The sequence below is a fragment of the Hyperoodon ampullatus genome (genome assembly GCF_949752795.1).
Source record: "Hyperoodon ampullatus genome assembly, chromosome: 2".
In the NCBI taxonomy this organism is placed as follows: Eukaryota; Metazoa; Chordata; class Mammalia; order Artiodactyla; family Ziphiidae; genus Hyperoodon; species Hyperoodon ampullatus.
In genome coordinates this window covers 17843126-17982623 of record NC_136915.1, presented here as the reverse complement: position 1 = coordinate 17982623, position 139498 = coordinate 17843126, and the positions used below count along the sequence as shown (strand labels likewise).

Below are 139498 nucleotides of genomic sequence, written 5' to 3'. Positions count from 1 at the left end.
TGCTAAGAAGACAGCAGGGCTTAGAGCTTAGCCATGGTTCCTCCCAGGATTGGGGACGGAGGGACGAGATGAGCTGGGGTCGCTCAGCAGAAGCTGGGCCCTATCCAGGCCAGTTCCATGGGAGCCATGGAGGAGGTGCAGGGGAGAGATAACCTGGTTTCTCTCTTCCTCCTTCACTCCCATCTCCACCAGTGCGTCCCATTGGCTGAACCCAGCTGGAAACCAGCTGTCATGGGTGCCTGGGTAACCCAGCCTACAGGAGTCAGTCCCCCCATTCCTGGGCCCAATGGGGATGCAGTGAGGAATTATCCTAAGGCTGGAGCTTCCCTGGGAGGGGAAGAGAGGGCAGAGATGAGACCTATGATCTCTGCGGAGCAGGTGCCCCAGAGCGACAGGGGCCTTTGAAGGGTTTGTAACAAGAGAACAACACGGGAATTCCCTGGCCATCCAGTGGTTAGGACTTGGTGCTTTCACTGCCAGGGTCCAGGTTTGATCCCTGGTCATGGACCTAAGATCCCACAAGCCTCGTGGTGCAGTCAAAAACCCCCCAAGAGAACAACATGATCCAAAATGTTTTCAGACTCTATCTCTGACTGCTGAGTGGAAAATAGTTTAAAGAGGAGCAAGAATACCATCGGGGAGACTAGCTGGGATTCTACAGAGGTTGTCCAGGTAACCAGCGTGAGGGCTGTGGAGAAGAAAGTGGGTTGAGGACAAGGTTGGTGCTCAAGAAAGACGAAGCCTGGGGCTTCCCTGGTGGCGCAGTGGTTGAGAGTCCGCCTGCCGATGCAGGGGACATGGGTTCGTGCCCCGGTCTGGGAAGATTCCACATGCCGCAGAGTGGCTGGGCCCGTGAGCCTTGGCCGCTGAGCCTGTGCGTCTGGAGCCTGTGCTCTGCAATGGGAGAGGCCACAACAGTGAGAGGCCCGCGTACTGCAAAAAAAAAAAAAAAAGAGAGAAAGATGAAGCCTGGAGCTGACAGGGGAACCACGGGGACGGGCACAGACATGCCAGGCCGACCCAATTCTGTGTCCCAGATACACAGTCACTACAGGGGGCCTGCACACAGCAGGCACTCCCTCAGTGCCCCTTGTGTGCATATACACACATACACTCAGCTGTGCTATACCCACTATGGCTTGTCCTCAAGTGGCTGCCAGACCTGCCCTTCATATGGAAGAGTGCATACAAGAAACAGACAACTCCATTAAAAGAGACTTAAATGATTAGGGTTTTCTCAGCTAACCAGAAGGCAGGGGTGGGGGTGGGGAGGTGGGACAGTTGCCGATTGGTTAGCTCAGAGGCGCAGTGATGCCACCGGGGACCCAGGCTCTTGCCATCTTCCTGCTCTGCCAGCCTCAGCGAGTTGGCCTCTCTTCTTGGGCTGCCTCCTTCGTTGTCCAAGGAGCAGATCTGGAGACGAGGATTTGCATGCAGGTAGTTTATTTTGGAGGTGATCCCAAGAAGCCCATGTAGGGGAGCAGGGAAGTGAGACAGGGAAGGTAAGGAAGCCAACATGGGCTATGTTAGTGGACAACTGGGGCCCAAGCCACTAGGAACTCTGGGAGTCGAGGCCTCAGGGTTATCCCATCTACGTGTGAGAAGGCTCCGTGGGTGTCTTCCCACGCACATTCCTGAGGACACCTGGTGTGCACAGGTTAGGATCACTCACACGCACATCTCTATCGTGCTCGGGGCATGGTGTGCGAGCACATGCTTGGAATGTGCACCTTGGCTCCCCCATGTACACACCCCTGAGCATACACACAGCAGAGCACAACCATGCATGATTCACATACACACTGGAGAGCACACATTCCTCTGCATTAAAATAAACAACATCTCTTAGTCTGCTTAGGCTGCTGTAACAAAATGCCATAGACTCGGTGGCTTAAACAACAGACATTTATTTCTTGCAGTTCTGGAGGCTGGAAGTCCAAGATCAAGGTGCTGGTAGATCCCCTGTCCTGGTTTGCAGATGGCCATCTTCTCATCGTACCCTCACACGGCAGAGAGCAGAGAGCAAGGAAGCAAGCTCTCATGTCTCTTCTTACAAGGGCACCAATCCCATTCATGAGAGCCCCACCCTCTCGACCTATTACCGCTCAAAGGCTCCACCTTTTATATCATCACATTAGGGGTTAGGTTTCAACATATGAATTTAGGGAGACACAAACATCCAATCCATAACAATCTCTCTCACTGCTTCATACTCTGGCCTTTGGCTTGGGCCTAGCAACGGCTAGGGAATTAAACATTTCTGACAAGAACCCCACTCTGAGTAGCCCCTAAAGTGGAATCGCTGGCAGAAGTTGCAGCGCAGGAGGAGCAAAGTCTGGGAGCCAGGGCAGCCCTGCCCTGAGTCACATTGGAACTCTCCAGCCAAGGAGGTAATCTCTCAAGGTACCAGCAGGGGGTGCCAGAGAGCCATGACCATCTCTTCAGGTTTTTTCCTAGTAGGTTGCCTGGTTTGTATAAGGGTGTGTTTGTCTCTGGGTGTGTTTGAGGGAGAGGACAGGTCTCAGAGTTTCCTCATGGAAGTTTAGCTGAGTGTGATGAATGCACTCACCACCAATTCTAGGCGCAGCCTCACTCAGGCTCCAATGTTCAGACACAGCATTGGTGCTCAGTTCATGTCAGATGAATGGATAAGTAAACGGATGGATGCCATGGATGGATGCATGCATGGATGCATGCATGGATGGATTATTGGGGGAATGAAGAGAGATAAGATGACCCACGAGAAAAAAGGTAAAAAGAGAAGAATTGGGAAGAAGGGTGGATAGCAAGACAGATCAGGGTAGAATCGGGGGGGGAAAGAGAAATGCAAGGAAGGTGTGTGGCAGGGAGGGGCCAATGGGAGGTGAGTGAAGGGGGCAGGGCTAAATCTCCCAGCCTCGAGGCCTGGGCCTGATGTGTCTCTTTTTCCAGATGCTGCCCATTGCTGCCACCGCAATTCTCTGCATCTTTCTAGGCCAGTTGGGACTGGTGCCTTCCTAAGGAAGGCCTCCCTGAGCCCACGGTTGGGATCAGTCCCTCTTGCCTTTATGCTGCCATGTCTGGGGGCTTCTGCTGGGACCCCTCTGGTCTGTCTGGCTAACATATGGGTAGCAGAGTCGGATGGACCCAGGTTTGGTTTGAATTCAAGCTCAACCACTGTTGTGTGACCTTGACCAATATATCTGACCTCTCTGCACTTGGGTTTCCTCAGCTGGGGTAATACCAGTAGCTCCCTTACAGGGATTTTTTTTGATAATTTGAGCAGGTAGGACACTTAGCATGGGGCTTGGCCCTTAGGGAGCACTGAAGAGAGGGTGACAATTATTGCCTTTGCATTCCAGAGAGTCCCAACCTCAAAGGGTCTGTTCTGTCATCAAGTTGTTGACCTTGATTTGGGGTTCAGGAGACGGTGTCATCAAAATGAATAGTGAACACCACTGGTCAATGTGTGTAAGCTCCCTGAAAACACTTATCTCTGCGTAAATCTTTTTCTGACACGTAAAAGAATATTTATTTCAGTGTTGCTTGAAATAACCAAACATAATTGAAAACAACCTAATTGTATATCGAGAAGAGAGCGGATGAATTGTGGCATATTTGTAGAAAGCAGCACTAAAGATTGAAAATTATGGAACTCGAGTTCCATGTATTGATATGGCTAGATCTCAAAAGCATTTCATTGAGTAAAAAGGCAAATTACAAAATAATGCATTCAGTATAATACCATAATATACATAGCATTTGAAAACAGGCAAATCAGTAATATTCGGGATAGCAATGTATGGGAACGGGATAAACATGATAACAAAGATCATCAGTGATCCGGACGGTGACACCCTCCAAGCAGGGAGGGAGTAGGGTTGGCCAGGGCTTCAGGTGGCTTCAACTGTATCTGTAAGCTGGACTTATCTTTTAGTTCCTTGAATATGGTTTGAGACCAAGACCGTCTCTGCTTTTTTTTTTTTTAATTAATTTATTTATTTATTTATTTATTTATTTTTGGCTGTGTTGGGTCTTCGTTTCTGTGCGAGGGCTTTCTCTAGTTGCAGCGAGCAGGGGCCACTCTTCATCGCGGTGCGCGGGCCTCTCACTGTCTCGGCCTTCTCTTGCTGCGGAGCACAGGCTCCAGATGCACAGGCTCAGTAGCTGTGGCGCACAGGCTTAGTTGCTCCGCGGCATGTGGGATCTTCTCAGACCAGGGCTCGAACCCGTGTCTCCTGCATTGGCAGGCAGATTCTCAACCACTGCACCACCAGGGAACCCCCATCTCTGCTTTGATCTCCACAACAAATACATTGAAGAAACTGAGCTCATGGAGGCAGGTAAAGGGCCCCCACTTACCCAGCCTCTGAGAGGCAGAGCTGGGAACTGAACCCAGGTCCCCTGACCCCAACTGTCCGCCCTGCACGTGCAGGCTGCTCCATGTTTACTGAACAGCTGGCAGTGGTCTCAGGGACAAAGGAGGTGCTGAGGAGCTTGGGCAGAGCCGCTGAGCTCTGCAGGCTGGGCAAGCAAAGTGGGCTCTGGCCCACTGGACTCAGGACTCAGCCTAGGTCTGGTAGTGGTCTGGGCCCAGGCCAAGCCCAGGGGAGGTTTCCTGCCTTCCGGCCTGTTTCCTGGTGCTCTCCCAGTGGGTCAGAGGTTAGGGCTGGAGCCAGTCTTGGGCAGGGTCTGTAGCAGGAAGTGCAGGCCTGTAAGCCTCCAAGCTGGCTCTTCTCCTGTTCCCACAGCCGTGCTCACCTCCCACCCCAGTGCAGGCACCCCAGGGGTACAGGCAAGAGGATTGACACCCAGTGAGCTCCAGTACTGAGGAGACCCCAGGCTTCCCCACAGTGGACCCCAACCACAGACTCCAAACCCTTCAGGGACCTGGTGGTCATTCATCCTGTCCTTCCTTCTTTCATTCAGACAACTCACTAAATACAGGGGCCTGTGCTGGGCGCCGGGGAGACAGGGGTGAGGAGATAGCCCCTACCCTTCAGGGGTTCAGTGTCCGCTCGGGAGGTCAGACATGTAAATAGATAAGCACCTAACAGACATTCAATACGTACTTGGACTGAAGTAAATGAAAACCGTCTAATAAAATATCAGCACTGGAAGGGCCGCTAGAGTCTGGGCCCTGTGGCCCGGAGGAAGGCTGTGACTTGCTCAAGTCATAGAGTGGTCCAATGGCATAACTGAAGCCAGGACCTAGGACTCCAGATTCCATCCAGGGCTCTTTCTGTGACATCCCATCCCTGCTTTTTTTTTAAAGTTGATAACTGTGAAATATTTCAAGCATACAGAAAAGTTTAAAGAATAGTACTATGCCCCTTGGGAACCCACCACCAAGCTTTGTCCCATCTTCCCAGTGGTGCCTGGCAACTCCCTTCCCAGCCTGAACCAGATCCTCTCCTTGACTGCTGGGACATGTTTCTTTTGTGGGCTCCATGTAAGAGCTTTTTTCAAAAAGGGGCTGTGAGGTGTTTTCTGATGCCAACCAATGCTCCAATTCTCTGACACCCACTGGTTACTCAATAATTCAATTTGTTTCTAGCACTATCTCCCTGGTATGAGCACCAGATCCCACAAGTTACAGGGCTCAGTTCCACTTCAGACACCAGTGGCTGGTGGCCAGGGGCTACCCTTGTACTTTTTTTTTTTTTTGGCCACACCATGCGGCTTGCAGGATCTTAGTTCCCTGACCAGGGATCTAACCCGGGCCCCTGGCAGTGAAAGCGCTGAGTCCTAACCACTGGACCGCCAGGGAATTCCCTACCCTTATACTTCTGAGCTAACCATCCATAAATTGGGGGTTCCCACCACCCCCTCCTCAGGTGTAATTTGCTAGAATGGCCTGCGGAACTCAGGACCTTACTCATGTTTACCAGTTTATTAGAAAGGAATCCAATGAACATGGAGATGAAGACATACATAAGGCGAGGTCTGGAAGGGTCCTGAGAACACGCGGTAAAGACTCACGGATGCCATTAATGAGAACGACAGGCCTGGAACGGGCTTCAGAGACCATTCAGTCCCACTGTCTCCTTTCCATTTGGGCAAACTGAGGCCCAGGTCATTCGGCACATTAAGAACACAGCTGGGGGACTTCCCCGGTGGCACAGTGGTTAAGAATCCGCCTGCCAATGCAGGGGAAACGGGTTCGGGCCCTGGTCCGGGGAGATCCCACATGCCGCGGAGCAACTAAGCCCGTGAGCCACAGCTACTGAGCCTGCGCTCTAGAGCCCGTGCGGCGCAGCTACTGAGCCCATGTGCCACAACTACTAAAGCCCACGGGCCTACAGCCCGTGCTCCACAACAAGAGAAGCCACCGCAATGAGAAGCCCGCGCACCGCAACGAAGAGCAGCCCCCGCTCGCTGCAACTAGAGAAAGCCCGTGCGCAGCAACGAAGACCCAACACAGCCAAAAATAAATACATAAAATAAATATATTTATTAAAAAAAGAACACAGCTGGGCCTAGAACCCAATTTCCTCATCTGTCAAATATTGAACAGCCAAGATTTATTGAGAGTTTACAACACACCAAGGGATCAACCCCATGGGGCAGGTATTCTTACTATCCCAGCTTCCAGATGAGGCAGTTGAGGCTCAGATAAGGGAGGTAACTTCCCCAAAGGTCCTATGTCTGGTAGAACGTGCACAAAGCAGAGTCTCAGTGCTGAGTTCCTCTCTGGGAAGACAAAGGCTCTACCTCACAATGTTATTGAAAGGATCTAGTCATCAAAAGCATATTTACAGGAAGGGAAACATTGTCACCAGCTGCTCCACGTCTTAGCGGTGGTGGCAGGAGGGAAAGCCCCCTCACGTGGAAGGTGACCTTCCCCACCCCACCCCAGGTGAGAATAAAGGGAGCAACTTTGTACGGTCAACCAGGAACCGGAAATGTCGACTTTGACGTCAGCAGTCCGAGGAGGGGGAGCCCTGCGGGGGTGAGTGCCTCAGAAGAGGACGGGGGTGGAGAGGAGCTGAGATGGAGAAGGGCTTCCCAAGAGCTTCATGGTGGGCAGCCTGGGCCCGAGGACAAAGGAGGAGAGGAGACGTGAAGAACTGAGCGGTGGCCGTTTATTCTATGTCGGGCTGTTTTCTGTCCTATGCTGAGTGTTTTCAACCTCTGGCAGCCTGCGCCTCAGTCAAGTCTATCATAGGTGGTTTGGGGCACAGATGAGGAGGCAGTAGTGATCACCGTGGCGGAGGAAGGGTGCAGCTTTGCTGAGAGATGATGGCAGTCACAGAAGAGGGGGCTGAGAATTGGTCCAGAAGCAGAGATTCAGAGTGAAGGGCGACAAGAGACCGTAACAGCCCCCTGGGTGCCTCAGAAGTAGTGAGGAAGGCTCTGAACTTCCCATGGTACATGGAACGGAGCTTTGAGCTATTTGATTTGATTATTAAAGGAAAAGGTAACCCCAGAAACCTGGAGGGCTGTGGGGTCCACCTGTTATATGCGGAAAACCCTTAGCGCAGTGTCTCCACTCAGGAATTGCTTAATAAATGGCAACTGCAGTGATGGCCCTGGAGGTAGCAGGTGCAATGTTTAGTGGGCAGACCTGAGCCAGATTGCTTGGGTTCATGTCTTGGCCATGTTCTTTTAGGTGAGTTAGTTCACCTCCGCCCTTCAGTTTCTTATCTAAAAAATGGAGATGCTATTAACATCTACCTTGTAAGGTTGTAATGGGAAGTAAATGAGCGAATACATATAAAGCACTCAGCACAGTGTAGTAGTCAGGGTTCTCCAGAGAAACAGAATCAATAGGAAATATACGTATATATATATGTATTTCTTAGTCATATATGTGTGTGTGTGTGTGTGTGTGTCTTTGTGTTTGGGCTGCTATTACAAAAATACCATAGACTGGGTGGCTTAAATAACATTTATTTTTCACAGTTATGGAGGCTGAGAAGTACAAGGTCAAGGCACCAGCAGACTCAGTGTCTAGTGAGAGCTCACTTCCTGGGTCAGAGATGCCTGTCTTTTCACTGCATTCCCAAATGGCACAAGGGGCAAGGATGCCCTCTGGGGTCTCTTTTATAAGGGCACTAGTCCCATGTATGAAGGCTTTCCCCTCAGTGGCCTAATCACCTCCCAAAGACCCCCACCTCTAAATCCCATCACGGTGGGGATTAGGTTTCAACATACGAATTTGGGGGGGGATACAAACTTTTATACATACACATACACACACATACATATAGCAACATATATAGTACAATGTTATGTAATACTATATACTATAGTATATGTTGTGTATATATGTACATACGCTATTTTTTTATATTTATATATACATATATTTATTTATTATTAGGTATTGGCTCATGCAGTTATGCAAGGCTGAGAAGTCACATGATCCGCTGTCTGCAAGCTGGAGATCCAGAAATCTTGTGGTATAGTTCAAAGGCCTAAGAGCTAGATAGCTAATGGTGTAGATTCCAGCCTAAGTCTGACGATCTGAGGACCAGGAGTACCGAGGCCAGAAGATGAATGTCCCAGTTCAACTAGTCAGTCAGAGAATGAATTCAGCCTTCCTCTGCCTTTCTCTTCTATTCAGGCCCTCAACAGATTAGATGGTGCCCATCCACAAGCAGAGGCCGGCCTGCTGCTTTACTCAGTCCACCAATCCACATGCTAATCTCGTCCAGAAACACCCTCACAGACACACCCAGAGGTAATGTTTAACCAGGTATCTGGGCATCCCATGGCCCAGTCTAGTCGATGCATAAAATTATACACAGCGGGGCTTCCCTGGTGGCGCAGTGGTTGAGAGTCCGCCTGCCGATGCAGGGGACGCGGGTTCGCGCCCTGGTCCGGGAGGGTCCCACATGCCGCAGAGCAGAGCGGCTAGGCCCGTGGGCCATGGCTGCTGGGCCTGCGTGTCCGGAGCACGTGCTCCGCGGCGGGAGGGGACGCGACAGTGAGAGGCCCGCATACCGCAAAAAAAAAAGAAAAAAAAAAGTTATAAAATTACACACAGCAGCTGGGGCCCAGGAAGCATTCATCACATGTGGATCTTTATTATTGTGGTTTTATGGGTGAGGAAACAGAGGTTCAAAAAGGTTAAATCTGGATAAACAACAAGGTCCTACTGTATAGCACAGGGAACTATATTCAGTATCCTGTAATAAACCATAATGGAAAAGAATATAGAAAAAAATAATGTATATATGTATAACTAAATCACTTTGCTGTACAGCAGAAATTAACACAACATTGTAAATCACCTATACTTCAATTTCTTAAAAAAAGGTTAAGTCATTTGGCCATAGTGACATGGCTTCAGCCATGTGCTGGTGACCTGGGGGCTCAAAAAAGAAAAAACCCAACCCAAAAAACCCCTGATTTGTTGCATTTGCCAATTCCTGTGGTATAAATGTTCCTGCCATGGTTGATTTCAACCTACTGATGGTTTAACAAGGAGTTCCCCAGATTCTAGAATATTTCAGAATTGGCTTTTGTGAGCCAGTATGAGCTGAATCCCACGCACCACTACAGCACACTGTGCCTGAAACATGGGGGAATTTAGCTATTATTAGCTAATAACATTAGCTATTTTTTTCATGTAATTTATTATTTATTTATTTATTTATTGGCTGTGTTGAGTCTTTGTCGCTGTGCACCGGCTTTTTCTAGTTGTGGCGAGCGGGGGTTACTCTTTGTTGCGGTGCACGAGCTTCTCATTGCAGTGGCTCCTCTTGTTGCGGAGCACAGGCTCTAGGCACGCAGGCTTCAGTACTTGTGGCTCACGGGCTCTAGAGCGCAGGCTCAGTAGTTGTGGCGCACGGGCCTAGCTGCTCCATGGCATGTGGGATCTTCCCGGACCAGAGCTCAAACCCGTGTGCCCTGCACTGGCAGGCAGATTCTCAACCACTGCGCCACCAGGGAAGCCCCAACATTAGCTATTATTGCAAGTCTGTTGAGCCAGCAATGTTCGCTGGGCACCTTCCTTACCCCCATTTTACAGAAAGGGAGATTGAGGTTCGGACAAGTTCAATACATACCTGAGGTCACAGCACAAACCAGTTACTTGCTGTCCTGCTTCCTGAGTCCTCTCTCAGCAAGGGTGTATGTATAAGGATGTATAAGCCTACACATGACCATCATCCCCAGCCCCCTTAGAGGGAATTTCCCAGGCCCCATAACGATGAGAGTCCTGTCCCCGCCCAGGTTGGCTGCTCTACCTCAAAAGCGCCGAGGTGGCTTGGCAAGAGGGCAGTTCTTGCTGGCTGGGGCTCCTGCCAAGCCACACCTGCCTCAGCGCTCCTGAACTCAGACGTGTCCTGGCTTGCTCCTGCCATACAGGGGTTTAGGGAAGTGTTGTTTTGGCAGCTGGTGAGCAGAGAGCCCATATCCTTGAGGGTGTTAGGGGATGAGGGTGTGTGACTCACTGTGCTTGGGTGGATGGAAGGCTGCAGCCAGGGGAGGGCCAGAACCCAGCCCAGGAGAGATTTTCAGCCCTGCAGGCAGGTTGGCCCCAAGCCAGATAAGGGCTCAGGTGAGTCACACTGCCAAGAGGCTGGGACAGATGTCCTCCAGGCAGGGTGGGACAATGACGATAGAGTCATGGCTCTTGGCTCTAGCTGTCTCCCCAGACTGCGATGGACTCACAAGTATGGCTGCTGAGTTGCTGGGTTTGCTCCTGGTCTGTGATGCTTCCAAGTGCCATGTGGCTGAAAGAATAAGGGAACACTCCTCCCACCATCTCAAGGCCAGGGGCAAGGCGTGGGGGGCAATTGCTGTGTGGCAGGAGAGGATTTAATGTGCAGCCTATGCACTAATGGGGCAGGTCCTATGGTCTCTGGAGAAGGAGGCTGTTCCCTCCATTCTTGGGGAGCCCAGGGGAATGAGATGCCCTTGAACTCTTTAAACCTGGGGTGGGGAAAGGACCCCTGTTGGTCTTGGTGGAGCACAGGAGGAGAGAGGGATGTGGGTAGGACTGCAGGGAGGGGCAGTCAGGTGAGAGGGGACAAAGCGGGAGGGGCAAGGGCTGATGGAATGCCCATGATTTGCAGCTGGTTTGTCAATGCAGCTAAGGAGCCAAGGTTGGAGGTGGCCCAGATGGGGCAAGGGTGGGGGCCGCTGTGGCTGGAGACCGTGCGGGGAGGGGCACCCCACCGACAGAACACCTGTCCTGCGGTGCTAGGGAGGGTGAGGCAGCTGGCCTTGGCTGGGGGGTGGAGGATGGGGGCTGGACCCCTCCCAAAACCTCCCAGTTCACAGGGTCACTTACTGAGTCCTCACTGAATGAGTGGGTGACCCACCCTCTTCCTCACTTAGTGCTTAAGCCCATAGGCTCTGGAGCCAAAACATCGGGTTTTAACTGGCTGCTGGATGAGCTTGGGTAAGTCTCTTGCTCTCTCTGAGCCTCAGCGACTTCATCTTGAAAGCAAAATACCTACCTCCTAGGGATGCTGCAAGGATTAAATGAGAGGGTGACTGTGGGGCCCTGGCACTGACAATGTCAGGTTCTTTGGCACATAATAGGTGCTCTACCAGGTCAGTCTCTCAGGGGTGGGTCTGGGCAGGAGGTGGGGTAGGCAGCTCCCCATCACCCTCCCTCCTGTGTCCCTGGGCTTGGAGTCAGCTGGACCCCGGCCGGCAGGCCTGAGGGCCCAGGACCTAAGGCCAGAACCACACCTCCCCTCACGGGAGAAGGGGACTTTTAGTCTCCTTGACCCCATTCTGGCCTCCCAGACTCTCCTGGCTCGGAAGGCCTCTGTGGCCCCCACAGGACCTCAGGATCCCCTGGAGTTGGGGATGCCGGAGAGAGACATTCCTGATCTTATGGAACATAGCCTGGCTTTCTGGGAAGATGGAAGAATAGCACATTCCTCCTGAAATAATTGTCCTGGAGCTATTTCCAGAGGCTCTTAATGCCCAGGCCAGAAATGGCCAGTGATCTCGGCGCCTGGGTACCTTCAGGACAAACGGCGCAGAGGTCCAGCCCTCTCACTGGCTGCCTGCCTTCCTGCCCGGCCCCCGGTCCAGAACAGAAGCAGGCCTGGCTGAGGCCCCACAAGGGAACGGTTGCCACTGCTTCCCTGGCCCACTGAGTTTCCCTACACCCCTCTTCCTCCTTCTCCGGGGTCCCTCTGAGCCCTCCTCTTGGCTCCCTGTTTCAGCGGCTGTAACCACCCCATCCCAGGGCAAAAGGCCCTTCAGGGCTGGGGAATGTCCAGTGGAGGCTTCTGTGTGTATGTGCTTTGTGATCTTGCAGCTGATCATTAGGAAACATCAGATAAACCCAAATTGGAGAACATTCTCCAAAACAATTTGCCTGTGCTCTTCAAAGCTATCAATGTCATAAGAGACAAAGACTGAGGAACTTCCAGATTGAAGGAAACCAAAGAGACCTGAAAACTAAAGGCAAGCCCAATTGTGAATTGGCTCCTGGATTGGAGATACAGCTGCCATGGAGAACATCGGAGGGAATAATCATCAGTAAATTGTGGACTGTGTATTAGCTAACAGTGCTGTATCAGTGTTAACTATCCTGTATTTGATAAGTGGATATGTAAAAAAATGTCCTTGTTCTCCCAGCTTGTAGGAGATACACGCTGAAGTATTCAAGAGTAAAGGCTGCCATTGTCTGCAACTTACTCTCAAAATAATAATAATGTGTGTGTGGTGATAAATGTGGCAAAATATTAATAATTAGTAGATTCGAATGAAGAGTATATGGGAGTTCATTATCTTGTAAGTTTTCAGTAAGTTTGAAAATTTTTCAAAATAGAAAGTAAAAGTGTATTTTCAATACTTGCGGGAAGGAAATGATGGAGGGCAAATACGATGAAATCTCAAAGGGGGATCTTGTTCATTCATTCAACGGATATGTCCAAGATGCTCCTTATGGACCAGGACCCAGTGGGGTGGGGGGCACAGGAGTTCTGAAAGGAATCCTCAAGCTCTAGCCCACCACCCAGTAGGGACCCAACACGGGGTTGCTGACTGCATGAGGACCAGGCAAGAAGGGAGGAAAGACAGTGCTGTTATGTTGTGGGTCACTCAAAGGGACAGCACTTTAGGGAGACTTGATAAATGTTTGCTGACCCAACGAGAAAAGAAAATTGATGCTGACCACAGCCAACGAGAGTTATATCAGGCCCGGCACGGAACTTCCTGACTCTCAGCATAATTAAACACTAGAAAAACAACAGGGAACACTGGAAAAAGTCCACCCTAGCCTCACTTTAAAAATAGGGCCCATCTGTCATGGAGAGCTTAACGTGGTACTTGCCCTGAGGCAGGGGCCTGACCAGGATGACCCCTGGAGGCCTCTCCCAGCTCTAGGATTCCATGATTGTATGACAGGGCCAGCAGTCTGGAGTAGCAGCCTGAGGGTGTTCCCCAGCGGAGAGCAAGAGGAGGGCGAAGTCATCTACCTCCTGAAGGTAGAGTTAGAGTGGGAGAGAGCGCTTAGGGCAGGTGGGACCAGGCAGCCAGGAAGGGAAGGGGAGGGGGCCTTGGGGACCAGCCCTCAGCCACCTCCCACATTTCTGGAGGGGATGGAAGAGGCGAGAGTCTGGACATTCCACGCGATTCAGACCCAATGGACAAGGGCAGCTGAAGGGCCCTGGACTGGAAGAGGGGCAGGCAGCTGTTTTCCGGGCGGGACGGGCTCAAATACTGCTCCGTTCTCACTAGGCAGAAGTGGGAAATTAGCATCAAGCTGGCGGTAGTGGGGGAGAGAAATCAGAACCTTCCTTCTGGTAAGGGGGACTACTGGGGACCTGAGGGACAATGGGAATGGGGGTGGGGCTCCACTGCCCAGGCAGGCCCAGGGACAGGAGGCGGGGTTAAATGGACTGGAGCCTGGGCCGGCCCTTGTCCCTGTGAGGTGCCCACTTTTAGACCAGGAGGAGTAGGAATCCCAAAGCCCACTTCTCTTGTGGGGTGGATGAGGAGCTCCCTACACTCAGAGAGGATGAAGACCAAATATCCTGGAAGGTTCTGTCTCACAAGCCCAGCCCCATTAGTAGACTTACAGCACCACCTTGTCCCCGCTCCCTCAACTTGGGGTTCATAGAGTCGAGATCATCTCAGTTACAGGGTTAACAAGCACCCCTCTCCATCTGCTTTTCCCCATCAGTGCCCCCATCCAGGCAGACAGGACAACAGGTGTGGTGAGAATTCCTCCTCAGTAGACTGAGGTGGGGTGTGGAGGCAAAGTCACCCCGACAATGTGGCATTGTCTCTTAAGGGTCATCAGACACACTCAAGATAGTACCTTGGCCCCCACCACTTACAAGCTGTGTTATCTGAGGCAAGTCACGTCATCTCTCTGAGCCTCAGTTTCCCCACCTGTCAAATAGGAATAGAATAGTAATTACCTCCTAGATTTGTAGTGAGATTTACAATGTAAGGCACAAGCAAAGGGCTGGGCAAAGAGAGAGGGCATGTATCGCATCGCTTCCAAGACATATTTTTTAGTATGAGGGTGCATTGAGTAGTGGATGGTTAGCTGTTTGATATTACCTCCAAAGAATGTGTGTCTCAGTACCTGGAATTTCACCATTAGAGATTCAGTCCTTTGCCTTTATGGTCTCCTAGTGTCCCTGCTTAAAAGGTAAATGGGGGCTTCCCTGGTAGCGCAATGGTTGAGAGTCTGCCTGCCGATGCAGGGGATGCGGGTTCGTGCCCCAGTCCGGAAAGATCCCACATGCCGTGGAGTGGCTGGGCCCGTGAGCCATGGCCGCTGAGCCTGCGCGTCCGGAGCCTGTGCTCCGCAACGGGAGAGGCCACAATGGTGAGAGGGCCACGTACCGCAAAAAAAAAAAAAAAAAAAAAAAGGTAAATAGGAATTTCAGAATGTGGGCTAGAGTTAAAGGAAAACAGAGACTGACCCACTTTTTTAGGGGTCCTCTGGCCTCAGTTGTTCTCAGGGTCTTGCCTTCTTCCCCATCTCTTGTCCTCTGTGCTTTCTGAAGAATAGGGTGGCCGTTTTCCAGCTTGAAAATCCCTGGGCTTGGGAGGAGGATGGGAAGAGGAACACCCGGCAAGAAAGCCCAGGGGGAGGTGGCAGGGAGCCAAGGAGAGGTGACCCAGCTCTCTCCTCCTCAGGCCCGGGGGACCAGCTTCCAGGTGAATTCTCAGCAGTTCCGCACCACGAAACTTTGTCTGCCCGATTGGGACGATGCCTGGATGCCAAGTGAGCCGTTCTAACACCTGCAGCCACTTGAACCATCCCACCAATGTGTCCTTTCTGGCCCGGCCTGGGACTCCAGGCTGGTCCCACGGCCCCAGCGTGACCGGGGCTAACAACCTCAAGTGCTCTCGTACCTGAGTGGTTCAGAGGCAAGCAACAGCCCTTCAGAGTAGTCTGACAACCCCGGCTCCCCCAGACTTCCAGTGAGGAGAATCTGCATGGGCCGGCCCTACAACTCCAGGTGTGTGAGACAAGCCACTTGGTGAAGTGCCCCAAGGTGGCCAGAAAGCCCGCTTGTCGTGGCAGTCCCCACTGCCTGCTCTGTACAGATCGTCCCTCGGGTCCCTCTAGCCCCACCTCTCTGGACCAACTCACCAGAGACATCAACTACCTTGCCAGATCCACCAATGCCTTCTACACCAACCGCCCTAAGTCATCCCTGAGCCTGCCGAGCTTGCAGCCAGCTACCTGGAACGCACCGCCAACTCCATCCACCTGGACCACGTGGACCACTCCTTCCCCCCCAGGTACTCCAACCCCAGCACCAGACTGGCTGCCTCTGACAACTCCTGCGCCAGCACCTGCATGGCACCGTCCTCCAGGGCTGTCCATGCTTTGCAGTACGTGGATGACTCCACCAACCCGAGCTGCCCTCACGGGCCTCCTAGCCGGAACCTCACTCCCATGATGCCACAGAAGCCGGGGATAAAGTTGCCTGAGCTCCCTCTGTTCGGCAATGGGATCTTTTCCTTAGGTCATCTGCCCAAGTTCTGGGAAGCAATCCTCTTGGACTGGAGAGCCCCCGAGCCCATCTCTAAGCCCTGTAGCTGGTGGTGACATTGACACCAACCGTGAAGTGGGCACATGTCCATCAGGCTGCAGTTGTGGAAAATAAATTGTCTGTGGCAAAATGTACCTTCCAAGCCTCCACTGGGGGTGGTGGTGGGGACAGCCATTTAGATGGGGGGTTAGACACTTGAGGACCTACAGGGCCGGGCAGGTAAAAGTGAATGGGTGAAGGGGGCTGGGTGGCAGTAGGGAGTGGTGGAGACTGTGGCTGAGTGGAGAGGGGATACCTCATCTAAACCCAGCTCTCAAATGGGCGGTTGCCTTTTCAAGAGAAGCCAGGAATCTGATTTTCTATGTGTTAGCAACGAATTTAAAAATATCATGGTGTTTGAGGGCTGAACAAAAGTACTTGCAAGCTGAATGTGAGGCCCACAGATCTGAGTTTGGAATCTCTGATTTACACCTTGAATGAATCACTGGGGAGCTTCTCAGCCTCCCTTAGCCTCTGCTGAGGCTGTTTATTCTCAATCCCTATTCATATTATTCTTTTTTTTTTTTTTTTTTTTTGCGGTATGCAGGCCTCTCACTGTTGTGGCCTCTCCTGTTGCGGAGCACAGGCTCTGGACGCGCAGGCTCAGCGGCCATGGCTCACGGGCCTAGCCGCTCCGTGTCATGCAGGATCTTCCTGGACCGGGGCACGAACCCGTGTCCCCTGCATTGGCAGGTGGACTCTCAACCACTGCACCACCAGGGAAGCCCTCACCTCCACTTTTATTCCATCTCTGAGGACTGGGGAGATCCTCCCTGGGTCCAAAGCTCAGCAGTGCAGCACACTCTTTATTCTGTCTCTTGCACCCCTTCCCTCCCCAGGGAGAAGACTTTGGCCTTTGTCTGGTGGGTGCTCAGGCCCCTAGTGACCCATTGCCCAGGCGAACATTCACAGGAATACAGCTCGTTGGGGTCCATTTTGGCCCAGCTCAAGAGATAGTTCAAGAGTGTCCTGTTTCCTAAACACTCTCTCTGGCCACTCAAGGCATCCCCTTCTTGCTCTAGGCACATATTTGCATTCGAGTCAACCTTGACTCTCCTGGAGAGGCCTACTTTCAAAACAGTCCAATTTCCCCTAATCAGAGAATCAGTCCCTTGACCAGGACACTGCTCTCGGGGTCTCCCGTATCTAGCCCAGTTCTGTCTCACAAGAGGAGCTCAGTTATTACACTGATGTTGATTACAAGCTCTCATGCCCAATAGGTGTTCAGTAACCTTAACTATTATTACCTTAAGAATAATCACAAGGTTTCCCTGGTGGTGCAGTGGTTAAGAATCCGCCTGCCAATTCAGGGGACACACGTTCGAGCCCTGGTCCGGGAAGATCCCACATGCCGCGGAGCAACTAAGCCCGTGCACCACAACTACTGAGTCTGCTCTATAGAGCCCGTGAGCCATAACTACTGAGCCCATGTGCCACAACTACTGAAGCCCACGTGCCTAGAGTCCGTGCTCTGAAAGAAGAGAAGCCACCTCAATGAGAAGCCCACGCACTGCAACTAAGAGTAGCCTCCACTCGCCGCAACTAGAGAAAGCCCATGCACAGCAACAAAGACCCAACGCAGCCAAAAATAAATACATAAATACATTTATTAAAAAAAAAAGAAGAATCACAGTATCACACACATAATGAATATTCAATAACTAATAATGTTAATCATGACAGCCAACATTTATTAAGCTCTTAAATATACTCCAGGCATTGTTTTAAGTGCTTTGTGTGTATTAACTCAATCATCTCATCAATCCTTTAAGAAAGGATTGTCCCTATTGTATAGATGAGGAAACTGAGGCACAGAGCGGTCAGGAACAAATGATTATGATGAAGATGGTTACAGTTATAGAACACAGTGGCTCTCCAAAAAAACTGTTTGAGGGAATTCCCTGGTAGTCCAGTGGTTAGGACTCGGCACTCTTACAGCCAGGGCCCGAGTTCGATCCCTGGTCGGGGAACTAAGATCCCTCAAACCCCGCAACATAGCCAAAAAAAACAAAAAAAAGAGGTTGACATTTTCATTATAGAGTATTGTGTGCAGAGCAGGCACTCAGTAGTAATAATTATCTTCATGATTACAACATCTTGCACATAGTAGCTGCTCAGTGAATGCTAGATGTCAGTGCAGAGCTCTGTACATAGCGAGTGCTCAAGTTTGAAGATTGAGGATTAGATTGTACCCAAAAGGGACAGGATCCCTGCGCTGCCCTAACTCTTACTCAGGGTAGAAACTCACTACTCATGATTCTCTCCCACCGGTCACTCAACCCAAGTCCAGAGAAGGTTCTTAGTTAGAGAAGGCCCTCTGCTCTGTGTGGCCAGGCAGAGGTCACAGGAAGTCCCCCATGTCCACTGTTCAAGCCATGCATCTGCAGGGTCCATGTAAACAGGAAGCAGCACACCGGCTGCAGAACAATGCCAGAGGCTGCTGTGCTGTCCATCTTGTGTACAGAAGCAGCTTACGTGTCCCTGCTGCTGAGGGTGGCTGGGGAAAGTCCTTCACGCCTGCAGACGTATGTCACTGTTATTGAGCACCCACACTGTGTGTCAGGCATGCTGCCAAGGCCTAAAACATAGGCTCACAGCCCTCTGCTCCTTGCGAGGCTAGGTTTTAGTACCCATTTTACAGAGGGGGAAACCGAGGCAGCTGGTAAATAGCAGAGCTGGAATTCTACCCCAGGGTTCTGCCCCTCAACCAGTGCCCTTTCTATCCAAAGTGCAGTTTCTTTCTCAGTATTTATTGAACAGATTCCAAGAGAAAGAGGGGTAAACCTTGGCCTCCAAAATATGCAGAAATTTAGACAAAGCAAGGATGGTATTTAACCCTGGAGGTTCGGGCTGCCCCCAACACCAGTGTTCTGATCAGGGCAGCATTAACCTCAAATCCGTTCTTCCCAGGAAATAATAAACAAAAGGAGAAATTCCCTCAAAGCCCACCTGTGGTCTCAATTACCCAATCCACTGGTCCCTGCGGCCTTTGGTAACACTGAGTATAGGTGCATGATATTAGAACTCCTTTTGTATATTTAAAACAATCTGGGGGACTTCCCTGGTGGCTCAGTGGTTAAGAATCTGCCTGCCAATGCAGGGGACATGGGTTCGAGCCCTGGTCCGGGAAGATCCCACATGCCGCGGAGCAACTAAGCCCGTGCGCCACAACTACTGAGCCTGCACTCTAGATCCCAAGAGCCACAACTACTGAAGCCGCACGCCTAGGGCCTGTGCTCTGCAACAAGAGAAGCCACCACAATGAGAAGTCCATGCACTGCAACAAAGAGTAGCCCTTGCTTGCGGCAACTAGAGACAGACCGTGCACAGCAATGAAGACCCAGCGTGGCCAAAAATAAATAAATAAATTTATTTAAAAAAAAACAATCTGATATGGCCCTTTTCAAACAGTTAATCTGATATCATGATTCTATGATTCTAGGAAATAAACACAGCTTTTTGTGTTACCAAGGTGTGTGTTGCCGAGACACACTCATCCTATGCCTGACCTTCACCATACCCTAAACTTTCCTCATCTCTGAATCTAACCTCCTAAGCCTTAGCCCACCCCACACCCATTCCTGAGGCCCACTTTATCTCTTCTGCCAGCACATGACTGGTGCTGCTTGCTCTACAGAGGAAACAGAAAACTGGGGGTGTGTGACACCCTCCCCACTAGTTGCATCCACACAACCCCCTTTTAAGCAGAAATCTCAAGAGAGGCAGGGCCTCAGATGCGTGCTCTGCCCGGGTTGGTACCACCATTTTTGGCAAACTCTGTTAACAGCCTCCTGAGCCCCTCCCAACAGGGCAGGAATTTCTCATGAACAATTGAACAAAGCCGGGAACTCGAGGGAGAAGGCACAGGACATTCCAAAAGGATTTCCCTCAAGCTCCAAAAGACAACATGTGGGAACACTGCAGAAGGCTTATAGCCTAGCAAAGAAAAGTATGAAAGGGGCGGAAAGTCTGCCCAGTAGGAAGGGCAGTGCAGGCTGGAGGAAGGAACAAGGGGCTGGGGGTCAGGAGGTCTGAGTGTGTGGCCTGCCTCTGTCACTCGTGACCCTGCGGAAGCCACCCCACCTCTCTGGCCTCAGGTTTGTGGTCCTGAAAAACTGAGGGAACTACAAAAATAAACCCACAGATGCATACATATCAGCTCAGAGCAATGCTTTATGAATCACAGAGACCTGGAGGCAGCCCAAATACCCAAAGACAGGATAGGGTTAATGAATAACGGTGTGGTGATGAGACCTGACGCCAAATAATTATTAGACATATCGGGACTTCCCTGGTGGCGCAGTGGATAAGACTCCACGCTCCCAATGCAGGGGCCCCGGGTTCGATCCTTGGTCAAGGAACTAGATCCCACATGCATGCCGCAACTAAGAGTTCTCACGCCATAACTGAGGAACCTGCCTGCCGCAACTAAGACCCAGCACAACCAAATAAATAAATAAATAATTTTTAAAAGAAATATTACGTGCAAAGTCAACACGACTGCTATTCAGAGTCGCTGGCCCACAAATTGCTAACGATTACCAACTGCAATGAAGAGCTCGTACCAGAATGTAAATCCATGAGCTGCTTCCAAAACGGACTAAGTATTCCAAGAAAAAAATAGTGTCAGCTGAGCTAAACAGAGTGCTTATGACACAGTTGATTTACGCTCTGAGCAAACTTCTTATCTCATCTCGGACTGGTAATACACAGTGTGGGGACTGGCACTGGTCCACAGAGCCATTTTTAAGTAGCCCTGGTCTTGACTGACACATAGAACTGTGTTTATGAAAATGTTAAGTGAGAAAAATAAGACAGGAAATCGTCAGCATGTGCTGATCACAGGAGGTAAAATGCCCATGTGTGCAGTGACAAAGGAAGGAAACTGAGCATTTATGGAGCTCCAACTACGGCCCCCACGCAGACGTCTTCTAGAGCTGAAGCAGGGGTGTGTGGGCAGGAATGTGAGGGGCTGTATGGAGGCCATGAGAACTCCAGCCTGGATGGAGGGGAGTGGTGGTGGTGTGAGGGACTCGAATGACAAATTCCAATTACAGAGACCATTTATGGTCAGCTCAGGAGTCAGGGGCAGTATTTGCCAAGTGTGTTAGGAGAAACACCAGTCTTGTGAGATGTTAAAAGGTTTTTCCAAAAAACAAGCGGGTTCCATTCTTGAATATGTTGAGGAATGCTGGGTTAAGCAGAGTTGGACAGGCGACTTTACTGGAGGCCTGCTCAGAAACTTTCCTGTGCTGGTGTCCCTCGAGATGGCCAAAGTGTGGGAAAGAGTACAGAGTTCCCAAACTTCTTGACCAGGGAACCCCCTTTCCAAGGAGCATCTCAGAGGGCAGGTGATCCGTGAGGCCCCAAGGTGGAAGCTCAGCAAGAAAGCACTTGATAATGACGAGGGGTGTTGGGGAAATACGAGGAGGGGTTGAGAATGTGGGTTCTAGAGTCAGACAGACATGGACGTGAATCCTGGCTCCATCATGGCTCCTGGCACTGACTGTGTGATGTAGGCAAGCCACTTCATTCCCTGGGCCTCAGTTTCCTTGTCTGAAAAGGGTGGTAATAAAATACACTCACTTGCCTACTGCCCAGGACTGTGATCAAGTGAGATTCAATGTTGGTCAGACTGTGAGGAGAGTTTATCTTTGCCCCAAGTACAAACCAGAAAGGGGACATTTATGCTATGCAGGGGACATTTATGCTATGCTTTGCTTGAACCAACTTGTTCTTTCATTCAGGTAAAATAATTCAGATGCCAACTTTGCCAGGCACTGTGCCCTTCACAGGGGATACAGCTGGGAACAAGTCAGAAAGCAGGTAGTCATGCTCTCTGCCTTCATTATGCCTCTTCATATTAAATGGTCTTCCAAATTATTGCAATTGTCAAAAATGTTAAGAGGGAGAAACATGGGGGAAGGAGGTTGTGGGAAAGCATAGTGAGGGACATGATATAACCTGGGAGGTCAGGGAGGCTTCTATGGTGACATGAGGTTTGAGCTGAATCCTAAAAAAGAGCAGTAGAGTGAAGTGGGGTGGGTGTTGGGTGAGAATAGCCCTTAAGGAGAAGGAACCGCATGTGCAAAGACCAGGGTGGGGGAGGCGTGTGGCTGGAGAGTTGGCCAGGATTGCACCTCCCTGCCTTGAATGCTTCCCCTCCCTCTCCATGAATTTTCTCTGCCTGCTTAGAACTGTGTCCTCCCTCCTCTTCTTCCTCTTCTCCACATCATCTCCTGGTTCCCTCTCCTCCATCCCACTCCCTTTCACACCAATTTCCTGTTCCATATTCTCACCCAAGTACATATCCTTGCCCTGCCGGCATGTGTTTTCCCACACAGGCATTGCATCCCTTGTGCATAATAGATGTTTACTTTCATTGTTGAATGAATGCAGGGCCACAGCTAACCTTTGCTCATATTACAAAAGTTACCCCCTCTGGGCAGATGTAACACCACAACAGGATCCCTTTGGCTGCATACCCTTGTTCAGTGAACAACCTGCCCAACCATCCACTGCAGCCCTGAATGAATAAAGGAATATGAGATGAGTGAGAAGCTCCAAGGCAAAGAAAAGGTTTGGAGTAGGAGTGGAAGCCAGTAGAAGTTGAGTCTTGTCGATTTTGTAGTGGCAGACAGGTGACCCACAAACTGGCAGACAGGTGACCCACAAAGTCTATACTCCCCCATCAGACTAGATCAGACTCCTGTTTCTCGGAAGCCAAATTGTTTGGCTGCTCTTGCCTATCCAAACTCTGGTAGTCTCCCCTTATCTAAGGAACCTTGTGTGAGGCTTGAGTTGTTTCTCTCCCAAAGAGTGTGACCAGCACCCAGAGCTATGAGTACATACAGTGCGATGATAGGTGCCTCCTGGGCTCAGCAAGAGCCTGGAAGGCCTTGCCTCTGCTCCCCTTCTAAGCCATATGAGGAGATAGCCAGGCCCTAGACAAAGCAACCTGAGAACATTTACTAAAGATATCGAGGACAGCAAAATGAAACAGAGCCAGCCAAATCCCTTAGTGGGAAGGAGAGGATGCAGAATAAATAAGGGGATGACCAATCCTCAGGGTAGGTGGAGTTACTCTGGAACTTTCTCGACAGGCCATATTTCCTGCCCTCCACGTCAGCCCAGTTCCTTCCAGTCCAGTAAGCTTTACCATCTCTTTCCTCAACCTCTTTTAGGAAGCAAGACTTATAGCTCAGATTTAGTCTTGACCAAACATCTACAAAGAGTTGCTTGTTCTCCTTTTCCTTTGCTTATGAGCAAATCATCCAAGAAGCCAAGGCTCTGGGACTTAAAGGGCCCGAGGTAGGGAACATTGAGGCAGCTCACAAAATGCAATTTGTAAAGGATGCTGACCCTCCACGGGCAGGCAAGGCCTTGGAAAAATCCTGCCACCAAGGCTGGCCACCTGTCAACTCTGAAGTCAGTGGAGTTTTGTAGTTTTCCTCATCAGACAGGGAAGTTTGATGAGTGCAAGGCTGTACTCCCCCATCAGACTAGAGGTCATTGGGGTTGGGGGCTGCATCTGGCCTTCAGACTGAGAGCGACACTGGGTGCAGGGACTGCTCCTCCATCAGACTGGAGTCCCCTGAGGGAAGAGTTGTGTCTCCCTCTCTAGATTGGGAGCTCACCCAGAAACAGTTAATAAGAGAAATTGCTGGGACTTCCGTGGCGGTCCAGTGGTTAAGACTCTGCACTCCCAATGCAGGGGGTATGGGTTCCATCCCTGGGCGGGGAACTAAGATCTTGCATGCCGCAGCGCGCACCACCCCTGCCCTGCCACAAAAAAAAGAGAGAAAGAAATGGCTACCGCTTATTTAGGGCTTACCACGTGCCCCAAACTGTTCTTTTTAAAAAGTAAATATACGAATTCATTTTAATCCTCATAACAACACTGTGACAGAGGTCTGAACATTATTCTCCTTGTGTAAATGATGAAATGGAGTCGTGGAAAGATTGAAAAATCTGTTCAAGATTGCACAGCAAGGTGATGGAGGCAGGATTCTCCAGCAGACTGAGAACACCACGAGGACAGGGATTATATCCTCCCCTTTCCCTCCATCAGGTTAGGGGTTCACCAAGGGCCAAGATCAGGCATCCCTCCTCTGTCCGCCCTACCTCCCTGTCTGGAGCAGAAACAGACCTTATTCAGTGCTGTGTCTGGCATCTGGGTTGGGGCCGGGGAGTTGGCCAAACCACTGTGAATGTAGTTTCTGCCCCTTACAGCTCTGAGCTGGTCCCCTAGATACACCCCACAGGGTGGAGAAGACCCCAGCTTTTGGAGATGGGGTATTTATCTGGGATGGGAGTCAGGATGCCAGTATTTTCTTAATCCCCCAGGTGCCAGTCAGGATGCCAGTGTTTTCTCATCTCCCAGATGGGAGGCTTCAGAGTGCTTGGGAGACTGCAGGCCGGCCCTTATCACAGGGAACATGCCTTCCGGAGCCAGGCCTGGTGCCGCCCAGTGAGCTGGGCATTTCCTTCTGTCCACAGCTCACCTCACTCCTGGCTGCAGACCCCAGTTGTGAGTCTCTGGAACCTAGCAACTCTCACAGGAAACAATGGAAACTTCAGTTTTTATTCTCCTCCATCGTGACTCAAAAGGTTTTCCTTTAAGTGACACACACACACTTACACACCCCAGTTTTCTCTCCACCCATCAGCCTGGGCTGCCCTAGAAATTCTCAGGCAGCAAGGAGACCATGGCCTGGGGAGGCCTGGTGGCTTGGCTGTGTGTGTTGTCTGTGGGTCTGTGTCATCAGGGACTGTGATTTACCTCCCAAGCATCTGTGATGGGCTTTGGCAGTGTCTGTTTGTGTCTGGGCCTGGGTGTGTGAGATGGTGCATCTCTGGCAGTGGGGCTGTGATTTATGTGAATCAAAGTTGGCCTGTGAGTGATTTATGCGGAGAATGGCGTGTATCAGGGGTAATTCAGGTTCGTATTGAGTGCCCACTGTGAGGTACTGAGAAAATGTAAAAAAAAATGCAGGTGCTGTGCGTGTAAGAAATTATGTTGGGACTTCCCTGGTGGTGCAGTGGTTGAGAGTCCGCCTGCCGATGCATGGGACACGGGTTCATGCCCCGGTCCGGGAAGATCCCACATGCCACAGAGCGGCTAGGCCCGTGAGCCATGGCTGCTGAGCCTGCGCGACCGGAGCCTGTGCTCCGCAACGGGAGAGGCCACAACAGTGAGAGGCCCGCGTACCGCAAAAAAAAGAAAAAAAAAAAAAGAAATTATGTTGGCCTCTGTGTGAGCTGTGAGACCCTGTGGGGAATCTGAGCATGAAAACGTCCTTCCGCTTCCTGTCCTGGGACTCACATATGTGTGTGAAAATGTGACTATGAATGTGGTCAGCTGAGTGTGTGTGTATAAGCTGTGTCCACTGCGGCACCTGTAGAGGTGAGGGTTTTCAAGGGATAGAGTGATCTTTTGAGTCGGGGAGGACTGTTAGTATATGAAAGTTGGGTGAAGGGAGTGAGCGTGTGCAAGCGTTCACGGGCAGTGGATGAGCACGTTAGCGTGTGAAAGTTATAAGTGTGCAGGTAATCTTGTGAGCCAAAGTTGTAGTGAGCGCGTGTACCAAACGCGCCCGTGTGAGCGCGTGCTATTCTGGAGGGTCCTGGAGAGCGGCCCGCGTGCAGTCACGTCTGCGGAGTGTGAAAGGGTGTGAGAGCAGATGGATTTAGGAGTCCGGGGGTCGGTGGGGAGGTGCGGGAGAGGCGTGCACGTGGAGGGAGGGTGGTCCAACGCGCAGGGCCCCAGCCCCCGTCCCATCCCAGACTCCAGGCCGGGTTTGGCGGGGAGCCGGGTTGGGCCGCGGCCCGCCTGGATGGGGCTGGGGGCCCAGACAAAGGCTCAGTTGGCTGCGCAGCGGGCCGGGGAGAGCGCAGCCCTCAGTCCCGGGGCGGTCCAGGGGGCGGGGCCTGGTGCCCGGGGCGGGGAGACCCGGGGGCGGGGCCTTGCCCCGGGGGCGGGGCGGCCGCGGGAAGGGTGGGGGTGGCTGGAGTGGGCCGCCCTGTTCCGAGGACTCGGCAGCCTGGCGAGCGGGCGGGCGCCGAGCGAGCGAGTGAACGGAGCGGGCCGGGCCATGGGGCGGCAGGCGGTGGGCGCGCTGCTGCTGGCGCTGGTGCTGCACGGGCGGCTGCTCGGGGTGAGTGTGCGGGGCGGAGAGGCGGGAGGCGCCCGGGGCCCCGCTCGCCGCCCCCGCCACCTTGGCTGGGGCGCCGAGGCTGCGCGGCTGGGACTCTGGCCCGGGACGGCGGCGCCCGCCAGGGACCCCGGGCCGGCACAGGCCGGAGCCACCCTCCTCCGTGGGGCTCTCCCGAAGGGCACCCAGGGGACCCCGCGACGGACCGGGGGCGGGGCCGGCCTTCGTGGGAGCCCGTGGGTCGCCCGGCCACGTTGCTGAGTCTCAGACTCGCGCTAGGCATGGCCCGGCCTGCCATTCCTGGGGGCCAGGCTGAGAAACTTCGAGCAGGGTGGGAACTCGGCAGGGCGAGGACACGCCTTTCTTTGCCAGCTTGGAACAGGGGCACTCAGTGGTGATGGGGACCATATCCATCCTCACTGGAACTTTACCACGACGTCTCTCCCCTTGGGGAGCTGGTCACCAGGCAGGCACAAGTAAAGAACCGTTCTGGACACAACTGATTCTTGTGTGGAACACCCACGGGCCCTGGAGTCCCACAGCCCAGGAATTGAATCAATCTCTGCTCTTCACTGAGCAACTGTGTGACCTCCAGCAAGTTGTTAACCTCTCTGAGACCAGCCCACATGCCCAAGGGGAACTCAGAATACACGGCCTCAAAGTGCAGGACTGGGTGGAGTACGTGCAAAAAGTGCCTGTTGCTGAGCCAGTTTGTGGTGGACAGTGAGTGGCTCTGTTTCCCCAGCGTTCTCCTCCCCAGGACTTCAAGGTGCAGGGGAGGCCTGCCCCTACAGTCCAGCCTCCTACTCTGAGCTTGGATGGGTCCATGCTGAGAGAAAGAGGACACTTGGCCCGGAGGGGCTCTGAGGACCCAGTGAACCTGAGAAGGGCAGGGCGGGGTCAGTGGGCAGGGAGCTGGTGGCAGATGTGGATGGGGCACATCTGGGGATCTGGGCCTGCGTGGCGAACCACAGAGCCAATCCACCCTCTTTCAGGTGGTGCTGGGCCATCCCTGTCCCCTGTTCTCAGAGCTAAGAGAGGGTCTCATCTAAGCTGGCCAGTGTTTGCCCAGTGACTGACTCCCTGTCCTCGCCTTGCAGGCTCCCTCTCACCTCTGCCCTCCTGAGTCACTCGTTAACCCCCACCCCAGACCTGACCCCTCACCTCTCCTGCCCCACCCACCCAGCACCTCTCCTCCCCCATCCCCATCAGGGCAGCTTCCTTAATCCTCTGTCAGCCTCTCATTGCAACACATCCAGCAGGGCCCATCCATCCAGTTGCTCCCCAGTCTTGACCTGAACTTGCACCTCCCAACACTGATCTTCACTTTTCCAAAAAGTAGACACCAACCTAGCACATGAAATGTTCCTTTTCTGACCCTACCCCAGCTCTGCCCCCTAGTCAGGGGTTCTACCGTGGCAGGAGTGGGGAGGGGGGAAGGAGATGTTTGCTGTGTATGGGAGGAATTCCCAGATTGCAGCCAATCCTCATTCACTTGTTCGTTCACCACATCTTTAGGCAGCATTCCATGACAGTGAGCAGGAGTTCAGGGTTCATTCATTCAGTAGATACTTGCTGAGCACCTACTGTGCACCAGTGCATCCAGCACTGGGGGCTTATGGGTGAACAGAAACAGGCCCTGGCTGCACTTTCCCAGAACTGAGATGGGTCAACAGGCAGCTCTGATCCTGTGGGATTACAGTCTCCTCAGCAACCACACCGAGGTCTTCATGGTCCCACCCTAGGCTGAGGGTAGAAGGGCTGGAAAGAGCTTGGCCTCTGGAGTCTTACAGACCCATGTTCGAATCCCAGCTCTGCCACTTCCTAGCTGTGTGATCTGGGACAAGTTCCTCTCTCTGAGCCTCAGTTTCCACATCTGTAAAATGGGGGTGAGAAGTTTGTTGTAAGTTGTAAACGCCAGCAGGCTTCTAGCCCTGTGCCCTAGCCAGCCTTGGGCTCCTCCTCATCTGCTGCCCCTTATCTCTCCTGCCTTTCAGTTCATGTCTGCAAGCCTGTAGTGAGTGGGTGAGGGTAGGACACAAGGGGAGGGTAAGGTGGTCCTTAGGGAGCTCAAGACCTCACTGGGGGCAGGAGACAGAGGGAATAGTGGTCTGTGATTAAGTGTGGGAGTAATTTCAGTTCAGAGGAGGTGGGAAGGCTTGCTGGGGGAGGGGGCCAGGCCTGGGTGACTCAGGGCCTGTCTTGGCCTGCTGGGGCCTTAGCCCTTCCTTTCTTGGAGCCGGCGCCACCAAGAGACGGGTTCTTGAGGATGATAGTGGTGTTTTCCAGCGCTGAGGGGGGATGTCACTGAGATACCTGTTTCCTGCCTCCCCTGGGTTTTCTTGCTGGGGAGGCTGTGGCCAGGCGGGAAATGGAGGAGCCTCCCCTTCCCTCAGGGGCAGTGTTGCCTCAGCCCTCCCCTTGACATAACTGGCCGCGCTGTCTTTCCCCCTTGCTCCAGATCTGCCGCCCGGAGGGGGTTGTGAGTGTGCGCTGGAGATTTCCAGAGGGAGGGTGCAGGTCTGTCCACAGAGGGAGGCAGAGGCTGGCGGGGGTAGAGATGGACGCCCCCCCACCCCGCGCCACGCCCCAGCCGAGTTCCTTGTGTCCAGGGAGTCCAGGACCCCCACCGGCTCGGCCCGGGCCTGTTCTCAGGCTGAGTGCAGGCAAGTTGGGATCTGCGGGCCTGAGGCCCAGCCCGGGAGATGGGTGGAAGGAAGGTGGCAGAAGGTGACTGGGTTTAGGGCTTGCAGTAGTGGGGAGGGCAGTCTTGGGGTACTGCCAGATGCTGACAAAATAATATGGATAGTTCACATTAATCCAGTGCCCACTGTCTGCCACGCATGAAGTTTCTCAACAGATCCTCACACGTTGTTCCCTCGCTCACAGCCTCCCTGCCCTCCCCATGTTGCTCACGTCAGACCGCAGCCCCTGACTTAATTTAGCCCCCAAGGCCCTACAGATCTGGCCTCCTCCCTCCCTCTCAACTCTCTCCTCCTGCCCACTTACCCCTGCTTGCGCACTCCAGACACGCCGGCCTCTGTTTCTGGACCGTGCCAGACACGCTCCCACCTTAGGGCCTTGCATCTGCTGTTCCCTTTGCCTAGAATGCTTGTCCCCCAAATATCTGCGTGACCCTCTGCCTCACTTCCCTCAAGTCCCTGACTACTCTGCCCGATGTTCGCTGTCCCCTTACACGGCTCTGTTTTCTTCTTGTCACTATCTGATGTGTATTTATTTACTTGTTTATCACCACCCCACCCCCCCGTTTAAGCTTCATGCGAGCAGGACCTTATGTGCTTTTGTTCACTGCTGCTGTCTCCTTAACACCTGGCAGGTAGTAAGCGCTCAGTAAATATGTCTGTTGAATGAATTAAGCTATAGCTACGAGTACAGTCCCCATTTTCTAAGCAGAGGAGACTGAGGCACAGAGGGATCGTATAACTTGCCCAACAACTCACATGCACTTTGCTTGGAGGCCCCACGAGCCAGGCTTTGAAGCCACACGAAGCTCCTCAGCACCCTACCGGCATCCCGCTCGCTCGTAGCCGGCAGGCGGTGGGTGTTGATAAAACTGTCACCACTGATGTTGATAAAAGGACTCAGGTCCTAGGTGGTGCAAGGGCTTCCTCGGACAAGGAGGATTGGGGTCTGGCTTTGGGGACAGAGGCACTCAGGATGGGTGTGCCCTAGTGTCCATGGGGCCTCCTGGGGACACCTGCCCTGGCGGGAGCCTAGAAAGACTTAACTCTAGGGCAGTCATTTGTGGGATTGCCTGTTCGTTTGTAGGTTTGTTAATTAATTTCCTCACCAATATTCCCTGAGACCCTAGAGACAGTTGAATTAATCCAGGGGCCTTAAGGCCTCAGTGCGCCAGGCCGGGCCCTACCCTGTGTGGGAAGTGAAGGGGAGAATGGCTGGCCGCCCGGCCCGGAGTCCTCACTGGATTCCCCTGGCTGTTCCCTGGGGGCTGAAGGTTTAGGGTGAGTCTGCAGAGGCTTCAGGGCTGCCTGGCCTTGGGGCGAGTCTCAGGAGGGAGGGTGAGGGGGCCGCCCAGGATGTGGAAAGATCTGGAACGATGATTCAGAAGCCACTCGGAGGCCAGACGTGTGGGTTCTGGACCCTCAGACCACTCGGGACATGCGGGAAGGGCTCCCAGCCCTGGCCTGTTGCCCCCTGCCCCAGTCCACTCCCAGCTGTGAGGGTTCAGGCTGGAGGAGGAGGGGCAGAACGTGGCCGCGTCCCCCCGCCAACTCCCCGCAGCTTCCCAAGGATCTGCGGAGCCCCCTGCCCTTCCTCCCAGGGCCCACGCCGGCCTTCCCCTCATCTCTCTCCCGCCAGGAAGCAGGAGGGTAGGCTGAGGGTCCTGGCCCTGCTGGAATGTTGCCCGAGCTCCGGCCTTGGCCTCTTTGGCCCTGCTGCCCCCTCCTGCTTCCAGGGCCTGGCCGGGGCCTGCTGGCTGCCCCAGCGCCCAGAGCTGGCTGACTGAAACCCAGAAGAATGTGTGGAACTCGCTTCGCGGGGAGCCGCCAGCTTCACTGCCCAGCCTGGTGGCGTCGGGTGCATGTCAATAGCGGCCGTGAGAAGGGAGTGGCTCGTGGCTGCTGGGATGGCTGGGCCAGGGGCACCGTCCTGCAAGTCCTGGGAACAAGGCAGCTCTTTGAGGCCTGGGAATGCGGGGCCTTCAAGTGTCAGCCGCCCCCAGAACCCACCCTCCCCTCCTTTCCTTGATGCCCATGTGTGCCAGGGCTGCAGGGACCTCAGAGCATCCCAGGGTAGGGGGTACTCGTGACATCTGTGAGATGTCCTGAGGACCAGCTCCCGGCTGCCTACCAGAGCCCTGTCCCTGAGCCACAGAGGAGGGTGCCCTGTTTCTCTGTTGCTCTGGATTTCAGGGTGGTGTCTGGCACACAGAGGCTTGCAGTCTGTGTTGAATGAATGAGTGGACAATGGTGTATGCAATTAAATATTCTGTAAACTAAAGTCCCCGAAGTGTTAGACTCAAAATTCATTTCACAGATATTTATTGAGCATCTTCTAAGTACCTGACCCTGTTCTAGGTGCCGAGGTTGCGGCAGAGAACATAAAAGTCCAATTCCCTTCCCTCAGGTAACTTGCATTATAGCAGGTGCAGGGAGACACACAATAAATATAATATGGCAGGTGGCGATAAGTGTTTGGAAGAGAAAATAAAGCAGGGAAGAGGATAGAGAGGGATCTGAAGGAGGTGAGGGTGTGAGCCCTACAGGTATCTAGGGAAAGGGCTCTCCAGGCAGGGGTAACAGCTGACACAAAGGCCCAGAGGTGTGCTTGGTGCGTCTGCGCAAAGCAGGGGGGCCCACGTGGCTGCAGCAGCATGGGTGAGGGTTGGTGGATGCGGCCAGGGGCTTGGCAAGGGAAGGTGGGGCAGAGCCTCAGCCACAGGAAAGACTTTGGATTTGCTTCTGAGTGAGATGAGAGATCACTCTAGTTGTTGTGTGGAGAAGGCAACGTGGGACATCAAGGTCAAAAGCAAGGAGGCCGTGACCCAACCCCGAGGCTATGGGAGCTCGTACCAGGGCAGTGGAGGCACGAAGAAAAGGTTGAATCCTGAGTATATTTTGAAAGTAGGACCAGCAGGATTTGCTGACGGACTGGTTATGGGGGTGAGGGGACAGAAAGGGAGGCGTCAGGGACGTCTCCATATAAGCTTTGGCTTGGGCATCGGAAAGGTGGGGCTGCCACTAACTGAGGTAGGAGAGCTCCAGAGGAGCAGACTTGGGAGGAGGGTGGAGAATGGCAGGTGATGGAGGGGATGGCATGGGGGAGGGGACAGTATTGGACTGACTGTCAGCTAGGGCAGCCCCACACCCCCCACCCCAAGTTGGAGCCTCTGCATTGGCCTGGAGGGGGTTCTTGCTGAGAATACATTTGTGCAGCTGCGGACACCGATCCCTTGGGAACCCCCCAGCCTAAGCTCACAGCTTGTATATTTATGTGTTTTATTGAAATTCACTGTCTTCCCCATCTAGAGGGCGGGCATTCAGTTTTGTTTGTTACAGTTTGCCCGGTGCTAGGCTGCTGGGCAATAGTAGGTGAACACTTATTGAGTGAATAAATTAATGGCCTTGAAGGACTTCCCTGGTGGCTCAGTGTTTAAGAGTCTGCCTGCCAATGCAGGGGACACGGGTTCGATCCCTGGTCCAGGAAGATCCCACATGCCGTGGAGTAGCTAAGCCCCTGCGCCACAACTACTGAGCTCTCATGCCACAACTACCGAAGGCCGCGCGCCTAGAGCCCGTGCTCCGCAACAAAGAGAAACCACTGCAGTGAGAAGCATGCCCACCGCAACGAAGAGTAGCCCCTGCTCGCTGCAACTAGAGGAAGCCCGCGCACAGTAACAAAGACCCAATGCAGCCAAAAATAAATTAATTAATTTAAAAAAATTAATGGCCTTGAAGAAGCCAGCTGGCCAAGAAGGCCCAGGCTCCTTGCTGAGGCTGGACGCAGGGGAGCTCTTCTTCCCAGCCACTGTTCTCTGCTGGGATCTGGAGCATGTGAGACAAGCCAGGGTGCCCACCGTGCCATGTTCCACTTTTCTGTGCCCCGACTGGACTTGGAGCGCTGAGGACAAGGGAAAGGTGTGGGCTCAGAGGGTCATGCCTTGGCTCAGCCCCAACTGGCTGTGTGACCTTGGGCAAGTTGCGTCATTGCTCTGAGCCTCAGTACATAAATGGGGATCATGATGCCCGGTTCCCGGGTGAATATGAGACCAGGTGGATGCACCTCACGCAGTACCTGGGATGTGAGACTGACAGTCAGTGGCTGCTCTATTAGTCTGGTTCCTGCTGAGGGCACAGCCAGAGTGGTATTTGACTCGGGGTTCCCAGTGCCCAGCATGACACACTTTCTCCTGATCGCAGTTGCTGCCACCTACTGACCCAGGCCCTGCTCTGAGCTTGTTGAATGAATGACCGAGTTAAGGGATCCTCCCTGCTCCCTCTGCCTCTCTTTCTCAGTCTGTGAGCCCCGGATGTAACTGCATCTGATCTGTCAGTGGCTCCCCTTCCCCCACTGAGGCTGCAGCTGCAAGAAAAAGTCCACCCTTCCACCCTGATTGCTCCTTCCTGTAGGGGGAGAAGGAGTGGGGCCACACTCCAGGGTGTGGCCTGGGAAAGGCTGGAGCCTGTGGACGCATTGTCCCCTTCCCAGATGTGTGCAGTTGGTGGGCTCTGAGCAACAGAGGGTGTGGCCAAGTGGCTCCCATGGGTACAGAAAGGATGTTCATGCATCTTAAGGGGAACGGTGGAGGGGGGATTCCTGGGACTCCATCCCAGCCCCACCCTCCCTCAGGCCCACTGGAGGAGACAGGACCTTACCCGGGGAGCCCTGGGCAAACCTGTAGCAGGTCCATTGCCAGGGAAGCTGGAGTTGCACAGCTTTAAATCTGGCTCCCATGGGCTCTTAGAGAAATAGCAGGGCTAAAAGGAAAGAGACGCACTCGTGCTTGGTAACCGCTCCCTGCACCCTGGGCTTTTTCCTTGGGCTGCTCGGTAGAGACATGCCCCTTCCCCAGTAGGATGGGTCATGTCCAGGTGTTTCATTTTTTAACATTTGGCATCTTTTCCCCAATCCCAGGCTGTGGGGATGGGGAGGCAGCCCGGGGCTGGCAGGGGAAGGACTTTAGAGGTGGCCTGAAGTGACCCCACAGATGCTTCTCCTGGGGTGGGGCTGGGAATTCCCAGCTGCCTCTGGCCCCTTCCCAGCCCACCTCCAGGTGCCTGCCTCCACCTCTGTCTCCCCCGCCTCCCCAAACTCACCCCCAAAGAGCCAGCTCTGCCCCCCCTCCTTCTGGTCCTGGCCTCCCCTCCTCACCCCAGCTGACTCATCCCTCTCCTTGTTTGGCGTTCCCAGTTTTCAAATACTTGGGAACTGGGATCATGCCTCTTCTTGCATCTCTCCCTGGACTGGATGCTCTGAAATTCTGGCCTCAGAAATCCTAGCCCCGCTGGCCTCTATCACTTAACAGCTCTTCTCCCCCTCCTGCCATTTGCCTTCCTGTGACCCTTTGGCCAGAGGAACAGAGACCTAGGAGTTTCCTGAGGACAGACCAGTCTCTGTGCCCTGGGACTTCCAGGGTCTCCTCCCCAGTGACCTCAGTCATCCAGGTTGCCACCCTCTCTTAGCCAAGCCCCACGCAGGGCTCTCTCCCGGCATTATCACATATAATCCTCACAGTGGTCTTTTGCTGTTGGCATTATTATCTCCATTGTGCATCTGGGGAAAATGAGGCACCGAGGTGGGGGGCATGGCTGGCCCAAGTCATCCGTTCAGTACCTGGCACAGCTGGGAATAGAGCCCAGGTTGTCTGACTCCAGACTTGTCATCCCCTCCTGAGTGGGTCTGGCCTGTTGCAGGGAGAGAGAGGACGATCCGGGAGGACTGGCATAGTCACGACAGGCTGCCTGGAGGAGGTGGACTGGGCCAGCCTTGGCGGAGGGTACAGCAAGCTGCGTATCTGCCATGTGGGCTTATCCAGCTCCTACTTCTCAGACTTGGGTGCCTTTTGCCCCTTGGCATCCAGCTCCGTTTAGTGATAACATTCCCCAGGGAGGTGGATTTGGCTTTCCCTGAGATCGAGACCCTTGGAAACCTGGATCCTTCTCAGTCAGGTCCCAATCTCCCTTTGGGGCCTGTAGGTTTTGCCTTGTTTGGAGTTCAATGGATTTTTGCTGAGTGGGGCCTGCTCTGAGGCAGCCCTGTGCTCACCTCAATAGTGGCACAGCTGGGAGCAGAATCTATATACAAGTCCCAAACTGTGTAATTTGTTTTTTGTTTGTTTGTTTTGTTTGTTTGTTTTGGCTGTGTTGGGTCTTCGTTGCTGCACGGGGTGGGGGTTTCTCTAGTTGCGGCGAGCGGGGGCTACTCTTCGTTGTGGTGCATGGGCTTCTCGTGGCAGTGTCTTCTCGTTGTGGAGCATGGGCTCTAGGCACGCGGGCTTCAGTAGTTGCAGCATGCGGGCTCAGTTGTTGCGGCACGCGGGCCCTAGAGCGCAGGCTCAGTAGTTGTGGCTCACGGGCTTAGTTGCTCTGCGGCATGTGGGATCTTCCCGGACCAGGGCTCGAAGCCATGTCCCCTACATTGGCAGGAAGATTCTTAACCACTGCACCACCAGGGAAGTCCCCCAAACTGTGTCATTTGAACATCTTTGTGCAGCAGAGGAATCAAGTCTTCATCCATCCATTCATTTATTCACTCATTCATTGCCTGAGGACCTGCTGTGTGCCAGACATTGTGCCAGTGTTTTGTCTGCATTTTCAACTTTCCTACGTAATTGGGATTATGCCTCCATTTCCCAGATGAGAGAAAGCTCAGAGGAGAGAGGTGACTTGCCCAAGCTCACACAGCCAGGTGCAGAGGAAGGTGGGAGCTGAATCCAGCTCTGTCAATCCTCCTGTAAGAAATTAGAACCTCTGGGTCTTGTTGGAGAGGTAGGGCTCATGGACCATAGTTACCCAGCACAACTCCAGTCTAGACAATAGCAGATTGTCAGGGAAGGAAAAGGTCAGTTGGGCATGAATTCTCTGGAAAGACTTTCTGGAGGAAGTGGGCCTTCAAGAGCAAGGAGGATTTGGCTGGTGGAGGAGGAAGGCATCCAGGGCAGGGGTCCAGAAGTTGTCCCCATCTTCCCTAGATTCGCATTGTTGTCAAGCACGTGAGCAGGAAGGCTGTAGCCTGCAGCTGGAGTCATTAACACTGGAAAAGAATGAGAGGAAGTCACCAAGATAGCTGAGGTGACAAGCATTCCAGTCCCCTGCCCTGTAACTGGTCAAACCAGGAGGCAAGAAGTCAAGGCCTGGGCCTCCACTTGGTTGCCAGCCAGCTACTGACCGTCTTCCCTGGACCTCGCTTTTCCTACCCACAAAATGGGCTTCTTGTTTTTTGGCCACTTGCCAATTCAGAGGAAGGGGACGTTGAATTCTTGGAGAAAACTGTTAGCTTGTCCTCAAGACTTGGTGGTAGCTACCAGGTAAAGCCCACCATCTTACCAGTCTCATGTCGTCCTTCACTGACTACCTGCCGACGAGTGCCAGACCCTGGGCCAGGGGAGCAGATGAAGAAGACCGCCTGCTCCATTAGACCTTCCTGAGGCCTCGCCTGTCCTCCCGTGTGGACCTGGGGTCACTCCTGCAGTGGTCTGCCCACATCAGATCACCTGCTGCTGAGCTAAGATCCAGAGGCCTTGTAAACGTCCATTGAGCAAGTGAGCATAGACTAGGAGTCACAGGATTCCTGTACTCCTTGCCCTGTCAGTGGGATCCAGGGCAAGTCATTTAACTTCTCTGAGCATAATTTTCCCCAGATGCAAAATGGGACCGTTCATTCATTCATACAGCAAACAGTTATGGAGTGCCAGCTCTATGCCCAGCCTTGTGTTAGGTTTAAACACCTAGCATGGATTGCAGGAGCTTCTAGTCTGACAGGGGAGACTCGTCAATAAAAGGGGAGGGTGATTCAATAAAAGGAGGCTGCATTCAAGGAAGAGTCTTCTAAGAGCTTGGGAGCAGCTTTTCAGGGCCACACGACCTCTGGGAGATAGCTGGGGTCTTTGTGACTTGGTCTCAGCCCCTGTTCTAGTTACTGTCTGTTTCCCTCCAGTTGGCTTGTGGGAAGAGGGGTCTTGGGGAGACAGCCCCCCTGGGCTAGGGCAGGGGAGAAGACCCACAGGGCAGAGAGGAGAGCAGTCTGGTTTTGCCGTGAGTCTCAGATGAGCTCATGGATGTGGAAAACAGCGAGGCTTATTTATACTGAGTCTGGTTATTTTAATTTAAGAGAAATGGAAGCTGCCCATGGAGCTCAGGTTTGGGGCTCCGTGACATTGAGTGAGTTAAACAAGGAGAATAGGGCTGAAGCTCCTGCTTTCCACTTTCCTTCCTCTCGTCTCTCTCCCCACTCTTCTGGGGGATCTGGAGGGAGGCAGAGGTCCGCTCAAGCCTGGATTTGATTTGAAGAAATGGGAGGAAAGGGTTAAGTCTGCCTGGTTCCCCACCTCCTGGATGGGAGGAGGGGACAAGGACCAGGATGGCTGGGGCAGGAGCTGGGGCAGGAATGTGCGATAAGATCAAAGCTTCCAGCCTGCCTGGGCCTCACCTAGGTTTCACCTGAGCAATTGAAGGGAATTCTCTAAGTGACCTCCTAGGGGAGGGGGTGCAGGTCCCACCCACCACCCTTCAACACTCCAGGAGGCCCCACCCACCTCACTCAGGCCTCAGGTGCTGGAAGCCCTAGGGGCCACCTTTACGTGACACATCCAGATATGGGGGACACCCTGCCTACCACCCCCACCCCTACCCGCTCTTTCACCTGGGGTTTCTGGCCGGGACTCAGAGGCTCCTTTATGTGGCCTGTTAGCTCCCCATCTGTTCATTCTGCAGGTTATACTTTGAGACAGTGTCGTGGGCAGGAGGCACAGCCCTGAGTCCTGTCCTAGCTCCATTACTTATTGCTGTGTGACCTGGGCCGGTGACTTAACCTCTCTAAGCTTTAGCTATCAGCTGGGAATGGTAATACCGTCTTTGCAGGGTTTTAGTGAAGATTAGACATCATTTAAATCACCGCCAGCCAGAACAGGCAGTTGATGTATGACAGGAACTACTATTTTGTGATTTTCCTTTTTCCCCTTCAAGACTGCCCTTGGTACTTTGTCCTGGATAAACCTTGGGGCTTGGTTTCGTTCTGCCTCCCCCTGACCTTTGAGGAGGCTCCAAACCCCAGGGTCCATCCTCTTGTCCAACCCTCTTCACTTGTGGGTCTTCATAATTTTGGGAGGGGAACAGGGCAGGAAGAGTAGTGAGTGAAGAGGGCCCAGATGCTCCTAAGTGCCTTCCAGGCACCTTCTGGGCCACCTGCATAGTAATAGCAGATTAGGCCTCCCTGGTCCAATCACCCCTCCCTTGTACCAGGGGCCTCAGTATCCCAGTGGTGTGGCTGGGAAAGTGGCCCCAGAATTCCTCAGGTGGGAAGGGTCTGGAGCGTCTGGCCTTGGCCCTGGGGGTGCGATGCTCTGCCCTGGTTAATGATTACTCTATATGTTAAGAGAGCAGGGCAGGGGGAGGCCCCGCCCTCCCAGCTCCTTAACCACTGGTTGCACCTGAGGTATGTCAGCACTTGGGTGCTCCCTGCTTTTTTTTTTTTTTGTTCCCTGCTTTAATGTGGCAGCCTTGCTCTGGGGCACATGGGATGCGGGGAGCAGGGAGTAGGGGCTTGGAATCACAGATGGACAGGCAGCCTGTGCCCTTGGAGTCCTAGGGACAGACTTAGGACTCACAAAACCTGGGTGAAATGTGAGCTAGGGTATAACAGGCCCCTGTGGTTTGGCACCAGCCATGTGAACAGACCCTACAATGATACATCAGGTGAGCAGGCCCTTTCTAGCCCCCAAACCCCCTTCGCTTCTCCTCTCCTGGGCTCAGACCCTGCAGAGGCATCCCAGCTAGAAGGTAGTACATGGTTAGGGCTTTGGGGCAGCTGGGCTCTGGTTCCCATCCCACCTCTGCCACCTCCAGGCTACGTGACCCTGGGCAAGTCACTGCACCTTTCTGAGCACCCATTTCCTCATCTGAAACAAGAGAATACTAAATCCCTACCTTGCGGGTGTCAGTGAGCCAAGGTGTGGGAAGTATTTAGCTCGTAATGAATACCTGGGGAATGGTAGCAATTATTACTACTGTAGTTTTTGTTATTAGGAAAAAGTGAAAGTTGAATCTTAGTTTTGGGTAACCAGGGCAACATTGGCCCACGGGATGAGCTGGAGGATTTGGGCCTGGGGACGGCATGGGGAGATCCCAGGAACACATATAAGAGAGTGTCCCAGGAACACGTATGAGAGGGCTGGAAGGATGGTGAGAACAGGGCTTTGGCGGGATCTCTGTCTACCCCAGGCCCACCTTGGTCCTCCCAGCTTTCACTTCTCCCTGGGCTGGGTCTTGAGGCTGGTGCTGGCCAAGAATGGAGGAGGAGGGAGAATTGTTTATTTTGATAACATTAGGGCATTTTCCCCCACTGGCAGCTGCTATTTTGAGAGCCCCGGAGAGCAGGGGCTATGGTTAAATTAGGTAATGTTGCTCCAGAAGGAATGTGTGAAGCAGGGCGAGGCTGCAGGGAGAGGACAGTTGGTTCACTCCATGTAAAATTAAACTGCAGCTTGGAAAAGAGCAGGCCGGGGCCGCTTTATAAGGCGATGGAGGGGGAGGCTGCTGGAAGCTGCCGCTGGGGGAGTGGAAGTGATGGTGCAAGGCCTTTCTTGGGGGAGCTTGGGCTTTTGCCTGGAGGCCTGTCTGGTCCAACAGGGGCCTGCAATGGGGCTGAGGGGCAGGGCTGGTGTGTCCTCAGCTCCAGGTCCCTGGCTGCCACTGAGGCTGGTGGGGCTTGGGATGGTGTGATACATGGGAAGGATGGATCTGCAGACATGGCCTCGAATCCTGCTTTTGCCTTGATTTTTTTTTTTTTTTTTAATTTTTGGCCTCACCGCATAGCACGCGGGATCTGAGTTCCCCCGCCAGGGATCAAACCCGTGTCCCCTGCAGTGGAAGCGCAGAGTCTCAACCACTGGACCGCCAGGGAAGTCCCCTGCTTCTGCCTTGAGCCCTAGCCTTCTGTGCTTGGGCAACCCACTCAACCTCGCAGGACCTCAGTATTATTGGGGTGAAATAACGGTTCTAATCCCCTAGGGATGATTCTTAGTGATTAAATCTCTAGAAGAAAAAGTGTAGCTAACTTTTATTGAGGGCTGCTGTGTGCAAGGTGCTGTCCTAGTCCCTTTTTGTTCTCATAACCTAAAGGGTGGTCCATGCACCAGCAGCTGGAGCCTCACCTGGGAGCTTGTTAGAAATGCAGTCTCAGGCCCCACCCAAACCTACGGAATCCGAATCTGTATGCTAACAAGATCCCAAGATCCCATGCTGATTCCTGTGCATGTTAAAGATGGAGAAGCTCTGCTTTACATATATTGTCATTTTATCTTTTTTTTTTGGGTGTGTTGGGTCTTCGTTGCTGCGTGCGGGCTTTCTGTAGTTGTGGCCAGCGGGGGCTACTCTTCATTGCGGTGCATGGACTTCTCATTGCGGTGGCTTCTCTTTGCTGCGGAGCAGGGGCTCTAGGCGTGCGGGCTTCAGTAGTTGTGGCACATGGGCTCAGCAGTTGTGGCTCACGGGCTCTGGAGAGCAGGCTCAGTAGTTGCGGCACACGGGCTTAGTTGCTCCGCGGCATGTGGGATATTCCCGGACCAGAGCTCAAACCCGCGTCCCCTGCAATGGCAGGCGGATTCTTAACCGCTGTGCCACCAGGGAAGTCCTGTCTCATTTTATCTTGAAAACCACCCCCATGATGTAGGAATTATCATTTGACTGTTGTGAAAACTCGGGCCTGGAGAGATGGCCAACATAGAAACGCCATCAATGTTGATTTTCTTCACTATTCTCCTCCTCCTTCCCCTCTTTTGGTCTGGGCTGGGGTTGAGGAGAAGAATGGGGTGTCCAAGCTCCTAGCAGGACTGGAGAAGGACCAGAATATCCCTTGTCTTTGAGACTTAATCAGACTCTCTTTTCTCCATTTGCCCATGGGATCAGCACAGCTGGACCTGAGTCATCTCCCCAAAGTCATTCCACACTTCCTGTCCTTGGAGAAAGGTGGGGCAAGAAAAGGGTTCTCTACTGTGCTTGTGGCCACTGCTTGGCAGATTGGGGAACGGGGCGGGGGGGAGTCAGAGCAGGAGCTTCCCGGGGCTCAATTAGGGCCACCCCTTCTATCACTGGTACTCTTGGGACTGAGTCAATCTAGCAGCAAATATTTTAAGGAACATCTACTGTGTACCCAGCCCTGGGAAAGTATGCTAAATTTCTCCCAATTCTGTAGAAAAGAAAAAGAAAAAAAAAAAAGTGTTGCTATAGTTTATTTAGCACTTACCATGTGCCACATGCTGTGCTAAGCACCTGACTTGCATTATCTCTGTTATCTGTTTAATTTCACTGTCAGTTTCCTCTATAAAATGGGGTTGTTAAGAAGATAACATTTGTCAAGTGCCTGGCGCATAGGGTTTGTCAAATAGATGTAATAAGTACAAATAATCTCCCAACAAGGTGGGCACTATCATTGCCCCCATTTTACAGATGTACAAATTAGGTCCAGGGCAGGGAAGGGACTTGCCTGTCAGGATCACAGGAGATTAGGGCACAATCGTAAGACACTGAGTCCCCAAACTTCTAAGCCACTATTAAAATTCAATTCAATTTAGTAAATATTGTTTATTATCCACTAGCTGTTGTTTGGCATTGGGAAGTGTCTAAAGGTTAAAAAATAAATATATAGATATATAGTATATCATATATAAATATGATGAAAAAAACTCAAGCTGGTGTTTGTTCCCAAGGAGCTTTGGTTCCAGCAAGAGAGTAGAGACATTTACTCAGGTGGCTGTATTTAAGACCAAATCTCTAGCCCTCTTAAGAGGTAGAAATTAAGTCCTACGGATGTATGGGGGAGAAAGATGTCTTTGTGGGGGTGTCCAGGAAGACTTCAGAGTGGAGGTGGTAATTAAGCCAGGCCTTGAAGGATGGATGAGTAGATTAGATTGGGAGGCAGAGCAATAGCATTCTGGGAGGAGGGAACAGCATACATAAAGGTTCAGAGGCAGGAAAATGTGCCATGTGAGAGTGTCGTGCAGATCTCAGGAGCCTTGGGGGGCTGCGTGGGGTCTGGGGTGATGAGGTGGGGGAGGCCAAGCCCAGCTGTCTCGTCACTGAAGATTCCCAGCGTTCTCAAAGACTTGGTTCCTCAACCAGCTGCAATTAGTACGTCATCATTCTGCCTTTTCTTCATGTCAAGAAATCAAAGACTTTTATAAATGGCCCGTCTGGTCAGCGTGTGATAACCACCGACAGAATTCGCGCCAAATGCAAGAGACCTGATGCCTTGATCAACTGGGCAGCTTATCGCCCACGCACGTACGATTTCCGTTAGTCTCTGCCAGGGTTGATATTGACCCTGGGTCGGAGCACAACAGAGGGGCCAGGCCTGGGTTCTGATTTCTTCTGTGTGGCTTGCCTGCTGTGTGGCTTTGGGCAAGCCTCAATTTCCTCCTTTGTTAAATGGAGATAGCACTCCCTCCAGGATTGGTGTAAGGACTGGTGGTGGTGTAAATCTGCACTGTCCAGTATGGTGACTGCCAGCCCACATGTGGCTGTTTAAGATTTAATTAAAGGAAATTCAAGTTTCTCAGTTGCACCAGCCGCATTTCAAGTGCTCGATAGCCACAGGTGGCTCACGGCTACCTTATTGGACAATGTAGATATAGAACATTTCCATCACTGCAGAAAGTTCTGTTGGATAGCACCAGTGCATATGAAGTGCCACGTGCACTCAGTAAGGAATCACGGTTGTCATTTTTACTAGATCCCTGTCCCGCTTTGGAAGCCCCGGTCTGTGGAGGCCTGCGAGGCCCCTGGGTCCTGATGCAGGCAGACAGGATTGCCCCCCTTGCCACACTGTGCCAGACCCACTTTCTCCCTGGCGCTGGGGAGGTCTCACTCTCCCCTTGCCTAACTCCATACGTAACGTTGGAAAGTCTGTGAGTCGGCTCCATCCAGCCCACCCTTCCCCACTAAATTTCCCACCCACTCCCCTCAGCCTGTCTCTGCTTAGTTCCCCATTCAGCTGCTGGCATCTGGACTCTCCACATCCAGCCTTGGAGATTCCCACTGCCCATTCTCGGGGTGGGGGTGGGGCCTCCCATGGCAGTCCCCAGCTCCCAGCAGAGGTGCTGGCTGCCTGGGCTGCCTGGGCCCCTCTCGGCAGGGCGGAGATGATAGTTTGTTGTGATGGGGGCAGTGGGCAGCCTGCCTGCTCTAACGCGCCTGTATCTGGGAGCCAAGCATGCTGTTTGCACTTGGCTGGGCCTCAGGGTCTGGCCTCGTGCCCATAAGGGCTGGCCGCCTTTGGCACCCCTGGTTACAAAGGCCGGTCATGGGCCTCCGCCTGGTCGGGAACGCCAGGAGCTGTTCACGGGCTGAGTCCTGGGTGCTGGGGGAGAGGCATGGCTGGCACCTGGAGCTGGAGTGCAGCACAGATTCCTGGCTGTGGCTGGGCCCTGGGCGCTGAGCGGGGACAAGGCCCAGGCAGGCGTAGGCAGGGTGCAAACTCTTTGGCGGGGGAGGGGGCAGGCAGGAAGTCGTGCTGGGTGGTTCAGGTTGGTCTGGTCTGTATGTGGCATTCACACCTGTGGGGTGGAGCTTCGGGTCTGAGGTGCCAGAAAAGCTCAAGGTCACCTCCTGGCATCATACTCTCCCCTTCCCCTTCTTTTGGCCCCTCCCTTATCAGCTGGGAGGTGGACGAACAGGCATTGCTGGTCCATGAGACTGAAGACATGGAGGCCCAGCAGGAGATGTAACCTGTCTGAGATCACACAGCCAGTCTGGAGGAATCAGGTCCTTGACTGAACACCTTGCATACTTTTCTCCCGCCCTCTCCCTCCCCATGGGAGTTCTGATGGACTCAGTAGCCCCTGGACTCTTTGCTGAGAAGGAGGGTTGGAATTCTAGTTCTGCCACTTACTCCTTCTGTGATCTTGGCCAGCCTCTCTGAGCCTCATGTTCCTCATGTGGGGAATGGGGATAATTATAACTCACTCCCAGGGCAATTATGGGTATTAGATAACTGACCTCCTGGATGTTTCCAGAACATTCAAAGGATACTCCTGCTTTGGGGCCTTTACCGCTGCTGTTCCCTGTGCTCAGAGAGCTCTTCTTTGTGCAGGCACCAGCTTCCTTCACACTTCTGTGCCACAGAAGTGGCACAGATGGCCTGTATAAAATAGCAGCCTCCACCCAGCCACTCCGTGTCCTCCTCACCCTGCTGTATTTTCCCTTTCAGCACTTTCAGCATTTAACAAGTCCTGGTTTATGATCCAGCTGCTCCATGATGGCAGAGGACACGCATGGCTCAAATACCTACTCACATGACAATTCTTGGTTATCTTCCCTTCTCCTTCTCGACACTTCCCAACACCTAATGGCCACTGTTTATTGGGCCCTTGCTGTGTGCCAGACCCTCCCTGTGCTAAACGACTCACTGCTGAGCTCCGTGAATGTCAGAGGGTGCCCCTCACGGCCGGCCGTGTCGCTTCCGTATCAGAGATGAGGGGTGGGAGGTGCTGCAGTGACTTGCCAAAAGCCTCCGGAATTTCAGGTTGCAGAGCTGGGCCTCCAACCGGGTTAATCCTACCCCAGAGCTTACACTGTGCCGCCTCCTACCTTGGGTTAACAAGATCGGAGCCTTCATCCAAACTTGGGGCTCAGAATCCATGTTTGACAGGATTGAATGAATCAGGTTTAGGGGTAGCTTTCAATATTTTGAGGGTCCCCCTTCCAGCTCTCTCTTCTCCTCCTGTGATTGGTTATTTACAACCGTTCCAACCTTCCCAGAATGACAGGTGCTCTTTGGCTGCGGAGCCCCAGAGACCAAGACAAGGCCCCAGGGGCAGGGCAGGGAGCAGGGGGTGGGCGAGATCCTGGCTGTCCCTGGGCTGTCCTGGGGCAGGTGGACAGGATGTTCCCCCAGGCAGCCTACATTCCTGGTCGAAGGTGACAGGCAGTGGGAGATTTATCACTTCCGGTAACCCGGTAACCCAAGTCCCTGGGAGGTGAATTCTCCCTGCCAAGGACACGCACCCCTTGCTTGCCAGCCCTTCCTGCCATTTCCTCTTCTGGGCCTGTCTGACTGGGTCTTGGGGTGGGCCAGAGGAGCCAGTTCTCAATCCCAGAGGTTGAGACTGGGGTCTCAGTCCTTGATCAGCCCACCGCAAAGACCCAGCCTAATGCCACCTTCCCAGAGTCCTCATCTGCGGCCTGGACCCCAGCCTTGGGGACGGATGGGAAGAAGGGGGCATCGTGGAAAGTGAAGGGTCCTGTGTTAGGAGCCAGGACACCTGGGTCCTGAGTCTACCTCTGCCATCAACTTGCAGGGAGACTTCTTCCTCTCTTCCTTGAGCTGCGGCGTTCTCTCCGAGTACCCAGCACTGCTGTAAGAACTCTGCATACATAACCCAACTTCTCCTTGTAACAATGCTCCAGTGGGGAGGGACACTAAAATGAAGCTCCAAGAGGTCACGTCACCCAGAGGCAGTCAGGCAGAGATGGGTGTGAACTCAGCCTCTTCAACACTTGCTGGGCCTCCTTAATGTCCTTACTTCTCCTCTCTGGGCCTCGGTTTCCCCTTCTGATAAGTGAGGGTGTTGGGCTAGGTGATCCCTTCCTGCCCTGACAGTCCAGGACCCAGGAATCCATCAGAGCGTTTTGTAGGTAGGTTCCTCTTGAGTCCCGTCTAACCTGTAAGGGGGCAGAACAGGGACTATTCCCCCCAGCGGGTTCTGAGGAGCTCACTCTCTTGGCGTGTAAGGTCTTGGTGGGGTAGGAGTGGGAGGAGAGGAAACCTAGTAAGCGTCAGACACTGAGTTAAGCTCTTGGGTTGTCCTGCTGAATCTTCACAACAGCCTTGTGGGGTGGCTATTTTTATTCCTGTTTTACAGATGAGGCATCAGAGGCTCAGAGAGGTCAAGTGATTTGCTCAGGGCTGCACAGCTAGGAAGTTGCCAGGCTGGGGTGTCCAGTCAGCTCTAACTGGTGTGAGGTGGCATGTGGCCAACACACGTTTCCTAGGATGGCTTTGATTTATGAATAAAATAATATAAAAATAGTCTTTCCAGGCACTTCCCTGGTAGTCCAATGGTTAAGACTCTGCGCTTCCACCTCAAGGGGCGTGGGTTCGATCCCTGGTCGGGGAACTAAGATCCCACATGCCACGCGGCGTGGCCAAAAAAAAAAAAAAAAAAGTCCTTCCAAAGCACTGTGAACATGCCCTAGAATTTGGAATCCAGACTACATCTCCCAGGCTGCCTCTGACACCCGGAAGTGGCCCAAGAATCCTTTGTTAAACTGTTCTTCATGTTCGCTTTGGAAAATATGGTCAGTGGTAATTATGGGTAGGCAGGAGTTCAGAGGAGCAAGAGCCGCGTGGGCTGCAGCAGACTGGAAAGGCTCGGCGCTGAGCTGGGAGTGGAGCTATGGGGGCTGAGAGGGGTCTGGGGTGGGGCCAGGCCAGGCTGAGTTCACAGGCTCCAAGAAGGGTCCCTGCAGGGCTTGCAACCCCAGCCATTTGCCAGGAAAACCACAAGGCCCCTCCTAGGACCCCCTTCCTACCCAGACCTGCCCAGCCACCTCCCCCCAGGGGGTCTGGGGCAGCCCAGGCTCCAAGCAAGGCATGTTCAACCTGCAGACCTTTGCTCCAGCCCCTCCACCCTCACCCCAGACTTCCCAGGGAACTGGGGAAAGGGCTACGGGGTGGGGCAGCGAGGCCTGCGTCCTGGCCAGTGAGCCCGGCAGGGCCAGGCACCCTGGGATTTGAGCAGTTGGCAGCATGAGGACTGAGATGACGCCAGCCAGCCGGCTCCCACCCCCTCCTGCTGCGGGGCCCTTGGCCCTGAGACCCCAGCAGCTGTCAGCAGGGAAGGGTGACAGAGGAGGACCAGAGGTGACCTCTCAGCCCACCCCTCTCCCCCTACTTGGGCTAGGCCCAGAACTCATACCAGCTGTTGTCAGCCGCTGCCAAGCCTTGTTCCAGAGCCAGCAGTGGGCACCCCGTCCTCCCTAGGACATCTTCCCACCGTCCTTCATAGCTGCTGACCCTGGGGAGGGGTTGGGGCTAACATGGGGGACATGGTCACATCCCTAAATCCCTTTGATTTTACTAATGACACAAAGGAACAAGAATAAATGCTCCTGTTTTTATGGAAGAGAAGACAGTTCCAGAGAGGCCAAGTGACTTGCTTGAAGTCACACAGCTACTGAATGGCTGAATTCAGGTTCTTGACTCCCAGCTCAGTGCTCACCCTGCTGCCTTTCTTAGGGGTGTTTTTGTGCAGGATTATAGAGACTTCAGCGTTCTTGGGTTTGATTCCCGCTTGTAGTTTTAGGCCGCTTTGTAGTTTTAGGACCCCAGGCAAGCTCCTTAACCACTTGGAGTGGAACCTGCATTTTCTTGCTTATAAAATAATAATAGTACCGACCTCTTGGGATTGCTGAGCAAATTAAATGAGATAATCAATGTAAAGTACTTAGCATAAGGCCTGGCATGGTCCAAGTGCCCAAAATGAGATCTGGCAATATTATCACCAAAGAGTATTAACCACCTGTGTACTCAGCACTGTGGGTGGTTCTGTGGGGGTTACAGACACATTCCACAAATATTTATATCAGATATTTATTTGGCACCTACTGTGTGCCAGGTGCTAGAAAAAGAGCAGTGACAAAACAGACAAGATTTCCACCCTGCTTACCTTCTCCCCCACATGGTAGGTGGGGAGACAGCTTCATTTTAACCACAGAAGCCTCCAAGTACTTTTACACATACTGATGGTATTATCCACATTTTGCAGATGAGAAAACTGCAAATGCAGAAAGTGTGGGTTGAGAAGATCAGTGGCTGAGCAGGGGCCAGGACCCAGCTCCTCCAAGGGTCTTAATTAGCGGCCATGAGGGCTTCCTGGAGGAAGAGGCACTTGTGCGGCATCCCTCGGGGGCCTTAAGGCCTGGCAGGAGAGGTTGAGACACATCCACCACAATATAGCAGCAACAATTTCAGGAAGGTCTTGCAGAGGTCAAGGCCTCTTGTTCCCCCGGAATGAGGCCCAGCCAGAGCCTTAAATACCCCATGCAGCCCAAAATAGCCCCCATTGTCTTGGCCTACAGCTGGGGAGATCCAGGAGAATCCTGAGGGAGGCAGGCCTTGGAGGTGGGGAGCAGGAGGAGGTCTTCAAGCACTTCCCTCTAGGCTACGGGTGGTGTTTTTCTGAAGACTCTTCCATTTGGCTCCTGCAGGAAGGCCTGCCTTGTGGAAAGGGTGGAGCAGCTGCCTAGACTCTGCGTGAGCAACGTGCAGCCAAGGGGGGGATCCTGGTGGGTGGGGGACTCCCAGAGAGGGCCATGTGCCCAAGTGAAGGTGCTCCTTTGTACCCCAGGGATGTGTGTGCTTTGGCCCACTGGGCCCTCCTCTGTGGGCAGGCCTAGCCAGGTCCCCTGCCCCGGGCCTCCTGGCACCCTCTCCTGCTCTGGCTATTTTGGGCACTGGCTGTGTTCAGGCATGGGGAGGGATGGGTAATCCTGCCCAGACTGAGGATGCTGGGGGTGCTCCCTGGACCACCATTCCAGCCTCTTGGATCTTTGAACACTATGGCCTCTGCCCCTGACCTCATTGTCAAAGGGTCATGGTCAGTGGACTCCAGTGGGATGCTGGTCCCCCCGGCAAGGGTAAAGAAGGGTGCCAGATAAATCTTTACCCTCAGGACATTCATGCCATCAGTATCAGGAATAGTTGTACTGCTGCTGCTTTTTTTTTTTTTTTTTAATTTATTTATTTTATTTTTGGCTGTGTTGGGTCTTTGTTGCCGCGCGCGGGCTCTCTCCAGCTGCGGCGAACGGGGGCCACTCTTCGTTGTGGTGTGTGGGCTTCTCATTGTGGTGGCTTCTTTTGCTGCAGAGCACAGGCTGTAGGGGCACGGGCCTCAATAGTTGTGGCAGGTAGGCTCAGCAGCTGTGGCTCACGGACCTAGCTGCTCCGCGGCATGTGGGATCCTCCTGGACCAGGGCTCGAACCCGTGTCCCCTGCATTGACAGGTGGATTCCTAACCACTGTGCCACCAGGGAAGCCCAGTTGTGCTTCTTCTAAGCAACGGGTTTGTTTTTACCTCCTGGGACACAGAATCCAGGGACCGGTCAGGTTTCCTTCTTCCCACTGGCCACTGGAAAGCTTAGAACCTAATGCATTGTCACTTTCCCAGACCTCCAGAATTGAGCACATGCTTCCCACCTACTCGTCTCACTCCAGTCCAGGCCCTGTCTACTGTAATACAGTTTTTCTTATGCATGTTTAGCTGGTTTTCTCTTGCTGTTACGTGTATATCTTTGTAAGCTGCTTTGAGTCTTTCTGGAACAGGGTAGTGGGGGAGGTATAAACAGGTAAATGACAATGATGAAGATGGTACCCTTCGCTGGTCAGTTTCCTGAAGTCTGCTCCTTATGGCTGGGTCCTCGCTTTGTAATTCCCTCCCCGAGCGCCACTCTCTGTGCTGGTGGGAGTCACAGCCTAGAATTTTAGAATGCTAACATTTCAGGGTTTCAGTGTCAGAAAATGGCAAAGCCAGAAGGAACCTTTGGGATCGTCTAAGCTGAAAACTTTTAAACTTATTATTAAGCAGTGAAACCCTTGTTTCAATCAAAATAATGGTATTTCGGTTAAATACTATTGTATTTTGATAAATAACAGCAAACACTTATAGAGCCTCCACCATGTGCTAGCATTTTACAACAACCCTATGAGGTAGATACTATTATTATAAATTATCATGCCCATTTTACAGCTGAGGAAACAGAGGCACAGAGAGGTGAAGTGTCTTGCTTACAGCTAACCAGGGACTGAACCAGACATATTATGTAGAAGGTCAGAATATAAAATGGGGAAAGATGGAATTTGTTTTTTATTGAAGTGAGTATTTGGGGGAGGGGGCCCGAACTCTACCTGTTCCCCCCACCCCCTGAGGACAGACTGGAAAACAGTGATCTAGGCCTACTGCATCATTTGACAAGGGAGTCTGAGGCCCAGAGAGGGGAAGGGACTTGCCCGAGACATCGGGGTGAGCTGGAAGCCCATTCTCCATCCCTCATGGCCCGCCTGCTGCCTGGAGGACCGCCAACCCCTCCCAGCTCGCCCCCAGCAATCCCCCGTCCCCATCTCTGCACTCAGCAGCTGGGCCCTCCCTTGATCACTCCGCTCCCTTTGTCTCTGGGCATGGATACCCTGGGACCTTCTCCTTGATCCTAGGGCACTGGGAGTGACCAGGTTCTGGGCTACCCTCCTTGTCCTCTCTGAGGGACTCATCTTGTGAGAGGGCAGCTGATGGCCAGGGAGGGAAGGAGCAGCTCCTGTCTGGGTTTTCTCACCCCAGGAGAGAACATATCCTCCTGCCACTAGCTAGCTGTCACCTGGCCCACTTTTCCTTTGTCAGCACTTCTCATGTGGCCTTGGGGCTTTTCTCTCTTCAGGAACCCCCTTTTCAAAACCCCTGTGGTGGTGGCTCATAGCTTACATCTAAAGCCTTACTTTGGAAGAGCTAGTTGGCAGCTAGCTGAGGGAAAGGCGGATGTTTGGGGTGGGTGTTCCCAAAGTATGTTCTGTGGAACCCTAGTCCCATGAGGTCTGCATGAAGAAAGGGTTCCAAATTAAGCACATTTGGGAAACACTGAATAGTTGTCCCCCTTCCCTCATCATGGTATTTGGGACACTTAGGACTTAGGGAACCAGCTCAGCTTTGTGCAGCCAGCCTTTCCCAGAAGTGTTTGTCTGCATGACCTTCCCTCATACCTATTCCTGTCCAGAGTTACTGTGCCCTGGAATGGACATTAGTCATGAGGAAAGGGGACAGGGGGTGCTTCAAAAGGAAGGGGCCCTTCCTCTTATTTCCAGCTCTGTTGCCCACAGGCCTATCTTCAACCATGGGCTCGGCCCTGCCTGACCCTCCTCCCCCTCCAGGAAGCAGATGAGGAAAGCCCCTGGGGCAGGGGGAGCTGGCTTTTTTGGCTGCAGCTGTTGGGCTGCCATTCCAGCCTGTTTTTTCCTGTTGCTGATGCCCACGGGAGCAAGCAGGAATGGAGTCACTGAGGCCTGGCTGTCTGGCTGCCTTGCGCAAGGCCCTGGAGCCAGAGCTGTGGGCCTGCTTGCCTCTGAGATCCCTGGCCATTCCCCGGGTTGCTGGTCTGGGCAGCGGGCAGGTCTCTTCTCAGTGACCGTGGACAGCTTCTTGTGCCCCCAGAGATGGGCCTTCTGGCTGCAAAGCTCCAGGCATCAGAGATGGCAGGAGGAGGGCTCAAGTAGAACAGAGTTCCCTGTTTGGAACCAGGGGTCCGGCTTCAGCGTCTTTGTGGCCATGGGCAAGTCACCTTTCTAAGCCTGTCTCTTGATTTGTAAACCCCGTTCATTCATTAATTTAACAAATATTATTGAGCATCTCCTGTGTGCCAGGCACTTTTAGGGGCTGGGGATTCAGCAGTGAACAAAATGGACAAAGTCCCTGCCTTCACGGAGCTGATGATAAACATGTAAAATGTAGGGTAGAATTTAAGTGGTGAGGTCGTCTGAGGCAAAGTAAGGGAAGCGACAGAGAGCCAACTATAATGGATCCTGGACCTGGGACATAGTCGGGTTGGGTCTCTCTAAAGGTGACATTTGAGCAAAAACCAGAGGAAGAGGAATGTGTACACCTGGGGGCGGTGTCCCAGGCAGGGGACACAGCAAGTGCAAAGGCCCTGAGGTGGGTTGGGGCTTGGTGTGTTTGAGAACTGTTGAGACAAATGTGGCAGGGAGTAGGGAGGGCACAGTAGGAGAGGAAGTGCAGAGGTCTGTATAAGTATATACACGTGTGTGTAGATAGATCACACAAGAGCTGGTTGGCCATAATAAGGGCTCTTTTCCTAATTCTTTGGTGAGTCGAGAGCAGTGGAAAGGCCTAACCTAGTCTGTTCAGGTTCATTGTTGTTTGTGGTGTCTCATTTCATTGAAAATGTGTGGAACACTCCCCGCATCCTCCCGTAGGACTGGCACTGTGCTAGGGACTTCATTCATGAAATCTGTGGGCCGTGACCCCAGAAAACACGGGCACACCCGACCAGGTTGGTGTGGCCTCGAAGGCCCACAGGTGCGCCAGTGTTCCATGGCCAGAGAATCTGAGGACCGAACCGGGCTGTGGGCAGGAGGCAGGCACGTGAACACCACAGGCGCTGTTGGCACCAACAGTACTTGGTGGATAACGTTCAACCCCTGGGGACCTTCTTGCTGGGCGGCCCAGCCTGGAAGCTGCCACTCGGCCACTCCCACCACAGTGGCCCCACCTGGCACATGGGTGGGGCAGAGACATTTCCCAGTAGCTTCCTGCTTCCTCCCTGTAAGCGGCAGGCAGTACTTGGGCTGTAAGAGCAGGAAGAGAGTGTGGGGACTCCGGGGGGGCTGGGAGAATGGGGCTCTGTGACCAGCACCATGACAACAGCACAAAAAGGGGCACTGCTCTTTAGTGGAAAAGCCCATTCAGGGCCGGTTTCCTTTCATCCTCTGCCACCTGGCACACCATGTCCCACTGCACCAAACTTCTTCCCGGCCCTCAGCCCACCTTCCTTCTGCCTGGTGCATACTCTGTCTCCCTTCTCCATCCTGCTTAGGCAAAATCGTCTTCAAACCCAGCTGAATTGTCATTTCCCCTGGGAAACCCTCCCCAACCTCCACCCAGCTTGGCTAAGTGGGGCGGACCCTCCTCTGGGCTCTCCCAGCCCCTGTCCTTCCTCTGCAGGGTTCTCTGCACACTGTGTTGTCATCACTCGGTTTCGTGGTCTGTCTCCACTAGGCACACGGAGCTCCGTGACCATCTACTTCCTCATTTTATCCTCAGGGCCAACACCTATTAGATGCCCAAAAAGTAGAGGTCAGAGTGACTGGAATTGAACCTTATGGGGTAGGTCTGATTGATGACCATTTTTTAACAGATGAGGAAGCTGAGCCCACCCAGCTAGAAAGAGGCCGAGGTGGCCTAGAATCGGGGCTGTGCACCCTCTGTGCCCCACCGGTCACACCTGTCTGAGACGCAGGGATAAAGTGCTCTTGCTCGGCCATGGCTGTAGCAGACCTATTCGGGCGCCCGCCCCAGCTATGTTAGAGGGGCCTTCAAGGCAGAGCCCGGGTCAGGTCTACTTGGGAGAGGGCCAGATTCAGGGTCTTTGGCCACACTTCCCAAAGCAGGTCACCCCTCATTCTACTTGTCTCTCCCAGCAGCTCCAGGAAGGAAGCCAACAAAGCAGGGTTCTTTGCTTTGAGAAGTGTGGCCAAAGACCGTTCTTATCACCAAGAGAACTGAGACCTGGCAGGATTGTAATCCAAGGGCAAGGTGTCCTCGGATGGATTTCAGGGAGTGTGTGATTCAGTCCCCTGCGTCTCGTGGGATGAGGTGTTAGGGCCTCGATTTTACCAATGGGGAAATGAAGCCCAGAGAGAATTCTGGTATATGCTAGCTGTGTGATCTTGGGCAAGTCCTTACTTTCTGTTCTGAACTTTGCTTTCTTTTGTCAAATGGGCTAATTCCTACCTCAGGGTTGTTGGGCAAGTTCGTTTGTTCATTCATTCATTCTTTCACCATGCCACCTAATCAACAGATTTTTAAAAAATATTTGTTTGTTTATTTATTTATTTTGGTTGCTCCGGGTCTTAGTGGCCGCACACTGGATCCTTTAGTTGCAGCATGCGGACTTCTTAGTTGCAGTATGCATGCGGGATCTAGTTCCCCAACCAGGGATCGAACCTGGGCCCCCTGCATTGGAAGCATGGAGTCTTACCCACTGGACCACCAGGGAAGTCCCTCAATCAGCAGATATTAATTGAGCACCTACTATGTGTTGTCTGTTCTGAAGATGCAGCAATGATCAAAACATAAAAATCACTGTCCTGTCCTCCTGGTGCTTTGGCTCACATTGACTGAGATGGCTGCAGTTTGCTAAAAGGGAAGGGTGTCAAGGGGCTTGTCCAGGGTCACATGATGAGTTTGGGGCAGAGCTGGGATGGGAAGCCCCAGGCCCCAGCTTCCTACTCCCTTGGCCAGGGTTGAAGACCCTGACTGGGCCTCAGCACTCCCTCGGGACCCTGGCTGGAATGCTGCCTTTCCAAGTTCCAGGCCATGGTACAGAGGGCAGGGGTCAGAAGGAGGGGCCTGCTGGCAGCTGTGCCTCTGAGCTAGCACAGGGGCTCCACTTTCAAACTGGATTTCTGTTGCCTTAGCTGTGTGAACTTGGGCAGGTGACTTCCCTTCTCTGAGCCTCTTTCCTTATCTGTAAAGTGGGGGAGCCACCAGTATCTGCCTTATGAGGTTGCGGGTTTGCCTGAGATAAGCCTTGTATAGACCTTATCTCAGCGTCTGCACATGGTGAGCACTTGATGAGCCTCAGCCATTCTCCTTATTTGGGGGATCTGTGTCCTTCCTGGCCACCTGGCTGGCAAAGATCCTGCCGCCTTGGGAGCCCAAGTGTGGGAAGCTGGCAGGGCTCCCGAGTGGCACGGGCAGTGCAGGCATGCCAGAGGAGGCTGCGGCCGCCTCCTTTCCGGCCCGGCGCCCCTCTCAGCCTGCCAGGGGATTAAAGGCCTTTTGGCCTTTGTGTTGGGCCCTCCCGCCCCTGGCAGTTTGCACAACAAAGTGCTGCCCTGACAGATTCCTTCCCCTTTGCTGTCTGCTGCTCGTGGACAAGGTACCCAGCAGCCTGGGGGTGGGGCATGGCACCTTGACCCCGTATCTGGGGCCTGGGTTGTAGCAGAGTGGGAGGAGCACTGCATCACAGAAGAGTGGGAGGAGGAACTTGTCTGAGTTTGGGTCCCTCCCTGGAGATTCGGGGGCCTCAGGTCACGCTTCTGCTGGTCCCTCCACCTTGGATGGGGGAGGGGGCAGAGTCTGTGCTGGCAGAAGGCAGGTGGGCAGGCAGCGGCTCGTCTGTCCCCCACCCGCATGCTGTCTCTGGATTTTGATGGAGTGAGCTCACACTCCAGGCAGCTGCAGCCACCCTGGGGACTGCGGTACTCAGGCCTTCCTGCCCAGCTAGGGGGTGGTGGAGGGCTCAGCCCCAGGCCTGGACCATGGGGAGGTTGGGGAGGGGGAATGGGCTGGCTGCCCAAGACATGGGAAGAATGTCTCTGGAGAAGCCCGAAGTCCCCCAGTCCTCCCAGAATCAACCTCAGAGCAGGCAGACAACTTGAGCCTTGAAACCAAGCTTCACCCCCAGCCAGGGCCCCCCCCAGCCAGCCAGCCCAGGGCCTGGGCAGCAGAGCTAGACCCCTCCCTTCATCCCAGACCTGAAAGTGACCCTAGGCCTGAGCCCAAATCCCACGCCCCCGTGCATCACTTCATCGCCTCTCAGCCCTTCACCTCTACCCTGCACCCCCTGCACGGTACTCATTCTAATGCTTATGGAGCACTTACTGTATACAAGGTACCAGGCTGAATGACTTACATGCTTAATCCCATTTACACAGCTGACCCTCTCTGAGCCTGCAAAATGGAAATAACAGTTATAAGTTCACAATCCCTTAATTGAGACCCTTGGAGTCAGCCATGTTTTAGAATTCAGAAGTTTCCAAACTTGAGAAAGGGGACATAGAGCATGTGCCAGCTGTGATGTGACATCCTCGGTAGAGTCTGGGGCAACACCCCATAATCAAACACATTAATATTGCTGCAGCAAAATGTACGACTGTTTACCCTAAGTGGAGTGAATAAGCTGTTAATAGCTTCATGTCAATTTAGGTCAGGACTTGACACCAAATGAGCTTGCTATAAACTTGTTAAAAACAAAACAAAAAAAAACACTCTTGGTTTTCGGAGCTCCTTGGATTTCCCTTACTGCAGATGAGGGATAGTGGCCCTGTAGTGCCAGCCCTCCCGGGTTGCTGTGAGGATTCATTGAGTATGTTTAGGACAGGGCCTGGCATGGAGAAAGCCCTCCGTGGACGATGACCATTCTTATGGTCGTCTCTTCACTTACCACTGTGTCTCTTCCTACAGCTTTGATTTTAGCAGCGCCAGAAACTCTTGTCTATACACGTAACCTCTACAAGACCCACAGTCCTCACTTAAAAACTCCTTTTTAAAACCCCACACCCCATATCCACTATCTGTATCTGTACCTCCCCCTGTACCCCAAAACCTCTGCCTTCTGTGCCCCTTGTTCATGGCTTGACCTTTCACCCCCACACTCTTCCCAGACATCCTTGGCTCCTTCTGCATCCTCACCCAGGCCAGGAGAGGAAGGCGCAGCCGATGTTCCCGGTCCCCAAGGGGCCTTTGCAGGACCTGGACCTGGAGCTCCATGTGCGACCTCATCCTCACTGGAGGGCCTGGATCCAACCCAGCCTCTGAGAATGGGTGCTTCCCAGAAGTCCCCCGTCTGTTTGATATCCTGCCTGTCTGGCCCCCCCCGCCTGTGTTCAGGGAGTGCCTGGCCATTGTGTGTGTGGGGGGCACTTTGCCCACACCTCCACCGCACGCAATTGTTCCTAGGAGTCTAGAACAGTCCTTGGCCTGTGTGAGTCAGCTGCCCCCTCCTTTCCTTCACCAGGAACCTGCAGGGTCTGGAAAATCCCCTTCTCTGTTTGACTCCTTCCTCTCTGACCCAGGTCTGCCCTCTGGACCCCTCCTGTCTGGCCCCGCCATCCGGCTCCAACGCCTGCCTGAAGTACTGGGTTCCTCTGGAAGGAAGCAGGGCTCCCTCACAGCCGGAGACAGGCTGCAGTGCAGGAAACCTGGGTTCTATTTCTGCCTTTGACCTTGGAGCCACTGATGGCCCTCCTTGGGACCTTAAGCACCCGCTGTATGGGTCCAGGACGCTGCCAGCTCAGGCATCCCATGAGCCATCCTGGGAGCTGGTCCGGTTGGGGATGGAGACCGGCCAGCCCTGGGCCTCCTGGCCCTGCCCACTGCTTGGGCCTCATGGCCAGCGCAGAGGCCCAGCTCCAGCCCCATGTCCTTTCCTGGGGAGCAGGGGCTTGGGGTAGGGAGCTCAGAGGGTCCTGGGACAATCTTGACTCTGCCAGCCAGTGGGGGCCATCCACACCAACTCATCCATCTCAGGGGGTCATTGTCAGGGTCAGATGACACTGAGGCTGAGGAAATGCTCTGTAAACTGTGAATTGCAGTTGAGAGGCTTTGTGGGAGTGATTCTCAGTGACCTCAGTTGGTTCGTCTCTTCCACAGCCTTCGTTACAGAGGTGGTGTGGCACAGTGGTAAGGACTTAGCTGTTGGATCCAGACCACCAGGGTTCAAATCCCAGCTCTACCCTGTGCTAGATCTTCAAGCAGGTTCCTGACTGTGCTCCATTTCCCCATCTTTACAGTGGGGCTACCTAACACCTAACCTGGGTTAACACCTACAAAATCCTTAAAGGAGTGCCTGCTGCATAGTAAGTGCTCAATAAATGTTAGTTCTTTTTATTCCCCAAGTAGACTCTGGACTTTCCAGCTCTGAATCCAAATTCCCTTCTATGGTCAAGTCTCAGGCTCTTTGGGGCTCTTTCTGGAAGCTTCTTTCCAGCCTGGCTTCATCTCCCTTCCCAGATGTAAAATACAGCTGTTAAAACCTTTTGATCTTCAGCTTTCCACAAGTGAAGTCTCTGCTCTTGCCGGCTTGTGCCTTGCTGCAGACCCTTACCTGACCCCAAAGCCTCGGGTCCTGGGGTAGGGACTGCAAGCAAGGGCAGGCTGGCGTGCACAGAGACCATTTCCTGGGGTCCCTGGGGTGGAGGGGCTTCGGTCCAGGACCCGCCATGCTCTGGATTCTCTCCTGTCACTGCAGATGTGTGTTCCTAGCATTTTTTCCAAGTTGAATCTCTCTTTGCTATTTCCTGTCCATTCCCAAGCCCCAGTGGCCTCTCCCTCCCTGGGAGAAGCTCTAGACCTTGCTTACCACCAGGATTTTCCTTTCAGCCGTCTGGTGTCTAGGGGGGGCCAGGAATCTCTGTGCACCGGGCATGCCCTCCGCGGCCTTGCTTCCATGGGGAGGGAGAGGGGGTGGCAATGACACAAGGAGAGCCTTCCCCACGTGGGAGGGGAGGGTCCCGCCCCTCTAACCTCCTCTGCCCGGTGTCAGTGCCCCCGCACCTGCCCTAGCCTCACTCCCCTTAGGTCACTCAGGGCCTTCTCAGGACCACCCCCGCCCCCAACCCAGTGGGAACATTGCCCTCTACCCCTACCCAGGGGAGGAGGGAGAACCCCTGGTAGGGGGCTAGTCCTGTGGTTCGTAACCATGAGTGTCAGAATCCCCTGAGCATGCACGACTTTAACCCTCCCAGCTGGGGTGGGGAGAGTCTGACTCAGCGGCTCTGAGAAGGAGCCCAGGAATCTATTTCTCACCAGCTCCTTGAGGTTCTAAGGCTTATTCCTGGATGCCGACCTCATGGGCATGGCCCAGAAGTCTACTGGCCACCCAGGGCTGGAATGGGCACTAGTCCAGAGGGAGAGGGAGGGGAAAGAAGGAACAGGAGGGACTTCCCTCGTGGTCCAGTAGTTGAGACTCTGCGATTCCAATGCAGGGGGACGCGGGTTCAGTTCCTGGCCGAGGAACTAAGATTCCACATGCCGCGTGGTGTGGCCAAAAAATAATGAAATAAAATACATGTGAATTCAAAAATATATATATTAAAAAAAAAAAAGAAGGAACAGGAGGAGGGATATGCCCGTGGATTGTGCGGGGAAGGGGCTTTAGGGGATAAGACATGGGCAGTGCAGACATTACGCAAGGCTTGGTAGCACTGCAAACACAAAGATGACCAGATGGCGCCCAGCCCCTCCCCCCAGGGAGCTCCCAGCCTGGGAGGGAGATGCATATAGACTGCTTGGGGGTGGGTGGTACCTTCAGAACAAGTCATGTTCAGGAAGGAGCTAGAATTAATAGGTGATGACACTTTTGTCCATTCGTTTATTCAAGCATTTATTGAACATGGAGTGCTGAGAAGGTAGAGATGAGCTCATCACAGGCCATGCCTTCAAGGTGCTGTCATTCAGTGGAGGTACAGGTCATTACAGTGTGAGCCCTGGAGGGCCCAGAACCCAGCCTAGGGGCAGAGGTGGCTGGAAAGGCCAAGGAGTCATGACAAAGCCTCCCAGAGGAGATTTTCTTTTGAGTCATATTTATTGAGGTATAAATTACATACAATAAAACATACCCACTTTAAGTGTACAATTCAATAATGAGAATGAGTTGTATATAACCAGGGGACCGTTACTCCAAAAGGTTTCCTGCGACCCTTCCCGGACAGCCCTACCAGACTCCTGATGCCAGGCAACTACAGATCTTTCTGTCATTATTGATTAGACTTTTCCCCCGTGGGTTTCATATAAGTGAAATCATATGCTATGGAGTCTTCTGTGTCTGGCTTCTTTCACTCAGCATAATGTGTTTGAGATTCCTCCATGTTTCCAGGCCTATATGGAATTTGTTCCATTTTGTTACTGAGTAGTTAGAGGAGGTGATGTTTAGGTGAGTTTCGGAGGATGAACTGGAGTTAGCCAGGTAAACAAAAGGAGGAAGGGCATTCCAAAAGAGGCACCAGCTGATGGGCTTCCCTGGTGGCGCAGTGGTTGAGAATCTGCCTGCCAATGCAGGGGACACGGGTTCGAGCCCTGGTCTGGGAAGATCCCACATGCCGCGGAGCAACTGGGCCTGTGAGCCACAATTACTGAGCCTGCGCGTCTGGAGCCTGTGCTCTGCAACAAGAGAGGCCGCGATAGTGAGAGGCCCGCACACCGCCCGCTTGCCACAATGAGAGAAAGCCCTCGCACAGAAACGAAGACCCAACACAGCCATAAATAAATAAATAAATAAAGCAAACTGTCAACAAGTAAAAGTAAACACTATTATATTAAATAATAATAATAAAAATAAACAAAAAGTATCCTCTTTGAAAATGCACCTAACCTGTGCTCAGATTAGCATATTAAATCATGACCACAAAAGAGGCACCAGCTGAGAAAAGGCCAAAGGCTCCAAGACATGGGCTGTGTGAAGTTGGGGAAGCAGGGAGGGAGAAGGATTGGCTGTTTCTCTGTTTTTCCTCTCTTTGGCCCTCTCTGCTGCTGCCACCACGTTGTCAAGCCAGTGAGGGCTGGGTTTGGTTTTCACAAGTGAGACTATTTCCTTCTGGTCAGGCTGGGCTCCCCAGATAAGGCTGAGGCCAGAGCAGGGCCTGAGACGCTAGCGCCAGGCCATCTGGGGCTGGGTGTGTGAATCCATGCACTCTTGTGCTTGGGGGCTCTGGGGTTCCCTTGGGCTCTGCTGGGTTTGTTTTCCTCTAAGTTATCTTGTAAAACTCCTTTGGAAACACCTCAATCTTGTCTAAGGGGAAAGAGGCCTTCGTTGTCCGCACCCATCCCCAAGAAAGGCAGGGGTCATGGCTGCTGGGGCCCTTCTGCGCCGGCCTGCAGGGTGCGGGGTCCAAGCCGCCCCTCTGTGGAACAGAGCCCGAGGTGGAGCTTGTGCTGGGCTCAGCTGCAGCCCGAGGTCACATGAGTTGACACCACTCCTGACCTGCCCCCATTCAGCCCAGCAGCTGGGCTCCACCCCCCCGCTTCTGGGTGTACAGATGTTCCTGTCAGTGTGGCCACAAGTGCCAGAGCTGATCTCCAACATGGCTGGAATGTGTTCCCTGTGGCCTGGAGATTTGGAGGTCAGACCAAGGCAGAAAGAGGTGGCCAAGATGGCTGGGGCAGGGGGGCAGGGGGCTGCTGTCGGGGGCAACAGCTTCAGTTGACCTCCCCTTCATTTCTGCTTCTGTCCCCCATCCATGCTGCCCCTGGCCACCCTGTCACCTGCCCATATCCCCCATCTTTGCTGGCCCCGGTCACCCTTTACCTGCCTGTGTCTCCCTGTCCACTAACTCATGTCCTGGATATCACTTGCCTTCTCCAAAGGAAGAAGAGTCGTCACTTACCAAAGTGATTTTAAGTTTGTTGTCAGGACTTCCCTGGCGGTCCAGTGGTTAGGACTCCGTGCTTCCACTGCACGGGGCACGGGTTCAATCCCTGGTCGGAGAACTAAGATCCCACAAGACGTGCAGTGTGGCCCAAAACAAACATAAGTTTATTTGAGGATTCATGCAGGGGCTAATGAGATTTGGGGAAACTGAGTCAAAAACAATGGTACAGCCCCAGCCTGACTGTCTTTGCCAAACCATGTCTGATTTAACTGCCGGAGGGCCTTGGGGTGGGACTCTGGGCCCCCCCTTGAAGTGAGAAGAGGGGTCCTGGGCTTGGCAGGAGTTGGAGAGTTTGACACAATTGCTCGTGTGGTGTCCCACAGGTAACCTGCGGGCTGAGGGCATATGATGGCTTGTCCCTGCCCGAGGATGCAGAGACAGTCACAGTGGGCCGTGCTGGCTGGAGCTATTCAGACCTTTCTGATGATGAGGACTTCCTGGCTGATGAGGCCTCCGGAGGTGAGCAGAGGGTTCTGGTGGCTGGGAGTGGAAGGGGTAAGGACGGAATTGGGGTTCTTCCCACCGGTCCTTAAAGAGGCTCCAGGATGCTTGCCCAAGATGGCACCTCAGGAGATGGACTAAGAAAGATGCAGAAGCAACCTAAGTGTCCATCAGCAGATGACTGGATAAAGATGTGGTATATACATATACAATGAGATACTACTCAGCCCTAAAAAAGAATGAAATTTTGCCATTTGCAGCAACATGGATGGACTTGGAGGGCATTATGCTAAGTGAAATAAGTCAGAGAAAGACAAAATACTGTATGATATCACTTATATGTGGAATCAAAAAAATACAACAAACTAATGAATATAACAGAAAAGAAGCAGACTCACAGATGTAGAGAACGAAGTAGTGGGTTACCAGTGGGTACAGGGGAGGGGAGAAGGGCAATGTAGGGGTAGAGGAGTAAAAGGTACAAACTATTAGGTATAAAATAAGCCACAAGGATATGCTGTACATCATGAGAAACATAGCCAATATTTTATAATAACTGTAAGTGGAGTATAACCTTCAAAAATCATGAATCACGGGAATTACCTGGCAGTCCAGTGATTAGGACTTGGTGCTTTCACTGCGGGGGGCCTGGGTTCGATCCCTGGTCAGGGAACTAAGATCCCACAAGCCACGCGGCACAGCCAAAAACAAACAAACAAAAATTGTGAATTGCTATATTGTATACCTGTAACCTGTATAATATTGTACAGCAACTATACTTCAATTTTTTTTTAATTCAGAAAAAAAAGAGGTGGGCTAAAAGCTGCGTGCGTCCTGAGCCCTGGTCCCGGTGACCACGGGATCCTCCACTTAAAACTGTGTGACCCGGGACCGGTGGCTGCTTCTCCTTACAGCCCAGATTGATCAGGACCTAAGGGGAGGGTGGTGGGCAGTGCACAGTAGAGGATGATTACGGCCCCCTACTCCACTTCCTCCCATTCTCACCTAGAGGCCAGTCTGACCTGGCCCCACCCACCCCATCCGTCCTGGTCCACACCCTCTCTGATGGAGGCTTCCAAGCTGGCTTTTACAGGCCGGCCCTCCCTAAGTGTGGAGAGGAGGCAACAGCTGTGTTTTCATGACCTTCCGCACCGTGTGCTGGGTGCCCAGAACACTGCCTGACACCCAGTAGGTGCTCAACAAAGATTAGTTGTTGCTGAATAAGTCTCTCTTTTGCTTGTAGATGGTGTGGGCAGCGGGGACCTGGGCAGTGGGGACTTCCAGATGGGTAAGTATCTGGGGGCATCGCACAGGCCCCCATCCTGCCCCCGGGGAAGCCCCAGAGCAGGTCTTCCCAGCCACAGAGGTGGCATCTCCTGGACTGAGGGCCTTGAGGGCTCCTCGTGCCTGCCATGGGGATGGTCTCATCCCCGCTGAGTGACAGTTGTGTGCCTTGTTTGGCCAGTCCCTGCAAGGTTGGGTATGGACAGGTTCTGTGCCTGCCTGTGCTGGGAAATGCCCGGTTCTGATAGGGACTGAAAGTCAGCCACTCAGCATTCAAAGCCAGATTCTCACCTCCCTGGGCGGCTCAGCTGTGGAGTCCTTCCCCAGAGTCCTCCTTGGGGGTGAATGCTGCAGAGTGGGGGACCCCAGGCAGGGGTGGGCAGACAGAGGGGACTCTGTGGCACAGGCATTCGGGTAAGCCAAGAGCTGGACCTGGGAGGGAACCTGCCTTAGGTCGGGTCACCTGCTGGGAAGCCGAAGTTCCTGGGTTGGGGAAAGAGGGCTGGGCTTCCTGGAGGGAAAGGAATCAGGCCTCCATCAGCTGCCCACTCTACCAGCACTCCAAGTGCATAGCCAGAGCAGGAACTGGCCCAGCGCTGAGACTGGGGCTTCAGAGTCTCTGTTTCCTCCCACCCTGGGATTCTGGCGAGAGAAGGAACTACTCGGGACAAAGCCATGTGGTTCCTGCTGCCTTCTCTGAGAGCCAGTGCCTGGGCACAGCGTGATCAGGGCCAAGGATGGAGCTCAGCTCAGAGTCACCACTGGGCGGCCCCGCTGCATCCCTGTGCTGCCCACCCCAGCAGGCCTGGGGCAAGTCTGGCCTGGGTCCCTCCAGGGACGGGGTTGCCTCCCTACGGCTGGCATATCAGGAGCATCCCAATGCCAGAGGGTGGCATCCTAACCGGGCCAGTATGGATAGGAGGGTTGACCCCTGGGTGGCACAGTCCTGACTGTGACCTCCCAGCACCTGGACCGCAGACACTGCCTGAAGCTTTTCCATGTGTAAGTCTCTGCAGGGCTACAGATGCCTGGGAGCTGGGTGGGGCCTGTGTGTGGGTGTCAGGTGGGCCCCATGCACACAATGCACACCCCAGAATGGCCGATGCTAATGTGTCTCTGGGAGCTGCCTCCTGCCAAGCCAAGTCTGCCTGCTGAGGCCCTAGGCCAGTCCACCCTGTCCCTTCAGAAATATCTAGAGCCCCCTCCCAGGGGGCTGCTCACAGCAGCTCCACTTGCTTTGAGTGGTCCTTGCTAGCCCGCCTCCTCCCATGAGAAGCAGCTATGAGGGCAAGAGAAGCCAAAGGTGGGGGAAGGATGGGGATGGGGGGCAGCAGCTGGGGAGGGCCCAAGGACAGGGCAGGAGCCTTTCCTTGTAGGTGGGGCTGATCTATGGGAAGATGTGGGGCCTTAGGCCCTCCAGACCCAAACGCTGGCACCAACCCGCTGCCCCTGGGGCAGGTCCAGGCAGCTGGGCTGAATCTCAGCCCAGGAGGCATCAGATAAGTCTCCCTGATTCCCAGGGTCAGTGTGCCTGCTTCAGCCTTGCCCAAGGGCAGGTCCCTGCTAACTCTGGTAAGCAAGGGCCATCCTGGCCATGATGGGGCCGTGCCTGGCCACCCCTTGACTGACCCAACCCCCGACCCTGGAATGTCTGAGATGGCTCCGCCCTCACCCCTTCCCTCGGGCAGGGTTGCGGCTCCCCTTGGCTCTGTTCCAGCCCTGACTGCCGCCCCCAGGCCAGTACCCCTCCTGGACAGCTCCTGGCTCTGCCTCCCCACCTTGGGAGCCCTGCCCACCTCCCCTCGCCCACTCTTTCCACCTTCTGACTGTCTCTTTGTCTGTCCTGCTGACAAACTGTCTACATGTCTCCCCTGCTCCCTCCCTGCCCTGCCCTGGGCCATCTCTTTCCTACTCTGTGTGTCTCTGTCTCATGCTGCCTTTCCCCCTCCACCTCTTGGACTTGCATCTCTGCTTCCATGTCCCTCTGTCTTTCCCTCTTTCCAATCCGCCTTTGTCTCGTCTTTTCTCTCTCATTCTCCGCACCACTTTCTCTCTGTCTCTCTGTGTCTCTGTCTCCATCTCTCGGTCTGTTTCATCTCTTTCTGTTTTCTGTCTCCATCAGTCTCTGTGTCTCTCTGTCATTTCCCCCCTCTGTCTCCCCCTTTGGTCTCGCCACCTCCCTGCTGTCTCTGCCCCTCCTCACCTCCCTCTCTGCAGGCCCTGGGCCACCCCCGGGCCACCCTCCCGTGGCTGGTGTGATGGTCTTGGAGCCCGATGAGGAGTCTCCTTTCCCTCTCTCCCTCCCCCTCCTCTCTCCCAGCTCTTCCTCTCACTCCTTTGTCTTCTTTTCCTCCCCGGCCTGCACTTGGTCACACTTGAGGGTCAGAGGCACCTCTCTGCAGGGTCTGGGGCCAGGCCTGCCTCTGTCCCCACCCAAGCTGGCCTCACCTTCTCTCCTGCCCCTGCCCAGGAGGCAGCCAGGCCCCAGCCGGGCACACAATCTAAGCACAGTGGGCCGGACCCCTGGTGTAGACAGGGTGGGTGCAGCAACCCCTCAGGGAAAAGGCTAGGGCCTCGGGCCTCGCTGATCCTGGGGACCCAGAGGGACTGGGCTGGGGTTCGGGGGCCCAGGTGTGTGGGGGAGGAGTTCTGTTGAGCAGGGACTGGGTATCGAGCGTAGGTGGGGTAGTTGGCTCCGGGGCTGGGAGTGGTCAGGTGTGTGTTCCCCACCCCACTCGGGGTGCCGGGCAGCTCTGGGCCTCCCGTCCCTCCAGCCATTGGCTCCAACTGAGCTGTCCAGATGGGGTCAGATGAGGGCCAGCGTGGAGCTGGTCAGCCAGGCAGGCGCCCAGAGAGCACTCCCACCCCAGGCTGCATCACTCCCCGTCAGCACCCTCAGCTCTGGGGGCTGGTTCCTGAAACTCACTTTCTGCCCCAGCCCTCGGATACCTGCCACAGGGAGGCCTCTCAGGGTGGAAAAGGGGGTGTGCTCATCCTGACCTGCCCCTGATCTGGGAGAAGGCAGGGGGTGGGGTCAGGTTGGAGGGTCCGTGCCCTTCCCAGGCCCTAGTAGAAAGGGGCTTTGTGGAGCCTCAGCCCCCTCCCCCAACAGCGGGCACATTCCTGGGCAGAGGCCTGGCCTCCTCGCCCGTGCTGGGCCGCAGTGCCGAGGCCAGGGGCCAGGGTGGAGGACTTTCAATGGGCCTCTGTGCCAGCTCACAAGAGGCCTCTGTGGCCAAGCTCGCGGCCCTCACGCTCCAGCCCACGGGGCCCCGCCCGCCCGGCACCCAGGAGCCCAGCCCAGCATGGTCCCCGTGATTCAGCACAGGCAGTGCTGCCCTCACAAGCACCTTCTCTTGGTGCAGGAGTTCCCTCCGGCTGCTTGCTAGGCTGCCATCCTGATGCGCCCAGGACTTGCTCCGTGAGCCGCAGAGGGGGAGGGTCCAGGCGCAGAGGGCGTGTGCACCTGTGGACCTGCTGGACAGAGTAAAGGGGAAAGAGGACAGGCCCAGCCAGTGCCACTCCCTGCTCTGCTGCCCACACGCTGCTCGTCTGTCACTTCTCAGAGCCCACTTCTGCCTCAGGGACAGCTGCTGTCCCCTCTGCCTGGAGTACTCTTCTCTCAGGGGCCTCCCAGTGCCTCACTCTCTGCCTTCAAGCATCCCCTTTGCGGAGAGGCCTTCCTGGCTGCCCTGGGGAAGTAGCGACCTACCCCCACCCCAGCACGCCCGCTCCCCCAGCCCTTGTTTTTTTTTCCCTCATAGTCCATATATTCCTTGCCCATTTGTTCTATTTCCTTTCTCCTCCCCCTAGAAAGTGATCTTTATGAAGTTCACTGCTATATCCCTTGCCCCTAGAACACTGCCAAGCATATGAAAGACCTTCAGTATAGATTCGATAAAGCAATGAATGCCTCTCTCAGATGGGAAGAAATAAAACCAAATCCATTCCTTCAGTTTGTCTTAAAGACCAGAGATAACACAACTAACGCATGCAGCCCCTAGTGTGCGCCAGGTACTGCCATAAGCATTTTACATTCATTATCTTATTTCATCCTCCCAACAGCCCTCTGGGGTGGGCACTACTATCGTCCCTGTTTTATAGATGAGGAAACTGAGGCACAGGGAGATTAAGTAACTTGCTTAAGGTCACAGGGCAATTTTAAGTTATTTTAATTGTAAGTGGAAATGTTGCTCCAAAGGCTGAGCTTTTAACCACGAAGCTATACTGCCTCTCATATAGTAATAGCTCATATTATATTGCCCCTACTATGTGCCAGGCTCTGATCTAAGCACTGTGTGTGTGTGTGTGTGTGTGTGTGTGTACATACATATGATTCATTTGCAACTCATATTTATAACTTCTATTATGAACTCTGAACATTATGAGATTTAATGTGCATAAAGTGTATATAGTAGGTGCTTAATAAACAATAGTTGTAAGTGTATGCTCACCCCAATCTGCTATGAATTTATTCAACCATCACTTATTAGGCACCTACTCTGTGCCAGGCTCTATGCAAGCACTGGGGTACAGGGTGAATGAGATCCAAGGTTTCCTCCCATCAAGTTTATAGTCTAGCAGTAGAGAGAAAGATGACAATAGCTTCTGATTCCCTAGCACTTGCTCTATGCCAGACGCTGCATCTTCGTGCACAGGGAGATGGCCTTGTAAGCATGATATCATTTATTCCCTGCAGCAACCCAGTGTGGTAAATGTAATTAATATGCACATTTGACCAAAAGGGAAACAGAAGTTCAGAGAGGTAAGGTCCGTGCCTGATGTGTGGCTGACCTCAGAACCCACGATCTTTACGATGATGCTCTGGCAGGATCTATGCCACGTGGGGTAGAAGGTGCTCTGATGGGAGAAGCCAAGGGGCTGGGGGAGCCCCAGAGGAGAGGCCTCTACCCAGCCAGGGTCGGGAAAGGAGGGCAGCTCAGGCAGTATTCTTGGAGGAGGTGATGACTGAGCTGAGCCCTGAGGGTGATGCCTGGCATGAATGGGGGGGTGGGGAAGCGTGTCACGGTCACTCTCGAGTAATTTCTGTGCCAAAAAAAAAAAAAGGGACTTCCCTGGCGATACAGTGGTTAGGACTCAGTGCTTTCACTGCAGGGGGCCCAAGTTTGATTCCTGGTCGGGGAACTAAGATCCCACAAGCCGTGCGGCGCGGCCAAAAAAATATTCTGTGCCAGGTTCTCCTCCTCTGGAAGCCACCCCTTCTTACCCAGCCTTCCTCTGAGCCAGTGGAGGTCTCCTCTTCTGCACTATCACTTAGTATCTGGATTGGGCCATTTTCCCTGTTAGTTGAAGCCATTCACTCAAGGGTGGGGCCTCGGCTTTGACCCCTGGGCGGCCTGCCAGGGCCACTGCAGCACGTGCTCCTACAGGCAGTGCTGGGCACAGCTGTGGGCACACAGGTGTCAGCCTCAGCGAGAGGTCTCTGGGGACCATCCCCCCCATTTCCACCCACTGGCCCAGCTGCCTGAGGCCACTGCCTGCCAGGCTGGGCCCCTCATAGTGACACCCCCCGCCCCCGACTCCTTTCTGCAGTTTATTTCCGGGCCCTGGTAAATTTCACTCGCTCCATCGACTACAGCCCTCAGCTGGAGGATGCAGGCTCCGAGGAGTTCCGAGAGGTGTCCGAGGCTGTGGTAGACACGGTGAGGTGAAGGGGCTTTGGGGAGCTCCCCGAGTATGGCAGGGCAGGACTGAAGGTGGGGTGAAGGGATCTGGAGTCTGATGGTGCTGTGTCCCTCTCCAGCTGGAGTCAGAGTACTTGAAGATTCCTGGAGACCAGGTTGTCAGTGTGGTGTTCATCAAGTGAGAAGGGTCCCCTGGGGTGGGGGGTGGGGGCTGGTGAGGGACTGACAAGGATGGGGAGGGCCAGGAGGGGAGGCAAGAGAGGCCTAATGGGCTGAATCTCTATTGGTAGAAATTCGGGAATCGGCAGGGGTACAATTTGGACTTTAAGTTGCCTTGCATGGGGTACAGGCTATCCAGCAGCAGGGGGAGAGTCAAGAGATCAGGTCTGAGCGTCAGGCAGGGGGCCAAGGGAGGAGCTGAGACCCCAGGCATCTTCCTCACCCTGCTGCCCTGCCCCCCACACCCATCCCTAGGGAGCTGGACGGCTGGGTCTTTGTGGAGCTGGATGTGGGCTCCGAAGGGAATGCAGATGGGGCTCAGATTCAGGAGGTGCTCCACACCGTCATCTCCAGTGGCTCCATCGCCTCCTACATCACCTCTCCCCAGGGATTCCAGTTCCGACGCCTGGGCACAGGTGAGCCCTCCCTGGAACTGAGGGTCACCTCCTCCAATTTCGCAGACTCATGTGGGCCCCCTTTCAGTGTCACCACCATGGGCTCTCCTAGCTTGGCCTTGCACACCACTAGGGACAGGGAGCTCACTACCTTATGAGTCTGCCCCATCAATCTTTATGCAATCTTGGCTTGGGTTGAGCAACATGTGTTTCCTCTAACATGTACTCAGTAGACCCAATTTCCACTCTCTATTAACCTCTCTATGTTGACAATAGGTAATAATAATTTCTTTCTTCATACAGTGCTTTCAGGTCCAAAAACACTTCTGTGTTTAATAATAACCAAGAATTCTTCACTGACCGTTCAGTCTTCATAAGAATTCCTATGAAGCAGATATTATTTCTCCTGTTTTAGAGATGAGGGCACTGAGGCCCAGCGAGGAAAAATGATTTATCCAAATCCACATACACAGATAGTGCAAAAGCCAGAAAGTAAACCAAACCCTGTGTCTCTGCTGGTCTTTCCAGAACCTGTGATGAGACGAGCTGAGAAACACAGCTCAGAAAGAACAAGAAAGTGGCCCCAAGCCACACAGCTGTTAGATGCTCAGGCCTGGCCTTCGTACTCTCAGTCGGCCCAGCTTTCTTTTTTTTATTTTATTTCTTTTATACAGCAGGTTCTTATTAGTTATCCATTTTATACAGGCCCAGCTTTCTTTTCACTGCACCCTCTGTCTCCTGTTTCAACTCCCTGAGTGTTTTCTTCTCTAGGCCAAGCAGTCCCAGTTCATTCCTCACAAGCTACCGTTCCCATCCCATCCCAGTCTCCATCTCAGTCCTCTCTCTGGGAAATGTCACCATCCCGGACTAAGTGGAACCCAGAACTGAACAAACTTCATCCCTACCATGGTGTCACCCAATCAGAAAAAAAGGGTGAAATCATTTGTTCTGCACGCAAAACCTCAATCAATGTGCCCAAAGATCAAGTTTGTTCTTTGGCAACCCCAGGCCCAGGCCTGAAGATTGCCGAGGCTCCAGTCCTCTTATCCCCAGTTTCCAATGAGTCCTCCAGGATAGGGATGGTAGGATGGCCTGGTTCAGCCCTGCAACCCATAGCCCCCAGGTCCCAGGTGGGACGGCTGCTGATTACACCTTCCTTTCCAGCACAGACACCCCCGCCCCCCCTGGCCGCTGTGGTGGCCGCAGTGACACCAGGTGAGAGTGTAAGCCAGACCCAGGCTGAGCCGGGTAACTAGAGAAGCTAATGGATGGAGGGGAAGGAAGGATGAGGGCAAGATGGCTGGGCACAGCCCACAGGCCGCCCCGCCTCCCCTTCCTCTTCATCCTCTCTAGGCCTGGTTGTGGCCCGCACGTGCGTGCTGTGGTCGTTGCATGGTGTGGCGTGTTAGCTGTGTGTGGGGTTTGTGTAAGGGACGGGTGAGGCCACTGCCACATGGCCCACATCCCACATGTGCTGTGGATGTGTTCACCACGTGCTCTGTGCCCTCGCTGAGTCTGCCAGGAACCACGTGGCCTGACACGGAGCCCCAAAGCCCCCTCCCAGCTCTGCAGCGCCTGTGCCGCCCGTGACATTTTCTGCCAACTCCTGCCTGCCTCTCTGACTATCCCACACCCCCGCAGTGCCCCAGTTCCCAAGGGTCTGCACCGAGGCGGAGTTTGCCTGCCACCGCTACAATGAGTGTGTGGCCCTGGAGTATCGCTGTGACCGGAGGCCTGACTGCAGGGACATGTCTGATGAACTCGATTGTGGTGAGGGGCTGTCTGGGGACACAGTGGCCTCCAAGTCAGTCCGGGGCTGGGAGGGTTTGCTGCAGGCACAGGGGTCTGCGGGAGGTGGGCAGGGACACAGGAGGGGTGATAACAGGGTCAGGGCCTGGGGAGTGGCAAGGGGCGAGGGGTGAGGAGCCACCCCTTCATGCCAATGCTAAGCGGGCTCTGTCCACAGAGGAGCCGGTCCACCAGCTCAGCTCGCAGCCACCACCTCTGGCGGAGACACCACCTTTACCGCCCCAGCCGGAAGCAGCCATCCAACGGCAGCTCCCAGCCACCCCTGCTCCCCAGGTTGTGTTCCCCAGTCCAGGCAGGCCCGTGCCCTGTGGGCCCCACGAGGCCACATGCCGCAGTGGGCACTGCATCCCCAAAGACTACGTGTGTGATGGGCAGGAGGACTGCAGGGATGGCAGTGACGAGCTGGACTGTGGTGAGGGCCGGGCAGGGGCGTGGGTGGGGATGCAGGGGGTGGGGAAATGGCCACTGAGGGCCGCTGGCTGAACCTTGCCTGGTCCCCCCAGGCCCCACCCCACCCTGTGAACCCAACGAGTTCCCCTGTGGAAACGGGCACTGTGCCCTCAAGCTGTGGCACTGTGATGGCGACTTTGACTGTGAGGACCGCACCGATGAAGCCGACTGCCGTGAGTGTCCCAGTGTCCTTCCGGCGCCCCCGGCCCATTGGCCTAGCTCCCCGAGCCCCGACCCTTCGAGGGCAGGTTTGTGTGCTGTCCCTGTCTGAGTGGTAGAGGCCCTGGGGACAAACTTTAAGGTTTATCTCTCTTTGACTCTGAGCTGGCCTTTGTAGCAAGCAGTAGACTACCCGTGGTTAATGTCTCTTTATTTATTTTTTTACCATTCATCTTCTCTTTGTCATATATGCTTGTGTGTGGGTCAGACAAGTAGGCTTGATACACGAGGGTCCCCTGATGAAGGGGTCCTTGATGTATGTGTGAGTCAAAGCCTTCCTCTTACGGGCCTAGAGTTTTTTCATCTAGAGCTGGTTCTGAGTTATTTGTTCCTCCATCTGCCCAGCTTTTCATCCATGTGACCATTCAGCTATCCACTCTCTATCTGTCCATCTGTCTGTCCAGCATCTTTCCTCTCTTGCATCCATTTATCCACCCACCCACTCATCCAACTATCCATCCATCCATTATTTATCTGCAAAGTTCTTCATCAGTCTGTCTACCTATCTACGTATCCAGCATCCTTCCTTCTGTCCGTTTCATCATCCATTCTATCATCCATCAATCTGTTGTCTATCCATCCATCCATTTGTCCAGCATCCTTCCTGCCATCCATCTCTTCATCCATCCATCATCATCCATCCATGCATTATCCATCTTGCCAGCTCTCCAGGCAGCCAGCCATTCATATAGCCAACATCTTCCCTTCCTCCTCTTCATCTGTTCAGCCATCTATCCATGGCTCATCCATCCATCTAGTCAATGTTATAAACATTATGACAGTCAAATGGGTGAGACTGGAGAGTCAGAGACCATATCAGGTACCATCTTGTGGTTTCTGTCCTATGAGGTGAACCCTGGGGCTTATTAGTCCAAGATTGAGGATAATCTTCTAACCATTGCTCTGTGATCCTGGGTCACATGCTTGAGTGCGTGTTGACATTCCTAGTGTCCGCTGGTCCGGCTTCTCCTCCTTGCCTCCCCTCACCTTCCACGCTCTGCAGCAAACCCTGGAGAGAAGCAGCATCGTGCTGCAGACTGGCAGAGTTTTATGATGCCCTTCTGTGGCTCTAAGCTTGCCTGACAACATGGCCCTTTGGGAGAGAGAAGTAATTGAGGGTCTTAGTTGACAAGCCCTTCTCAGAGGCCTCTGCGGGGGAACAGCCTAAGGAAGACCAGGTCCTTGTCGACGGAGCGCAGAACAGAGAACATGAAAGCCAAATGACTTTGGAGGCTCGTGGGGTGTTGGGCCAGAAGCCCCCGAGGGAGTGGGAGTAGGTGGCTGCCTCCTGGTCTCCTCTCTGTGCCTTCTCTGTGGACGGGTGGCCTCTGCTCCTGCACCACTCTGCCCTTTCTGTCCCTGCCTGTGTGTCTGTATCAAGCTCAGTCTTCCAGAAAAAGAATGTCAGTTACCATCTACTAGAGATGTCTAGCTGGGGCCCAGCCCTGGGGCCAGGCCAGCTCCAGGCCTCTGGCCAGTCCATAGATGGCTGCCTCAGGTCAGGCTACTTAGAGGGGTACAGAGCAGCGAGGCCCAGGCTGCGGCAGGCCCTCGCAAGACCTTTCCAGTAGCCAGAACTGCCCAGGTGTTCCCGGCGTCCAGAGATACTGGCCACTGGGGCTGTGCCTTTGACCAGTGGTCTTGTGCTTCTCTGGTGGCTGGCTGTGGGAGGAGCTGAGTGACTGTGGCGTGCCAGGTATAACTGTCTTGGGGAACGCAGGTAGAGTGTGCTTCATTGCTGACTGGTGACCATGACGTTGTGGACGGCGTCGTGGCAGCAGAGTCTGGGTCTGGGCCTGGTCAGGGCAGCTGTGTTGTCATGTGGGCGCGATGAGACAGTGATCCTGGGGACACCTGGGGAAGGTGGGCAGGGTGGGCTGTTGGGCATGGGTAGGCAATGGGGGGTCCTCCCTGAGGGCCGTGCCCACTGCCCACACCACCTGGCTCTGTCCCCAGCCGCCAAGCGCCCTGAGGATGTATGCGGGCCCACGCAGTTCCGCTGTGTCTCCACAAGCACGTGCATCCCAGCCAGCTTCCACTGTGACGAGGAGAGCGACTGTCCCGACCGCAGCGATGAGTTTGGCTGCAGTGAGCAGGGAGCTGGGCGGCGAGTTCTGGGCCCTGGGCCCCATCCCCACCGTCTCTTCTCTGGCCTGGCTCCTCTGAGCCATTGCCCCACCCCCACCCCGCTCCCCTCCCTTTGCCCCTCCCACCCCTCACTCCTGCTCCCATCTCCCAGTGCCTCCCCAGGTGGTGACCCCTCCCCAAGAGTCGGTCCAGGCTTCCCGGGGCCAGACGGTGACCTTCACCTGTGTGGCTATTGGCGTCCCCACCCCCATCATCAACTGGAGACTCAACTGGGGCCACATCCCCTCTCATCCCAGGTAGAGCTCTGGGCCCCGGCAGGGGTTGGGGACGTGGCGGAGGTGCAGCCAGTGGTCCAGGCCTGACCCCCCCCTCTGGCTCGGGGCCCACCAGGGTGACAATGACGAGTGAGGGAGGCCGTGGCACGCTGACCATTCGTGATGTGAAGGAGGCAGACCAGGGCGCCTACACCTGTGAGGCCATGAACGCCCGAGGCATGGTGTTCGGCATCCCCGACGGTGTCCTGGAGCTCATCCCGCAGCGAGGTACGGCCCCTGGGCAGGTGGGCACCGGGCGTGGGGCTGGAGCCGGGGCTGCCTGCCTGGGACCGGCAGTAGCCCGCTCCCTTGCCGCCCCGCAGGACCCTGCCCCGACGGGCACTTCTACCTGGAGCACAGCACCTCCTGCCTGCCCTGCTTCTGCTTTGGCATCACCACCGTGTGCCAGAGCAGCCGCCGCTTCCGAGACCAAATCCGGCTGCGCTTTGACCGGCCCAATGACTTCAAGGGTGCGTTGGTGGATGGGAGGCAAGCGGCAGGCTCCAGCGGGCTCAGAGGGCAGATATGGGAGAGCAGCATGCCCTGGACACATGGGGCCAGTTCAGGGAGGGACACGGCGTTGCTGAAGAAATGCTGAGCCCTGTAAGAAGAGCATTTCAGGGGAAAACAAACTTTTTTAGGAAAAGCCAAACACATAGTTGATATTTGCCTGTGTTAGGTGTCGAGGAGGATGGGCTCTGGAGCCGGAGTCTGGGTTCAAATCCTGACCCTGACCCTTACTGCCTGTGTGCCCTTAGCCAAGTTACTATCTGTGTCTCAGTTTTCTCATCTACAAAATGGGGATAAAATATTAACTACCCAGGTTGTTATAAGGACTTAATGGATTAATATGCATAAGCCACTCAGAATAGTGCTTGGTCCCTGGTAGGTGCCCAGTAAGTATTCCGTAATGTCATCCTCACTGTCCTCATCATCCTCACCCTGCAGAATGCAGAGGCACCAGTGACCCCAGAGCATTAAGAGCCAAAGCTTTGGCATCTTCTTAGCCCAGGGCTGACCTCCAGATGCACTAGTTACTGCCTGTGTGACTTTGAGACTCTTGGCTTCTTTGGGCCTGTTTTCCCAAACATAAAGGCAGGCAGTTGGTCTCAGTTCTCTCTGGCTCTGAGAGGCAGAATGGCGTGGGCCCAGGCATCAAACAGACCTGGGTTCAGGAACATTGCCATTATCACAGAAATGCCATCTCTTGGATGGTTGGTACTGCCCTCGAGATCTGGGAGGGTGCTGTAGAGAGAATTCCCGTGTGTGTGTGTGTGTGTGTGTGTGTGTGTGTGTGTGTGTGTGTGTGTGTGTGTGTGTGTGTGTGTGTGTGTGTGTGTGTGTGTAGGAGAGGAGCAACAGTAACAGCTAACCGGTTTTTGAGCACCTCCTTTGTGCCACATTCTGTTTTAAGCATTTTATATCAGTTTGTTCATTTTAGTTTCCTAATAACCCTGTGAAGCAAGCCACTATTACCCCCATTTTACAGATAGAGAAACTGAGGCCTTTGTTCAGATCACACATCTGGAGGGTGGTGGAACCAGGACTTAGGCGCCCATTCTTCAGCCCTGTGTATGTCTCTACTGCCTCCTGAGGGCTGTTCCAACTCTGACAGTCCATGGATCTATTGGCAAGCAAAGGCTCTGAAAAGTCCTGCTGCAAAAAATTCCCTTGACCTTTCCTTGACCCTGGGGTTCCCAGATGGTTCCCAACCATCATTCTGAAGCATTGGCTTTGCCCAGAGCATGCTTTGGAAGATGCTCCAGAACTTCAGGAGGAAAAAAAAAACTTTGCTTTTATTTGACTTTGGGAGAGGGACCAACGTGCTCTCTAAATCACACTTCTCCCCAAACTTTCCCATCTCTCTGGGTTACAGCCCCTCAAGGGGGCTATCTGGGCCAGAACATGCATGGCCCTCACCCCTCGCCTTTGCCACCCAGGCGTGAATGTGACGACGCCCACGCAGCCCGGCATGCCGCCCCTCTCCTCCACCCAGCTGCAGATTGACACCGCTCTGCAGGAATTCCAGCTGGTCGACTTGTCCCGACGCTTCCTGGTCCATGACTCTTTCTGGGCTCTGCCTGAGCAGTTCCTGGGCAACAAGGTGACAGGCGGGCTGCTGCCCTGGATGGGGAGGTGGCCGAGCCCCGCTGCACATGCCCAGAACCTGCCTGGGCTCCGCTCCCTCTGAAGCTGGGGGCCAGCAGGGCAGTCTTTGCTCTGGGAGACGTTGTCTTGCCCCAGCGCAGCCCTCCGTGGGCAGCGGCTCATTCATTCAGTGCAGGGTCAGGCCTGCCATGGTCAGGTTGGGAGGAATTCTGACTCAGCTGTTGGAAAGCCCTCTCGGACCACTCGCCACATCTGAGCTAGGCCCAGTGCCCTCATCCGGCCTCCCTGGGCACCTTTTACACAGTGTTATCAGACTGCTCCCCCAAATTGGACTGAGCATCCCCAAGGCAGAGCCCAAGTCCCACCCATCTCTGCTTCCCTGTGCCCAGCTCCGTGCTGGACACGCAGTACCAGCTATGCAGAGTGAGGGAGGAGGGGAACGAGTGGACACACAGTGGGAATCAAGCATGCCCATGACTGGCCCAGCCCTGATCTGCCCTATCTCGGCCAGGTGGACTCCTACGGCGGCTCCCTGCGCTACAAGGTGCGCTATGAGCTGGCACGTGGCATGCTGGAGCCAGTGCAGCGGCCAGACGTGGTCCTGGTGGGCGCCGGACATCGCCTGCTCTCCCGAGGCCACACACCCACCCAGCCCGGTACTGTGAACCTGCGCCAAGTCCACTTGTCTGAGGTGTGTGGCGCCTGATCCCTCAGGGCTGGCGGTGAAGGGGGTACAGGCTGGGCAGGCGCTGATGCATGACCCCGCCCGCCTTTGTCCACACCCAGGAGCATTGGGTCCATGAGTCTGGCCGGCCAGTGCAGCGAGCGGAGATGCTGCAGGTGCTGCAGAGCCTGGAAGCTGTGCTTATCCAGACAGTGTACAACGCCAAGATGGCTAGTGTGGGGCTGAGTGACATCTCCATGGATACGACTGTCACCTACGCTACCAGCCATGGCCGCGCCCACAGCGTAGAGGAGTGCAGGTGCCTGACCCGGCAGGGCCGGGGGCCACAGGGACCCTGGCAAAGATAGGGGAGAAACAGCAAGGCCTCATGGTTCTTGCAGCCACTGTCTTGGTCCTGTCCCCACAGATGCCCCATTGGCTATTCTGGCTTGTCCTGTGAGAGCTGTGATGCCCACTTCACCCGGGTGCCTGGTGGGCCCTACCTGGGCACCTGCTCTGGCTGCAACTGCAATGGCCATGCCAGCTCTTGTGACCCTGTGTATGGCCACTGCCTGGTGAGTCATGCCAGCTGGCACTTGGATACTGGCTAGGGGCAAGGGCTCAGTGGGAGGTTCAGGCTGAGGCTTCCTTGTACCCAAAGCTTAGCACAAGCCTCCAGAGTGACTGCCATGGCTGCCACCCAGGCTATCATGACCTCTGGATGCATTAACAGAGATATTATGTCCAGATAGGAGAGGTGAAAGTGCTACTCTCTTCCACCTTGGTCAGACCAATCCTGGAGAGTACTGTGTAAAGCATGGCCCTTAGCAGGGCATTCCTAAGAGGAAGGAACCTATAAATCATACATGATTTCTTAGGAATGGTGGAGGGAGCTGGGATTGTGGAGCTGACAGACGGAAACCTCAAGCAGGGAAAACTGTTATCTCCAAATCCCCGAAGAGCTGTCAGGGGTAGAAGGAACGGCCTACAGAGGGCAAAACTAGCCAGCGGGTGCGGACTGGGAGAAGAATGTGGGTTTAGGTCAATACAAAGCAGGCATTTGGAACCTTCTATGGGACAGGCTGCTACGTGAGGTGGTGAGCTCCCCGTCAGGATGGAGCCGGGTGCTCCCCTGTCTGCCAAGCTGTGGGGTAGTTCCAGCATGATGGGAGAGGCTGATCCAGCTGGCCTCAAAGGCCCACCCTCACGGAGCCCATCTGGTCCAATGTGGCCTCACACTGGGGTCAGAGGGCTGCTCTGTAGAACCTGAACCACTCCCTCCGCTTCCTCCCAGAATTGCCAGCACAACACAGAGGGACCACAGTGCAACAAATGCAAGGCCGGCTTCTTCGGTGACGCCACCAAGGCCACGGCCACCGCCTGCCGGCCCTGCCCTTGTCCATACATCGATGCCTCCCGCAGGTCAGACCCAGCTCGAGATGGGGCACATAGGGCTGAGGGAGTGGGTAGTCCTGTAGGCTAGGGGCATCCTCTGGGCAGGGAGATGGGAGACCTGCCTGGGTTCAAATCTTCACCTGGTCACTAAATTATACTAGGCCCCTTGACCTCTCCAGGCCTGCTTCCTTTTCCATACAATGGGCCCATCTGTCTTCCTAGTGTTGCTATGAGGCTGCAGACCCAGAGCAGGTGGGCTTCATAGCCTGCTATGTCCCTGTGGACAGCAGTCATTCCCAGAGTGGGACCGTAAGCCCTCGCCTGGCCCATCATCGCAGCCCTGCCCCATGTCCTGTCCACTTGGTACCCACAGGTTCTCAGATACCTGCTTCCTGGACACGGATGGCCAAGCCACATGTGATGCGTGTGCCCCAGGCTACACGGGCCGCCGCTGTGAGAGGTGAGGGAGAGCCGGTGGGGGCTGGGAGAAGCAGGCCATCGTGGGTGGGGGCATGGGAGTGCCGTTGACAACCCTCTCCCTCCCCCAGCTGTGCCCCCGGATATGAGGGCAACCCCATCCAGCCCGGCGGGAAGTGCAGGCCCACCAGTGAGTATCACAGCCACCATCCCCTGGCACCTCCCCAGGCTGCCCACCAGGCCCCAGTCCCCGAGACCAGCACAAACCCCGTGATCCTTGGGGAGCCGCCCCGCCCTGTCCAGGTTATGTCCATCCCACTCCCATCGTGCCTGCCCATACCTACTTTGTGTCTCCAGACCAGCAGATTGTGCGCTGTGATGAGCGAGGCAGCACGGGGACCTCTGGAGAGGCCTGCCTCTGCAAGGTACGCGTGCCCTCCCCGCCAACCCACCCCGGGGGCCTTGGGTCCCAGCACACAGCGGGGAGAGGGAGGAAGGAGGCTCCATCCTCTCCATGGCTCCTTGGCCAGTGGGCGGTGACGTAGCTGCAGGCAGATGCGCCTGGTGGGCTCGTCTTCCCCTTCACGAGAGGTGGCCTGGCATCAGGAAGGAGCACTGGTTTGGGGTGGCAGGTGACCTGGGTTCAAGTCTCAGGTCCTTTGCTAGTCACTCTTTGTGTGACCGTTACATCTGTACTGTACCTTTGCTTTAACCGTGCTTTCATTCCACACTGACACAATGGTGTAGCTAGTAGCATCACCAATTCACAGATGAGGAGATGGGGGCTCAGAGGAGGGAAATGGTTTGCACTGAGGGTGGGAGCATCAGGTGTCTGCAGAAAAAAGAACTGGGCAGATTTTGAAATCAGGCATTCCTGATGTTACATCCCAGAGTGGATTAGCAAGCTGAGGAACCCTGTGTAGATCATTTCCCATTCCTGAGCCTCGGTTTCCTCGTGTGCAGCATGGAGATGTCACATCCCTCTCAAGGGACTTAGAGGAGTTAAAGGAGGTGCTGGTTGGATAGAAACTAGCACAGTTCATGAAACACTCCATTCATAGTAGCAGTAATTATTCTGACCACTTTGCTATATTTCAAGTCTAAAATTTATTCGTGAGCCCCCTAGCAACCAAAGAGAAAAGAGAAAAACGATTGGTTGTATAAGCTCCCGTTAATGGGGAATTATTGCTCACATGGTGGCCGCCCTCATACGTGTGCTCTTTTCATGGCTCCCTCTGGCCTTGGGTTCCCATCTAGAATATGGGTGGGTTGGACCGGAAGCTCCAGGCAGCCCCTCCTGTGGGCCACCCTGCAGCTCCCAGCTCTGTGCCTGCAGAGCAACGTGGTGGGGCGCCTGTGCAACGAGTGTGTCGCTGGCTCTTTCCACCTGAGCACCCACAACCCTGATGGCTGCCTCAAGTGCTTCTGCATGGGCGTCAGTCGCCAGTGCACCAGCTCCTCCTGGAGCCGCGCACAGGTACCTACACGAGGCGGGTGGCTGGGCAGACTGGCGGGACCGCCAAGCCCAGGGCTGGGTGGACCAAGGGCCAGTCACAGGCCACGGCCCCCATCCCGGCCTCTTCTCCCCCCCCCAGGTGCTGGGGGCCTCTGAGGAGCCCACTCCGTTCAGCCTGACCAACGCCGCGGGCACCCACAACACCAGCGAGGGCATCTCGTCACCCATGCCCGGGGAACTGGTCTTCTCCTCCTTCCACAGCCTCCCGTCTGGGCCCTACTTCTGGAGCCTCCCTTCACGCTTCCTGGGGGACAAGGTGGGCGGGGGGTGGGAGGAGAAAGGGAATTCCAGGCAGCGTGGTACCTTTGGAGAAGAGGCGGAGGAGGTGGCCGGAGCAGTGGCAGGGCCCGACGGTGGGGGCCCCAGCTGAGCACCTGTCTGCCTTGTGTCCCAGGTGACCTCCTACGGCGGAGAGCTGCGCTTTACAGTGACACAGCGGCCCCAGCCTGGCTCCGCGACCCTGCACAGGCAGCCGCTGGTGGTACTGCAGGGCAATAACATTATCTTGGAGCATCACACTTCCCAGGAGCCTAGCCCCGGGCAGCCCAGCACCTTCACCGTGCCCTTCCGAGAAGTGAGCAACACCATCCCAGGAGACCCCCTGGGGGAGGCGGGCAGGCCCCCTGCCCCTCTCACTCAGGTGTCAGGCTGTCAGGGGTTGCAGCCCATAAGCTCTTTCCTCGGCAGCAAGCATGGCAGCGGCCTGACGGACAGCCGGCCACGCGGGAGCACCTGCTGATGGCGCTGGCAGGCATCGACACCCTCCTGATCCAGGCATCCTACACCCAGCGGCCAGCGGAGAGCAGGTGTCTGGGGCCCGGGGCGGGAGGACCGGAGGAGACTTGGGGGTGGCTCCAGGCTAAGCGGTGCGACGTGGTGCAGCCAGACTGCCAGCTCTGCTGCTTTCTGGCTCTGTGGCCTTCTTGTGCCTCATTTTCCCCATCTGTAAAATGGAGATTATAACAGTACACCCCTCAGAAGGCTTGTCTTAGGTCAGGTCCCCAAGAAGCAAAGCCTGAGATGGGGATTTGGGTGCCCGTGATTGACAAGGAGAACCTGGGAGGGAGGGACACAGGAGGGAGAAGCGGCCAGGCAAGGAAGCGGTGTCAGGTGAAGACCAGCCTCGGTCTCATCCCCATGGAGCCCTGCAGAGTCATCCTGCCTTGAGGCAGAGGGGGACCTCTGTACCCTGGGTCAGTCTGTCATTGGTCACCCCAAGGGAGTGGGACAGTGTGACCTCTCCTGGCAAGGAACGCTCATTCCCTGGAGGAAGTTACAGGTATAAGCCTTTCACCACAGCCCTTGCAGCTGCTGGGGCATGGACGCCCAGTCAGGGAGCTGGACGGGGCCCCAGTAGCATCAACGCAGGGCTGCTGAGAGGATTAATGAGGTGATAGCGTGTAGGGCTCCAGGGGTGCCAGGCCAGCGCGAGTGCTCATTCATAGTGGGTCTTGCCACACCCAGGATCTCTGGCATAAGCATGGATGTGGCTGTGCCTGAGGACACCGGCCAGGACCCTGCACTGGAAGTGGAGCAGTGTACCTGCCCACCTGGGTACCGTGGCCCATCCTGCCAGGTGAGCCCTGGGCCCCACCCACCTGTCCAGCCACCTCCCTCCACGGTGCTTGCTGGCTCCTCCTCCTTTAGCTCTCCCACCTCCCCAAGCCTGCCCCAGCCATCCAGTGGTCCCTTCCCAGAACGGCCCCTGCTGAGGAAGTCCCTCCACCGTCATCTTCCTGCCCCCAGGACTGTGACACAGGCTATACACGCATGCCCAGCGGCCTCTACCTGGGCACCTGCGAACGTTGCAGCTGCCATGGCCACACAGAGGTCTGTGAGCCCGAAACAGGTGCCTGCCAGGTGAGTCCCACCCTCCTTCTTTCCTACCCCAGGGATCTGTGGCCTCCAGGGGCTCAGCCTCAACCCACGTTCTACCCCCCCCCCCACAGGGCTGCCAGCACCACACAGAGGGCCCCCGATGTGAGCAGTGCCAGCCCGGATATTACGGGGATGCCCAGCGTGGGACACCACAAGACTGCCAGCCGTGCCCCTGTCACGGAGCCCCCGCTGCTGGCCAGTGCGTCCAGTCCCTGCCTGTACCTGCCCTTTCCTGAAACGTCCATTGCCCTGCCCCAGATTCCCTTCTTCCCAGACCCTTCTGAGAGGCAGTGGTTAAATCGTGGCCTTACCACTCCCTCAAGGTGTCACTTTGTATAAGATACACTTTTCTCTCTGGACCTCAATTTCTTCATCTGTGAAATGGGGATAATGACGTACCTCCACCTTGGCCCCTGGTGTGAGCATGAGATGATGCCATGGAACTCTTAGCACAGAGCCTGGCATGTAGCTGGCACTCAGGACACGTTAACTCACATGCCCGCTCCTCCTCTCCCTCCTGCCCTGGTCCTAAAAGAAGAGCTGCTGACCTTCTAACTGGAAATTTGCCCCCCACACCCACAGAGCCACCCACACTTGCTTTCTGGACACAGATGGCCACCCCACCTGTGATGCGTGTTCCCCAGGCCACAGCGGGCGTCATTGTGAGAGGTGAGGCAGGTGCGGGTAGGGTGGGGAGTGTGCAGGAGCCGCTGCCCCTGGAGTCAGACTAGGCCCAGCCCTCCTGACCAGAAGGAACCAGAATCCGCCCACTCTGCCTCACAAAGGCCCCCAGAAGACAATCAGCTCCTTTACCCGAGAGCCTAAACCTTTAGCCTGGCATTCGAGGCCCTCAGAGATCTAGGCCTGCAGTTTACCCCCAACTCCCAACAGCCCCTGCCCCCCTGCCCCAACCAGGCCAGAATCTTCCCAGAAAACCCCTCATTCTTGCTGAAAGTCCTGGGTTTGAGGCCTGACCATGCTGGGCATGTCCCTGCCCTTCTTCTCCCACCTATTTCCCCATCTGTGAAATGGGTGAGTTAGGCTATTAGTTTCCTTCCAGCACTCTGAGGTCATTGAGTCCAATTCGGGGCCCCCAGCACAGTCCAGGATTCTGTGGTTCTTCCCTCCATTCACCCAGTGCTTTCTCTCACCACAGGTGTGCCCCAGGTTACTATGGCAACCCCAGCCAGGGCCAGCCTTGTCGAAGTGAGTCGGGTTGGGGAGGCTTTTGGGATCTGGCTACCCTAGGGGTGGAGCTAGGACAGAGCCTTTGTTCTCCTTCAACCTGTGGCAAGTGACTTTTACCTTTCTGAGCCTCGGCTTCTTTATCTGTAAAACGGGGGCAGTGAAAGGCCCACGTACCCCAGAGGGCTGCTATGAATGTGTATAATGCCTGTGCGTGGTAGGTGTTCAGAAACAAACACTTCCTCTCTCAGGTGGCAAGTTAGATGCTCAGAGGGTGGTGAAATGGGGATGCTCGGTGGCAGGTTTGGGGTTCTAGCTGTGGCTTCCCTCCACCTCAGGAGATGGCCAATTGCCAGAGCCGATCGGCTGTGGCTGTGACCCCCAGGGCAGCATCAGCGACCAGTGTGACTCTGCTGGACAATGCCAGTGCAAGGTTAGTACAAACCCCTGCCCTCCACAAGGCCCTGAACCGCAGCCACAGTGGTTGCCAGGCCTTCCCTGTCACCATACCCTCAGGACTGTCCCTGCACCCCCGCCACCCTTCCTCACAGGACCCGTCTCTGTTCTACTGCTCGGGGCCTCGTGGGAAGTCAGGCAGCATCTGATGGGAGCTGGGGCCTAGGCATGGGGGCAGCAGGGGCTCCCCAGGACTGCTGGAAGTGGCTGGGAAGCCTGGCCTCAAAGGCTGCTGAAGGTGCAAGAGAGCCATCCGAGCTCCCTGCACCCACCTTTCTACCCATCCTCCAGGCCCAGGTGGAAGGCCTCACCTGCAGCTATTGCCGGCCCCACCACTTTCACCTGAGCGCCAGCAACCCGGTTGGCTGCCTGCCCTGCTTCTGCATGGGCATCACCCAGCAGTGCACCAGCTCTTCCTATACGCGCCACCTGGTAAGAGCCCCTACACTGCCCCGGCACCGGGGCCTGCCGCCGGCCTCTCCTGGCTCATCTCTAGGGCGGGGCAGGTGAGAAGCCTAGCCCAGTGGCATCCCCATGCCTCCATCACTGCCCATGTAAGCGGAGATCCCAGCAACCCTCGCCCCCGCCCCTAATGCCCTCCCCATGACCCCATTATTGCTTATGTCATCACTGACCCCAACCCCCTCCTTCCCCCAAATGTCCTCTCCATTTCCCCATCATTTCTGTCCTAGCTCTGGTCTCACCATCCCCCCATTCCCCACTCTAATGCCCACCCCCGCCCCTCCCCCACCAAGGTGCCTGCCCCAGTGCCCAAGCTGACCCCCATCCTCCTTCTGCTGCCAGATCTCCACCCACTTTGCCCCTGGGGACTTCCAAGGCTTCACCCTGGTGAACCCACAGCGGAACAGCCACCTGACAGGAGGCTTCACCGTGGAACCGGTGCCCGAGGGTGCCCAGCTTACTTTTGGCAACTTCGCCAACCTTGGCCACGAGTCCTTCTACTGGCAGCTGCCGGAGACATACCAGGGAGACAAGGTGTGACATGCAGCAGGGCCTGGCAGACCCTGCCTGATCGCCAGCTCTGAGCCAGGCCCCTGCCAAGCCCTGGGGCCAGCAGGGACTCAGACACGAGTTGACCTCAGAGCAGTCTGGGCTGGCAGTGAGGCATCAGCCATGTCATGGTTAAGCGTGCAGCCTTCGGGGTCATATAGGCCTCGGTCTAAACCCAGCCCTGCCGCTTCCCAGCTGGCTGCCTTTTGATAAACCTCAGCTCCAAAGCAGTTCGGAGGATTAGAGCTCATGCCTGGTGCATAGTAAGTGCTCGCCTGTTAATAATTATTAGCTTCCGCGCAGTTAGTCAACAAACAAACAGGTCCTGAGCGAGGCCCTGGAAACGCAAGGACAAATGAGACACAGTTTCAGTTTCATTCATTTGCTCACACATGGAATTCCCTCTGTGCTGTCAGCCCTGTGCTTGGTGTTGGGTATTCTTATTAGAGGTCATATTTACTGATCTCTTACTCTGTGCTGGGCACTGTTGCAAGCACTTTTACGTGTCATAAATCACAACTGTATGAGCTAAGTACAACTACTGCCCTATTGCATAAGTGAGAAGACTGAGGTGAGAGAGGTTAGGTGACTTGCCTGGGCTCCCACAGCCTGAAGGTGGCAATGCTGGGATTCCAACCAGGTCAGAGGCCGCCCTTAAATACTACACTAGTCGGAGTCTTTGCTCCTCCAGTGTCACAGTCTAGCGCGGAGGTGATGGGGCGATGGTGTTAGTGGCACGGTGGGGCGCAGGGTCTTTGGCTGGACTCCAGGACGGCCGCCCAAATGGGTTCTGTGAGTGGTCAGAGCCACCTGGGGGCACCCAGGGAAAGTGGGTCTTGGTACAGGCATCCCCTGCTGGCTGAGGCCGGTGTTCAAGCAGATGTGTCCCCACGCCCAGGGCCCCAGGAAGGTCAGGGACACTTAGGAGGGGGTGTTCAAGGCTGCCCTGTCCCTGTTCCTTGGACAGACCCACGTATCCCAGCCTCCTCCCAGGGCTGGCTGCCTTCTGGTCCCTTCTCCCTTCTCCTCCTTTCCTGGCCTCCGCGTCTTCCTCCCTACTGCCCTGCAGCTCCAGACCTTTCTCTCTCTCTGACTCCCTCTCCTGGCATTTCCCTGTGCCCCACAGAGGGAGGCATATTTTGCGCGGATGCGACAGGCTCACCAGGTAGGCCCGCAATCTGAGTGGTGTGAAACTGATGTGACGTGGGCATGGTGTGTTCTTGGATGCCCTCAGCCCCGCGTGGGGAGATGCCCAGCGCCCCAGGCAATATGGGTCCACGTGGACCCAGGTCGTGCCCGATGGCGCACGGTCAGGGCACTGCTGTGCCCAAGCCCTGTGATAGCGGGAGTTAGAGCCAGGAGGGGTGTGTGCCTCGTCTACTGTGTGGTCTGGTCCTGGTGCCAACCGTCTGTGGCCAGAGTGGTGGCTGAGTTAGCCAGGAAACTAACTTGATGCTAAACCATGTGACTATACCTGGCCCACCGGGTTACCCCAGCGCTGTCTCCCAAGCAGCCTCCATTAACCATCTGTGTGCACGGCCCTCCACGGCCAGGAGTTAACCCTGTGTGCCAGCCTGGAGAGGGGAGCATGCGTCTTTCTCCCCAGTCCGCGTGGACCTTTCTGGCCGCCATATCCACAGGGAGAGGACACCCCCCAGGGCTCCAGCTCTGGGGCTCTGGGAGGGTCTGAGCTGGCCTGTGCCCTCTACCCGTCAGAACCGCACGTCCCTCTCAGAGGAGCAGTTGCGGGCAGCTGTGGCTGCTGGGAGGATCCTGGGGCCCCCACAGGGCAAGGGCCGGACACAGCAGCTGTCACAGAGGACAGCCAAGGCCTGGCTGGGGACAGCCTGTGTCTAGGGCCCCAGGGAAGAAATCAGAGAGCACAGTCCAAGTAGGAGCTTGGGGCTGAGGCCCTGGCCTTCCTGGGCCTTTATTTTCCCCCAGGCCAGGCCAGGCCCCAACCTGATGCCCAGACCACTCCAGTGTTGCCCTTGGGAAGCATTACAGAACTGTGAGTGGCTTGGGCTGGTACCATGGGCATGCACGGAACGTGAGGCCCAAGGAGCCGTCTCGGCACCACATATGCCCCTGGGGCTGCCTCCAGCCCCTCTAGCCTGAGCTTGGGCAGAACTCTCTGCCCCTCTCTTACCAGGGGTACCCACTCTATGAGCTTCTCCCTGTAGTCCGGGCCCATTCCAGGGAGCTCCACCAGTCTCACGGGGAGCAAAAGGGCAGCAGGTACAAAGGCCGGAGTGTCAGGCATCTGCACTTGTGAACAGATAGCACAGGTGTGGGCGGCTGGTTGGACCTGGCATGACCTGGGGGCAGGCAGAGCCTCATGGTGTCCTTTCTGTCCTTCTGCTCCTTTCCTCTGTCCTAGCCTCTCTCGGTCCCCCAGGTGGATGAGGCCCAGAGGCGGATGGATGCCGAGATCTGGCAGCTCCTTTCCAGCTTTGCTGCCCACCCCCGGCCCCCTCCCCAGGGGCTCTCGCCCCATCCCCAGCCGGCAGCTGCTCTGCAAGCAGCCCTGCTCTCCCCCTCCCCCTCGTCCTCCTCCTCCTCTGCTTCTCTGTCTTCCTCAGCAGGCTCTCAGGTATGTGCCAAAGCACCCACCAAGGGACACTCCCCCCACACCCATTGTGTTTTCTAGACTTCAGTTTCCTCTGAACCAATTTCACAAATTCTGCCATTTCTGCACACCACTTGGACAGTTATTTACTCCAGGTTTTTCTTTCAACCAATCATATACCAACTCAGTTATGCTAGTTTTACATTTTTAAATACACATTAAAATAGCCACTAAATTTTTTTTATTTATTTATTTATTTATTTATTTATGGCTGCGTTGGGTCTTTGTTGCTGCGCACGGGCTTTCTCTAGTTGCGGTGAGTGGGGGCTACTCTTCATTGCGGTGTGCAGGCTTCTCATGGCAGTGGCTTCTCTTGCGGAGCACGGGCTCTAGGCGCGTGGGCTTCAGTAGTTGTGGCACACGGGCTCAGGAGTTGTGGCTCTTGGACCCTAGAGCACAGGCTCAGGGGTTGTGGCGCACGGGCTTAGTTGCTCCGCGGCATGTGAGATCTTCCCCGACCAGGGACTGAACCCGTGTCCCCTGCATTGACAGGTGGATTCTTAACCACTGCGTCACCAGGGTAGTCCCAAAATAGCCACTAAATTTTAAAATGTTCTCTGGTGTGCCCCGTAAATCATCTTGGGATCCACAAGGGGCGTAGCACCAGATGTGAGGAGACACCGACCCAAACCATGGCCATTGAGAACAGTTGGGGTGTCCGGGTCCAGACAGGGGAGCAAGTTGTCCAAAGAGCTGGGCCAGGACCTGAGCTGTGGGGCTGGGGGTGGGGTTTCTATCCCTCTGCCCTCCTGGGCCTCCCTCTGGGGTCTGTTCTCACCCCCGTTGGGACCATCTCTGCCCTTTTGGCCCCCGACCTGTTCGATCCACTCTCACCACCTGTCCTTCTGTCCTAGTTCTCTCTCTCCTACAAAGGCTTCTCTCTGCTTCCTGAAAGCCTCTATTATTGGCAGCTGCCCAAAGCCTTCCTGGGGAACAAGGTAACAAGGATTTGGGGGGGTGGGGGAATAGGGGTGTCATCAAATCCTAAAATATCAGAGGGCCCTTTGTCAAAACCTTTTATGACACAAATGGGTAGGCCAAGGCCCAGAGAGGGGTCCCACATCCAGGTCAAAGTAGGGCTGAGATCGAACCCAGCTCAGCTCTTACCCTTCAGCGAGCCACAGTCCCCTGACAGAAAGGCTATCTTAACTGGGAGGTAAGGCACCTCTTCTTTGGTCTCCCTTTACCCTGTATCCAGGTCACTGACCTAGCTCTTGGGACTGCATTCATTCATTCAAGAAGCATTAAGTGCTTACTGTGTGCTGTACTGTATATGCGTAGAATAAGACCCTGGCCTCCCAGAGTTCAATGTTAATCTGATTATCATTCCTGTCATGTCGGAATCACCGTCATCATCATCGTCATTATTAGTAGTATTGCATTTGTACTAGTATTGTTCCAGAAATGATTTAGAGTGCCTCTTAAGAACACACACAATATGCAATAAAATAACATTCAGAGAAGCAGACAAGACAGTCTGGTTCAGGGGGAAATGAAGGTAGGAAGCTTGCTGGAGCCAGGGGTGGAGCTGGGTGCAATGAGGGGAGTTAGCAAGCATTGAGGCCGTGTGCTCAGCAGGCCCTATGCTGAGTGCAGGGTTTTACGTGGCCTGCATTACTTAATCCTCATACTACCTTTCAAGGTAGGTATTATTTTTATTCCCATTTCCATAGGAGCAAAGTTGGGCTCAGAGAAGTTAAGTGACTTGCCCAAGGCTGTCCAGCCAATAGAGCTGGACTTGAACCCCAGTCTTAGACTGCAGGGTCTGCTCCCTTAGCCACCCTGCTGTACACACCTGCAGCTTGGTCCTAGACATGGCGATGAGCTTGCTGACATCCAAAGAAAACGGGAAACCAGCTGTTTCATGGTTATCTGGTTATGCCCCTAAATTCCTTACCTCACCCTGAGCTTGTGGAGAACATCCTCAGGGCCTGTGTAGCCCAGGGCCTGGCATGTCATCAGTAGGTATTTAATAAATGCTCACCAACTGAATGAACACAAATGAGCAAAGGGGCCAGGCCTGACACAGTGTGGTATTGACCTGAACAACTGCCCTAGTGGCAGAGGAGAGGAAGGAAAGTCCTGTGGGGCAGAGCTGGGGCCTTGGCTGCCCAAGTGGAAGCCCCCAGCAGCAAACAATAACGCTCTTCCAGTTGTGAGCAATAGGAAACCCGAGTCCAGCTGGCTTGCCCGCAACAAAGAATCTATTGGCTCATGAAAGTACAAAGTACAAAGCCCAAAGATAGCTGGTATCAGGCATGGCTCGACCCAGGAGCTCATTAGGACTTTATCTCAGCTGGCATCATTCTCCAGCTTCCAATCTGACTAGTAAAGGGGGTTTTTCTGTTCCAGTAGAAAGGGCAGAAGTACCAGGTTCACATGTTCATCCCTGCTGGAGCAGAGAGGAGGAGTGGTGGAATGTGCAGATTGGCCAGACCTGGCTCACGTCTCCACTTTAGAGGAGGGGGGGCCGGGCCCCACAAACCACACAGGCTGCCTGTAGAACATAGTTTCCTTTAAAGGAAACCAGGACTACAGTTTGCAAAACAACAGGGGAAATGGACTCTGAGCAAACAAACAAAAACCACCTGCCCAGGAGGCAAGAGTTCTGAGGGGCAACTTGCCGCGTCCCCTTGCCCCCGCCATGGCTGAGAACTTCTGAACCTTCTGCAACCTCCCTGTGGTGGTCACAGTCATTACCCCTGTCTGCTTTATGGGAAATTCCTTTAATGGAAGGGACTTGGAGCTTGTTTGCTGGGATCGTGAGACAGTGGGAAATGGGGAACCCCATAAAACAGAATAGAGGCTTCTCAGGGTCACTGCCACCAGGTCTGAGACTGTGAAGGAACTGATAGATGTCCTGTCACTTAGGCAACCACCGGCCTCCGGTTGGGTGGGGAGGACAGCACGGGTGCAGAAAGGCCTCCAGAGGCTCCGCCCCCTCACCTGTCTGGTCGCACACACCCCAGAGGAGGGCAGAGTCAGGTTGTGACTGCAGGGCTTGCCTCTTGCAGGTGGCAGCCTATGGCGGAAAGCTGCGGTACACCCTCTCCTACACAGCGGGGTCCCAGGGCAGCCCGCTGTCTGACCCTGATGTCCAGATCACGGTGAGCACATGGATTCCACACCGAGTGGGCAAAAGGGGAAGGTGGAGGCTGGGGGTACCCTCAGTGTTTCTTTCCTTTCAGTCCAGCACTCAGCTGGCCTGGCACCCACCCACTAGTTAGGCCCATGCCCCCGCCCCACCATCTGTTTGGACACTATGTAGGCAGAGGCCCAGCTGCTGGAAGATGGGGTAGTGGGCATGTACCTGACTCCTTTGGGTACATGAGCTTGGGAGATTGGAGAGGTAGGAGACTGGGAGTGGGAGAGGAGCCCACTGTCCCCGAGAGCCCCTCAGTTCCCCTCCCAAGCCCACTCGTGTCTCCCCAGGGCAACAACATCATGCTGGTGGCCTCCCAGCCAGCGCTGCAGGGCCCGGAGAGGAAGAGCTACGAGATCATCTTCCGAGAGGTGAGAGGCACTCGGCCATACCGTGTCTGACCCTCTGCACGCTCTACCCTGCTTTGGAGCCTGGCTTGGACGCCAGCTACACTGCCTCTCACTACCCCCAACCTCAGCTAACGGTCCTTGGCCAGTGCCTGGAAGGCAGGTGTTGGGGCTGGGGGCACTGCAGAAACAGCACACAAAGCCCACCGCCCCTCACCCTCATTTGCCGTCTTCCCCCACCAACCCAGGAATTCTGGCGCCGGCCTGATGGGCAGCCAGCCACCCGTGAGCACCTCCTGATGGCACTGGCTGACCTGGATGAGCTCCTGGTCCGGGCCACGTTCTCCTCGATGCCAGTAGCAGCCAGCATCAGCGCGGTCGGCCTGGAGGTCGCCCAGCCTGGGCCCTCAGAGGGACCCCGGGCCCTTGAGGTGGAGGAATGCCGCTGCCCCCCGGGCTATGTCGGCTTATCCTGCCAGGTGAGTGTGACCGGCCCAGATGCCTCTGCACTAACTGGATCAGCAAGTGATCCACTGGGATTTCCATGGCCACCTGTGATTACTGTCATAACTTTAATATACTCAGCAACATCTCATTTATTCTTCCCAACAGCACTGAGAGATGTGTAATTGTCCCCTTTTAACAGATTTTTTAAAAAATGAGGCGCTGAAGGGTGCACAACTTACCCAAGGGCACATAGCTACACTCTACAGACGTTAAGACCCAGCTCATGTTCCCAGGATGCCCGTCAGAGACAGAGACACAAATTAGCCCAAAGCAGAGCATGGAAATGCCTCAGAGTGGTGAACAGTGTGGATTAGAGTAGCATTCCAGGCAGGGGGTGCAGAATAAGCAGAAGCTCAGAAGGAGGAATGTGTGGGGACATAGCCTGCGATGCAGAAGGGTCACCCCTGGAAAGCTGAGTGGGGGGTGCTTCCTCAGGCCTGGAGCAAGGCTCCCTCCAGCAGGGACTGCCAAGCTGCTGAGGGAGTGCTGGGGTCAGAACTGAACCCCAGGAAAATTCCTCTGCCCCCAGTGAATGAGATGGATGGGGCGGGGGAGAGACAGTGAGTCCTATCGGGAGGGAGGAGCGGTAGGGGGTGGAAGAGAGGGCCGGCAGATGGAGGGACTCCAAGGACATTTGCAGGGTTCAGCTGGCGACTGTGAACACGAGGGCAGGGCCTGAGCTGACTGTTCACCACTGAATCCCTAGGCACGAAGCAGACAACCAGTTAACATTTGATGAATGAATGTGGAACTGGGGAAGGGGGATCGCAGGAGGGAAGAGGGCAGGGCTGCAATGCCAAGTGGGTGGCAGGGAGGTCAAGCGTGGAAACAGCTAGCCCCCCACCCAACCGAGGAAGTCCCAGTGGGAAGTCCACATCTCTGCAGCTTTACATCTGTGCACCTTTGCCGTGTCCACAAGAACTTTCAAATCCAAATAGATGAATTCACGTCCCTTGAAGTTATAAAATTTAACACATTTTGAAGGAGAACCCCTGGGGAAAGCAGAATCCTTGGTGCACGTTTTCCACAGTGAAGCAAAACAGATTTATAAACATCCCTTTGAAATGGTTGGGGAGTGAGGGCCTGGAGAGATTTCAAAGAAGGGGCAACGAACAGAAATTCATTATTGTCAGAACCCATGATTACTCACTTAGGATGTGGAAAACATCCTTGGTTATATGGGTGCTGCCTCTTTCACTTTACTGAGCAAATGTAAACATAGTCATAAAGGTCTTCTAGGACTCATCCCAAATCCAGGTCTCCTGAACTCCCTTTTTCCATCTCAGGGTTACACTTTTCAATAAAGACCCTGCCAGAAGAATTTTCAGGGATGAAGTCCTGGGGCTGGAGAAGGGTTCTCCGTTAAGAATGAACTGTTATTTCAGTATATCCAGAGTGACTGGAGATGCCAGGCAGGATGGGGGCGACACTGTCCCAGCTCTGGAGTGTTGGGAAAGTGAAGATGGGGGAGGAGAGCTACCAAGAGCGGGTGCTGGGGTGGAGAGCTGGGCCTGGAATTTCCCTGCCAAGAGCCAATGGGAGTCTAGATGGTGGAGGGGGGATGGAGGAGACGGGTTCTAGGTCTGCTGTCTCTGGGTGGGACCACAATGGAGACGGAGACCAACTCTCCCCTCTACCCCCAGGACTGTGCCCCGGGCTACACGCGCACTGGGAGTGGACTCTACCTTGGCCACTGTGAGCTGTGCGAATGCAATGGCCACTCAGACCTGTGCCACCCAGAGACCGGGGCCTGCTCGGTAAGATGCAAGCAGGGCCAGGGCAGGGGTCAGCTTGGCTGGGCCTGGGTGAGGTGTCAGGGCTGGCTGTGGGATAGGGAGGGGTTTGGTTTGGATAGACCCAGATCCAGGGGCAAGGTCGTGGGGCACACCCTATGGGGAAAAGCTCCTGGCCCAGCAGGTCTGGGCATCGAGGGGTTGCAGCCATGGTGGGGTGGCCAGAACTATGGAGTAACATCCTTCCTTATAAAGAAAACTTTGGGGGAATTCCCTGGCAGTCCAGTGGTTAGGACTCCACGCTTCCACTGCAGCGGGCACGGGTTCAGTCCCTGGTCGGGGAACTAAGATCCCTCAAGCCGCATGGCATGGCCAAAAAAAAAGAAAAGAAAACTTTGGTTCCTGCTATTTCTTATCACCAAAGTGACACATGTTTTCTGTAGAAGAATCAGACTATAGAGATAACTTAAAAAGAAAGCAAAAATTCCCTGAAATCCTACCATCTGGAGGTAATTACTGTCAATGTTAGACTGTGGAGCTCTTTTGCTCTTTTTCTAGGCAAATATTTATGCAGATTAATATACCTTTCATTTTACAAATAACCATAGGATCACTGTGTTTTATGATCAACTTTTTTCACTTACAAGTTCATGACATCTTTGTATATTTCCGTAGTTTTTTGGGGGGGTTTTGGGGTTTTTTTTTTTGCGGTACGCGGGCCTCTCACTGTTGTGGCCTCTCCCGTTGCGGAGCACAGGCTCCGGACGCGCAGGCTCAGCGGCCATGGCTCACGGGCCCAGCCGCTCCGCGGCATGTGGGATCCTCCCGGACCGGGGCACTAACCCGTGTCCCCTGCATCGGCAGGCGGACTCTCAACCACTGCGCCACCAGGGAAGCCCTTTCAGTAGTTTTTTATACCTGAACTTTTCGGAGTGATGTATGTATAGCTGTCCAGGGTATGTGGTCAAGGACCAGGGGTTGACAGAGCCACAAGCTAAATATGGAATGAGGAATATGCTACGTTAATAAAAGAAACATGGATCTCTTTGGAGGAAAACATAAAACCCACACACATTTTTACGATGAGGCACTTATTCCCAAAACTCTGCCCCCACATACTCATGTGGGGACTTTCCTCTGATATTACAGGTATTTAGGTAGAAAAATGGAAGAAATGGAATCAGTATCATCCTTTTTGATAGCTATTTGGATGGGTGCTCTTTTTAATTTTCTCAGTTCCTTTTTCATGGTTTGTTTCCAGCATTTTGCTTTTATAAACACCACTGAGATGAACATCCTGTAGCGAAATCATTGTGCCCCTCTATGACTATCTCTTTAAGATAAACTCACAAACATGGAATTTTGAGGTCAAGAGATTACAAAATTGTACAGTTTTTGGTAAATTTTGCCAAATAGCAAGTAGCTGACATCCTTGTGCCTCGCAGCAATGCCAGCACAACGCCGCCGGGGAGTTCTGTGAGCTGTGTGCACCTGGCTACTATGGAGATGCCACAGCTGGAACACCTGAGGACTGCCAGCCCTGTGCCTGCCCACTGACCAACCCAGAGAACATGTGGGTGCCCTTGCTCAAGGCTCAAGGAAGAACTCCCACTCGGGGGTGGAGGGCATTGAACTGACTTTTGGGGGAGAAGTGGAGGGAACAGGGTGGGGAGTGGGCGTCCCATGGCCTGACCTTTGCCTCTTATCCCAGGTTCTCCCGCACCTGTGAAAGCCTGGGAGCTGGTGGATACCGCTGCACAGCCTGCGAACCTGGCTACGCTGGCCAGTACTGTGAGCAGTAAGTTTGCAAATAGGAGGGATGAAGGGAGGAGGCATATGGTAGACTTCTAGGTGAGAGTCCTGGATGATGTTGCTCAGAAAGGTCCCTACCAGGATCATGTCCCTCCCCTGCTCAAAACCCTTCCAAGATTCCCCATTGCCCTTGGGACCAGCCCAAGCTCCTTAGGTAGCTTTATCACTCTTCAGTCACATCCCATTTCTGACACCCAACTCTGTACTCTAGCTGGGCTTCATTTCTTGCCTTCTTCATGTTCATTTCTTTGCATGTGCTATTTCCTCTTCATGGAACATTCTTCACCCTCAAACCGCCTGTTCCTGGCTAGCTCCTGTTTAGCCTTCAAGGCTCAGCTTTATTCCCTCATTCAGCACATTTTTATTGAGCATCTACTGTGTGCCATGCAGTGTGCCAAGGTGTTGGAAATAAAGTAATGAGTAAAACAGATTCAGTCCCAGCCCTTATAGCTTCGCAACTATAATGGGAGACAAGATGGTGAGTAATCATACAAATACATAGTTAAAACAGTGATAAGTTCGCTACAGAGTACAGTCCGCTCCGAGGGAATATAGCAGCTCAGCAGTCCCATCCTCTGGGAAGCCTCCTGATTTTCAGGGCTAGATTAGTGCCCCCCCCACCATGCTCTCACAACCCCCATAGATGTCCATCACTCTCATTTACATAGTTTCCATGTTAGTTTCCCAACAGGTCAGTTTCATAAGAGCAAGGACTTTATCATGTTTACTGTTATGTTTCAATAACCTTGCTTAATAAACATTTGTTGAATGAATGTTTTCCTGAATCCAACCTACTGACATTTCCTCACACTCCCCTTTCTCAGCTCCCAGAGGCCCTGTGGTGGGGCTTTTTTGGTCTCTGAAGTCCTTCCAGAGCTCAGAGCTTCTTCACCCCATACTGGGCAGAGAGCTGAGCTTCTGGCTCCCCAAGTCCACTCTGAGGCACTGGGTCCCCTGGGGTCTGACACAGCTGGTCCTTGTTTCTCCTTACAGGTGTGCCGCAGGATACGTGGGTAACCCCAATGTGCGAGGGGGTCAGTGCCTGCCACGGAGTAAGTGGGAACCTGGTCTTGGGTCAAGGTGATGGGCAAGGCAGGGGACCCAGGGAATTTGAGAGTTACCAGGTCTGGGGAACAGGGTGAAGGGTGGGGCACGCGAGTCTTTGGGAGGGCAGAGATATCTGAGACGATGGTACATGCTGGGGGCCTCCTGCCTGAATGGCCTCTCCTGTCCCTCCCCCAGCAGACCAAGCCCCGCTGGTGGTCCAGGTCCATCCAACTCGGAGCATAGTACCCCAAGGTGGTCCCCACTCCCTGCGGTGCCAGGTCAGTGGGAGCCCACCCCACTACTTTTACTGGTCTCGTGAAGATGGGCGGCCCTTGCCCAGCAGCACCCAGCAACGACATCAAGGTACACATGGCCCCAGGCCCTTCGGCCATTCCAGTGGAAAGGGAGGCACAGGTCTGACCCTGCCCTGCTGAGATCCTATAGGGACCCACAGGCAGGACTGGGTGGGAAAAGGGGTACATCTGTACTGATGAGCTCCCATCTCCTTGCCACCAGGCTCCGAGCTCCACTTCCCCAGCGTCCAGCCTTCAGATGCTGGAGTCTACATTTGTACCTGTCGTAATCTCCATCATGCCAACACCAGCCGGGCAGAGCTGCTGGTCACTGGTGAGTTTCTACTCCTCTGTCCACAAGACTACCTGCCCTGGGATGGGCTGCAAACGGCAGACCATCTACCAGAGGGGATGGTGGACGAGGACACTGGCCAGGAAGATGGAAAGAGGTGATGGGTCAAGGCTGATGTTAGAGGCAGAACTGGCAGGACTTGAGTCTGGTCATTGAGGGAGAGAGAAAAGCCTAGGGGTCTGGATTCCAGCAGCTGGGCAGAGTGCCATTTACTGACATGACAGAGGATCCAACAGGAGGGCACCTTCATTTGGGCTCTGCCAAAAGCAGAGGCTGAGGCAAGGATTTGTGTGTACATAGTTTATTTGGGAAATGAAATGAAACAGGGAAGAGAAGGCATCCAATAAATGGTGTGTCATTGAACACATTACCACCTAGAGCAGTTGTTACTGAATGCAGCCGAGGTAGCCCCGGGAAACTCCAGAGTAAAACCTGCTCCTTGGAGTCCCCCTGCCCTCCGCCCTAGGGTCCAGGGAGCTGGGGTATGTGCACACCAGCTCGTATCAGTCACTGACTGGGGCCTGTTCCAGTAGCATCGATTCCCCTGCATTCTGTCCCACCTCATGGGCACACACAACGGCCACCCGTGGCCTGAGAAAACCCTCATGCAAAGAAATGCAGCGGCTGCAGAAGTCAGGCAGGTTGGTTCTGAAGTGACGAGGGGACATGGGTGGGGCACCAGCAACACCTGCCACCAACAGGTCCGAGGGAACCACAGGTTTGGTTTTGGACTTGTTAAAGTTTGAGAAGCTTGGGGAAACATTGAAGTAGGTACATCAGGTGGGCATTTGGATATGTGAATCTGGAACTCAGGAAAGAGGCCCTGGCCAGAGAAATGAATTTGGGAGCTGTTGGCATAGGGGTGGGGCAGGATGAAATTACCCAGGAGGGTGTACCTCGAGGACAGGGCCCAGAACAGAGCCCCAAGGAGCTCCAACTAGAACAAATGGAGGAGGGAGGACAGCAAGAGAGTGAGCAGGGACAGCCAATAGACAGGAGGAGGCCGGGGGAGGTGGTGAGTTGGAAGTCAAGAGGGGAAACGACTTCCTGGAGAGAGTGGCCGTCCTCACCGGATGCCCCGGGAAGGTCAGCTTCAGACAGAGAAATAACCCTTGGAGGTCATGCCTTGACAAGAGCGGTTTGCAGTGGAGAGATGGGGTAGAGACTGGATGGGAGTGAGGCAAAGAAGGGATGGCAAGGCAGCCAGTGTAGACAACTCTTTCAAGACTCTTGGCTCTGAAGGGAGGCCAAGAGATGGGGCAGTAGCTGAGGGGTGTATAGGGTCAAGGGGGCATTTTCAGAGATGGGAAATTCTAGAACACATTTGTCTATGGAGCAGAATGATCCCATGGGGAAGGAAAGGAGAGGGCACAGCAGGGGGAGGGGGTCCTTGGGAGGGGCTCCAGCACTCAGGAAGGGGAGTTGAGGTGGGGTGGGAGGTGGGGAGAAGTCTCATCCTTCCGGGACCAGGAAGGAGGGAGGTGGGTAGATTTGGGAACGTGGAAAATTCCTGACTAATTGTTTCAGTTCTCTCAAGAAGCGTGAGTTGCAGCCATGGAAGTGGAAGGGGGTTTCAGGAGGGTGGAGAAGTTGGGAGCAGGTGTGTAATGGTTGTTTGGGAGGATAGAAACTCAAACCAGACAGAGAAGCCCAGTTGGAGTGAAGTGCGAAGTGTTAAGAGCTCATTTGTGGTCTGTGATCATGAATTGGAGCCAAGGGGATCATGGTCTGATGTTCTCTGATCACAGCCTGCTGGGTGCTCAGTGCCAGCAGGAAGAAAGTAGATGATGGGTTTCGGCCAGGATGAGGGAGGGCGGTGCCAGGGAGTGGAATGGAATCTAAGCCAGACTGGGAAGGAAGTGACATCCGGATGGGGTGATGAAGAGGGAGAGAAAGTGGCCACAGGACAGCAGCCTGGCCAGCGCCCAGCTCACTGGGGAACCTCCCGTCCCGGCAGAGGCTCCCAGCAAGCCCATCACAGTGACAGTGGAAGAGCAGCGGAGCCAGAGCGTGCGTCCCGGAACCGACGTCACCTTCATCTGCACAGCCAAGAGCAAGGTGGGCGGGGCAGGGAGTGGGCATCAGTGAGGATCTGTCTTCTGGGGTCTCCAAGCCCCACCCGGACTCCCATCCCATCTCCCTTGTCCTGCCTGCAGTCTCCGGCTTACACCCTGGTGTGGACTCGCCTGCATAATGGGAAACTGCCAGCCCGAGCCATGGATTTCAACGGTATCCTGACCATTCGCAGTGTACAGCCGAGTGACGCAGGCACCTACGTGTGCACCGGCTCCAACATGTTCGCCATGGACCAGGGCACAGCCACGCTGCACGTGCAAGGTACACTGTTCATGTCCATGCCTGACCCACCCAGTCCTGACCTTTCTCCACACTCACCAAGATCAGTGACCGTATCTTCATTCAGCTGACAGTTTCTGAACGACAGTATGGCAGGTCCTGGCCTAGACTCTGAAGAAACGGGTGGGAGAGGACAAACAGGAGCTCTGCCCTCCTGCCCTCCATGTTCTGTAGGGAACAAGTGGACAAACAACATAATTACACGGGTGACCAGTGCTGGGACAGGAGTAAACAGAGTGATTGGAAAGTGAGGAATGAGGTGGGAGAAGGGTGAGCTATTCTCCGTGGGGTGGTTGGGGAGGGCTTCTCTGAGGAGGTGACATCTCAGCTGAGACCTGAAGGAAAGAGAAAGTGTTCAGCCACATAAGAGCAGGCGGACGAAGCAGCATGTGCAAAGGCCCTGAAGCAGGAGCATGTTGATGTGTTTGAGGGACGCAAGGCCAGCGTGGCTGGAGCCATGGAGGGGAGGCGGGGTGAGGGACTTGAAGATGTGGGCAGAGGTGAGTACATGCAGTGGGTCACAGCAGGGAATTCAGATTTTGTTCTAAAAGCCACGGACAGGTCTTAAGTGGAGAAGTAACAAGACCCCATTGACATTTTTTTTCTTTTTTTTTTGACCACGCCACGTGGCATGCGGAATCTTAGTTCCCCGACTAGGGATCGAACCCACGCCCTCAGCAGTGAAAGAGCAGAGTCTTAACCCCTGGACCACGAGGGGATTCCCCCATTGACATTTTAAAGGCTCCCTCTGGCTGTTCTATGGACAAATGGCCATGAGGGGCTAGAGTGGAAGCAAAGAGAGTGGCAAGGAGGCTGTTGCTGTGGCTCCCTCCCCACCATGACCACATACGCTTTCTCCTCCCTCGTCAGCCTCGGCCACCCCGTCTGCCCCCGTGGTCTCCATCCACCCGCCACAGCTCACAGTGCAGCCTGGGCAGCTGGCTGAGTTCCGCTGCAGTGCCACAGGGAAACCCACGCCCACCCTCGAGTGGACAGGTGAGGCCGTGGTGGGAATGACAGTCAGGGCCTGGCTCTCCTGCATATGGGGGCCAGCGGCAGGACTCTGGGCTGTGGACTTCAACCCCTGGGGGGCCTGGCAATGCCAATCCAGTGGGTGCTGACCCCAGCTCTCCACGTCAGGGGGCCCCGGTGGCCAACTCCCTCAGAAGGCCCAAATCCATGGCGGCATCCTGCGCCTGCCAGCCGTCGAGCCCTCGGATCAAGCCCAGTACCTGTGTCGCGCCCACAGCAGCGCCGGGCAGCACGTGGCCAGGGCCGTGCTCCACGTGCACGGTGAGAGGACGGGGCTGAGGGTGGGCGGTTGGGAGCTCATGGCAGCCCAGAGAGGTGTTCTCACAGGGCTCTGTCTGCAGGGGGCAGCGGGCCTAGGGTCCAGGTGAGTCCAGAGAGGACCCAGGTACATGAAGGCCGCAGCATCAGGCTGTACTGCAGGGCTGCGGGTGTGCCCAGCGCCACCATCACCTGGAGGAAGGAGGGGGGCAGCCTCCCCCCACAGGTGAGGATACCCAGCCACGGGCTCAGCGGAGTCCCAGCACTTGCCCCCTGCCCCTCCCATCTCCTCTTCTGGTTCCCTTCACTTCCAAGATGATGCCCTGCTCAGACCTCACGCTCCGTGCATCCCGGCAGGTGGCAGCCGGCAGCCTCCTGCTCTGCTGCCTGGCTCTGCCCTCCTTGGTGCCCAACTGGGGTCCTCATATTGGCTCGGAGCTTGCCTCTACTCTTTATGCCTCCTCCTCCTGCCCTCCCTGGCTAGCCCTTGCCAGGCTGCCTGGGCCCCTCGGGCGGCTGACCCTTCTCGCCGTGTGGCAGGCCCGGTCTGAGCGCACAGACATCGCCACGCTGCTCATCCCAGCCATCACTGCTGCCGACGCCGGCTTCTACATCTGCGTGGCCACCAGCCCCGCGGGCACCGCACAGGCCCGGATCCAAGTGGTCGTCCTTCCAGGTGCGGGGCCTTGGGGCTGAAGGAGTGGGAGGGCAAGCCAGGGTCCCCCCGAGGCCTGCTCACTCCCCCTCTGCTCCCAGCCTCAGGTGCCAGCACCCCGCCAGTGAGGATTGAGTCCTCATCACCTTCCGTGACTGAAGGGCAGACGCTGGACCTCAACTGCATGGTGACGGGGCTGGCCCACACCCAGATCACGTGGTACAAGCGAGGGGGCAGCCTGCCTCCCCACGCCCAGGTACGAGGGTCCCTGAGCCCGTGGCAGGGGACCTGGGGATGGTCCTTCACACAGCCTGGCACTCTGCACTCTGCACTCCGCACGAGCAGGGTCCGCCCTTGTTTCCCTCCCTCTTCAGCTTCTCATGCGGGGCGGCTCCGAGCAGAGGCAGGCGCTGAGGCACAGAGGGAGTGCTGACCGCAGCCTCTCCCCCCCCTCACATGCCTCTGTCCTTACCCGGCCCAGGTGCATGGCTCCCGGCTGCGGCTGCCCCGCGTCTCACCAGCTGATTCTGGAGAATACGTGTGCCGAGTGGAGAATGAGTCAGGCCCCAAGGAGGCCTCCATCATCGTCTCTGTCCTCCACGGCAGCCATTTGGGCCCTAGCTACACCCCAGGTGAGGAGCCAGTGGGGCTGGGTGGGGGCCGAGCCCTCCGACCTGCCCTCTGTTCCCAAGGCTGGTGCCTGTGGTCTCTTCGATGCCATCAGGACAAGAAGAGGTGCTCCAGGCAGGCTTCAACCCTCCACTCCCTGCAAGGAGAGATGAGGGGACTGAGGGTGGGGACAGGTTGACCTGACTTACCTGGGACCCCATGAGGAGGGTGCTGTTTTCAGAATTCATCAAAAAGCAGCAGAGTCAGGGTTGAACACTGAGTTGGGAGTCAGGCTGACCTGGGTTCAAATCCTGGCTCTACCCTTTATCAGCCTTGAACTGGTTATTTTACCTCTGGGGCCTCAGTTTCCTCACGTGTGAAATGGGGACAGTAGCACTGCCATGTAGTGTGAGTACACGGCGTGCACTCTAAAGAAGGGAGTTGTGGCATTATTGTATCCTTTGGCCCCGCCTGGGCTCTAAAAGACTCTGGTCCCCTGCAAGCCAGAGCAGCTCATCACAGATCAAGGAGTCATGCGTAGGCAAATGGGCCTTGAACCCCAAGTTGAAGGTCAGAGAGGGAAAGAGGGATCTGGCTGGCCCTGCTGAGGCAGAAAAGCATGGTCCCAGCCCTAGAAGGCCTCCCATCTGCCCTCCCAAGCCAGGGCCTGGTCAGATCCCAGGACCCTCTGCTCCAGGGCTGCAGGGCTGGGGCTCCGGAGCCCAGGCCTCTGACCAGCTCCTTTGCGCCCCAGCTCCTGGTGGAGCCCCAGCTCCAGGCAGTAGTCAGCCCATCCGCATCGAGTCGTCCTCCTCTCATGTGGCCGAAGGGCAGACGCTGGATCTGAACTGTGTGGTGCCCGGGCAGGCCCACGCCCAGGTCACATGGTACAAACGTGGAGGCAGCCTCCCCGCCCGGCACCAGGTACAGCAGCCCCCCAGGGCCAGCCCGCTGGAGGGGTTGGATGGAGCTGCTCAGGCCCCTCCTGACCCTCCCTATTTGCACTCAGACCCACGGCTCACTGCTGCGGCTGAACCAGGTGTCCCCAGCAGACTCAGGCGAGTACGTGTGCCGCGTAGTCCTCGGCTCTGGGCCCCTCGAGACCTCCGTCCTAGTCACCATCGAGGCCGCCGGCACTGGCTCCATCCCCGGTGAGTGACTGCCAGTGACAGGGCAAGCTGGTGGGGGCGCTGAGAGCCTTCCCAGGTGCCGAGGCCCTGGTGACTCCCGTTGCTGACGCGGGGAAGGGGAGGGCAGGAAGCCCACCTTGGGGCTGGCCACAGGACCAGCCCAGGAGGACTCCACTTCTCTGAGTAACCTGCCGTCTTCCCATCACTGTTCTCTCTGGCCACATCACTCATGGTTTTGCTCCTGCCTCAGTTATCCTCATCTCTCCCACTTCCTCACTCCCTCTGCAAGGCTTGGCTCCTGCCCCAGCCCTCCCCTCAGGGTTGCTCAACCGAGGACCTCAAGCCCAGGCCACTGAACCCACAGGCTGAGCTGGCTCCAGGGGGAACAGTCCTTTCCTTCTCTTCTGGGGAACGTCTGCTACCCTCGCCCCTTTCCCCACAGCCCCAGGACCCGTCCCGCCTGTCAGGATCGAATCCTCATCCCCCACGGTGGCCGAGGGGCAGACCCTGGATCTGAGCTGTGTGGTGCCCGGGCAGGCCCATGCCCCGGTTACGTGGTACAAACGTGGAGGCAGCCTCCCCGCCCGGCACCAGGTACACAGCGGCAGAAAGGCAGGAGGGGGCCAGCCAGGCCAAGCTGTGGACAGCGGGTCGGCGGGGGCAGCCTCTGAGCTGAGGGCCTGTCAGTTCCCAGCTCAGAGGAACAGGGTAGGGGGTACCTGCTGAGCTCTGAGAAGCACCCCCCTCACACCCCTGCCCATGGCTGTCCAGGTCCGCGGCTCCCGCCTGTACATCTTCCAGGCCTCACCAGCTGACGCAGGCGAGTATGTTTGCCGGGCCAGCAATGGTGTGGAGGCCTCCATCACAGTCACGGTAACCAGGACCCAGGGAGCCAACTTCGCCTACCGTGAGTGGGACCTCCAGGCTGCGCTTGGACAGAGAAAGGGAAAAGGCGGGGGAAGCTGCAGAGAACTGGACTGACCAGTGACCGTCTTCTCCCCCAGCTCCTGGTGGCACCCAGTCCATCCGCATTGAACCCTCCTCCTCTCATGTGGCCGAAGGGCAGACCCTGGATCTGAACTGCGTGGTGCCCAGGCAGGCCCACGCCCAGGTCACATGGCACAAGCGCGGAGGCAGCCTTCCCGCCCGGCACCAGGTACAGGACCGGAGGATGGACAGGCCAAGAAGGGAACAAGAGGGAGGCCACTGGGGAGTGGAGGTCAAGGGTAGGGTGGGTTGGAGGCTCCTCTGAGACGGGGAGGCCTAGGACCCCACTGCACAGGTGTGTGGGGCAATGGTCCCAGCCTGTAGGACCAGCCAGCCTAGGTGTGGCTGCTGCTCCCACCACTTCCTCGCTTGTGACCTTCAGCGAATTACTTAATCTCCCTGTACCATATTTTCAGCATCTGTAAAATGGTAATAATAGTACCTCCTTTACAGAATTATCTTAAGGATGAAATGAATTAATTTATATGCAAAGTGCTCAGAGCTCTGGCTCATAGAAAGTGCTGTGAGCTGTTACTACTGTCACATCATTAGCTATTTTTTAAAAATATTTATTTATTTATTTATTCATTTGGCTGCGCTGGGTCTTAGTTGCGGTGTGCAGGATCTTTAGTTGCGGCATGCGGGATCTTAGTTCTGGCATGCAGGATCTAGTTCCCTGACCAGGGATCAAACCCGGGCTCCCTGCATTGGGAGCACGGAGTCTTAATCACTGGACCACCAGGGAAGTACCATCATTAGCTGTTATTATTGATATATTTTATAGAATTTAGGATGCCACTGATTGCAAGATGCACCATTATTTTATGTACCTCTAAGGAGAAAAAAACAACAACAACTGCCATTTGTAATTGTAATTCACTGTGAGATGCATCTTGATTTCAGAGACTTTAAAAAGTATGTCTAGGGAATTCCCTGGCCGTCCAGTGGTTAGGACTCCATGCTTTCACTGCCAAGGGCCCGGGTTCGGTCCCTGGTTGGGTAGCTGGGATCCCGCAGGCCGCACACTGTGGCCAAAATAATAATAATAAAATAAAAATAATATGCAGGTTATCTTCTCCATCCTATTTTTTTTTAAAAAGTGTGTAAGAATTGATGGAGTGTGGTATTAGTGTTTGCCCAGTTCCCCGTGGCTCCTCCGGGCCACCCCTCACTGCTGGGACAAGACACCCGCTTCACCCCTGAGCAGGACAGAACTAAAAGCCAGTTCTCAGGCTCAGAGTGAGGCAGGGCGGCAGGTTATAGGTGCGAGGGTCCTAAGAGGGCCCCTTCTGACCTCACCTTCCTTCTGGCCAGACCCATGGCTCACTGCTGAGACTCTACCAGGTGTCCCCAGCCGACTCGGGCGAGTATGTGTGCCGCGTGGTAGGTGGCTCAGTGCCCCTGGAAGCCTCCGTCCTGGTCACCATTGAGTCTGCAGACTCTGTGCCTGGTGAGTGGTGCTGGGGGGAGGCTTCCCACTCCAGCAGTGGCAGGACCCCAGAGACCAGCAGTCCCTACCTTCACTCACACCCTCCCCTCCGCCTCTCCTCCCAGCTAGGGATTGACCCTCTGCCCTCTGTCCCCAGCACTGGGGGTCACCCCTCCAGTCCGGATCGAGTCGTCCTCCTCACACGTGGCTGAAGGGCAGACCTTGGATCTGAACTGCCTGGTTTCTGGGCAGGCCCACGCCCAGGTCACATGGCACAAGCGCGGGAGCAGCCTCCCTGCCCGGCACCAGGTAGGAGGTGGGGTGCTAAGGGAGGCCTGAAGGACCCTCGAGACTGCGGAGTAAGGAGCTTTGAGTTTGGATACTGCTTTGCCACTTGCCTGGCCAATCCTTTGACTTCCCTGATCCTCAGTGTCCTCATCTGCCAAATGGGCTCACACTGTCTACCTCACCTGCCCCATAGGTGGCAAATGCCGGTCCCCCACTTCTTCCCACTGGACCCAGTCCCAACCCTCGGGCAAGGGAATTGAAGGGTCATGAAGGGTGGTTCTCCCTGGAAGAGCTTCCCTAAAGCTCCATCTGGCCGCATCTGGCTGGGATGGGGACCAGGGAAGGGGGTGGGAGCCTGGCTGTGAACCTGCCTCCCCTCCCAGGTACACGGCTCGAGGCTGCGGCTGCCCCAGGTGACTCCAGCTGACTCTGGGGAGTACGTGTGCCACGTGGTCAGCAGCTCGGGCACCCAGGAAGCCTCCGTTCTCGTCACCATCCAGCAGCGCCTCGGCCCCTCCCGCTGTGAGTGTCTCAGGGGTCATAACAAATGGGCTCGGAGGGCCCCTCCACCCTCAGTGGCTCCCACACCCTGCCTTCCATTTCACCCTCCCAGCCCAGAGCGTGATATACCCCGTCCGCATTGAGTCGTCCTCAGCCTCCCTGGCCAATGGACATACGCTGGACCTCAACTGCCTGGTGGCCAGTCAAGCCCCCCACACCATCACCTGGTATAAGCGTGGGGGCAGCCTACCCAGCCGGCACCAGGTATGGAACCAGCAGGCAGGGAGGGCAAAAGCTGGGGTCACCGGCCCTGACGGGAATCAGGAAGAGCTGTCAACAGCCCGTCTGTGCTCATTCAGTCATTCAACAAACATTGAGTGTTCTTGCTGGACAGGCCCTGGACCAGTGCTGAGGATATGGAGATAAGTCCCACTGACCTCAGCTGGATCCTGTACATAACATTCTTTGCTTCACTCACTCACTACATTTCCCTGAGAACCTGCTCCAGGCCAAGTCCTGGTCCTGGCACTAAGGAGTCAAATAGAATGAGACCACCGCCTGCCCTCAGGGAGCTCACAGGCTAAAGGGCGAGGCAGACATGCCATGTGACAGCGCCATAACAGGCGTCACCGGGGAGGGCCTCAATGGGCTTTCTGCAGGGGTGACGGGTGAAAATAGTCCAAAGGCTGGAGACACTGTCCACCCAGCCCAGAGCCTCAGGAAGGCCACCAAGGGAGTTCTGAAGGAGGCCAAGGTGGAGGCTACCCCCGATAAGGCAGCGAGGCTCCCAGAGTCCGGGGGAAGCAGCAGCAGCAGCACCTGAGACATGGAGGTGCTGCCCGCACCCCCCTGACACCTGCTCCCCCTCAGATCGTGGGCTCCCGGCTGCGGATCCCCCAGGTGACGCCCGCGGACTCGGGCGAGTACGTGTGTCATGTCAGCAACGGTGCCGGCTCCCAGGAGACCTCGCTCATCGTCACCATCCAGGGCAGCGGCTCCTCCCACAGTGAGAACTCCTAGGGCAGGGGGTCTAGGCAAGCGGGTGCGGGGGAGGCAGCAAGGTGCCTGGCACCGTCACTGTGGTCTGACTCCGGCTATGTGGTGCATTCCTCTCTGTCCCCAGTGCCCAGTGTCTCCCCACCAATCAGGATCGAGTCCTCGTCCCCCACGGTGGTTGAAGGGCAGACCTTGGATCTGAACTGCGTGGTCGCCGGGCAGCCCCAGGCCACCATCACGTGGTACAAGCGTGGGGGCAGCCTTCCCACTCGACACCAGGTACAGAGTAGAGCCTGGCAGTGGGGTGGGCAGTTCAGGGACAGCCCCCCATGGGCAAAGAACACGAAGCATTAGCTGGCAGTCCTCCCTCCTGCCCTGGGTAGACAGAGGGTAGCCTCAGCCAGTCTGATGGAGGAGGCCTGAGCCAGCCGGTGACCCCTCAGCCCCTTGACTCCCTCCCTCCTTATCCACACCCCTAGGCCCATGGCTCCCGTCTGCGGCTGCACCAGATGTCCGTGGCAGATTCAGGCGAGTACGTGTGCCGGGCTAACAACAACATCGATGCCCAGGAGGCCTCCATCGTGGTCTCAGTCTCCCCCAGTACCGGCAGCCCCTCTGGTGAGTCCGATGAAGACCCAGGAAGGGACTGGGAGACGCAGGTACCAGTGTTTCCCGGGGAAGAAAGGCCCTGTAGTCAGAGCCCTCAGACGAGGGTAGTGGTCCAGGACGAGGGCTCAGCAGAAGGATGCCAGGGTTCACATCCTGCCTGCACCACTAGGGACCTTGAGGGAGTGACTCTCCCCTCTCGGCTTCCGTACCCTCATCAGTGAAGTGGGGATGTCGATCATTCCATCCTCAGAGAGCTGTCCGATACAGTGGCCACTAGCCATGCATGGTCATTAAAATTAGTTAAAATTCTAAATTCACATCCTCACATTTCAAAAACAAAGTGCTCAGTAGCCGCACATAGCTGGTGGCCACTGCACTGAACAGTGCGGATAATAGAACATTTCCATCGTCGCAGAAAGTATGTGAATTTTGTGAGGACTAAGTGAGTTAATGCATGTAAAGTACTTAGAACAGTGCCTGGCATACTGTAAGTGCTTAATAAGTGTTAGCTATTCTTACTACCTTGGGAGGGTGGAGGCTTCTACAGCTGAGGCTCCCACCAACCCAGTTGTTCCCAAATCTGACCATGACCAAAGCCCCGACTTGCTCTTTCTGTGCGCCCAGTCCCTGGCGGGGCCACGCCCATCAGAATCGAGTCGTCATCTTCACACGTGGCCGAAGGGCAGACCCTGGATCTGAACTGCGTGGTCCCTGGACAGGCCCATGCCCAGGTCACATGGTACAAGCGCGGGGGCAGCCTCCCCACTCACCACCAGGTATGGGAGCTGGGGGCAGGACATAGTGGGAGGGCTGCTGGATGTGCGGGCCCTGGCTAGGGGCCTGCCCCCCAAGCTCTGCCCGGGAAGGAGGGCCTGGGATCCCCTGTGCGGTGCAGTGCCTGCCTGCGTCCGAGGTTGGACCCTGGCCCCAGCCTTCAAGGATTCCAAGTGCCATCTCATTCTGCTCCTCTCCCGTCCTGTCCCTGCGCAGGCCCACGGCTCACGGCTGCGGCTGCACCAGGTATCCCCGGCTGACTCGGGCGAGTACGTGTGCCGTGTGGTGAGCAGCTCTGGCCCCCTGGAGACCTCAGTCCTGGTCACCATCGAGGCCTCTGGCTCTGGCACTGTTCTCGTCCCTGGTGAGGATCCCTATAGTGGGGCTGGGAAGCAGGAGGAGGGAAGAAAGGAGGGCTCGAGAGCCAGATCAAGTGGGCTTCATCCCGAGGGCCCAAGAGCATGGGCTTTGGAGTCTGGCTTGTGTGGGCTTGAGTCCCGGCTCCTCTGTTCACACTCTGAAATGTTACACGAGGGATTCCTCTCGGTGTGTCACTTTCCTCATCTGTAAAGTGGGGCTAGTAGAGGCTGGAATTGCACCTCTGGGATCTGAGAGGGTGATTTTAGCTGGTGCCCTGATTGAACTTTTTTTTATATTAATAGTGATAATGTTAGGGAAAAAACATCAACATGTCAAACCTGTCATGATTGCATGGAAATCATTGCCTATGACGGGGCTGTGTGTTTAAGGGTTTTTCTTAAGTGAATCAATTGAAAGGAAAGTGTAAAGGAATTAATAGCACAGGGAGCACATGGCCGTAGCAGACATCATGATAATAGTGCCTGAATTGCTAAGTAATGAACGTGATATGCACTTACCAGGTGCTGGGCCCTGGTATTTTTACACATATTAACTCATTTCACCGTCACAATAACCCTTTGAAGTATGTGTGATTGTTCTGTCTGTTTTACAGTTGGGGAAACTGAGGCATGGAGAGGTGAAGTAGCTTTCCCAAGGTCACACAGCTAATAAATGGCAGGGCTGGGTTTTGAACCCAGGCAGTCTGGCCCCAGAGTCTGGGTTCTTAGCCCCATACTACTCAAGTCTGGGAAACGTTAGTGATCTGTGTGGAGCTGCCTGGCCCTGAGCCCTGGCCGCCAGTGGTGCCGGGAGCACAGGAGATGGTGGGACCATTGTCTGGGGCTGGGCTGGGAGAATGAGGCACCAGGCTAGCCCAGCTGCTCCAGGCTTCAGGGGAATGGGAAGGGGGGAATCAAGGCCGTCTCCCTGTGGCCTCTGGCCTGACCATCTGGGCACCCAGGGGCAGGGGCTGAGGACACAGGGAGTCCCAGCTCACTGACTTCTTCCTGTGCCTCAGCCTCTGGCAGAGCCCCACCCATCCTCATCGAGACCTCCTCCTCCCACGTGGCTGAAGGGCAGACCCTGGATCTGAAATGCGTGGTGCCTGGCCAGACCCACGCCCAGGTCACATGGCACAGGCGCGGGGGCAGCCTTCCCGCCCGGCACCAGGTATGGAGCCTGGAGAAAGCAGCAGGATGTGGGCATTCCCACCCCACCCCGTCCTCTGCCCGGGAGGGAAGGTGGCCCCAACACCCGGGGCTTCAGGAAAATGGCAGCAGGAGATCACTGGGACTCAGGAGTTTAAGAACAGGCTGGGCATGGTAGGGCCGTCACTGGCTGCCCAGCACCTTGGTGCAAATTAGAAAAGGACACCTCTTATTCAAGACACTGGACTTTCTCCTGCCAGGAAAAGCATAATAGTAAACATACCCCGCAATGTCTAATGTCAAAGGGGGTCACCTTTGGCAGGAGGCAGCACCCGCAATGGTACATGACAGCCCTGGGGTACAGGTATGAGAGGGCTGGGACGTCTGACGGCCTTGGCCACCAGCCTCCCGGCTCACTCTCCCCACTCTCGCCCCACCCTGGTCAGGTCCACGGCCCCCTGCTGAGGCTGAACCAGGTGTCCCCTGCCGACTCTGGCGAGTACTCCTGTCGAGTGGCCAGCAGCTCAGGCACTCTGGAGGCTTCTGTCCTGGTCACAATCGAGGCCTCCAGCCCAGGCCCCATTCCTGGTGAGTGACAGGAGCGGTGGGTGGTTCTGGGCACAGGCTTGGGGGCCCCTGCCTGGCCTTGCTCCCCCTGCTGTCCAGCAGGGCTCTAGCCCTCGGCTCCAGGAAGGTCCTCCAGCCCCTCCCCCAACCACTGGGAACCAAGGTCTCACCCGGGCATCTCGGCCCCCAGGGGACAGAGACCCTTCTTAGGTCAATGGTGCTCAGCCATGTCAGTCACTCTCAAGCCACTGCACCTCCAGGAGGGCCAGCTGGCACTCGGTTCCACCGCCTCAGGTCTCTGCCCGCACCCCCGGGGCCGCCCCTTTCTCACCCACCCATTGTGCCCACAGCCCCAGGACTGGCCCAGCCCATCCACATCGAGGCCTCCTCCTCCCATGTGGCCGAAGGACAAACCCTGGACCTGAACTGTGTGGTACCCGGGCAGGCACATGCCCAGGTCACGTGGTATAAGCGTGGGGGCAGCCTCCCCGCCCGGCACCAGGTACAGGGGCCAGAGGTGGGGAGGATTCAGGGCAGGCAAGTTTTGACCTGCAGTTGCCTTCTGCATCCCAAACCTTCTTCACACAAACCCTGGGATGCTTGGGGACCCCAGGGGATAAAATACTTTGCGGGGAGGAGTTCAGCAGCCTGGGAATTGAGAGACCTGGGTTTTCCTCCTGGCTTTGCTGCTGAATCATTTCCTGCAGCGGTATCCTCCTCTGAAAAGGGGATGGAGTGGACTTGTAGGATTCTGTGAATGAAGCTTCCTCATCTCCACCAGCTGGAGCCCTGAGCTCCCGAGAACTCTTGGGCACTGGCACAGCCGGGCTTGGGGACTTGCCCTGTCCCGAGTGCTCTGGCACGATAGCCACCCTCTCCTCACTCCGACAGACCCACGGCTCCCGGCTGCGGCTCCACCACGTCTCCCAGGCCGACTCTGGAGAATACGTGTGCCGTGTGGTTGGCAGCTCGGGCCCTGAGCACGAGGCCTCATTCATGGTCACTGTCCCGCCCAGTGCAGGGTCCTCCTACCGTGAGTGAGGGAGATGCCACGGGCCGGGGGAGGCGGGGAGACACTGTGGCTGAGGAGGGGGGAGGGGAGGCGGGGGAGCCCACCCAGCCCTGCTGAGCCCAGCCCTCTGCCTCCATCCTCCCCCAGGCCTTAGGAGCCCTGTCATCTCTATCGACCCGCCCAGCAGCACCGTGCGGCAGGGCCAAGATGCCAGCTTCAAGTGCCTCATCCATGATGGCGCGGCCCCCATCAGCCTTGAGTGGAAGACCCGGAACCAGGAGCTGGAGGGTGAGCCGGGGGGATGGGGGGCTGGAGGCGGGTGTGAATGCACGAGAATCACCACTGGTGGCTGGGCAGAGACCACCATGGCACCAAACTTTCTGTGACCCCGGGTAAAGCCCTTCCCCTCTGGGGACTTGCTGTCCCTATCTGGATGGTGAGAGGGCTGGACCCAGGAGTCTCCAAGGACTTGTTTATCAACCATCTGTGACCCTGTGAGCTGGATACACCCAGACTGGAGGGGTCGGGGCCATGGGGCACTGGTGTGCCTACTGGCAGCGCCAAGGCAGGAGGACACCCTCACTGACCACACCCTCCTTGATGCCAACCCCGCAGACAATGTCCACATCAGCCCCAATGGCTCCATCATCACCATCGTGGGCACCCGGCCCAGCAACCACGGTGCCTACCGCTGCGTGGCCTCCAATGCCTATGGTGTGGCCCAGAGTGTCGTGAACCTCAGCGTGCACGGTGAGGGGCTTCAACCCCGTGGGCTCTGACTTCATGTTTCCAGCCCTGATTCCGAGCTCAGAACCTCCAGGCTTAAATCCAGCCTCTGCCACTGCCTCCCTCTTGGGCATTCTCCCTCTCTGAGCCTCGGTCTCTACATGGGTGCAGTGGGGAGACTAGTGCCCACTGGCAGTTACTGGTAAGGGGGCTGTGACAGTGCACGTGACCAGCAGAGCCTTGCATGTGTATCAGTGGTGTCATTCCTCTGGGCAGGGCCCCCTACAGTGTCTGTGCTCCCCGAGAGCCCCGTGCGGGTGAAAGTGGGAAAGGCCATCACCCTGGAGTGTGTCAGTGCTGGGGAGCCCCGCTCTTCTGCTCGCTGGACCCGGATCGGTGCCCCCACCAACTTGGAGCAGCGGGCACCTGGGCTCCTGGACAGCCACGCGGTGCTGCAGGTGATGTCAGGGGGGTCTCATCTCTGGATCTGAGGCCCAGTCAGGGCCCGTTCTTGAGCAGTTGCCTGGAGGAGAGAGTGGTGGATGGACAGATGGGTGATGAATTGGTGAAGGAAGGGAGGGATGGGATAGGTGGGTGATGGCTAGATTGGAAGACGGTCAGGAAGAAAGAAGGAAGGTGGAAGGAGGAATGGGTAGAAGGATGGGTGGTTGGGTGGGTAGGTGGATGGGTGGGTAGATGGGTGGGTAGATGGATGGATGGATGGGTAAATGGGTGGATGAGTGGATAGGTGGGTAGATGTATGTATGGATGGATGGATGATGGATGCATGGACGGGTAGATGGGGGGGTGGATGTGTGGATGGATAGACTAATGGGATATCTTGAGTGTGAGCCCTCAAGCAGCCAGTCAAATAGGAAAGCTAAAAACAAAGGGACAGGTAGAAGAAAGAGGTGAAACCAAGCCAGAGGGCTGATGCCAAGGTCCCCCCTCAGTGGCCCCATGACCAACATCCTTGCTTCTTCCAGATTTCGTCAGCTAAACCATCAGATGCAGGCGTCTACGTCTGCCTAGCTCAGAATGCACTGGGCACAGCGCAGAAGCGAGTGGAAGTAATTGTAGACACGGGCACTGTGGCCCCAGGGACCCCCCAGGTCCAGGTAGAAGAAGCCGAGCTGACTGTGGAAGCTGGACACACGGCCACCCTGCGCTGCTCAGCCACAGGTGTGGACGGAGGCTGGCACATGGGGCAGGCAGAGCAGCGGGCCTTGGGGCCTGAATTTAGACATAAGAGACCTGAAGAGGATGTCATGCTCAGGAAGGGGGCTTTACTGCTGGCAATCTCCCAGTGATGGCTGAGGTGCCCACTTTGTGCGCCCCATGAAGGAGCAAGCTGACCCAGGTCCCTTCCTGACCATCCCACCCCCAGCCAGTCCTGGGGCAGCCCACCAACCTCTGCCACTCCACTCCACAGGCAGCCCCACGCCCACCATCCACTGGTCCAAGCTGCGCTCCCCGCTGCCGTGGCAGCACCAGCTGGAAGGTGACACGCTAATCATCCCACGGGTAGCCCAGCAGGACTCGGGCCAGTACATCTGCAACGCCACTAGCCCTGCCGGGCATGCTGAGGCCACCATCGCCCTGCATGTAGAGAGTAAGGCCCTCGTCCACCCTCCTCAGGCTACCCTCTCCGCACTGCATGGAGGTCTGAGCCCCCCAACCAGGCCACACCCTGGACAGAACTCTAGGAAACCTATCTGGAGGGCCACATGCACCTCAGGCCCTGGAGCCTGCCCTAACCTAAAACCCACGTCCCCTCCTGGGACCTGGGCTTCCCTCATCCCCAGTCCTCTGGGCTCCCCATTCAGCTTCCCTAGTCCTTTGGCAAGTCGCCAGGGCCCAGCACCTGCTCCCATCCTGACCTCTGCCCTTCGCCGCCCTGACCTCTGTGTCTCTAACCCCAGGCCCACCGTATGCCACCACAGTCCCGGAGCACGCCTCGGTGCAGGCAGGGGAGACGGTGCAGCTCCAGTGCCTGGCTCATGGGACGCCCCCACTCACCTTCCAGTGGAGCCGTGTGGGCGGCAGCCTCCCTGGGAGGGCAACCACCAGGAATGAGATGCTGCTCTTTGAGCCTGCGGCCCCTGAGGACTCAGGCCGCTACCGCTGCCGGGTCACCAACAAGGTGGGCTCAGCTGAGGCCTTCGCCCAAGTGCTGGTCCGAGGTGAGCAGCCCCAGCTCAGGCTGGGTAGAAAGGGGTCAGCTTTCCTCTAGGCGCTTGTCCGAGCCTTTCACTTACCCCTCAGCTGGTGCCGGGGGACCCCCACCTGGGGCACGAAGACCCCTCTCCACTACCCTATCTGGAATGCCTTCTTTCCCCGCAGGAAGACCCCAGTCACTGTGTTCTCAGCAACCCTAGCTCTCACTGCTGCATCCCTCCCTTGGCATTGACCTCATACTGCCAGAGGCTATGTTTACATGAGTACCCCAGCCTGCCTCGCCTGCCAGACGGAGGATGCTCAGGGCAGGGCCTGGACCCAACATCTCAGCAGCCCCGGGCTTGTCCACCACAGCACCCAGAACGGGCTGCGTAAATGCTGGACGGTGACAACAATGGATGTGTGATAGGGCAGCACCCACCCCCGGATGCCCAGGGTTTCAGTGGATCTCCGAAGAATCCCACATCTCCGTGGTCTCCTCAAGAGCCTGGACCGAAGGGAGCCCAGGTCCTGGGTTCAGTGCACAGCCCGATCACTTGATAGTTGTGTGACCTCGGCCAAGTCAGTGAACCTCAAGCCTCACTGTCTTCATCCTGTAAAGTGGAGAGGACAATGCCAGCACATAGGCTGACTTAGGAAGGGACACATATGTAGAGCCCGTGGCACCTAGTAGGCACTTGGTAAATGGTGATAGTATGCATTTGACCCACCCTCCCAGACCCACCCTCCCATATGTCCCCTGCACCCGGACGTTAGGCGCCTTCACCTGGGATCCTCCTATTTTTAATTAATTAATGTATGTATGTATGTATGTATGGCTGCATTGGGTCTTCGTTGCTGCGCACGGGCTTTCTCTATTTGCGGCGAGTGGGGGCTACTCTTCATTACAGTGCACGGGCTTCTCATTGCGGTGGCCTCTCTTGTTGCAGAGCACGGGCTCTAGGCGCACGGGCTTCAGTAGTTGTGGCGCACGGGCTTAGTTGCTCCGCAGCATGTGGGATCTTCCAGGACCAGGGCCTGAACCCGTGTCCCCTGCTTTGGCAGGCGGATTCTTAACCACTGCACCACCAGGGAAGTCCCTCTCCTATTTTAGACTAGAGCCAGAATAGTCTTTGCTGTCCTTCCTTCAGGTGTCTGAATCTTTCCAAGGCCGACCCCTCCCGCTCTCGCCTTGGGCTGCCCTCCCCTCCCGAAGGCCAGGAGCTTCTGGAAGCACAGCCCAGCACTCCACAGGCTCTTATTTGTGTTGATTGAATGACTGCACGAGTGAGCAGATGAATGAATCTGCCAATGAAAGGCCTTTTTTCCCTGGTCAGAGAGGCAAACAGGAGGACGTCCCCTGAATGTTAGGGTGGGGGTTTCCTGGGTCCTGGAGGGGCATCGGGGATATCACACATACACACACACACACACAAACACACACACACACGCACAACCTCTTACCTGTCCCCGCAGGCCCCTCCGGCTCTCTCCCCGCCACCCCCATCCCAGCAGGATCCACGCCCACCATTCAGGTCACGCCTCAGCTGGAGACCAAGAGCATAGGGGCCAGCGTCGAGTTCCACTGTGTCGTGCCCAGCGAACTGGGCACTCAACTCCGCTGGATCAAAGAAGGGGGTCAGCTGCCTCCCGGCCACAGCATGCATGATGGGGTGCTCCGGTGAGTGGGAGCAGTGGCAGGACTGAACTTGGGCATGCCAGCCCAAGGCACCCAGTGGGGCTGTTAGAATACCTATCCTACTGGGCTTAGCATAAAACAATGGCCTTGGGCAAGTCACTTCACCTCCCTGAGCCTCAGTGTTCTCAGCGGTACAGTGGGTTATATGAGACCAGAATGAGATAACCTAAAGCACTTAACACAGTGCTTAGCATGTGGAAGGCCTTCAGTAATCAGTGGCCCATGTTCGTATTATTGTTAAAGGGAAGAGAACAAGCTCTGAGGCCAGATATATACATGTGACCCAGATCTCAGCTCTGCTACTTGATAAGTGTGTGATCTGGAACTCTAGACCACAAGGTCTTGGTCTAAAATGGGTGTGGTGACACTCACCCTGACTTCCTACCTACCTCCCATGGTTTTGGGGAGACTAGAAGTTTACATCGTGTGCTGATACTTGACGACTTTTAACTCCCACACAGTTGCAAAGTATTCTCACCAATTGTTTTTATTCACTGATGTCTTATTATTTTTTTCTTTACAGAATCCAGAACTTGGACCAGAGCTGCCAAGGGACGTATATTTGCCAGGCCCATGGACCATGGGGACAGGCCCAGGCCAGTGCCCAGCTTGTTGTCCAAGGTAGGACGGTGGCTTCAGGCTTCTGCTAAGAGCAGGGGACAGAGGTGAAGTGCACAGGGACCATATTCCCCAAGAAACCCCTTAAATGTGTACAAATAAAGAGAAGTATTTGATTGTATCTTGCTTTCGTCTAGCACAGAGTGAGGGGGCTTGACAAATATTGCAAGGGAGGGGGGAAGAAGGGAGATGGGCGGAGTGAGTGGGTGCTCAGACAAACCAATGAAAATGACTGCGGATGCACAAGTGAGTAAAACGAATGAACAAAGAGCACACAAGTGAGCGTGCTAATGAGTGGATGCACGAAAAAGCGAATGAAATGCTGAACGCCTCGGGCTCCAGTGCTCACCTTTTCTGGGGCAGTCTGCGGCCTCACTGAGCCCAGGCCTGCAGCAGGCTGGCCTCACTCTGTTCTGCCTCATCCTCCCCCAGCTCTGCCCTCTGTGCTCATCAACATCCGGACCTCCGTGCAGACCGTGGTGGTCGGCCATGCCGTGGAGTTCGAGTGCCTGGCCCTGGGTGACCCCAAGCCTCAGGTGACATGGAGCAAAGTTGGAGGGCGCCTGCGGCCCGGCATCGTGCAGAGCGGAGGCATCGTCAGAATCGCCCACGTGGAGCTGGCTGACGCAGGACAGTACCGCTGCACCGCCACCAATGCCGCAGGCACCACCCAGTCCCACGTGCTGCTGCTCGTGCAAGGTGAAGGCTGGCAGGGAGCTCTGCGGGGCCGGGGAGCGTGCAGGGGCTGCTCTCACGCCATCTCCTGCCTTACCTGTGCTACGCCTCCTTCCTGCTCTCTTGGGGATTTTCAATTTGGTGTATTTAGGGAGCAGGTTTCATAACAAGCAGGTGCAGCAGGGGATAGCAGTGAGTGTTCCTCTGGGGCAGCTGGAACTTGCAGGGAAAAGCTGTGCCATGGGGCATCAAGAGGAAATCAGATAAGTAGTCTTCACCTGCTGGAGCTCCTGCTCTGATGAGGAAGACCTACAGCTCAGTCTGACGGCAGAGACAGCACAAACACAAAACAGACGTAAAAGACAGTAAAACATGGACAATCTGTGTGTTCTTCAAAGGCTATTCTTTTTCACCTCAAGCCCTATGACTTGCCCCAAACTTACCCACACTGCCCTAGTACCCCCTTTTCAGGTCCCCAGAGGGCTGCACAATTTTCCACCCAGGTGTGTTGAAGAGGCTCGGTCTATGGAGTCAGTTGGACCTGTCCCTGAGCCCTGGCTCTGCATGGTTCCACCTGTGCAACCAGGAGTGAATGGCCACAGTTTCCTCATCTGTGAAATGGGGACATAGTGCCTCCCTTCCAGGGATGGCATGAGGATTAAATGAGTCAGGACACAGGCTGGGCTTACAAACAGTTGGTGTCATCAGGTTGATGGCCTGTGTCTCCTCCTCCCCTCTCAGCCTTGCCGCAGATCTCAACGCCCCCAGAGGTCCGTGTGCCCACTGGTTCTGCAGCTGTCTTCCCCTGCATGGTCTCTGGCTACCCCACTCCTGACATCACCTGGAGCAAGGTAAATGCTAGGCAGGAAACCAGCGGGCGTGCCTGAGGGGAAGGGACCAGGTCTTCACCATCTCGGTGCCCCCAGGAGCTGGCCCAGGCTTGGCCCAGAGTATGCGCGCCATGTCTGAGGGTGGGCCCCAGGCAGGGATGAGAGACAGGCCCCGTGGAGGTGTGGGCCAAGGCCAGGGTTCAAAGCGCCAGTGTGTTTGCAGCTGGATGGGAACCTGCCGCCTGACAGCCGCCTGGAGAACAACATGCTGCTGCTGCCCTCGGTCCAGCCCCAGGACGCAGGCACCTATGTCTGCACCGCCACCAACCGCCAGGGCAAGGTCAAAGCCTTTGCCCATCTGCAGGTGCCAGGTGAGACCACACACCCCGGGATAGGCAGCACCCTGCCCGCCACCTTGTGGGTGGTGTCTTGAACTGTGCTTTCTGCTCACAGAGCGGGTGGTGCCCTACTTCACGCAGACCCCCCACTCATTCCTGCCGCTGCCCACCATCAAGGATGCCTACAGGAAGTTTGAGATCAAGATCACCTTCCGGCCCGACTCAGCCGATGGTGAGCAGGGGAGGAGCTGATTGGGGGACCCGGGGCTGGGCATCTCCGAAGTCACTGCCATCAGGGTATGAGCCCTGGCAGCCCCCAGTCCTCAGCCTTCCCTGCCCCAGGGGCTCCAGGCCAGCCGGGCCTCCCACTCTGGTTCTCTCATGCCTCCTCTCCTCCATTCCCTCCTCTGTGATACCTGCACCCCAGCCTCCCCCGGTCCCTCTGCCATTGGTGCAGCAACCCCCAGTCCTTTTGTCCCATCTCCCTGCTCCTGTCTCTGCTCCTTCCTCCTTTTCCCCATCTCTCACCCTTCCCTCCTCTCTCTCTCTCTCTCTCTCTCTCATCTGTCTCCTCCCACCTCTTACGGGTCTCTGACTTTCACTGTCCAGGCCTCCTTCTCTACTCGGGTGAGTCTCCGCCTCCCTCTCCTCCTTCAGGTAGACCCTACAGTGTAAGTGAAGCAAATTCAGCTTCTTTCTAGGGGCTCTCAGCAAACCCCTTCTATTTAGGGCCCCATCCTGAGAGTGAGACGCCCTGGCTGTGTGGGGTGTGCTGGAGGGAGGGACAGCAGTTAGCGTGGGGAAAGCTTGGGCCATTCATTCCGGGGCTGGGCAGACAGGGAGCCCATGGCTGGACGGGAGGCCCTAACACAGCTGTGCCCGCCCAGGGATGCTGCTGTACAACGGGCAGAAGCGGATCCCAGGGAGCCCCACCAACCTGGCCAACAGGCAGCCCGACTTCATCTCCTTCGGCCTTGTGGGCGGGAGGCCCGAGTTCCGGTGAGACCCTCGCCCTCCCGGTTTACAGGGGAAGCAGGGCTGGGGTGCTAGATTGCAGGACTTTCATCAGGCACACACCACCCTGGGCTGAGTTGTACAACGGAGGTTCTGAAAGAAGGAGGAGATGTGGCCGTTACCTTCGGTGACCCCCCGTGCTGCCGGGGTCAGCACAGTGCGCCAGCCACGTGGCGGAGGAAGCAGCCTCAGACTTGCACACAGTTGCAGCAGAAATACTCAGCGATGCTGAGTGTGTCCTTCCAGGGTGGGACTGCTGCAGGCCAGAATTCATTCATTCATTCAACAGTTTTTTGCTGAATACCTACTATGTGCCAGGCACTGATACAAACAAAACAAATCAAGTTCTGGCCCTTGTGGGAATGTATATTCTAGTTGGGGAAGACCAGCCACAAACAAAGAAGGAAGGAAACAAGGTCATCTCAGAGGGAGGAGTGCTCAGACGAACAGTGAGGCCAGGTGCTAGGCTGTAGGGCCTAGAGCCAGGGGCACTTGGAGCCCCGGGGGCTGCTCTGAATAAGCTCCCAGGGAAAGAGTATAGGAGAAGAAGAACCCCTGGGGAGGGGCAGGGATAGGGTGAGCTGGGGGTGGTGGTGGGGCGAGAGCACAAGGCAGGACAGGAACTGGAGCAGGATGGCAGGGAATGGCGTCGACACCTTTGCCCAGCCTGGGTTCTCTGCCCAGCCCTTCCTACAAACCCCGTATCCGCTCTCTCCCGCTCTGGCCCTCCCTCCCACCCCGTGGAGCAGGTTTGATGCGGGCTCGGGCATGGCCACCATCCGTCACCCCACACCGCTAGCACTGGGCCAGTTCCACACCGTGACCCTGCTGCGCAGCCTCACCCAGGGCTCCCTGATCGTGGGCAGCCTGGCCCCGGTCAACGGCACCTCCCAGGTGAGACCCAGCCCCGTTCCTCTATTCCTAGCCCCTCCCCACCTCCGCTCAGCCTCTGCCATTCCTGACTTACCCCCTGTCCAGGGCAAGTTCCAGGGTCTGGACCTGAATGAGGAGCTCTACCTGGGTGGCTACCCCGACTATGGCGCCATCCCCAAGGCAGGGCTGAGCAGCGGCTTCATAGGTGAACCCCCTCCCCACCTTCAGCCCTGGCCAGACCTCACCTGGCTGGCAGAGCACCTGGGAGGGCACTGCAGGGCGTGGGTTGGAGCTGGGCAGGCCTCCCAGCACCCCTGCCTTGGCTCATCCTGCCTGCCCGCCCCCCAGGCTGTGTCCGGGAGCTGCGCATCCAGGGTGAGGAGATCGTCTTCCACGACCTCAACCTTACGGCGCACGGCATCTCCCACTGCCCCACTTGTCGGGACCGGCCCTGCCAGGTAACCCCACACCGCACACTCCTCCCGGCCGCCCAGGCCGCTGTCCTCAGCCATGGCCGGCCCTGGTGGGGAGTGGGGAAGGGCCAGAGTATTCTCCGTCTGACTTCTGGGGGCTGCTTTGCAGAACGGGGGCCAGTGCCAGGACTCGGAGAGCAGCAGCTATGTGTGTGTGTGCCCGGCTGGCTTCACCGGGAGCCGCTGTGAGCACTCGCAGGCCCTGCACTGCCACCCAGGTGTGTAACCCACCCTCTCCATCACTGCCACTCCGGGCTCTTCCCTCTGCCCGTTGCTGCCCCGTCATACCCACCCCAACTGCTAACCGGACTCACCACACTCTCTCCATCTTTCCCGAGTACTTAACCACTCTTCCTGGATTCTGACTTCCATCACTGCCATCCTAATATCCACCATGCCTCCCATCTCTGCTACCCAAGCACTCATCCCCCGTCACTGTACCCAGACACTCCCCCCAGCCCCAATCACTGCTCCCTGGTACCTACCACCTTCCCATCTGTTACCAAGGCACTCACCCCACTACCCACCACCCAGGTACAGTCTTTCAAGAACAAAAGAGTCACTCGTTCACTTGCCCCCTTGCTCTCTCCCTGCCCAGCCTCCTCTGGCCCCACCCTCGCCCGAATCCATTCCTCCTCCCCGGTCACCCGATGCAGCCCTCCCAGGTGTCCCGGCCCTAAGTAGCCAAGGCCCCCGGGGGGCAGGCAGTAGTTAGAGTTCTGGCATCAGGACCCCACCATCTCCCAGGCCACCTCAGTGTCCTCCTCATTGGCCTGTGTGTCCCCCAGAGGCCTGTGGGCCCGACGCCACCTGTGTGAACCGGCCCGACGGCCGAGGCTACACCTGCCGCTGCCACCTGGGCCGCTCGGGAATGAAGTGTGAGGAAGGTAAGTGGAGCTGGGCCTGAGACCCCCAGGGGTCCCAGTAAGGACGGGAGAAGCTGGGCAGGGCATTCTGAGGCCACGACGGGCCCTATGGATGATAAAATTATTCCAGAGCCAGAGGGCCTCAAAGTCACCTGGCCAAGCTTCATGCCCAGCCTGAATCCCGTACACAAGGGCCCCAAAGGGGAACCCCATCTAATTGGAGATCCAGCCTGGTCTGTAGTGCTGGGGGCAGGGTGCTTCTAGGCTGTTGCAGCCATTGCCCAGCTGATCCCGAGCCTCTAGGACTGGAGAGTAGGGTGGGCAGGGGTCCCAGAGGAAGGCTGCCTAGTTGGAGCCCTCCCAGGACTCTGGCATCCCCACTGCCCTGGCTGAGCTGTGGCTCCTGCAGGTGTGACTGTGACCACCCCTTCCCTGTCGGGCGCGGGCTCCTACCTGGCGCTGCCTGCTCTCACCAACACGCACCACGAGCTACGCCTGGACGTTGAGTTTAAGCCGCTGGCACCTGACGGAGTCCTGCTGTTCAGCGGGGGAAAGAGTGGGCCTGTAGAGGATTTCGTGTCCCTGGCGATGGTTGGCGGCCACCTGGAGTTCCGCTACGAGTTGGGGTCAGGTGAGCACTGACACCAAATGCAGTTGAGCTGTAGGCACCAAGCTCCATGCCCCCCTTGGCCCTCCACACCCCCAGGAGGCGGGAGGAATAAATTCTGAAGTCAGACCAACTGGAGTCCCCTGTTCTTTGCGTTCCTTCTCTCTGTGTGACCTGAAGCAAGTCTCTAGTCCTCTCGGGTTCCTCTGGGACACTGGGAGGCTGAAGGAGGTTCCCTGTCTGCTCAAGTTCCTGTAGGGGGTGGGACAGGGCAGAGGGCCATCCATGTGCCAACCCTGCCGGCGTCCTCCCCAGGGCTGGCCATTCTGCGCAGCTCCGAGCCCCTGGCCCTGGGCCGCTGGCATCGCATATCCGCAGAGCGTCTCAACAAGGACGGCAGCCTGCGGGTGAACGGCGGGCGCCCTGTGCTGCGCTCCTCACCTGGCAAGAGCCAGGGCCTCAACCTGCACACCCTGCTCTACCTGGGTGGTGTGGAGCCGTCCTTGCAGCTGCCCCTGGCCACCAACATGAGCGCTCACTTCCGCGGCTGCGTGGGCGAGGTGAGCGACTTCCAGACGGCAAGCGGGGAGGGCGGGGTGATTTCCCTCCGCCTGCAGCCAGCCCAAGGCGCTTGGGATCAGAGCCTCAGTTTCCTCCTCTGTAAAATGGGGATAATTACACCTGCTTTGAAGGTTGTAGTGAGGAGGGACTGCACTGATGGATGTTCCTGGCACACAGTAGACCCTTGACTTTGGTCCTCCCCCCTGACCCTAGAATCCTACGTTACTGCTCAAGTTCCAGCCTGGGTTCCCAGCTACCCTCTGCTGCAGTCTTCTCTCTGCTGGTACACCCATGCTTCAGCCTCCTGCCTTCTTCGAGTCCCTTAGTGTCCCTATGCCCACAGGTGTCAGTGAATGGAAAGCGGCTGGACCTCACCTACAGCTTCCTGGGCAGCCGGGGCGTTGGGCAGTGCTACGACAGCTCCCCGTGTGAGCGCCAGCCTTGCCGCAATGGCGCCACGTGCATGCCCGCCGGCGAATACGAGTTCCAGTGCCTGTGTCCAGACGGCTTCAAAGGCGAGGGAGCCCGGCCAGGCACTGGGAGGGAGGGGTGGGGGGTGGTCAGTGGTCGCTCCAGCCCATGCCCACTCGCCTCTCCCCTGGCCCACAGGAGACCTCTGTGAGCATGAGGAGAACCCCTGCCAGCTCCGTGAGCCCTGTCTGCATGGGGGTACCTGCCAGGGCACCCGCTGCCTCTGTCCCCCTGGCTTCTCTGGCCCTCGCTGCCAACAAGGTAACTGCCCCAGCTTCTCTCCACCTCCCCCTTGGGGCGCTGGGGCCTGACACAGCCCACCGACTGGACCCTGCCTCTCCCCACAGGCTCTGCACATGGCATAGCGGAGTCCGACTGGCATCTTGAAGGCAGTGGGGGCAACGGTACGTACTTGCCGTGACCAGCCAGAGCTGCTGAGCAGGCTTGTCCCTCCCAGGCTTTGGGTCTCTCAGCCCCTCTTCCAATGACCCCACCCCTCCATCCTGGCCTCTGAACAAAACCAGCCCAGGTGAGAGGCTCCCTGGGCATAGAGAGACAGAATAAGAAGAGCACAGCCGCACAGAGCTGGGTCCTGCCCTATGGTCACTGCCTAGTGACTTTGGGCAGGCCCTTGAACCACTTTCACTTCTGTACCCTCCTCTGTATTCATGCATTCCAGCAACAGACATGTATGTGTGCCCATCCTTGCCCTGGGAGCAGTAAATATAAGATGCATAAGGCAGGACCCTCATTCTCGAGGATTCCACAATCTGTTTAAAAGCAATGATAATGATTTGTAAAAATGAATACTTATTGAACACTTACAGGCCCTGTGCTAACTGCGTTATAGATACATATCTTATTTATCACTAATATAATAGGAGAGGTAGTGGCATAGTGGATAAGAACCTGGGTTCAAATCCTAGCTCTACCACTTACTAGCTGTGTGACTTGGGTGACTCACTTAACCTCTCTGTGCCTCAGTGTCCTCACATATAAAATAGAAAGAAGTAACATCCTTCCACAAGGCTTTGGATAAAATTTTGTGTGAGAGTAAAATTCTTTAATGCATTTTAAATGCTTAGAACAATGTCTGGTCCAGACTGGGCACAGAATGTTAGCTTTTGTTAATATTATAGCAAAGGCATAGGGTTGTTACAAGGACCCAATTAAAAATTATGTTCGTAGCTGGATGTGAAACTTCCTGCATGGTGACTAGCAGATAGTAGGTGCTTGGTAACTGTTAGCTGCTAACTTCATCAGTTGGTGGAGGGTGGCAAAGTGTCACCTACCCTGGTAGCTGCCAGGCCTCAGGGGCCAGCACTGGTGTGGGATGGCTTTGACCAGGTAGGGTTGGGGATGTTATAGCCACACACACAGTGTGGACGATGCAGCCGAAAGGTCTGGGTTGCCATCCAGGCTTCCCACTTCCTGGGCAAGTCACTCATCCCTGGACCTGTCTTCCCGTCTGTAAGATGGAGGGAGTACAAAGGTTCAGAACCGTTTATGTGCCACTGACCTAGATGACCAGCTGCCCCAGTTTGCTCAGGACTGAGGAGCTTCTGGGGATGTGGGACTTCCAGAGCTAAAACCAGGACAGGACCCGGCAAATAGAAATGGTTGATCACCCTACCTGGACCCTACTGACTGCATAGAATGAAATACATAGGATTTCAAAGGGAATCAATTGTTCTGAAAGAAGGTTATCAAAATATTTGAAGTTTTTTGCATCTTTATTAACACATTAAATACAAAATCTAGTGTTAGGGTTAGGGTTAGGGTTAGGGTTAGGGTTAGGGTCGTTAGTCCCAACAGCTACCACAATTGCAATAAGCATAAACAATATTTTGAAATATTTGCAGCGACTGTAATGCAATAAGGAAATCTTCCATTGGTGACTGAGTCACAGGCCCTGCTACTCCTTCAGTGTGTTGCCTACCTGCGTAACTAAAGGAACCGCTAACCTTCAGGGAGAAGTGAGCAAGGCTAGAACTGTAATGTTCTCCAAGCCAAGTTCACAGGCCTCTGAATTCTGCCCCCAGCCCCCTTGGGTCTCCAGGGACTGCAGGTTCAGAGCCCTGCAGTAGTACAGGTTGGGGTGGAGGTGGGGGTCAAGGGCACCGATGCGGGATGGATACTCCATGCGGGTGAGCAGGTGTCCCAGCATCGCCCCCACTCCCCCGACAGATGCCCCCGGGCAGTACGGAGCCTACTTCTACGATGACGGCTTCCTCGCCCTCCCTGGCCGCATCTTCTCCAGGAGGTGAGAAGAGAGTCTGTGGGCCCAGGGTGGGGAACGGGAATCTGGGACTCCTGCCCTCTCACCCACTTCCCCCGCACCACAGTCTCCCCGAGGTGCCCGAGACCATCGAGCTGGAGGTTCAGACCAGCACGGCCAGCGGCCTCCTGCTCTGGCAGGGCGTGGTAAGTGTGGACGTCCCACCCAGGATCTCAGGGTTCCCAGCCCCCTGGTGGCCACAAAAGTGGGAGAGAGGAAGGAGGAGGCCACAGCTGTCGGTAGCCCCCAGGAACCCTGTGCTTCTCTGGTAGGAGTTGGGAGAGTCTGGCCGAGGCAAGGACTTCATCAGTCTTGGGCTTCAGGATGGGCACCTTGTCTTCAGGTGGGTCCTGGCACCCGACCCTTCCTCACCCTTCCCTCAGCCCCCTTACCCTTCAGTGGCTTCCCCTCCGGTCAGCCCCATGGCCCCCCCAACAAGAAGCTGCAGCGCCCAGTGCCCCAGCTGCACACCACCACCACCGTCCCACACCCCCTCCAGTCCTGCCCCCTGCTCACACCCTCTTGGGCCTGTGTGACTGCAGCTACCAGCTGGGCAGTGGGGAGGCCCGCCTTGTCTCTGAGGACCCCATCAACGATGGCGAGTGGCATCGGGTGATGGCACTGCGGTAAGGGAGCCCCCCGGGCACTAGGGCTAAGGGCCCAGAGTCCTGGACTGGGACAGGACGCCCCCCATCATGCGCAGGGAGGCAGGCATTGAGCTCTGGGAAGACAGAACTTGAAGCCAGGGTCAGGGGAGAGCCCGCCAGCCAGAGCACAGACTTCCAGGGCAGGACAGAACTCCTTGGGGTGGGCGCACAGGCACCCTAGGGGATGGATGAAGCCTGGGTGGGGTGCTAGGAAGCTGTGTTTGTGGGACCAGATCTCTCATCCAGCGGAGGGAGGGGGCAAGAAAGAACTCGGGGAGCAGGGGGCACACTGCTCTGACTGGAGTCTCTGTAAGCAAAGGGAGGGGGCTCTCACTGGGTTGAGAAGGACGGGGGATCGGTGGTGAGGGGCCTGACCCCGTTCCACTGCAGAGAGGGCCGGAGAGGTTCCATCCAGGTGGACGGAGAGGAGCTGGTCAGCGGTCAGTCCCCAGGCCCTAACGTGGCAGTCAACACCAAGGGCAGCATCTACGTCGGTAAGTCTTGAGCTCGGGCCTTGTGCAGGCCTGGGGCCGCTCCTCCAGGTGGGGGAGGGCCCGGGGCTCCGGCACAGGTAGAGCACGGGGCCTTCCTCCCCCCACCTCCTGGAGCTGACAGGCCCCGCCTTCTCCCTTCCCCACAGGTGGAGCCCCCGACGTGGCGGTGCTGACCGGGGGCAGGTTCTCCTCGGGCATCACGGGCTGTATCAAGAACCTGGTGCTGCACTCTGCCCGGCCTGGCACCCCGCCTCCACAGCCACTGGACCTGCAGCACCGCGCCCAGGCAGGGGCCAACACGCGCCCCTGCCCCTCGTAGGCACTGCCTGCCCCACACGGACTCCCGGGCAGCGCCCCAGCCCCACAGCGTCGACTATATTATTATTAATATTATTATTATGAATATTTTGTAAGAAACGGAGGCGATGCCACGCTTTGCTGCTACTGCCCTGGGCTGGACTGGAGGGTGGGCACGCCACCCCACACAGACACACCTGGGCAAAGCCACAGGCTGCTGGGCAGGGCGGGTTGCATGAGAGCAGGTGCCTCAAAGGGTCACCAGGACTTGGGGTCGGGCACGGTGGCTGAGCAGGCTCAGAACTGCCCCCACCGACAGAGCCCCCCAAGGTAGTGCTGGGCTGCCCGTTTCTTCAGCCCTTGGGCAGCCCTCATTTCTACAGGAGCCAACCTCGGCTTCCAGCCTGGAGCCTCACCAGCTACCCGGAGCAGAGGGCATCGCAGTGGCCTTCGCCACCCTCCTCCGGGTTGGGAAAGCTCTTTAGTGCTAACTGTGGTGCAAAAGGCAGCTCACCCCTGGGCAGGCAGCCCCCAGCCCTGCCAGCCCATGTCCCAGCGCCCCTCCACCTCCGCCTAGCCAGCCAGGCCACCGGCCCCTGGCAGCCTCCCCCCTCCCACCAAGCCCTCCTGGCCTGCATCCCTCCCACCCCACACCTAGCCCAGGGCCCCTGCCCTGAGGGGCTGCAAGGGAAAGCCCACCCCACTCTTACCAGGAGCTGCTACAGGCAGAGCCCAGCACTGAGAGTGCCTCCCTGCCTGCACCAGGCCACGTCCCCCCACTGATCTGGAAGTGAAGGCCCAGGGCGCATGGGGGGAGGGGAGCACTGGTGGTCGGAAAGAGTCAATGCCTTGGGGAGGGGAGCCGGGACTCATGACTGGGAGGGACAGGAAGGGGGCGTGACAGCCCTGCCCCATCTGCGGGAGCCCCAGGGCCCAACTGGGGGCAAGCGCCCTCCCCACCAGCAGCCCCCAGATGTGGGTCCGGGACGCCTGGCCTCTGTGTCCTAGAAGGGACCCTCCTGTGGTCTTTGTCTTGATCTTTCTTAATAAACGGTGCTATCCCCGCCAGGGCTGTCTCCTGTGTCTTTGACTACGACTGGACTCGTGGTACCCGAGGGTGGGCCAGGATGGGGCAAAGCAGGGCAAGTGAGGTCCGGGAGTGAAGCAAGGCAGCTTCAGGTGAGCGAGGCCCCTACTCCCTGCCCTTCACTGATCCAGCAGAGTGCCAGTCGCCGTGCAAGTTGCAGGGTCAGCTGCCTCCTGTGGCCTTCACCATGACCCTGTGAGGCAGGGATCATCCCATTTTCCAGAGGAGCAGACTGAGTCTCGGAGGGTTATATGATCTGCCCAAGGTTGGACAGCCCTGTGGGGGGTGGGGGCAGAACCCAGGGACTGTCTGACCCCAGAGCCCACTCTCCTTCCTCTGATGCCCACAGCCTCTCTAAGGATGACCCCCCTGACCTGGCTCACTCAGCCGCAGGCCCCCAGGGGCCACCTGGCCAGGACATGTGTAACGGACGGTGCACACCACCAGCCCACCAAGCCAGCCGGCTGGAGGGGCAGCTGCACCAGAGGAGGCCCATGAGGAGGCCAGCGCCACCCCCCGTGGCTGGAGGCCTGTCGCAAGAAAGAGCACTCAGGCCTCAGCCCGGGCCAGCTGCCCCCACCCACCCCTGGAGAGGGACAGGTGTGGTCTCGGCGGGAGGAGTGGCAGCAGGTGATGACCAAGAGCCATCTACCTTCCGGAGCCGCATCCTGCCGTGCAGGGTCCCAGCGTGCTGGGGGGCTCCGCTCAGCTGCAATCCCCAGGGGGCCCTCAGACCTGCGAGCTGGGGGAAGAGTCAGGGGCCCGGAGGTACCATCATCCATACTCCCTTCCTGGCTGGGCACCAGAGAGGGACTGGCAGTGGGAAATAACAGCTCTAACACACTGAGATCTGCCCCTTGCAGGGTATGATTATGTCTTGTTTAATCCTCCCAAAACCTCTTAGTGTTAGTATTTTTATTTCACAGATAAGAGAAGTGAGGCACAGAGAGGTTAAGTCACTTGCCCAGATCACACAGCTGGAAGTGACAGGGGTGGACTTGAACTCACAGTCTAGCTCCAGGGGCTGGGGTGGATGAATGGAGCTACTTCTCAAGGAGTAATGCTGTACTGAGCATTTTCTGTGCACCAAGCACCATGTTCTGCGCTGGGCCCTTCACCCACAGTATTTCACTTACAGTTCATGACAAATCTGAGAGGTTAGGGCTTCCCTGGTGGCGCAGTGGTTGAGAGTCCGCCTGCCGATGCGGGGGACACGGGTTCGTGCCCCAGTCTGGGGGGATCCCATATGCCGCGGAGCGGCTGGGCCCGTGAGCCATGGCCGCTGAGCCTGCGCGTCCGGAGCCTGTGCTCTGCAACGGTAGAGGCCACGACAGTGAGAGGCCCGCGTACTGCAAAAAAAAAAAAAAAAAAATCTGAGAGGTTAGGTTTATCATCCCCAGTTTACAGATAAGGAAACGGAGACATAGAGAGGTTCATTCTTCCACTCACTTGAGTATTTTTCAATCACCTGCTACTATACCCCAGACATTGCTCTAGGGACTGGGGGATATGACAGTGAGCAAAATAGACAAAAATGTCTCCATGGAGCTGGCATTTTAGTGTGAGGCAACACGAAACACAAATTCTACCATGTGTCAAATGGAGATAGGTGCTACGAGGGAAAATTAAGCAGGAAAAGGGACAGGGCATGTTGGCGAGGGGCAAGGTTGCTATTTTTCTTTTAATTGTGGTAAACTATACAAAACAAAATTTACCATTTTTAAGTACAGTTCCTTAGTATTAAGTCCATTCATATTGTTGAGCAACCATCAGCACCATCCATTCTCAGAACTGAATTCATCTCATAAAACTGAAACTCTGAACCCATTATTAATAACTCCCCATTTCCCCTCCCCCCAGCCCCTGGCAACCATCATTCTACTTTCCGTCTCTTTGACTTTGAGTACTCTAGATGTCTCATATAGGTAGAATCACATAGTATTTGTCCTTTTTTTTTTTTTTTTTTTTGCGGTACACGGGCCTCTCACTGTTGTGGCCTCTCCCGTTGCGGAGCACAGACTCTGGACGCGCAGGCTCAGCATCCATGGCTCACGGGCCCAGCCACTCCACGGCATGTGGGATCTTCCCAGACCTGGGCACGAACCCGTGTCCCCTGCATCGGCAGGCGGACTCTCAACCACTGCGCCACCAGGGAAGCCCCAGTATTCGTCCTTTTGTGACTGGTTTATTGCAGTCAGCATAATGTCCTCAAGGTTCATCCAGGTTGTAGCATGTGTTGGCATTTCCTTCCTTTGTAGGGCTGAACAATATTCCAGTGTGTGGACATACCACTTTTGTTTACCTGTTTTTCTTTCAATGGAAACAGGGTTGCTTTTTTTTTTTTTTTTTTTTTTGGCCGCACAGCTTGTGGGATCTTAGTTCCCCAACCAGGAAACCCGTGGCCCCTGCAGTGGAAGCGCGGAGTCCTAACAACTGGACCGCCCAGGGAAATCCCAGGGTTGCTATTTTTAAACAAAGGGGTCAGGAAAGAGCTCATGGAGAGGGTGAGGGTTAAGCCAAGACCTGCAGAAGGCAAAGGAATGAGCATGTAAACCTTTGGGAAAAGCCTTCCAGGTAGAGGAAAGAGCTAGTGAGAGACCAGAGGCAGGACAAGACTGGAGCGTGGAAGGAGCTGCCAGGGGCCGGAGTGAAGGAGCTGTTGGAGCAAGCGGGCAGGTGGGAGGTGACGGGCCAGGTCACTCAGGGCCTGGGGGCCCCTGGGAGGCTTGTGTGGGCTGAGTGAGGAGTGAGGAGGGTCCTGCGCACAGGAGTGACGCGATCTGACTTAGTGTTTTAAAACGCTCCTCAGAGGGGCTTCCCTGGTGGCGCAGTGGTTGAGAGTCCGCCTGCTGATGCGGGGGACACGGGTTTGTGCCCCAGTCTGGGAAGATCCCACACACCGTGGAGCGGCTGGGCCCGTGAGCCATGGCTGCTGAGCCTGCGCGTCCGGAGCCTGTGGTCCGCAACAGGAGAGGCCACAACAGTGAGAGGCACGCGTACCGCAAAAAAAATAAAAATAAAAAAACAATTAAAAGCCCCCTCTGGGGGCTTCCCTGGTGGTGCAGTGGTTGAGAATCTGCCTGCCAATACAGGGGACGCAGGTTCGAGCCTTGGTCTGGGAAGATCCCACATGCCGCGGAGCAACTAGCCCCGTGAGCCACAATTACTGAGCCTGCGCGTCTGGAGCCTGTGCTCCGCAACAAGAGAGGCCGCGATAGTGAGAGGCCCGCGCACCGCGATGAGGAGTGGCCCCCGCTTGCCGCAACTACAGAAAGCCCTGGCACAGAAACGAAGAGCCAACACAGCCATAAATAAATAAATAAACAAATAAATAAATAAATAAATAAATAAATAAAATTAAAAAAAGAAGAAAAAAAGGATGCTTTAAAAAAAAAAAAAAAGCCTCCTCTGGGGAATTCCCTGGCCGTCCAGTGGTTAGGACTCCACGCTTCCACTACCGGGGGCCCAGGTTCAATCCCTGGTCCTGGAACTAAGATCCCGCAAGCCGAGGGGTGCGGCCAAAAAAAAGAATAAAATGCTCCCCTGGCAGGAGAGCTTAACTCCCTGCTAGTGTGTGGGCTGCGCGCGGTGACTTCCTCCCAAAGAGGACAGTGTGGAGAGAGGAGACAGAGTAACAGTGGAGAAACTGACAAACACAGCCTCAACCCAGCCACCAAGGCCAACATCAACATCCGTGGATCATGCTGGGGAGTGATCGCGTTGTTTTGACCTGGTGTGCACTTGACCTCTGGGATCTTCCTCCTCATAACCCACGACTGCAGCCTTATCATGAGGAAAACATCAGATTAATTCCGACAACACTGATGGCTTGGTTATGGGCTGAGAGGGAAAAGGGAGTAAAGGACCACTCAACCGTTTGGGCCTGAACAACTGGAATTCAAAGCTGCCACTGAGTGAGAAGGGGACACGGGTGAGGAGCAGCACGCAGGGCAGGCTGTGGGTCATGAGTTCAGTTTGGGGCAAGTTAAGTGTGAGACCCGCCTGCACAGCCACGTGGAGATGTCAGGTGGGGAGGTGGTTATATAAGTAGCGTTCAAAGACGAGTCCAGCTGGCGATACAGTATAAAGGAGAACGAGGAGGGAACGGGTGTGGCAGCTGGAGGAGAGGACGTAGGGCCCGGGCCTCTGAGCACAGAGCATAGTGTCAGGGAGGACCCTGAGGAGTGGCTGGGAGGGAAGTGTGTGGGCTCCCAGGAAGCTGGGTTTTACCCCTCAGCCAGGTGCATTTTTGCAACGAACAACCTGTTCAACAGGACATGGCAACCCTGACTGGGAGTGGGGCATATCCAGATTCCTAAGAAGGATAATCAGGGGTGACCTAGTCTGGTCCCCTGTGTCCATCCACAGAGGTCATTCCTGGTTATGTCACTCAGTGACTCTATGACCTTGGGCAAGTCATTTCTCCTCCCTAGGCCTCAGTTTCCCCATCTATAAAATGTGGGAGTCAGGCTGGATCAATGGTTTTCAAAATCTTGAAGGTCAAACTCAAGTCTCTCAGTGGGACATCAGTCAGCCGCGGCCCAGGCCTCCCACGTCAAGTAGAGCATCTCTCCTTGTGAGGTCTGGGGCCTCTGCAAGGTTCTGTTTAGGAAAAGCTTCCACCACTGAAATGACATTTGGAAGCAGCTGGATTCGATCACCGTTTGAGCTAACATCCTCTGCTCCTCAGGCAGTCTGGTCTGAATGGATTCCCCACTACTGTGCCTCACCTTAGCCTCTCCTGCCGCACCCGTGCCCCCGGCCTCCAGCTTCTAACCCAGCTGCTCAGCAGGGCCCAAGCCACACCTGTCACTGACCTCTGCAGTTAGCTGCTGGCCACGAAGCCTGGTCACTGCCGTCGCCACAGTTGTCCATGCCCAGGGATCGCACACCAGCCTCGGGGGGATGCACCTGCTGTTCTGACATCGGAAGTAGGCACAACAGGATCCTGGGGTTGAGAGGGGAGGCACGGTGAGGACACTGAGCACCACAGAATGTTTGGCCCTTTGGGGAGGGAATGTGGGAGGTGTGAGCAGGAGAGGCTGTTTCCATGTGTGTGCAAGTGAGAGTATGGATGAGACAGGTGTATGATCATAAAGATGATGATGGGGATGGTGATGATGATGATGGGGATGGTGATGATGATGATGATGATGATGATGATGATGGCAGCTAACATTTACTGAGCTCCTATTCCAAGCCAGGCGTGGTTCACATCCCAGCTCATTAAGTTCTCACATTAACCCTGTAGGGTCAATACTATTATCAATCCCATTTTAGAGATGAGAAGACTGAGGCACAGGGAGGTTAGGTCACTAGACCAAGGCCACACAGCTTGTATCTAAGCAGCAGGATAGGAATTCAGCCCCATGCTCATGAGCACTGTGGCACCCAGTGCGTGTGTGTGTGTGCGCGCACGAGTGCGTGCATGCAGCCTATGGTAGCCCAGCAACCTGAACACTCCAAGCTCATCTCGGCTCGTGGCACTGCACCTGCCATCAGCCCTGCCCGTAACTGCATGGCTTGCTCCCCTCAGGTCTCCACTCAAATGTCATCGTGTTGGAAGGCCTGCCATCACCTCCACGTGAGAACGGCACACCATCCCTCCCCCACCACCCCTTTATCCTGATTTGGGTTCCTCTGCAGCACTTACCACCTCTGCAGATTATGGATTTGATCGGTTCTTTGTTTATGGTCTGCCTCCCCCACTAGAATGTCAGCTCAAATGGGGCAGGGACTTCTCTTTCATTCACTGCTGCATGTATCCCTGGAGCCTAGAACAGCACCTGGCACAAGGGCAGGTACTCAATCTTTGTTAAATGAATGAATAGGCACACAGGTGAGAGAAGGGTATGACTTGGTGCACAGGGTGTGGCAGACAGGTTGGCTTACCCAGCACCCCATTCTGTAGAGAAAAGCTGGTTCAGGAGGGACTGACCAATACCATGGCTCAGAGGTGGACATGGAAATCAGAGCATTCCATTCCTGGCCCCGGGAACGGACACATGGCCCATGTGACTAATCAAATTTGGCCCCGAGGACTTTTCCTAGAACCATAAGAAAAGATCTTCGTGGTTCCCTGGCAGTCCATTGGTTAGGACTCAGCTCTTTCACTGCCGGGAGCCCAGGTTCAATCCCTGTTCAGGAACTGAGATCTTGCAAGGCGCTCGGCGCAGCAGCCAAAAAAAGAGAGAGAGAGAGAGAAAAGATCCTCACTCTTTATTTCACTGAGGTGAGAGTTATAAGGGGGACTGTGAGCTTGGAGCTTCAGGGTCACCTTGCTGCCAAGTAGAAAGAGGAACTGGAGCTGCTTGAGATGGAAGCCAAACAGACCCAGTGCAATGCAAAGGGAGAGCCCAGGTGGCATTACTTGATCTCCTGAATCCAGCTATACCTGAACGAACACCTTAATATCCCAGTTATAGGAGCCCCCCAAGTTCTCCTTTGGCTTAAGCCAACTTGACTTGGGGTTTTTTCATGTGCAAATGAAAGTGAATGCTCTAATTTATAAAAGATGTGCAGGGGTAAAAGTGAATATCTGTGAGAGAGAAAACACAAACAGTAATCCAAGTAAAAAGTGGTAAAAAGTGATCCAGGGAAGCCAGAGTTGTGACAGGGCTTCACCACTGCCGCCTGCTTTTGAGTCCAATCCTGCTAAACACAAAGCAGCTGCAACATGCTTGGCTTGCACCTCACGGAAGGTGAGAAAGGGAGGGAGGGAGGAAAGGAGGGAGGGAGGGGTTGATTTCCAATTAGCCTGTGAGATCTGCCTGCAAAACAATATAATAGGACCCTTGGCACGCTAGAGCCCACAGGAGCCAGAAAGGGGACCCCAGGCACCATCAGTCATGGCCCCAAAGACACACATGAGACAGCAGGGGGTGCTCTCTGACCAGCTCAGGTTGAAGGGCTGTCCAGGGCCTGGCATGTCGAGGTCCAGCTCCTGGTGAACCTGTGTTGGCTCTCAGAGGCCCCCCTGCTCTTGCCTTGAAGTGCTCACAACCCCATGTTTAATTCTCCAGTCTGGATATTTTGCCAGCGAGGGCGATGATGTTTCTCCGAGGTTTTGGAAACTTCTGGGCTTTGGCAGCTCCTCTGCTGAAACATCAGTGAGTGTCTTCAGTCCTGGGGAAACCTGCTGGGACTAAAGCCTTGACTCAATTTGAGCAGAGGACAAACTCTAGCAGTTAAAGCCCGGCTCCTCCACCTGTGAGCTGGGAGTCCTGTGGCACTTCACTCAACCTCTCCAAGCCTGTTTCCCATCAATAAATACGAGGGTAGGAGCACCGGCCCAGAAGAGCTGCTGTGAGAACAGATGAGATCTGGCATGCAAAGGGCCAAAGGCACTGCTCAACAAGGGATTATTATCAGTTCCCTTTCCTTGCCTAAGTGGGTTTCTGTCACTTACAGCCAGAGTCCCAACTCTCGGCCCCTCTGCAATCAGGTGGACCCAGGACAGAGAAGCCAGTGTGTGAACATGAGAGTGTGTGAGTTGCATGGCAGTGTGCAAAGTGGTATTGTGTACGATGAGGTGTGCATGATGTGAACTGTGTGTGGGAGAGAGTGCACAGTACACCAGGCCTGTGGGTTGGGTGTTTCAGTGTGTGTGGCACAGGTGGGTGTGCCAGGTGTATGTACGAGGTGTGAGTTGTGCACAGGTACAGTGTGTGTGAGTGGGGTGGGTGCTGGAGTGTGAGATGTGTGAGTGTGTGGGAATCGTGTGGGAGTGGGAGTTGTGTGTGAACAGGTGAGGGGCTGGTCCGTGCATCCACGGAAGTCAGGTTTTTGCGGTTGGCTCTTTGGGCCTGGACCGCCCTTTACTGAAGCCCCTGACCTTGCCGCCAGGCCCCAGCCCCCGCCCTCTCTCAGGACCAGCCCGCACCCACCCAACCGGAAAGAGGAGACTTCACCCACGAAGTCCACGTGGGGCTGGCGGCCTCTGGTGACCAGGAGCAGGCCCAGGAAGCCCCCGGAGGACGCCACCGGCCCAGGGATGGTCAGGCCGCAGAACCGGGCCCCCAAGGGCCGTGGCGCCCCCGGCGGGCCCTCGTAGAACTGCAGGTAGGACCCGGGGGTGCAGGGGTCCTCCGGCGCCGGCGCCGGCGCCGGGGAGGAGGCGTTGGGCGCCGCCGGGGTCAGGCTGTAGACCAGGAAGAAGCGGAACTGGAAGCGGATCCTGTCGCTAGGGGTCGTCGCCTGCATCCAGAGCCTGCGGTCGGTGTCCGGGGCCACGAAGTAGAAGCGGCGCGACGCGGAGTGCGAGCGCAGCAGCAGCCGTCCCCCTGACACGTCCGGCCGCACGGGTCCACCAGGTCGGCTTCGGCGAAAAGCACCGACCCTGGAACCATGCGGTCCCGTTCCAAGCCTGGCCCTGCCCTCTGCCCGCTGTGTGACCCCCGAGTGAGTCACTCAGCCTCTCTGAGCCTCAGTGTTCTTGTCGGGAAAATGGGGATGATTGAGCAATGTCAGAATTTTTGTGAGGATTAAAAAATGTAATTCAAGTCCTCAGTCTCGTATTCAGAAACCCTAGGATGTGTTTCAGAATTTTTCAGATTTTAGAAACATATATAATATGTTGCAGCCCCACAGAGAGTCTGCCACAGCCCTCCACGATCAAACACATTCTCTAGAGCAATTGCACAGAACATGTACCCTAAGTAGGACAAACACAGACTGTAAACAGCCTCCTGGCAGTTCAGGTCAGGTGTTGCCAGTTAGTTAGCTAAGAACAAATTTTGGTTGTCAGAGCTTTTCATATTTTGTAGTGGAAACTAAAGGATTGTGGATGTGTATGGGTTCAGTGCTTAGGACAGTGCCTGGCATTTAATGAGCATTATGGACTTGTTATTCAAGGATGGGGGAGGGCATTTCCTGGCCTTCCCTCCAGTGGTTAGGACTCCGCACTCTCACTGTGGAGGGCCCAGGTTCAATTCCTGTTCGGGAAACTAAGATCCCACAACCCTCGCAGTACAGCCAAAAAATAAAAGGATGTGGGAGACACATTTGGGCACCTGCCCAGCCAACAGGCATTCCCTGTTTCTCCTTGCTAAGAGAAACTTAATTCCCCTCAATTATCAGAGAGGCCCCCTGGTCTTTGGCCTAAACCAAGCCTTGTAATCCTAATTCCATTTGCCAGGTTTAGGGATTGGCCTGTGAACTGATTCTGGCCAATGAGATTTAAGGAGAGGTTTGCTGAGGGTTCCTGGGAAAGGTTTTCCTCCCTGATTTAAAAAAAAAAAAAAAAAAAAGAAGGGAGAGCTGTGTGATGAGGAGCCCCTTTTTTCTTCCTGCTTTTGAAAGCTATTGACTGAGGATGCGATGCCCAGAGCTGCAGCAGATACCTTGCAAGGATGAGGTCATGAGAATTATGGAGGAGCCCTGACATGGTTGAGCTGCTGAATTAACCATTTCTGGACTCATCTCTGGCCTCTCTTCTTAAGTGAAATAATAAATGTCCTTGTGGTTGTTTTTTTTGGGTTTTTTTGGTTTTTTTTTTTTTGTGGTACGCGGGCCTCTCACTGTTGTGGCCTCTCCCGTTGCGGAGCACAGGCTCCGGACGTGCAGGCTCAGCAGCCATGGCTCACGGGCCCAGCCGCTCCGCGTCATGTGGGATCTTCCCGGACCGGGGCACGAACCCGTGTCCCATGCATCGGCAGGCGGCCTCTCAACTACTGCGCCACCAGGGAAGCCCTGTCCTTATGATTTAAGTTCTGTTTAGTCTGGTAACTGTTACTTACAACCCAAAACATCCTCACTGGTACCGTGTTGTTGTGAGGATTAATGAGATAACGTGTAAGTACTCAAACCATCTGATTTTTGTAAGGGTAGAGAGAAAACAGGACGTGGCTTTTCTGGTGCATGGTAGGGGCACCAGTGGTGCTTGAGGACAAGCCGGGATGTGGGTCTTCGGGGGAGAAATTCTCCATTAGGGCTCAGGATGTGGGAGCATCTTCTCATATCTGTGCAGACCTACTAAAGCCAGAACCTGCCCTGGAGGCACACGGGACAGGCGGAGGTTTAGAGAGTGGGTGAACGAGCACCTTCTACGAGCTGGGCACTGTCTATGTGTCTTGCATGGTTTATCTCACCTTATATGCACAATAATACTAGTCCCTTAAGACAGCGGTCCCCAGCCTTTTTGGCACCAGGGACTGGTTTTGTGGAAAACAATTTTTCCACAGACGGGGGTCGGGGGGTGGGGATGGTTCAGGTGGTAATGCGAGGGATGGGGAGCGATGGGGAGTGACGGGGAGCGATGGGGAGCGAAGGGGAGCGATGGGGAGCGATGGGGAACGAAGGCGAGTGATGGGGAGTGACGGGAGTGACTGGGAGTGACGGGGAGCAACGGGGAGTGACGGGGAGTGACGGGGAGCGATGGGGAGCGAAGGGGAGCGATGGGGAGCGATGGGGAGCGATGGGGAACAAAGGCGAGTGATGGGGAGTGACGAGAATGACTGGGAGTGACTGGGAGCGACGGGGAGTGACGGGGAGTGATGGGGAGCGACAGGGAGCGACGGGGAGCAGCAGAAGAGCGACAGGGAGCGACAGGGAGCAGCAGATGAAACTTCGCTCGCTTGCCCACCACTCACCTCCTGCTTTGAGGCCCGGTTCCTAACAGGCCGCGGACTGGCCCTGGGGGTTGGGGACCCCTGCCTTAAGGGGAAAGGGCCTATTATTCTTTCCATTTTACTGCTGAAGAAACCAAGTCTTAGACAGTGGAAACAGTAATGTCAAGGGTGTGTGTGTGAACGCAGGGCCGTCTGACTCCGAAGCCCACAGTGTTTCCCGGTGCCAGACTGCCCCACCCGCCCCCAGACACCTGCTTCTGGGTGACTTGGAGCTCCAGCTACCCAGAGGGTTGGGGGTGGACTTGAGGGTGCCAGCCAAGACCAAGCACAGGGTTTCCCAGTGTCTCCCAACTCAAGGGATCCCAGCTCATCAGGGTGAGTGCTGATTGAGGAAACACAATCTCAAAGGGTGGTGGGACCTGAATCTCCTGCCTGCCCCAGCCAAGCCACCTTGTACTCACCTGTGTGCAGAGCAGACACAGTCAGGGCAGTTGCCCCCAGCAGGAGCAGCCTTTGGGGCAGCTGCAGAGGACAGGCTTCCATCCAGGCCCTCCTGTGCCCAGCGATGGGGAAGACCTGCAGAATCTGCAGTTTGGGGTCTTTGGGGAGACTGGGGTATAGGGGCCTGGTTAGGCCAGTGGAGGGATTGGCGGGACACAGAGAGCAAGGGAGGCAAGTATGCCAGCTCCTCTGGTCTCTTCAGTGATGTTTGTGCTCCCTGTTCCAGATCCTTCTTCAGATCAGGATTGTGTCTAGGGTTGTCATGGAGATTTGGGACTGGGGCTGGAGCCTGGGGAGAGAAGGCGGGGAGGATGTCTGCTCATCCCCTGCCAGACAGGAACCAGGAAACTCAGATCCGGTTCAGCCACAGGGCTTCTGGGAGGGGGACCCACAGCCTCAGAGAGCTGCTGCCTTCCTGGAGAAGTTGGCATTTTAGGGATGAGCTTAAGGGAGCCCCAGGACATCAAAGGGCCTCTCTGAGGGCCTAGAGAGGCAGCAAGTGGTGAATGAGCGCTGGCCCAGGAGTCTGCTCTATTTTAAAGACAAAGTATTCCTGCCTCAGGGCCTTTGCCCTCACCGTTCCTCCACCTGGGGTGTCCTCTCCCATGGAGGTCCATGGCTGGCTTCTCTGGGTCATTCAGATTTCGAGCTCACATGTCACCTGCTCAGACCACATTTCCCTGACCACTTCTCAGTCTGAATTAGTGTTCTCCCTCCCTGTCACTCAGTCCCATGTCCGCGAATTTATCTCAGCACTCACTGGAATTACTTTGCTTATTTATATCTATCTTGTATGTATTGTGCATTGACCGCCCCCCACCCACTAAAATTGTGTTCTGTGTCTTGTTGTTCTCTGAAGCCCTAGGTCATAGAACAGTGCCTGGCACAGAGCAGGCATCCAGGAAATAA

General features: G+C 55.5%; 2 protein-coding genes and 1 pseudogene across 4 annotated transcripts; 2 read left to right on the top strand and 1 right to left on the bottom strand.

Moving 5' to 3' along the window:
• Window positions 1-15127: 15127 nt before the first annotated feature.
• Window positions 15128-15976, top strand: LOC307063811 (annotated as a pseudogene). The gene is made up of 2 exons: window positions 15128-15571; window positions 15667-15976. The product of its transcript is annotated as an uncharacterized misc_RNA (transcript).
• Window positions 15977-26048: 10072 nt separating this feature from the next.
• Window positions 26049-127501, top strand: HSPG2 (heparan sulfate proteoglycan 2). Of its 2 annotated transcripts, none has more exons than XM_079696983.1 (97): window positions 26049-26116; window positions 61066-61201; window positions 62427-62471; window positions 68021-68130; window positions 68232-68290; window positions 68587-68747; window positions 70368-70496; window positions 70693-70947; window positions 71039-71158; window positions 73161-73292; window positions 73444-73588; window positions 73683-73834; window positions 73930-74076; window positions 75547-75710; window positions 76227-76406; window positions 76502-76698; window positions 76807-76954; window positions 77674-77801; window positions 78148-78234; window positions 78323-78381; window positions 78549-78616; window positions 79528-79668; window positions 79787-79963; window positions 80102-80281; window positions 80395-80513; window positions 81172-81283; window positions 81454-81567; window positions 81657-81784; window positions 82168-82254; window positions 82742-82791; window positions 83109-83203; window positions 83518-83658; window positions 84031-84222; window positions 89881-89973; window positions 90299-90379; window positions 90604-90834; window positions 92506-92619; window positions 94041-94168; window positions 94307-94393; window positions 95401-95459; window positions 95653-95817; window positions 95971-96081; window positions 98057-98157; window positions 98256-98436; window positions 99325-99450; window positions 99595-99747; window positions 99828-99970; window positions 100285-100420; window positions 100501-100655; window positions 100881-101031; window positions 101781-101932; window positions 102018-102159; window positions 102581-102732; window positions 102910-103045; window positions 103143-103294; window positions 104440-104575; window positions 104712-104863; window positions 105226-105364; window positions 105456-105607; window positions 106214-106349; window positions 106467-106618; window positions 106819-106957; window positions 107573-107724; window positions 107939-108101; window positions 109113-109252; window positions 109677-109818; window positions 110148-110299; window positions 110689-110830; window positions 110957-111097; window positions 111425-111559; window positions 111812-111993; window positions 112522-112717; window positions 112968-113147; window positions 113458-113718; window positions 115169-115373; window positions 115915-116012; window positions 116442-116708; window positions 117426-117535; window positions 117738-117885; window positions 117968-118084; window positions 118740-118851; window positions 119616-119760; window positions 119845-119944; window positions 120088-120197; window positions 120322-120430; window positions 121001-121099; window positions 121488-121709; window positions 122001-122245; window positions 122590-122761; window positions 122856-122978; window positions 123065-123121; window positions 124905-124980; window positions 125063-125138; window positions 125268-125338; window positions 125538-125621; window positions 126033-126136; window positions 126283-127501. In XM_079696983.1, exons 1-97 carry the CDS (start codon window positions 26054-26056, stop codon window positions 126453-126455), a joined length of 13185 nt encoding a protein of 4394 aa, XP_079553109.1. In that variant the 5' UTR covers window positions 26049-26053; the 3' UTR covers window positions 126456-127501. The 2 variants fall into 2 exon arrangements, with proteins under 2 accessions (XP_079553109.1, XP_079553108.1); XM_079696982.1 differs by having other exon boundaries at window positions 95650-95817; window positions 107939-108086; window positions 109101-109252; window positions 125063-125141.
• Window positions 127502-127767: 266 nt separating this feature from the next.
• LDLRAD2 (low density lipoprotein receptor class A domain containing 2) lies at window positions 127768-138631 on the bottom strand (the record flags this gene model as incomplete). The annotated part of the gene is given in 8 exon segments (XM_079720110.1): window positions 127768-127796; window positions 127895-128050; window positions 128173-128333; window positions 132334-132397; window positions 132400-132468; window positions 135407-135793; window positions 135796-135837; window positions 138550-138631. Coding segments are annotated over 8 exon segments (990 nt in total).
• Window positions 138632-139498: the final 867 nt, after the last annotated feature.

Excerpts from the sequence above, each read along its gene's own strand:
- HSPG2 (XM_079696982.1), top strand. The coding sequence starts at position 26,054 with ATGGGGCGGCAGGCGGTGGGCGCGCTGCTGCTGGCGCTGGTGCTGCAC. Across the intron at positions 81,568-81,656 it reads CCGAAACAGGTGCCTGCCAG|GGCTGCCAGCACCACACAGA; the intron begins GTGAGTCCCACC and ends CCCCCCCCACAG. Across the intron at positions 113,719-115,168 it reads CGCCCAAGTGCTGGTCCGAG|GCCCCTCCGGCTCTCTCCCC; the intron begins GTGAGCAGCCCC and ends CTGTCCCCGCAG.